Consider the following 119405-nt stretch of genomic DNA (forward strand, 5'->3'; position numbering starts at 1 on the left):
TTAGAACAGGGTAAGTGCTTCCAGTGACAATATATTAGTGATTTCTGTATAATTTTCACATTGAAATATCTTGGCAGATAGAAGCAAAACAACAAAGTTTGTCAGGGAATCCAAGAGCTGTGCAAAATAAATGGATCCATTTTGCATTAGTTTGAGTCCATCTTAGTTTGAACAAGAAGTCTCACTTTAACGAAAACTGTAGATGCGCTCCTAAATCTGGTGCTTTTTTTTTGGCTAAAACGTGTTTGTTCTTCATTTGATCGAGTTACTCAAATCAGCCGATGTTATCCAGAGGTTTTACCCAAGTAAGAGTAGCGATAGTTCATCATATCTGTCAAGTAAAAGTAAAGAGTACAGTGTTGTAAAACTACTCCTAAAATGATTATTTTTTCCAAAAAGTAGTTACTGGTCAGTACTTTGTTGAACCAAGTCTTTTTGGTTTAGTTTTCTCTAGGGACGGGCGATATCTTTGCATCGACATGGGAATCGGCAGATTTTCGTCACTTTTGATATTATCACCATCGCTTATTTCCATCTTCCTTTCATTTGTTGTTTCACTTCAGGTCTCCCGACCCGGGAAATCATTCGTTCGCCGGCTTAGCAAGCATTTTTCCTTCCACCAAGCCGCCTCGCTCCCAAACCGAACCCTTGAACTTCCGCGACCGAACCCCCGGGGGCGCTGTGGACTCGTCAGCCTTCGGCGGCCGAGGGAGGGGCCGGAGGTGGGAGGCGGAGAGCCAGCACAGGCAGCTCGGGGCAGGCGGCCACAGGATGATGGTGACCCCCGAGAGGAACCCCGAGGAGACGGCTCACCTGAGGGAGCAGCTGCTCAACATCTTCGAGGGACAGGACAACATGGTGACGCTGGTGCTGCAGTGCCATCTGGCAGAGAGAGACATAAATGTGCTTTCTGATCTCATATTAGAGCAGCAGAAGGACTAGAAATCTCCTTATTTATAAGTTTTTTTGTTGTTGTTTTTTTTGTCCCCCTTTTTGATAAAACGTTTTCCTGATAAATGGCTTTGTTTTGTACCAAAGCAATTCCAGCTTCACATTACAGATTAACCCACGCATTATCTGGAAGATGCAACGAAAGCGTAGACAAATCATCAAGAACGTCACGCCTCCTCTTTGCCGGACCTTTTTATGTTCAAGTCTTAATATTTATCTGAGCTCCTGCTTTTAGTCCACAACTTAAAATAAGAACTGGCGCTTTGCACTGTGAGCCTGGAATCATTTCCCAGATAGATATGAAGCGACAATTATGAGCCCGTAAGACTGCAATTGTTGTTGATTTCAGAGATAAATTTTCCCAACTTCTGCATAGCATTTGTGCTATGAAGATTTGCTACTGGCGGCCGTAGCAGCTGGTTGTGTTAAGCTCTGACTTAGTGGTGGAGAATTATGAATCCAGTTTTTAGTTATGAGGAGAACATGCCTGGAAAATCTCTCCGATAAAATGTTTAACGTCAAAGGACGTGTTCTGTTTTTAGCAAATGGTTCAGGTTTAGTAGGTTACACTTTTCTGGATCCCTCGACTGAAAGTTGTCAAACAGACTCTTACTCTCATAGAGCTGGTGTGAAACTAACTCATTAATACAAAGCTAGCAACATTTTTAATTTTTTTTGGTTTGGTCTGCATGTCTCAAAAGATGTTGACTGAATTATTTCTGATCTTCAGTTCATAATTGCTAAGCAAGGAGATTCTTTACCTCTTATGCTTCCAACACCAATTTCTTCATTAGATTTCAATCAGTTGAGTGAAAGGGCTAATTATTAGCACGCTAGGCCGTGCTAGCATGCTAATGAGCGAACAAAGTAAACATCTGACAATCGGTGGATCTTGAATTAAAAATATTTACAACTTTTGGGGCTTTTTTAAAAAACAAAATAACTAGTGTTTGACACAGATTTTAACAAATGGTAGGTTTCTGACTATTACGATTTTATTGTTGAGGAAGAAATGCAAAAAAACGTCCTCTGTTTCTACATTTAACAGCTGTTATGTGATGCTCGGCGTAGGTTGAAACTCTTTATAGAAACACTGAACCAAACCCTGCAACATTTTGTACATTTTGTTCCTCATTTTATTTTATTTTTAATAGAGTTGGGTTTGACAATCGTACACAAAACTATGACCAAACCAAGAGACTAAAGAAAATCAAGATCTTTTTTTTTGTTTATTTACGTGTCACTATCTCACTAATTTTTCACTGATTATTGAAATAATTTTACTTTCTGTGTTTACATCTGTACATTTTTAAAAGCTTATTAAAGTTATTCCTGTGGTATTTCCATTGTCTTGTTTTCCATCCTGTTTGTGGTGAAAATAATGTAAATATCAAACCCACTACCGTCTACAATAATGTCCACAGACTTGTGTTCACGAGAGATAATGGCAACTGGAATGGCAGGTGGAATGAACTCAAGTTTCAATATTTAAAGTTGCCGTTTTACTGTTGGCCATCAAAATATGAATATTCCTACATCCGGTTGATTTCTTTAATCGCAGTTGCAAACTCGTTTTGCCCTGACAATCTTTTTATCGGGAAGAAAATCAAACTTATAGGATGAGATGGAAGGCCAATATGGCTTTCTTTTCTTCAAGGAAAGCCATTTGAGAATAGGAACCGGTTCATCTCGGGGTTGAGATGAACTGAGTTCAAAAGTTCAAATTGTCTGTTCTAGTTTTTGAGAAGTGTGTGCTTGTACATACGTCATCGTGTTTAGCTGTTGTGGTACATTTCTGGCAAAGTATTTTCAAATTTGCCAATTTTTCTGATCACATTCATTATGACTCCAGAAAAAGAGTAATAGGAATAAGTTCCGGGAATGAACTACACGCTTAAAAGCTGCAACCGAAACACCAAAAGTGGCCAAACACCAAAAGTTTAGTTTTTATTTATTTATTTATTTTTTGCTGTTGCTTTGTTTTTACTTTGACATAATTGACATGCACGCTAATTTTGCACATGATTTTGGAATCTTCTCCGACTGGTTTAAAACAAAACAAAAACAATCCGCTTTAGAAAACTTTGAACTAAACCTGCAGTGCTTCGCTTTGTCCACCAGGGGTCGACGTCACTTTTATTTATCGGATAAGAATATATGTACATATTTTTTTCTTCTGTAGTTTTCAAGAATGAAACAAAATCCAAGACAAAGACACAACTGTTATGTTTGTTTTGTCGAAATCTATTTTAAACTTTTTTTTTTAGCTTCTTGTGATCAAATATGTTGTAAAAAAAAAAAAAAGGCTGATCCTACAAGGCTTCACATGGAGACAATGCTTGTTCCTTTAAATCCACATGAGCGGCTTCCTGTTTTAACCTGCTTCCTATTCTGCTGCCAAAGTTTCATGTTCAGCCCCTAAATTGAGGAACCTCTCTGCAAAGTGCCACGACTTTCAGAGAATTAAAAGCTGCAGTGAACAAAGCCCCATTTTGCCCAATAAACCGGAATGACTAAAGTGAACTTATCCAGAATTTTGGTTTTGAAATGAGGCCAAACTCCAAATCAACAGTTGTGGAGTTTGGCCAAATCAGAAGACGAGGCTACAGCCTGAAAAAAGGGATGCAGATGCAGTGACTGGCGCTCTGCTACTGTGACTTTCTGTTTTATTTCTATAAAATACATAAAAACTATGACACAATGCATACTCGTGTTTACACAGGAAGGATTTTTTTAAAATTTTTTAAGCTTCACAGAGAATCCTGTGCCGCGTCTTTCCGAGAATAGATTCACAGTGAACCGGTTTGGCAAGGCCTGCAACAATGGAGCAAAAAGTCAGCACGTCTATTTTGGGGAACATCCTGAACGAGACCTTTGAACCTCTATAGATGGAGATTAAAGCCTGCTGATAATTATAAAGACCTTCCGCCATGTAACACGTGCAGCACTCTGTGTGGTTATTGAAAAGGAAAATGGAAACTTTTAAATAAATGCTATTTTTGTTAGTATTAGACACACATTAAGGTCCTTTATATATATATATGTATATTATATATATGTTTAATGGGAACCGTTTTTTTTTCTTTTAACAATAAATCATGTGACACAATTATCACCCTTGCCAGCAGTGAGGAACGACACGGATGAGGTATAAATATGTGAGATTTGAAAAGGCAACACAGCCAAATATGCTCTCGACTCTCTAAATCAGAGGTGATGTTTGTGATAATAAGTGAAGAAAACTTTTGCTGGCAGATCATTTTCTTATGTTTTTACCTCTGGGTGTTGAGTCCTCTGGGCAGAAAGCCACATGGTTCATATTAAGAAAGGTTGATTTTGTGTCTGACGAAACATTTCCATACCAGTTCGGTCACACATTTCTGATGACATCCTTCAGCAAACTCCACATGTTTATGTTTGTGATGGTAGGACAGAAAAGGCTTTTTAAAGACTCTGGGACTTTAAGAGTTGCTGTTTGCTGCATTTCTCAAACACTTTTGTCAAAGTCCTTTTTCCAGTTCCAAGTCTTTCTAACTTGTTAACCTGTTGTTTTTCTGTACATTTGTTGACAAAGTTTGTCATTAACAGTTTTCTTTTAAATACAATTCAACTAAATGCAGCCAAACGGATACAACTCAGTTTATTTTATTTTCATTTGAGTGATTTTGTGTACGCAATGGCACATGGCAATGGCGCAAGATAATTGTTGTTGTCCTGTCCATAAATATGGATACGTTTAAGTTCAAACCGATACCACCGTTTTGAGGAATGGCTGACAAAAAATAGCTTTTGTGTCATACTGTACATGTACTCCAATCAGAAAGTCATTGATAATCAGGTCATTTTAGAAGAAATACTAACAATGTTTTTCTATTTAAGTCTTCTAATTGGTCATTGATTAGTGGGCGGGAAAACATTCGGGCTGTGGAAGTTTAGTTCAATCCTAGAAAAGCCCAATTGTTCATTATGATGGCCGTATCTTTTTCCAGAGGAATAATAATAGTAAGAAGAGAATAATACCTTCACTTAATTATTTATTTGAGACACCAGCTTCTTTTTTTCTTACGTTCATCGCGTATGTAGCTGCTGAACAGCAAAATAAAGACGAGATGTATTTTATGTCGCCCTTGAACTTATACTTTGACACTTACACTACATCCGTATCACTCTGCTTTTGTTCCTTTTAATTGTTTCCCCATAATTCTATAATAAGAACAAACAGATCTCATAAAACCGAAACTATTCACTTCTATTCACATCCACAACAGCACTAAACACAAACTTAAAGTCAATCTTTGAAGCAAAATTTAAAGTAAAAACATGTATAGCTCGAGATGTGAGCACAGACTTTTGATATCGTCGTTTTTAATTCGCCGGGTCTCAGCATCATGCACACACTACCGTGCAATAAAGCTGGCGTCTGTGTCGTCCGCAGTCAGGTATGAGCATGTGTGTTTGCTGATGTCATAAAAATACGGTGGCTGTCAAAGTGGGGAAATATTGCCACACCAATAAAGCCATTCGACTGGAAAAAGTAGACAAGACAGAGGGGGGAAAAACAAATCCAGAGACAACCTTTGAACAGAGCGTTAATTGAGTCAGTTGGTTTTTCTTCGCTTAAAATAGCAGCATTTCTGATTTATTAGTGACTATAAATGTCTTAACTGAAACTAACCCTTGGCTGCTGTTGCATACTCTTCTTCAATAACTGCATAGTGTTGTTGCCATGATGTCCACAGGACTGTTGTGTCTAAAATGATGACAAAAATGATCAAAATTACAAATATAGCGATTAAGCCATTTCTTCAGTCATTTTATGCACATGATTTCATTTTTTTTTTACTTATCTCAGGTTTGAACAGTTTTTTTTCCCCCACAACTTTGTCACATTGCTCTAATTTTCCATTTCATCTCTTGTTTATAAATCCCCTCTCTGCTGTGTTTATCTCGTTTTGTTTGCTTTCTGTGCTGTTCCTTGCTTTGTCTAATTTTATTTTTCCGCCGCTCGGCCTTGTCCGCCTGCACGACGACTGCGACTCTAATCTGAAGTCTGAAAACAAATCAACAAAACTGAAGAATGTGGAGTGCATTTAATTCAGCCTGATTCCATTTTTTTTCTTTTTAGAGGCATCTTTCTCTAATTACAGCTGAAAGTCTTTTAGGTCTTTTTTTTTTTTTAGTTAGTTTTTGTAAAACAGCTCAGTCTATTCAACTTTTACCAGCTTTACTGCTCCTATGCTGAAGAATCGTATCCCCTAAGCATGATGCTCCCAACACCACAAGCGCGTCTGTGAGATGTTGAGAACTCCGATTGATTCATTTGACCTTATTTCATTGCTTGTTTTATTCGCAGTTCTACATAAAAAAAAAAAAAAAGATTTTTAAATTTTTAAAACTGAATAAGCAGCAGCCAGCCTCTCCACCGCGTCTCATGGAAAGTCTGACCTTTGCCCCGTCTTTCCTCCCCATCTCTCTATTTCTCTCTATGCCCCTCTATTTACTTTCACTCTGTTTGCTTTGCTGGACCAGCGCGCTCCCGCCCGCACGCGCACGAACGCATGCGCGCGGGCGCTCCGCTCAACTCCCTCGCGCCCGAAGCCGAACTTCAGACCTGCACCGAGACCTGGACTCTTCACGGGCTGTGCTCAGCATCGAAAAACCAGGGTTTTTTGTTGTTTGTTGTTGTTTTTTTTTTGACGGACGTTGTTTTGTTTTTTCGCTCGGTTTCAGTTCGGTGATGTTTATTGTGCTTTTCCAGTTTTTTTTGACGTCGGTAGGAAGATGAGAGAGAGAGAGACGGAGACTCAGGGAAACTCAACCTGCCTGTCAGTTGGACTCAGGGAGATTGAAGATAACGTCGTCGAGCAGTAAGGTATGGATATCTGTCTATCTGTCCATCTTCATGGCACATTTCTCTCATTGTTAGCGCATTCGCTCCTTCTATTTAAGTAGGGAAAGTGAGCAATACTTTAAATGTCATGTTCATGTTAAATTCGCCTCCAAACTCCTCAAACCGAGGAAAAGTAACATCTTATCACGGCTAAATTATCATTGATTATTATTATTATTATGATTTTTTTACACGACTATAAAGCAAACACCGAAACATTTTTCAAATTGTGGGGGTTGATTTGTCACCATCCACTATTATACACAAGAGGTTACATTTGCTTTAAATAATATTTCATCATTCACATACCAGATATATTAGCATGTTACTAGCTTTCATGTGTTCTTGCAACTTGTTCTTGGTTTCTTTAACTTTAGAAGAAGAAGAAAAATCTTGGAGGATCTGAGAGTGTTTTAAGGAACTATAGCTTTTTTTTATTATTATTTATTTTTATTTATTGTAATTTGGGTGGGAGGTTGTCAGGACACTCTCTCGTTTAAGAATATAAGATATGGTTTTCCTCAACCATCTTGACTTCATTTGCATCAGCTGTTGTTTGTGTTTAGTCATGAACGTGAAGCATTTCACCAGTGGGATTATAGTGTACATAAAAATAGACCTTTGAGATACAAATGAGCAATAATAATAATAATAATAATAATAATAATAATAATAAAATGCTTGGGATGATTAGTCACTGAGATATTCTTCTGTGTCTCAGCACACCTTGAGGGCCTGTTGCGTTACGATCGAGAGGTTTTGCATGTTTTTGTTTCTATTGAGTCATTTCTCGTTGCATCTGAATGCTAGAGCTTTTCATCTCTGCGTATTTTTAGTATTTATTTGGTCACCATAAGCAGACTCAGGTGTCCAAGCAGAGCCTGTTAAAGACAAGTAGACCAACAGAAGTAGCCTATTCCTGGGTTAAGTTTGACTTTCAGCTCTGGAAACTTCCCCCTTTTTTAGGAAAATGGCTTCTTTGACTAACAGAAACAGAGTAGTGAAACCAGCCGAAAGGAGGAAAGGATACCACCAGAACAGCGGCTCACTTAAAGATTACCAGTAATGTAGAGCCATTTGAGCTGCGAGTGGTTTTTCCTGTGATATGACCTGCAACAATGACACAAAATGAAAACTGATCGGCTACACCAGGTGAGGTGAATTTCATTATAATCCCTTCTAGAACAGCGGTAAATCTGATTTATCACCGCAGGACACATAGAGATTAAAAAAAATAAAAAATTTAGTCTAATCCTGGAATTAACGTGGCAAGCGAGCCGACAGGTTGCATGGGGAACTGTAGCCACGAAACGCCGGTTGGGCAGAGAGGCGGTTTTCTCTGACGGGGGAAGAAGAGGCAGAAAGAGGGAAGTCACAGAAAGAGAGCTGGGCTGAAGCTCTGGCAGAAGGTGTTGATGAAAAAAAATGTTTTAAATGCGAACTGGGTGAGTCACTGACATTTCAATGCGGTACACACCTGAACAGTACAGTACCTGTGCGGTATGCAGGCGTATGTGTCACGGGGGAAGAGGACTAACTCGTTTTGCATAATGGGGAAATGTCTCAAAGTGGTGTGCTATGAAAATGGCACTAAAACCAAAGGTAGGTACAGGTTGTGCTCATGCTATTCTTGTTGCTTTTATTAATTGATTATAAATGTGTTTTCACTTTGCTCCATACTCATTTTGTGCTCTCTTTCTTTGGCAGAGACGCTCTTCTTCCTCAAAAACATGGGACATAACTCACTGAAGGAAATCGAGTTAAAGATTCCTTATCGATCTGTGGGACCTTACAACACCTCAGACTCACTGTAAATTGACACACAAGCACACTGCGACAAGTTGTGACAAGTCGTAAGATTGCGCTCGCAGGTATTTTATCTCGAGGCAAGAGGCTGACGGATCACAATGCCAGACGAGTCCAGAACTTTCCAGGATGAATTCAGGCCCGGACAAGAAGCAGCACAGATAGCCTTAGTGCCAAACATTGTTGTCGTCCCCAGCGACGGCAAAGGCAAAGCTAGTACCTTGGAGCTCAAAAGAGACGGCCTCAAACAGCAAGATGTTCCTGGAGGGAGTCCGGCAGGACTTGGTGCGTCCCCGGTTTCCGTGGAGTTGGGCGAGGTGAAGACGGCGCACGTTCCCGAACCTCTCAAGGCCATTTCTTTGTTGAAGGGGAGAGAAGTGAGCATGGATCAGGAGTCCCGGTTGATCCATCGGGCATTAACTACACAGCGACATGAACCTTCCACTGCAGGCAAACAGCTGCACCGACTCGGACTACAGCAGCACCAAGTCCAGCCCCGGTTACGCCTGCAGCAGCTTCGGCACGGACCTCTACGACGGAGAGCTGCTGGAGCTCGACAAAAGGAAGTTGGAGAAGACGAGCTCCATTTCCCCCATCAACCTGTCTGGGACCAGCCTAGATTCGGACAAGGCCAAGAAGAGCAACCTGGACTTTAACGGAGGCGATTCCATGTTGGACCTGACTGGCAAATCGAAAGCGGAAACTCGACCAATGGAAGTTCACCCAGGTCGTCCATCGTTAGGCAAACCAGAGACAGCATGGACATCGGATCCGGGCGGTACCTCGAGGACGACTACGTCGACAGGCAGAGCACCCGGTCTAGACGGAGTGTGAAAGAAGGGGTGTTTTGCTGCTATCAGGCCACGAACAGAGCTTTCTTGCGCTGCGTTGAGGAGACTCCAGCCATGCTGTCGGGCCTGCTGCTGTCCATCATCTTCTGCGTGGTCATCATCATCGTCATTCCTGCTACTGGAAGGGTGAGATGAAGCGTGAGCAAGTGTCTGTCTGCTTCAGTGTTTCAACTTCTTTTCCATTTGTCTTCCACAGGTTTGTTAGGAAGACTTATCACTCAATAGATCAGTATTGGGAAACAATTTACTGGATTAATTGATTATTAAAACTAATTTAGCACTCGATTAATCATTAACCACAATGGGCAGACTCAAAAAGGGCCAATTGCTGAAAGAACAACACACTCAGACTTAATTAAGCCAAAACTGTTCAAAAAAATAGATGCATTTTGCACTTAAGATAAAAAAAAATACCCTTTGTCTGTAAATTTGTTCTACTAAAAACTCGTCTAGTTTTAGCTGCACCTGGTTCAAGCTGATTGAAAATTATGGTTTTCAAAATCAAATTAAATGTGTCAATGCACTGTAGAAGCACATACAAAGGGCTACAAATCGATTTTATTGATTAATCGAGGTTTATTTGATCGGCGACGTACAGACAGGAGGAACACGCTCTCATCGAATGCCAGCCAGTGCAGTTAGCCAAAGGTCGATCAATCCCAGGCGAGGCTCAGGTCGCTGCTGCGTCACCTGCTGCGCTTCGAGCATTCGAATGAGAAAATGGGAAAATTCAGCGACCGCACGTCACTGACTTTCTTTCACTTGAATATTACTCACTGACTGCAAGTAAAATAATCAGTTCCCACAACTACAGGAGTGTGTCAGAGCATGGCCTTGGTGTTTGTGCCCAGATCCTCTTCTTCAGGGCGAATGTTCGTCGAAACTTTCTTTGTTTGAAGAAACTGTTCATGCACAAATAGATCAAGTTTCTCTGGGAAGCTTAACACCACTGTATGTTGTAATTAAGACCTTAAGATGTTTTAAATTAATTTAAATAATGTAAATTACCCTTAAATACACTGATTATAGGTCTCAAGTTTATCATGGCAGGACTATTAACTCTTGCATATGGAGTTTACTTTTCTCCTGAGACTTTTCTGTCTGGCAAAAGCTTGAATCACATCCACCGCTAACTAGCTGCTAATAAACCCTTACTAGTTAGCTAGCTGTTTTCACCTACCACTAACTTTATGAAGTGTAAGTTATCACCAGTTGGCTGGTTCATCTTCACCAGTGGCTCATTTCTGATGCTAACCCATACGATGCTGTGTGCACTACTACTTTTGTACATTTCTGTTGAGATACAGGACTTAAATTTAATTCACAATGGGTTAGAGTTAGGGTTAGGGTTAGGGTTAGCCTTTGAGTCTATCATTTTACAAGTGTAAATTATCACCAGTTGTACGACGTTCGTCTTTGCCACTGGCTCATTTCTGATGCTAAAACATATGATGCAACCTAAAGTGAGAAAATATTACTCATTTGAACATGCCAGTGTCCACAACACTGCCTTTATGTATAGCAGGAATTTCTCACATTTGAGATTTCAATCAAAATCTGGTCTAACGTCTCAGCATTGCAAAAATGTTTATCTTGAAGAATCAAGTGTCCGATTGTTTTACACAATGATCAGTTGGCAGATTAGATTATCTAGTCTTTCGAGTCAAAGAGAAGACTTTTACTTCATCACAGTGAAAGTCAACAACTTAAAAAGAAAATCTAATCATTGCGATTAATGTAGCATTAAGCCTATTTTTGTGAAAACACCAGGACATTCTTGCGCTCCGGTTTACAATGCGTTTCATTCCAGTAAAAATAACGTAGCGCGTGTGAACAGTTGGCGCAAACAGACTCCAGTATCTCCACAATATTTACCTACGTTAAAAGAAGCGATGCTTTTTCAGAAAGCTGTTTCGTTGAACTCCTAAAGCTTTATTGCTGCTCCAACGTCAGAGCAGCTCTGATCGCCCGTCCTTACGTCAGAGCTTCCTCATATAGCCATCCCACGCCTCTGCAGAAATGGAACAACACGTCACACCTACGCAGAGCTCTGCAGGAGTAATCAACATGTTTGATATGCTATGTTTACTGCACTTGGATATGATCACGTGTGTGTGCGTGTACACGCGTGCGTGCGTGCGTGTGTGTGTGTGTGTGTGTGTGTGTGTGTGTGAAATAGTGTTATTATTTATGTTTCTGTCTTCAAAGCAAACTCATTGCAACCTGTAACATCAAATAAAATAGTAACTATAGTATCTGCAAAAACGCTACCAATTTGAGTAGCCTTTCCTCTGTTTCATGAAAAAGAAAATTAAAGTGCCAGGTCACATTTCAAGCAAAGTCCGCTTTCCATGCAAATGAAAAAAGGCTTTTTAATTTCGCTGCGACTCGTTGACAGAGATCAGCAGCTGATAGGTTCATAGGTCAGTCACTGGAATGCTTTGCACACACTTCCTGTATTACCTTTGATGGATTTGCTGATGAAATTGATTTCAGTTTTTAATTCATGACCTCACAAAGCCTCTAAAACAGAGCCTGCTTCTTTGGTTTCAGTTTTTCCCTCCACATGTAGTCCTACACTCTACTGTGCTGTAAAGAAATAAACGAGACCTGCGGCACAATGGGAGTTATTTTGGTTCGTTCGGGGCTCATAATCTGTCAAGTCTCAGATGAAATAAACACACACAAAAGAATTTTTGAAGTGGTTTATGTTGTGGATGAAAACAGGTTTTTTAAGATGAAGTGATACACAGAGGAAATGGCAACATATTTGTATGAAATGGGTTTACAAATTGTTGGAAGCAAGAAGCAGATGCCTTGCTAGTTCCAAAGGCAATCGGCTTACAGTAATCAAGACAACGGGCTATAAAAGCATGTCTTACATGGATTTTACCCAGCTAACTGTCAATCTTTCGGATACACTTTCCCACCTAAATGTGTAATAAAAATAATAGTTTTCCATAGAAGGGAAGAACATGGTTCTGATGGTGCATTTGGGTCCTGAGTTGCATGATGCTCTTGTTCACGTTTCTGGTTGTTGTTCCTTGTTACGAGAAACAAGTTTCATATCTCGTCAACAATATACTATTTGTTTTAATGAGTTCCTCATTCTAATGTGACCAGTTTTATGTCTCGTTATAATTAGATGTAAAAATACGCTCCTCAGATAGATTATGACTTGTTAAAAAGGCATAAAGGGGCTCGCTATGATTCTCCTTCTCACTCTGTTTCGTCTTGACGGCAACTAAAAAGACCAGTTGTACTGTTGCTAACTTTCTGATTGAATGAGAGGATATTTTGTTTTAATCTCATTGTAGCAAGAAACGTTTTGTAACAACAAACGTTTTACGTCTTTGTACAGTAGGAACGTTTTCTCATTTAAAGGATATAAATTGCTCCTGAATTTATCCCCAGCCTCTGGCAGTTAAAACGCTTCTGCATAAAACACAAAGGCAAACATCTCTGAAAGCTTTCCAGAATTTAATGTTATCCCATGAAGACACTTTGTATGAAAGAAGAAAATTATGCTGTGTGTAAGAGTTGCTGTTTAAACTGGACCTTAATCTGATAATTTTTGCATCATCCAGACAGAAGAACCGTACCTTGGCGATCACGTCGGTGCCCTGTCGGTGGTGTGCGTGGTTCTCTGTCTGAACGTGATCTTGATCGCCTGCTTGCCCTGGGTGGCCACAGTGAGACGCTGTGGAGGAGCGCTGGCGCTCTTCGTCTGGGGGATGCTTTACGTCACGGCGATAGTCTTCATCTTCACAGGGGGAGAGGTGAATGCATGGGAACAGGTGAGAAGCAGCTAAAACAGAAAATGGGATTGAGTTTTGTTCTTTTCTTAAATTTTAAATTTATGTATCTGAAATGAAGACCTTAAGATGTCTTAAATTCATTTAAATAATGTAAGATGTCCTTCAATACACTGATTATAGGTCTCAAGTTTTATCATGGCAGGACTATTAACTCTTGCATATTGTATGGAGTTTACTTTTCTCCTGAGAGTTTTCTGACTGGCAAAAGCTTGAATCACATCCACCGCTAACTAGCTGCTAATAAACCTTTACTAGTTAGCTAGCTGTTTTCATCTACCACTAACTTTATGAAGTGTAAGTTATCACCAGTTGGCTGGTTCATCTTCACCAGTGGCTCATTTCTGATGCTAACCCATACAATGCTGTGTGCACTAGTACTTTTGTACATTTCTGTTGAGATACAGGTCTTAAATTTAATTCACAATGGTCTTAAAAAAAGTCTTAAATTTATAAAATTATTTTTAAGTTTCTCTTAAATACATTACAGGTCCTAAATTTTGTTGCAGAGCTATTTACTCTTGTATGTTTTATGTAATTTTTCTTCTCAAGGCTGTTGAGCCAACTGCTAACGAATAAGCCCTTGCTAGCTACCTGGCTAGCTTTTTTGAGTCTATCATTGGCAAGTGTAGATTATCTTTGCCGCTGGCTCTTTTCTGATGCTAACACATGTAATGCCAGGTGCATTCTGGGCAACAAAGCTTGACACTACTACTTTTGTACACTTCTCTCGTGATGCATATCTTAAATTTCAGTCGTAATGGTCTTAAAATGTCTTAAATTTTTTTTATTTGAGTTGGTGATAGCTACAGAAACCCTCTCTAAGTCTCATTGCTCCCTTCTTGTGTTTCAGGTGGCGTTTTTCCTCTTCCTGTCTCTGAGTGTTTACACGGTCCTGCCCTCTCTCTGACCTGGGCCCTCATAGTTGGGATAGGAAGCAGTGTTTCTCACATCATCATCATCAGTGTGTATGTCCCTGTCAAGAATGCTAACTCGTCCAAACATTCCACAACTGGCCGAGCAGGTAAAACACCGTCTTTTGCTCTTTCAAAAGCTTGAATAATGTATTTAATCTCAACCAACATGAACAGATTAGAGTGCTATTAAGGAATTTTAAGATATTTGCAACATCATCTTCCCATAAGGATCATAATTCAGTTGTAGCATGAAGGTGTACAAAAGTATTTTGTGTTGTGTGACCAACACGGTTTACTTCCTCTAGAAAACATGCAAATCATCAGGCAGATATGTTTCTGCTTTACAACTTACTCATGTGTAAACAAGAACCTTGTATAATACCGCTCATTATGTATCTCACTGAGGAAAAATGGAAAATAAAAAAGGAGTGTTTGGCCTGTCTCGGCCTAACTTGCATGTTGTGTCTCATGGAATGCTGTGACGTCCAGCAGGCGAAGGCGTCATCTGATGAACTCTTGTTTTTCAGCTGGTGGCGAACGCCGTGCTGTTCGTGTGCGTCAACTGCTTCGGGGTCTTCCACCTGTGGATGACCGAGAACGACCTCAGGGCATCCAACAAGAAGCGGGAAGAGTTCAGCGCTGTGCGCTCCCAGAAGGAAGTGAAGAAGTATCAGCAGGTTGAAACACTTGTATAATCATATTTACAGTAGTAACACTGATTTCTGTTACTCCGTATCCTTCAGAAAGGACAGAGTCAGTTGTACGAAAAATCCCTCCTTTGTGGTTCCAGGCGGCTTGTTTCACCTGGATTACAAACGGTTCTGTGTAATTGGTCTCATTAAAGGCCTCTTTCGCTGGCCAGCCGCTGCCTGGTACCTGTATGCTTTCCCTGCTATTAGGCCAATAGATTAATCATTCACTCGTCTGAGGGCTCAGCAACAATAGAAAAGGCAAACCCAAATGGGCACCATTCATTGCGGGCAAACAAAGAGATGAAACACAACCCAGCGAGCAAACACTGCTTTCTTTTTTACAGGCTCCGAACACATCCCTGTCGTTTCTGAGCGACGGAAATCTGGCGGTTTCGAGTCTCGCCTAGCTTCGCCTCTCTTACATTCCCACCCTTTTCCGTATGTTTCATCCGACACAGGAGGGCCTCTTGCTGTCGGTGTTGCCACGCTACATCGCCGTGGAGCTGAAAAGTGAGATCATCAAGAGGCTGTCCAAGCCGAAGGGCGACGAGGCGAAAGAAATCAGCAACCACCCCAACTTTCACAGCCTTTACATTCGGCAGCACAGGGATGTCAGGTAACAGCCGCAGGTGGAGGGTTGGCTGATCGCTCTTAGTGCTATTGACTGGTTCTGTTACAGATCCTCACTATTTATGGATTATCAGATTACAGCCACAAACCTCTGTGGGTTTTATTGGGATTTAATGTGATGGAGCGACACGGAGCAGCTCAGAAATGTGACGTGGAACAGGAAATGAGACCATGCTTTCCAGGTTTTTCCTCAAATAAAAATAAAAGCAAAGTGTGGGCTTAGTGGCTTTTATGTAGGGGCAACAGAGTCACAGGGGTTCAATACTTATTGATTTCCACATACTACAGCCACAACGTGAGAAACTGTGCCATTGTTAGAAAGAAATGTAGGAAGGAAGGGAAGACAGGACGAGAGAATGACATAAAGGAGAAAGGAAAGAATAAAAGGCAGGAGGAAAAAAGGAAAGAAAGAAAGAAGGAAGGAAGGAAAGTAACAAAGAGAAAAGGAGATGTTGAAAATAGAAGGAAGTAAAGAAAAGAGAAGAAAGGAAAGGAGAAGGATAGAAAGAAACTAAGTCAAGTTTAGAACTGCTCACATTTACAGAATAATATGCAGAATAAAAATATATTTCTCTGGACTTTTTCACAAGATTAGATAAAAAAGTGGCTCAAGACTTTGTCACAGTACACACCTCGCTTCAGGGTGTATCTGAAAGAAATAAAACACAACACAGCTACTTCTTAACACATCATTTTTTTTTTGTAAATATAAGTTTGTGGTGAAGATTTAATTTACTTACCATATGTACTACATTTGTCACATCTCCTTGTGAATGTCCCTCTATGCTTCTACACAGTGACAGACCCCGACTAGCTCATTGTTAGCTTTGTCCTACCAAAAACATAAACATGTTCCTTTTTATCTTCACCGTATGTTAAATATTATTTTTCTCTGCGTTTGTCCAGCATCCTGTACGCAGACATTGTCGGCTTCACGAAGCTAGCGAGCACCTGTACGCCCGAGGAGGGTCGGGGTCCTCAACAAGCTTTTTGGCAAATTTGATGACATCGCAAAGGTAAAGTTGCGAATGATGTGATGTTTTTGTGACAGGCGGCTTTCTGTTGAATCACATGTTTAAGACCCAACTCTTCGGTCCCCCGTGTTTCTTTCTGAGCACAGAAGAACGAGTGTCTCCGCATCAAGATCCTGGGGGACTGCTACTATTGTGTTTCCGGCCTCCCTGACCCCATTCCCACCCACGCCATCAACTGCGCGTTCGGATGGGCCTGGACATGTGCACCGCCATCAAGTCAGTCCATCTGGATTTATCTGAGTTTGTCTAACCCTTCCCCAAGAATTTTTTAAGTCATCTAAATGTGTTATACCGGCATTTACAACAAATAACCAAGAATTATTTTCTTTGATCCAAAATAATTCCAAAATAATTTTAGAAATGCACCTTTTTCACTTCTTCTTAGCTCCGCCTTTGAGATGCAGTTTCTTAACTTACAAGATACTGTCTCATGGAGATACTGTGCCTCCGCCACTCAGCTCCTTCAGACTAGCCAGCAGAAATTAGCAAATACCTATTGGGTATGTGCATCTGCTGAGCTCCTTATATGAGCTACTTCTCAGTGCAACAGTATATAAAAACATTGCTAGAGGATTACTAGAGAACGGTTGTAGTGATGACTTCCTGGAGGCGAATTCCAGAAACACCAGGAGTTTTTAAAGAGACAGAAGCCCAATTACATCAAATTTCTTTTATGTCATATTTGACATATGTAGCATTTATAACAACTGAAGTTAATGTAGTTACTTCACTGTGCTATAAATTTTTATGTTTTTTTTTCTCAGTAGTTGATGTTCAGTACCAACTGCTGCCGGTGACATATCACATCAATGATTTGACATGTACGAAAATTTGACGTTCATGTCAACATACCATTGACGTGTGAACTGACGTTAGTCGTTTTAATGTGACAAAATATAAAAAAATTAGAGCATTAGTACTTTGGGTGTGTTTTTCCCACACTTTTAAAATAACATATTTTGTATAATCTATTTTGTTTTCCGTTCTGTGCTGTTTGATGCAAATGCAGCAGACCAGGAGGTGGAAGCCTCATTGCTTGCATTCCTTGGAAATTCATGTATGAGGAAAATGCAAATCAAATGTGGCAATATTTGTTTCCATTTATTTGAATGGAGCAATATTTATGGACTTTGAAAACAAACTAAAAGCTGTTCTGGTGTGGAAAGTTATTACATTTCATCTTAAACACAATGAAATTCTATTTATATTTAGTAATAACATGAAAACTAGATGAGCTTATTATAAGTAGAGCGCTAAATATGGTGTGAAAACACTTAAGACAAATTGACAAAATTCATCCACATTTTCTTTGATTTTATCCATTTTTCAGTGAAACTTTGATTTTTAGCTTCTTCTTTACCTCCTTCCAGTGAACTTAGACGGGCTACAGAAGTGGATATCAACATGAGGGTTGGCGTTCACACTGGCAATGTGCTCTCTGGTGTGATTGGCTCTCAGAAGTGGCAGTATGACGTCTGGTCAAATGATGTTACCTTAGCCAATCTAATGGAGTCCGGAGGCCTTCCTGGGTAAGAAAAGTGACCCTTATCTGATAACTAAACTGTATGAAACCATGCAAAATGTTAGTTAATTTCAATTAAAAAGCAATACTTGTAAGTTTAGATCTGTTCTGGAAACATTTGAACTTCTGTTTGCAAATGCTGGTCCAACTAGGCGAGTCCACATAACAGAAGAAACCCTGCTGCACCTGAATGGAGCGTACGAGGTGGAGGACGGGGATGGGGAAAGTCGAAATATTCACCTGTACGGGAGAAAAACATTCCTGGTTATTGACCCCAACAAACCAAGCAGCGTTCCGCGAAGGCCTAATCTGGTAGGGGCACGCATTGTGAATTGCCTTGTTCACACTGCAAACAAAATTCCTCTACCCTGCCCTTGTGGGGAAACATTAGCTTAAAATGTGTATTAAGAGATTATTTTCTTGTACGTAAGCACTCTTGATCTAAGCACTGAACTGCCTCTGCTGTAACTTCAGGCAGCGGGTGAGAACAAGCAGCGGGCGTCCGTCCGAATGTCTCAGTACCTCAAATCTTGGAAGACCATCCACCCTTTCGCCGACCTGAGCAACCCACAGAAAAAGAAGGCCTGCAAGCCTCTCAAAGATGTCGTAACGCGTACACGACTGACATCGGAGGTAAGCACGTATTCCTGCTTCGACATCCCACTGGGCGGTGTTGTAAAGAACATGCAGGGCAGTCGATGTTTTGTCTCTCTCGGCTGTTTGATCATGGTCTATTGTACCCAAGTCTAACAGTGCCTGTTATGTGTGTTTGATTCTAGGAAGAACAATCTTTTTACAACAATCCCAACCGGTAAGTGGCAGGAATCTCTTAAAGAGATGTTGCTAAATTACTGCAAAGTGAATCCGTCCAGTTTGAAGGAGCTAAACGAAACCTTCTCTCTGGTCTTCTCAGAGGATGCCATCAATAATGTCTTTTCATTTGTTTTAGTCTGTCTATCGATAGCAGCATAAAGGGATCACTTGACACAGTGGACATAACTGGGTGAGTTTACAGGGTGTCCACTCATCCTTGAAATGTCTTAAATTTGTGTGTGAAATCAAAATGTCTTAAAATGTCTTTAATACTTTCAAAACATGTAAGTTGGGCTTAAATATGTTAATCAGAGGTCTTAAATTTTGTCATAGCTTTACTGTTTTGTATAGTTTTTTTCTTGTGGGTCATTTCTGTCAGGCAAAAGTCAAACATCTTTGTTGCATTCAAGGCAGTTGAGGCTGATATAGCCTTACTAGCTAGTTATGTATTTTGCCTTCATCATGGGCACAAAGCCGGATTCACAGTTTTTGCTTGTTCTTCATTCCTATGCAGAAAGTCTCCCCAACCATCCCTGACATTTTTAATTCTTTCAGTCTCAAATTTAATTCATGGTGGCATTAAAAGGTCTCAAAAAGCCTTAAATTTCACTTGCTGAAATTTGCCCTTGTTTAACTTGAGATGACGTTTTTCTCGTCTTTTTGAATTTTAAAGTCTAAAATACAACGACAATATAAAAGATGTACAAGGTACTGTTTTATCGTATTAAATTTTCCAATATTTCCTTGTTTCTTTTCATGTAGGAAGAAAGTGAAGAAACTCAACTGGTTGACTCTGTTGTTTAATGACTTCAGTGTAGAGAAACAGGTATATTTTCTTCTGAAACATAATATATGCTCTTTAAAAGAATGTACACATAAAATTCCTTCCACAAGTATTTATATGCCTTCAGTTATTTCTCCTTTTCAGACGTTACAACTACAGACTTTGATTTGTTTTACTAGAATCTTAGTGTAATTGTGCATTTTAAGGAGGAAAACAACATGGCAATCAAAATGTTCCAGAAATAAAAATCTGAAAAATGTGGTGCTCATTTACTTAGACAGCAATAAATAAAATCTAGTGCAACCAATTCCCCAAATGCTAATTGTAGCTTTGGAAGACCTGCCGAGTTTCACAGCTCACATCAGGAAATTGTTAGAACAAAAAAAGTCATACCAAGTATATTTGGTCCAGTTTCAAATGCAAATATTGTAATGCACTTGAAGTAAGACAAAGTTAGCTCAGAAGTAGCTTTTCAACAAGATTTTGGAGCTTGTTTTTAGTCCATAATCACTTGGTGTGGATAAGAAAATACTACTTCCACTTGGTTCACTGAAAACAAGACATTTTTCCAACTGCTATTCACTAATGAGCTCCATCCAGTCTGACTGAGTTTGAACTGAACACTCATTCAAGCCAAAGTGTCATTTTTCTTCAACTCCATATAAAATCAATTGAAGTTAGAGGTTTTAATGTGACAAAACATGCAAAAGTTTGAGTATCAGTAACTTAGCAGGGCACTACACAGGAAACCTTGTGACTGAAAAGACAATCTTTTCACCCCTAACCAGCTTTTTTTTTAAACTGCTTTCCAGTTCCGCCTGTCAAAGGTGACAAATTTGCACTACTCAGTGAGCTGCATTGTCATCATTTTCGTGTCTCTTTTCACCGTCCAGATGCTTGTCTCTGAAAAGTAAGTAGTTCTTAAAACATCTTCATGCATACAACCGTTGTGTCTGTTGTACAAGGCTACATCTTAGTTGTTCTGATTATTATTATTTATGTTGAGCAGATTAACTTAACTCTACTTTGTCACTGTTATAGGAACTTTCAAATGGCAGTGTCCTACGGTGTGACCTTTCCTGTAATGGTGGCACTTCTGGTCATTTCTTTTGTTGCATACATGAAGGTAAAGTCTACGCGTATGCATCACTTTCATGTCAACATCAGATTAACGCCGCGTGATTAACTTGTTGTAACTGACGCTAATTGAGATCAGCTACAATGGCAAGAAGTTCTAGAGAAAAAGAAACACGTACCGTTTTGCAAAATAAGTCAAACCACTTGAATATTACCAGGCTTTAATGCTCTTTATTGGGATTTTAGGTTACAGACCAACACAATGTTGTGTATGTTTAAGACATGAATCCCTGAAAACCTCCAATGCATCTTCTTTTAAATCAGTTCAAAGTGCCAATTCACAACACGTCATATTAACATACTTTACAAAAACAGTCAATTCAACATAATCGAGTCAGTTCCAATTCAGCCTAGATATCGAACAGTACATCAAGTTCAATTTATTCTTCAAATTGATGAAAACCCAGCAGCAGGATTCACTCCTCCTAAGTTTCTAAATATACTGAGGTTTGTGGATGTAATGTGGCTAACAGGTGAGTTCAAATGGTATGGATACTTTGCATCTTAAACACAATGAACCACATGTAAGCAAATGTGGTTTTGGAAATTTAGATTAAAGTTACCAAAAAACATTGACGTTTGTGCCATTAAAATGTCAAAATGGACAGCGCAGTTTTATGGTCTCCCCTAAGTCGAAATGACCACCAAAGACCCAGAGTGGTGCCATAGTGACGCTTTTCGCTTTATCCTCATCAGAAATTGCACTCCAAGTTGCCATTGAATGTCCAGTGGGTAGTGAAGCTGTCACGCAACTTCCTTGCCAGGGCGGTGCTGCGGCTTTTCCTCGTCACTCTGTGTGTCCTCATCACTTTGCTCATGGCCTTCCTCAACTTGGTAAGTATTGTTTTTGATCATTCGGTCGATTTGTTTGCTTGATCGTCTTACTTTCCACTGCGTCTGTATTCTTTCCAGATCGTCCTCCCAGCAAGGAACTGCACGTCGGTCACTAACACCACGTATTTAGGAGGACACAGACTGTATAATCTGCCTGTGAGTATCTCACCAGATTATCAGATCTTTTTTGTACATTTGACAACTCATTCCTGGAAACAGGAGACAGTTTTGTACCTTTTTCTGTGCTATCATTGATTTATCTCGCTGTTTGCATTTTCCATAGTTTGCATTAATCTTTAACCTTGTTGGCTAACTATTACCTGTCTAGTAGGTGTCACTGTATTTGCAGTCATAGTACCTGAAGCTAAGCTCCGAATTGTTCCGTTCCAAGTTTGAACAACACACCTCACCAATTTGCACTTGTTTCTCTGCCCTTCTTCCTTTTGGTGAAAACATCCAGTACTACCTGTACTGCTGCCTGCTGGCCATGCTGGGAGTGATGGTGTTTGTTAGGATCTGCTTCTCTGTGAAGGGATTCCTGCTCACGCTGGCTGTGGTGGTGTACCTGGCCCTCTTCCTCAAAGTCTACGAAAACGAGTCCAGTTGCCTTGTGGATGTGTACTACGATAAAAATCACACACAGTGAGTGACCTACGCATAGTACGACTGAAGCTACTTGGATGTTAGAAGTATTCTTTAGCTGCAGACGCATCGTTTGCTACAAATGATCAAGCGTTCACTGAAGGGATGCTATGTTGCTGCTTTTTAGGAAATAATATGCTTATTTTTTCTTTAAGAAAAAAGGAATTAAACTATTGGGCGATTTTCGTCCTTTAATACAATTATTAAACTATATAAAAACGGCTCAAATGAAAAAATCTGCAGGATGTGCCTATGTGTTCCATCCAATTAATCATCAGAATAGGAGATTAATCAGTTACTGAAATCTGGTTTCTGTTTACATTTCGGTTTGTCAACAAACCAATGCGTCCCTGAATGCGTGCAGATAAAAACTACGCCGCACGTGTTAAACCTTCCTCCGCTCTCCGCCCTCGGCAGTCATAACGCCACCAGCCTCGCTTCGGGAAGGTGTTGAATTTCCTCCCTTTTGTCCGAGACGTCGAGCTCAGATTGTGAATCCTTGTCTGCGGTTTCAGATCACCATCATTTATTTAGCTGCTTTCTATAGAAAGAAGCCCTCCTGGGTGGCAGGGGATGCAAGCCCAGTGTAGAAACAAGACCTCCATGTTTGAGGAAGTAGGAAGGGGGAGTGGGTTGGCCTTTTTATTGATCTGCTCAACTCCAGAATGACTTTGTATTTGTGTTTGCCAACAGTGTCGGGGTGCTGAAAGACCCTCAGATCATGTCCGGGATCTGGCTGGTCCTCTTTTACATCGTGTGCCTCATTCTGGCCAGACGGGTTCGTCTCTTTTTATCTATTACCATGCAGTGTGAAGCGTCGCAAATTAGTCGATGCACGTTGAAACGCTCTGTGTTTGTGTGACTCTATCAGGACGAGCTGACGTGTCGCGTAGACTTCCTGTTGGAGTGCTGCTTCCAAACAGAGCGCGAGGAGATGGAGACCATGGAGAACGTCAACAAGCTCCTCCTGGAGAACGTCATGCCACTTCACGTCGCCTCCTTCTTCATGGGCAAAGCCGTCGACAATCAAGTAAATACTGCAAAAAAGGGGGACAAAGTAGGGACGCAAGGGCCCTGGTCAAGGCTAAGCGAAGCCAGTTGATACGAAACAAAGATGGCGGGTCTATACCAGCCCCAGAACGAGAAACGGTCCAAACAGAGTCCAGTTTGGGATGGAAAATGCACTTTATGTCATTCTGTTTAGAAATATAAACACTATATGATGAAAAAACTGTTGATTTTCAGATCTGTCCTCCACGAAGTTAATGCACTTCATGGAGAAAAGTTTTAATATTCCTTCCAAAGCTACCACAGATGGTACTTCTGTATGGGCAACATCTCTCTGTTCATGGGGAATTAAATGTTTCGTGTATTTTATTCTTTATATTTTATTGTTAGTTTAATAATGTGAGGAAACCAATGTTTTCTGTTTCCTCAGTCAGCATTTAATACAACTGACATAAAATAATCTCTAAATAAATTCTTTTTTAATTCAATATATTATAAACAATTAACCCTCGGCGTTAGACAATTGCCATCTTGATACAAGAGAAAACTCAGACTTTGAAGAAAATAATCAATCAATCGGTAAGCTCAATCAACTTTAGATTAACTGATTAATTGATAACTTGCATCCCTCGTACAGACACACAGAAATACGAGCTAATAACAAAACAATATTAAACCTTGGAGGATAAATATATCTAAAAACGAGACATCTGAACTTTTTTGGCAGGATTTTTGTCAACATGCTCCCAGATGTTAAGTTAGTCGTCAATTCAAAGTGTCTTCATCTACAACATATCTTCTTTTTTTTTTGCAGGACCTGTACAGCGAATCATACGACTGCGTGTGTGTGCTGTTCGCGTCGTTGCCTCAGTTCAAAGAGTTTTACAGCGAGAGCAGCGCCAACGGAGACGGCCTGGAGTGTCTTCGCTTCCTCAACGAGATCATACTGGACTTCGATGGCGTACGTCCACCGAGATGATGTGAAAGAAAGTCAAATACTCTCTTCTTCTTTCTAACGTTTACTCTGTGTGTGTCTCAATGCAGCTTCTGTCGAAGCCCAAATTCTCTTCCGTTGAGAAGATTAAGACGATCGGCAGCACTTACATGGCTGCTGCAGGACTAAGACACAGCCCTGTAGGAGAAGACAATAAGGTTTGTAAAACGAAAGAAAACAAAAAGCTCCAAGTGTTAATTGTTTTCTACATGTTTGCAAAGCAAGTTCAGCTGACACAGGAAGAAAAGACTTTCCTGTTTCTTTTTGGGTTTTTTTCCAACATGTACAAAAAATGCCCTGCTAACAAGCGTGATCTCTGGCTCCCCCTACAGAAAGTCGACATGACCTACATCACTGTCCGCACCATGGTGGAGTTTGCAATAGCTATGATGAGCAAACTGGAAAACCTCAACCAGCACTCTTTCAACAACTTTAAACTCCGAATCGGTGAGCTCATTTTAATATTACCAGGAGAGTTGATAGTTTGCTGAAAAAAAAACAAAAACAAAAGAAAACTGCTTTGATATGTTAAAGCACAAACACTGGAAAAAGAATCTCCAATTTGTTTTTCACTTGTGTTTTTTGAGCCTTTCAGAAGACAAAAAAATGGAGAAGAGATAGACTATCTCTGTATTCCACACTCAGTGGCAAAAAACAATGATTTATGACTTTCTGAGCTTCTTAAAACATAAAAGACAGTGCAGTAGAGAACAGCTGTTGTACAATATTCTGTACGAACAGATTCAATTTAGGTAATAGTTCCTATTTTTAAGGGTGATCTGTTTTAAAGAGACATACAAGACAATAAAATGTTAAAATGGACTATCGTCAGTGTAATTCTTTCAACAAATGAAAATAAATTACATGAAAAGAAATTACATGCCTGCTTCTGTACATTAATAAAGAAACATTAATGTAGCTGCTCTGTTAGAAGACTATAGCTTCATAACTGGTTTAAAGCAGTAAGGATCAAATGAACTAAATAAATGGTTGTAATTCATACAGAGAAGTTGGGTTAAACACGTTGCGCCTTAACTTTTTTTCTTTTACATTTTCCAATATTACAACTAAACATGTGAAGATATTTTTATTAGGGAATTGTGAGAACCAAAGTAGTGCAAAGTTGGAACATAGAGGCAAAAGGTACATTAAATTTTTTTACTAACCCATGAAATAACAGGCTTTGTGAAAAAAATACAACTTCTTGAATTTTCTTCAGTGTAGTGTATTAGATATGTTTTTCTAAATACACTTATTTAATAACATGTCTGTCTTTTAAATCAAAGTTCAAACAAATACAAACATAACTTTGATTTTTGTTTCTGTCTTGTTTTACAAACTATTATTTCCCAAAACAAAAAAAATTAAAATACATATGCACAATTAAACAAAACACGGTGAAAAATCTGCAGAAATTAATTCAACAAATATTGCTAAATCTTTTTTGCTGCTGGTAATATTTTCAGTATTATTATTCCTTTAGTCACAAACAGAAGTCGTTTCATTGTTTTATCTCTAAACGCTGAAATGTGTTTTTGAAAAATGAAAAACAATTTGCGAGGCTTACGGGGACGTGACTGGTTCCAATCCACTCTGAATCCTCAGAACCAGAACCAAACCTGGAGCAGCAGCATTCGGTTTTTATGGATCTCTAATCTGGAACAAAGTTCCAGAAAACTGCAAAACTTGACTAAATGTAATGTTTATTACTGTGTTATGTTTTTATGGTGTGAAGTACTTTGAAATGCCTTTTTACATTTTACTTTTTCTGTAGAGGATTCAGCTATTTTGAATAATAAACTAATACAAAACCCACAGATGCCAAGACAAATTGGACATAAAGTCCTAAACAGGAGGCATTTTTATATGAAAATTATCATTTATCTTTAATGTGAACAAGCATGTATTCTTGTCTGTTATCCACTTGCAGGAGTGAATCACGGCCCAGTGATCGCCGGAGTTATCGGCGCCCACAAACCTCAGTATGACATCTGGGGGAACTCTGTTAATGTTGCCAGTAGGATGGAAAGCACAGGGGAACTGGAGAAGATACAGGTTGGAAAAACACTCAACACATGCACAAATTAATGACTTAGAAAATAAACTTTTCCCTGTGTTTGTCTTTTTTTTCAGATTTCTAGTACAGAAATAAGCTCCTTATTGGCAATATTATGTAAAATTGACTTTTCTTTAGTTTTACGGTGTTTTATAATGTTATTCCCTCATTAAAAACATATCTGGAGTGTTGCTTCGATTCTTTCATTCATGTTTGAGAAATCCTTCAGTCTCCCACGGCAACTATTCAGCTGTGCAAAACGGCTGGCTGGAGCTAGCGCCGCCTTCGAGATGCAGCTCAGAACTCCTTCAGACTAGCCAGCAGAAATTAGCAAACTGCGCGTCTGCTGAGCTCATCAGATGAGCTACTTCTCAGTGCAACGTCGGTAAAAACGTTGTTATAAGAGTTAACAGAGGAGTGATCTTGTGATGACCTCCTGAAGGCGGAAGTGTCAGAAAGAGCGTGAGTTTTTAAAGAGACAGAAGCCCAATTTCAAGATGTTAAATGACAAAGTAAATTTCTTTCAAGTCACTTTTTATATACAGATAGATTTTTTTAACAACTGTTGTTAACATAGGTAATTAATTGTGATGTAATATAGTGTTGTGTGCCTGAAAAAACGTGATACAGCCCCTTTGAAACAAGACTATACTAAAAACAGATGATTTAATTAACATTAAAACCTTTTTTCCCCCTCTCCCTACCATGACCTCAGGTGACGGAGGAGACCTCCCAAATTATCCAGAGCGTGGGGTACGACGTCACGCTCCGAGGAAAAGTCAACGTGAAGGGGAAAGGAGAACTCACTACCTACTTCGTCAAAACCGACCATTCGACTCCTCAGTTCTAATGGATCTTAGACCGACTCCCGCGGCTCGGTCTGCCTTAAAGAACACGGCGCCGGATGAGTCATTCTGGTTCCCGCACAACCAGTGGCTGAGACTTAAAGGAAGACAGCCGCTGCATTTTCGCACCAGATGCTGACTCAACGACGAAACAGGATCATGGCAACAGAACTCGTTTTCACAGGACGAGACAGTGAAGACGATCCATCCTGACTGCTGAAAACGAAACACAAATGGCGTCTGGAAGGAGAACTCTCCCACCTCATGGACCTCTAAAAAGCCTGCCAGGCACGCTCTGCATTGTACTGTATCATTCTATATACTGAAAAATATTTTTAATGGGAGAACTCACCAAGGCTGGATCACGTTCGTCACCAAATTCCTAAATATTGCTGATTTAGGTTCAACGGAAACACAGTGACCAAATACTGTTGTAAGAGAAAAGCTCGCGGCTTACAAAAGAAACTTGGTCTTCCTCGAAAAACAAATGTCTGACTTGAAAGAATGACATTTGTCATGTATTCAAAATAATTTTTGTATGTCACTTCTATATTGGGGGGATACGTTTTACCTTATGGATTTGATTTATTGAAATGCACTGGTTTAACGTAGGGACCAAAGAAATGTTTTTCATTCCAACAACCTGTTATAATAGGAAAAACATGCACATTCCTGATTACAGAGATGGAAAATTGGGAAGAACGTAAAAACAAAACAAAAACTTTTTTTTTTGTTGCCCCATTCTCAAAATGAGTGGACCAATAGATAAGAGTGTCAAAAAAAAAGAAGTAGAGTTTGCACAGAAATGAACTTTTATTGTTTACCTTTTTAGTCTGAGATGCTGTAGATGGAGTGGGGTGGAATTTTTTTTTTTTTTACACTTTGCACAGCCTGAAGGTTGGGATCCCAGAGTATGACGTCACTGGTGACATTCCTGGGATGCGGTCGCTGTGAGCCCTGATGCTTCAAACTACTGTTTCAAATAATGTCTCAAACTGACACGACTCGAGCTGGAAAAAAAAAAAAAACTCAACACACGCGTGACATGATTCCATGAAAACTTACATGACATTGCACTTTTGGACTTGTGATTGAAGGATGAACTGTAACTTGTATGTTTGTGTCGTATTGAGGGAATGCTGAGAACTGTGAATGAGGGGGCGGGGGGGAAAGCTTTATTAGTATGAAAATATATTTTTTCTATTCTATTTATATAAACTAATAATGATAATTAAAAAAATGCATATATTAATTCGCCTGCGTTGTCATTGTGTACGTGTGTCTGTTTCCGAAATGCATGGAGAGTCACTCACTGTGGAATTTCCCCCCCACCGTCTCCCCGCTGTCGGTACCGCCCACCTGCTTTCTGATTGGCTCAGACTCCTTCCTCTGTCTTGTTCCCTCGCACAGCGATTGGCTGTCCGGCCGTCCATCACGCTGCTTCCTGATTCACGGTGCGGTTTGTTATTGAGCGGAGCTCCTTTAAATGTGAAGGGAAATGTTGACGGTCGGAGTTGAAAAAGTTGGTGAGTCGTCTTCCACCGGGTTTCCAAGTTGTCCGAGTTGTTTATTCGCGAACAATGTGGGAGGAGGGCGGAATGTGGTCGAGGTTGGGAGCGGAGTGAAGTTTTAAATGCGAACTTCCTCGCGCCTGCTCCCTGAACTCCTCCAGGTGAACGGAAGTACCGAGGCGCTATCGTTGCTTCCTCATAATGAGAACAGTCTTATTTATTTGAGCTTTTTTAAACTTTCACAGAGAAAGAGGGCTCGATTTTCGCCGCGGAGCAGCTGCCGGTACCGACACCTGGAAGATGTCAGGGGCGCCTGAACAGAACAGGAAGCGACGTCCCTTCAAGCTGTTCCTGATCTCGACCGACCTGCAGGTTCAGGATGATCTGGAGGGTCCCATCCTGCTGAGCAGGGGGTTCATCTGCCAAGAGCAGGACCAGGGCAAGATCCGAAAGGACGCCCTCTGGGTGAAGGTACCAGCTGACTTCATGGCAACTTCTTCCGAGTCAATCAACTCAACTTGCTGCACTTCATTGACGCGGTGTTAAAATTAGGACAACAATGAGATTCATTCGGACTTAAGGTTTCGGCAACCAGCGAGCGCGACTACTTTATCGATCATTCTCACGATTAATCGGATTGTAAAATTGGTCAAATTCTGCATTTTTGTCGTCGTACCACTCTAGGATTTTTATACAATACTGGAAATACATTAAAGATGCACATAAACAAAGAATTCAATTAATTTTAAACAAGAAAGCACACGTTTTATTTGGAAAAAACATATATAAATGCAAAAACAGGATTCTTTTAGGGAAAGCTTAATCATCTTCAGGAAAGGTGCATCTACAACTAAAAAATGCTTCTGACATCAACATGTGAGAAGCTCAGCCCTTTCTGCTCGACTTAACATTAATACATAGCAAGGCTGATCTGTTTGTTTATGTATGTTTTTTTAATGCGTCAATTAATGCTTAGATAAAAAAAAAAAACATATTTAAGCAGAGATTTTTTTTATTTGGCTCACTGGTCTGGGTATGTTTTTGTTTGTTTTTTTTTCCCACGTCTATATGCTCTAGTTAACGATTAATTGATTACTAAATTATAAGTTGATGATTATTTCAACTAATTTAGTTCACTTATTCCAATAAGTGATTTGGCACTTATGATTAGACAAACTGTAACAAACCTTCCACAGTTTTGTTACTTTGCAGCCATCAGCTCCTGTGGCTTTTATTGGGATTTTAAAATAGTTAAATCGTTTATTTACAGAAGGAACATTACACCTTCTTTATGTTTTTTATTAAAAATTGAACATTTAAAAAAATAGTGCCATGTTTCACGATTATTCGCTGCTACGTGTTGGTTCTCCACCCTAAATCCCAGTCACATACCCTGAGGTTTGTTCTTGTTACTGTTTTATTGCCATCGTTGTACTAGGAAGTGTCTGAATCAGAAGTCAACCTTCCCCACAAAGTATTGTGAATCTTAGCCATACCTCAAACTCACTGTAAAGGTCAATTTAAGGTCATCTTCGTACTCACCTTAGTTATTTATTTAATTTTTTTTCTCCCCACCTTGTGTGCACTACCTGTCCTTTTCATTTTCATGCAGGTGTTGGACAATGGTCTCATGGTGAAAATAGAAAAGAAATACTTGGTGGAAATCTCAGCTGACCTCGTTGGACTGGTGGAGCCTGTGTCTGACCTGGAAGTTCGACGAAGCCTACTAAGTAATGCGTTGGCGGCGTTAAGCGAATTGGGTTGTTGAGCGACCACATGAACATTGACATAAATCTTTTTTTTTTTTAACAAATGTCTGTGCACCAATCTTGTGCATTTTCCAGACAATCCAGACAACCTGCGACAGCTGGCTTCGCTCCCCACCAATGCTCCGCTGTGGGTCCTGATCGGCGGTCAGGACGAGCTGGTCGAGGCAGAACTCAAGTACATCGGACCGCTCAGCGGAGGGAGCGGCGCTTTGTATTTTGGAGTGGAGCTAAAGGTAACATTTGAGGGCTGGGTTCCCAGGAAATCTCCATAGATACGAAAGGAAGAGTTGAACAAATGACGAGTTGAAAGAAAAAAACATCTAACTTGTAAAACCAGACAGGCTAACAACGTTGGATCGTTTGCTCTCATGTATTTACAATGCTTTGAAAAGTATTTATACTGTTGAATTACGAGTGGAAGTAAAATAATAAAGTGTTAAAAATGTGTGTACATATTTTTATTCAGTTTTGGGTTAATTACTGCTCTGAATAAATATATTTGTTTCACCGAATGGCATTTTTTGAATTTTTATGTTCCAGTCAGCGAACACTGGATTAGTTGACAGTTATTTCAAATATGAATTAACCTGATTTATTGTGATTAATCCGACAATTAATCAATGATCAATTGTGATTAATCGTAACTATTTGTGATTAATTGTGACTATTCATGACTTTTCTTGATCAATGGTAATTAGTCACAATTAAAAGGATAATTTATCGTGATTAATCGCTTTTCATGATTATCATCGGATTGATCCAATCATTTGTCGTAATTAATCTGTAGAAAGCAGATTAATCATATTTAATTATGGAATGAATCATGATAATCATCCCATTAGTAATGATTAATCAGATTATTTGGATCATTTCAGCCCTAATTTTATTGCATGTTTGCTTGAAAAATAATGACAAAGGAATTGTTCCTGAAAATCCAGCTTTTCCTCCTTGTTGCTCCTCCAGGGATCAGCAGTGGGTAGAGGAACCTGCAACGGTTCCTACAAGGGCGTCCGCTACTTCTCCTGTCCCGACGCCTGCGGCCTCTTCGTCCCCGTGAGCCACATCCGCCTCCGCCACTGGTCCAGCAGGAACAACGTCGACGCGCCGAGAAAACCAGGGACCACTCCCGCCGCGCCAACCACGGCATCAACGGCCACCGTAGCAACATCGATCGCTCCAACCAGCCCCACCCGCGTCACATAAGCTTCCAACACAGTCGCCCCAAGGTCCAGGTGCAGACGCAGGCCGTGCTCTCGCGCACGGCCGAGTCGGCACCCATCGCCGTCCACAACAATCCGCGCGGCTCGTCGTCACCGCCGCCGTTCCACGTTGGCCAGAGAGTGAGCGTCAGCCTGGATGGGATCCTCCACGGCGGGGAGGTGCGGTTCTGTGGCGCACTGCCTGGCCGATCCTCGTCTTCGACGTACGTCGGCGTCCTTCTGGTGAGCAGGAACCACACAAGATGCATCTGGCCTCAGGATGTTGAATCCTTTATTTATTGGTTTGTTGGCGTTTTGTTGTTGTAGGATGCTCCTGCTGGTAGCTGGGATGGATTTTACCATGAACATAGGCTCTGCCACATTCCCTGTCACCTCTATGGACTGCTGCTTCCTGTCAGCAACGTTTTTGCAGGTGCATCGCAGGGTTTCTCCCACATATCGATTGTCTAGTGGTACTGTCAGAAAATATGTTTATTTAATTTTTTTTTTTAAATTCTGTGTTCTCAGAACAAACATCTCAACATCCAAATCCTCTTCCCCAACTTCCTAAGCCCATCTTGAAGCAGGCCTTGTCCCCTAGTACCAAACAAGCCCCGACGTCACCAATTCCCGCTCCCCGGACGCCCCTGGTTCTGCCTGCTAAACAAGCACTCAAGCCTCCTGTTCCTCCTCCAAAGCCTACACACAAACCTTTACTCACTCCTCCACTGCCCCCTCCAAAACCTCAAAACCTGACACCGGTGTCCGCCTCGGAGCACACCAACGGTTCCCACAGCCGTTTCTCGTCTTTAAGACCTGTAGACAACGAAGAGGAGAACGAGGATGAGGAGGAGGGTGCAGCTGATTACGGAGGAACGGGACTGGAGACGGAGCTGGAGGTTGGGTCGATGGTTGAGGTGAACGACCCGCCGCTCTTTGGGGTTATCCGATGGATTGGCTACTTGGGGGCCGTCAAGGACCCGGTGGCAGGAATTGAGCTGGTGAGTGTAGCTTCGACTTCGCTTTTCTTCTTCAGTTTAATGTCTCTTGACTTTTGAATATTGTTGAGGTTCTGCACAAAACTGATCTGAGATGCGGCACAGAACTGTTTTAGGTAAAGTCAGAGCATTCTGGTTTTCTAAAATATTTAACATTAAATAGAGTTGAAATTAATGTGACATTCTGTTAGCTAAAATAGAAGTAATGAACCATGAGCTAAAGCTAATCCATACTAATATGTTGTTGGGCCTCTTCTTTCTTTTTCTAAACATTTAGAAAAGAACGTTTTTGAATCTTCAATGAACTTTTTCTTCTTCACTGTGAGAGTCAAAGATTCAGCCTCACCTTTTTTTTTAAATTCTCCATCAGTAGAAGTAATTATTTTTTCTCATTGTTTTCGTTAATCCAATTAGTTTCTGATGTTTCATCAGTAAATGCCTGTAAATCCAGATTAATTGGATTAATAAAAAATGTCTGATGTTTGATTCAGTCCTGGTGATATTTGTGACAGCATGATATTAACCAATTGATAGTTTTGGACCAATAAATAAATGAACATTACATGGGTTGTTTTATTAACAGTTCACCGGTATAATTTAATGAAAGATGCCATGGAGATTGTAACACATTTATTCAAGCTTATATCATCGAAAAGTCTTAACTTCATGTATCCAAAATATAAAGCCATTAAAATGCATTGAATTCATTTTAACGAGCATTTCGGTCTTTTGATATTCTTGCTGCACTGTTTGGTCAGGCAGAAGTTTAAGTCGCGCTCGCATATTTTCATTGCATTGTGTGAGCGGTTGAGGTTAGCTGCTAGCCAGCTGACTACGAGCTGCTAGCCAGCTGACTACGAGCTGCTAGCCAGCTGACTACGAGCTGCTAGCCAGCTGACTACGAGCTGCTAGCCAGCTGACTACGAGCTGCTAGCCAGCTGACTACGAGCTGCTAGCCAGCTGACTACGAGCTGCTAGCCAGCTGACTACGAGCTGCTAGCCAGCTGACTACGAGCTGCTAGCCAGCTGACTACGAGCTGCTAGCCAGCTGACTACGAGCTGCTAGCCATTTTGCGTCTGCTTTGCGAAGTCCAAATTTATCGCCAGTTGGTTGGACGAAGTCTGTATAATTTTGTATGTCGTAAATTTCACTTGATAGCAATTTGAGTCTGTCTACTTGAGCTGGTGAAACACGCAGAGAAACCTTGAAGTTCTGTGTCCCGTAAAAGGGACAGAAAATATGCCAGTTTCTAGGACAGTGCAAGATATTTAGGTTCCACAGGAAATGATGTGGGATGCTGAAGAAAACTGATTTAGCGGTGTTGAATCAGAAAGCGATTCAACAAAATATGACTTTTTTTTTTTTTTTTTTTTAATCACAGCACGTGTGTTATCTGTTTTCACACGTTTGCGTTTCAGGAGCAGGAGCTGTCCGCTGGAACAGACGGCAGTTACCTCGGCGACCGCCACTTCCGTTGCCCCGCCAACAAGGGGCTGTTCGTCAAGCTTCGCAACTGCAGACGGGACTCCAGGTTCCCCGTCCCCGAGAAGCCCGTCAACCAAGTGGAGCGTTGCAACTCGATAGGTGAGAAAGCGCTCGGCCGCTTAGCCAAAGCCGGACTGTAAAGCTGGAACATTTCTGCATCCTGTTGCTTATTAAATTCGATGTCACCCGTTCTCTTGTAATGTCCAACCCGCATCCGCGGCTCTCAGCATTTGCAGACTGGGGAAGCGAGCGGTGGACGAGCACACCCCTCCGGTGGACGGGGACGAGGCCAGGCAGCTGTACGAAGGCTCAAAGAGAGGCATCCAGGGTCACCTGAACTCCTGCTACCTGGACGCCACGCTGTTTCAGGTGAGGAACAAATGAATGCGTTCGAGAGGAAAACGACAGAAGCAGTGACCTGGTTGCATAAATGTTGCTTTCTACATATCACATCGAGGCACTTTTTCATTACACGTTCAGGTATTCGATTAGACAACAACAAACGATTATTTTAGTTATCGATGAATAATTAATTGGATAGAAGTAATGTCGCTTTTTGAAGGTTTTTCAGTTGAGCCTTTTTTTAAAACAATATCAGAAATACATTTGTAAAATGCAAAGAAACAAATCATTTCATTCATTTTTCTAAATGAGGAAAAAAATCATTTTCTTGCCTAAAATTTAAGAAAATCTGATCATTTCTGGATTAACCAATTAATAATTAGATTTTTGAAAAAGTGTTAAATAGAAGTTTTTATTTCATAAAATTTTAACCATGTCAAGCTAAAACTATACCACTTGAGGAGTGATGGTAGAACATATTTATAGACAAAAAATTTTTTTTAAGTTAATTACTGCTCAGCCTGTGTTGTTCTCTCAGCAGCTGACCTTTTTGAGTCCATGTACTCTAGCTAACAATTATTCAATCACTAAATTGATTGATTATTATTTCAGTAATTGATTCATCACGATTAATCCAATTAATCGTTTCAGCCTGGCTCTCAATAACCAACTACATCAAATTGGACTAGTCCGAAATAAAGATCATCAGTCCTTGTTGGATTTTTATCACGTTTACCTGCATTCTTAGGCTAAAGTCATAGTTACTATATAGGCTACAGAAGATAATCAAAATTATTTTATTGTACAAATGTGCCAGTCAGGAGAAGGAGAAGGGAACAAAAATATCCAAAGCATTAAAGATTGAAATCCATTTTCTTGCAAATGCCTCGATACCCACAGGGAAACATTCATTTATTTATTTTTTGTCAAAGTAGAGCAGGTAAATCTGGTTTATTGGAGATGCAGGATACTGACAGACTCCTCTCTCTTTCTGTTAATAAAAAAAATAAAAATAAGTGAAACAATGAAGACATTTATTTCCCTTTTGTCTGCAGTTTGTTCTCCTGCTGCAGCTCGGCAGACTGGGTGTTATTTTGGCCATTTGACGCTGAAACGGACCAAAGCTCCAGACAGGCTCAGGACCTGCTTCGCTGTGAGATAGTCAACCCGCTGAGAAGGTGCATGTCTGTTTTTGGGGGTTTTCGTGCACGTTTGTAATAGAAACACAACTACTCTGAGTGTTTCTGAAAAGCAAAATTCCCTCTCGGAACCCAATCTAAAATGTGTGTGTGCATGCGTTCGTGTGTGTGTGTGTTGCTCTGTTATTAAGGAATGGCTACGTATGTGCCAGTAAGACCATGGCTCTGAGGCGCCTGCTAGAAGCTGCCAACAGCAACGCAGGGTTCACCAACCAGGAAAAAGGTGTGCATGCATTGTGTCCGGGACTCTGACTTCCTGTTTTTTTTTTTTTTTTGTTTGTTTTAAGTTCTCTGTTGTTAAAACTAAGGAATGTTGCCACGCTGCTCTCTCGCCCTGTCTGTCAGATCCCGAAGAGTTCCTGAACAAGCTTTTCCAGCTGCTGCGAGTCGAGCCGCTCCTAAAGATCAGGTCATTTACTCGTCGGCTCCTTTATTCTACCAGCATATAAGGTTAACACGCTGTTCTTGGTTCAAATGCGATCACTGCTGCAGTCAGACCTGTAGCTCGTATGCAAACAATGCCATCATGTCTGGTTTCCGAAGCGACAACGTAGCCGTTTCCCTCCATTCCCTGCGTTCTTGTGCAAGAGCACAGCGCAACCCAGACCTACGGCTAGTTTAGTTCACACAATATCAGAGATACAGGTGCAGAGATCTCTTACGTGAATGAAAATCTGAGTTGTTTTTGCTGCACTACAAGTCATTTTCTACGTTCGTGGCATCAAGAGAAGCTACAGCATGTACTTTTTGACTTTAAAACTTTGCTTTCATTGACAAAACCCCAGAAAAATTATGTTTATGACTTCAGTAACCCCAGGGGAAAGTACTTTTTCCACGTGCCGCGTCTAAAAGTCACACCTGTCCTCCTCCCTTTGTCTCTGTTTCAGATCAGCGACTCAGCAGGTTCAGGAGTGCCATCTCTACCAACTCTTCCCACCAACGCTCCCCGCCTCTCCCACGTCCCCCGTCGACTCTCCCATCCCCATGGCCTCGCCTGTGTCCATGAGGGTCGCCAGCGTTCAGTCCCTGCTGGAGTCCTCCTTCCTGCACGGCGGCCTCAAGTTTGCCGAGGTAAAGTTCAGGATTTCATCATCCAGCTACTCCCGTGGCCATTGCCTACTTGTGCAAGTCCTCTAAAATAAAAAATAAAAAATAAATCTTGCTTACAGCACAGTTTAGGCTTTCTGCTCTTTATTTGGATTGTCTCCGGTCAGTTTTTGACCGGGCCAATTAGAAGAAGTTGTGATCTTTGATGTAGAATTTTTGCGTAGTCTGTCTGTCGTTTTAACCGTGGCAGCAGAGGAAGAGAAGGAAGACATTCAATCCGTGTCGGCCAAGCTTCCAGATATTGAATTAACATTTGCAGCAGCCTTGTTCAGTTTGGCACTTCTCTCTTTACGGTGGAGGATGGTTGTTTACAGCACAAGCAGTTTCCGATAAGCCTCATAGTACTGAACTCAACAGAGGCCATGCGTTTCTCAACAGACGAGAACCCAAACCCTCTGGACGAAGCCCAGGAAATGGATTTTATTAGACTAATTGTGCTGCCTAAGAATTACAAAAGTTCTTGTTTCTTTTAGCTACTTTAAACAGAGGTGACATGCAATCTTCATATTGCGGTAAAGTTGCGTTAATATTCTCTGTCGTTGTTGAACTTTGAATACACTGCAAAAACGTGAGTGAACCAGAGAATGAAGACATGAGTCTTTTAGCTCGATCTCAGCATAGGGATTTGTTTGTTTTTGAACACTGAAACATGGCAGCAAACAATGTCTGAGCCTGAGCTTCTTACAAGAACTTGTATTTATGTTCCTTGCCCCACCAGGCTCCCTCCTGCCTACTTCTGCTAATGCCCCGGTTTGGCAAGGACTTCAAAATGTTTGACGCTATCTTGCCCACCCTCAGTCTGGATATCACAGATTTGCTGGACGACAGTAAGATTTTATTGCTTGTCTGTTGCATCTTAATATCATGTCTTGCTTGCTTCACTTGCCGTTTTTATTTCATTTATGAATATGTCTCTCGCTGTGTGTACCTGTGTCTGTAGCTCTCAGGCAGTGCACTATCTGCCAGGCTGTAGCCGAGTGGGAGTGTGTGCAGTGCTACGAAGACTTGGACATCACTCCCGGACACCTTAAGCAATACTGCCAGACGTGCAACACACAGGTATCCCTTTATCACCTGGAGAACCTGTCGTAATAATGATGACAAAACAAGAGCGGTATTGATTCTGTTCAATTTTTCTTCTGTGCACGACTAGGTTCACAGTCACAGGAACCGCGCGTCGCACAGCCCGGTCAAGATCGCTGTTCCTCAGGGGGCGCGGTCGGGCCCTCTTCATCACACCCGCCAGCGCATGTCTCTCTTTGCGGTGACGTGCATCGAAACCAGCCATTACGTCAGCTTCGTCAAGCACGGACCCCAGGCCTCCGACTGGCTGTTCTTCGACAGCATGGCAGACCGAGAAGGTGAGCGGGAGGGCGGCACAAATCGCTCCTCTTGTGTCCGAACACAAAAGCCTCACGTTCGTTTGTTCGCTTCCTCGACCAGGTGGCGAGAACGGCTTCAACATCCCCCAGGTGAGGGGGTGTCCCGAGGTGGGCCGCTACCTCGGCCTGTCGGAGGAGGAGCTGGGGAGGGTAGACGCCTCGTCTCTGAGGGAGTCGGCCCGGAGGCTGCTCTGCGACTCCTACATGTGCCTGTACCACAGCCCAGAGCTCAGCCTCTACAAGTGATATGAAGACAAGAAAAACAAACTGAAAATGTTTTTTTTTCCTTTTAATAAGGAATTAAAGAAACGAATGCACTCACAAGATATCATGTAGCAAAAACAACCGGCCTTACACAGCATTGATTTATCTTTATTATGGGAGTTATATGTTGTTTTTTTCGGGGGGTTTTGCCTTTTGAACAAACATGAAGAAGCTGAGCCTTAATCACTCAGATATCTGTGTTTAAGCTGTTTCTCAATGTGCATACACTGTACAGAACCACTGTGCCTCTTATGTGTGACTTGTGTATACTTAATACGGTTTGCACTGCTTTGATTGTCAGTAAGTTTGTACATAATATGATTGTTCTGAACGGACAGCTAAGATGCACATACTTTTATTCTTCAAGTGGTGTTCAGATGTTGCAGCATATCACTGGGTAATGTTTGATATAATAAAATCCCTAGATTTGGGGGTTTTTTTTGTTGTATTTGTTTTTTTTAACAATATCCTGACATGTTAGAATATCTCACAGAGCACTGTTTAGTTTGTCATCTGAAAATGACGTAACACTAGATCAGGGGTGCTCAATATGTCGATCGCGATCAACCAGTCGATCACAGGGAGTTTTTGAGTTGATCACCTGTTCGGGTTATTTTACCTTTGTTCACTTCTGCAGTAAATCTATAAAGGTGTGGTCAGGCCACCCCCCTAAACTAAGGGTGGGCAAGTAGTGCATTCACTGAAGCTGCTGAGAGGTCGAAGGTAAGTCAAGAACAACCCATATAAAAATGATCTTTTACGTCACAATTGTATCTTAGTTTATTTTGATCTATCACATAAATTCTCTAAAATGCACAATTTGTCAAAAAGAAAAAGTTTGAGTATTTACACTGGATAACTGAACCATATCTTAAGATATAATTCAATGCAAAAAATGTAAAAACACAAAAATAGGATGTGTGGGTATATGTAATATTAGTAGTATGTAATATTTTAGAATAATCTCAAACTTTTATAATACAAAATTCCTGTATAGGTAAGTAAATGTGGCGGAAGCTTCCTCCCCAATATGGCGGCGACGCTAACGTACCAACGACTGGCTGTGCGACGTCTACGTGCACCAACGTCTCTGAGCGTAACTGCGCCATCATTGCGGGCCTAGGAATCAGCGAGTGTCGGCGGAACAAGTTGTTCTTCGGCTCTCCTTACGGGCCAGTGTCGCTTGTTCTTCTTGAAAAGCCAACTTTGGACGGCAGCGGCACCGGTTTAGATGTATTTATAAGGTAAGCTAACCTCCCGCAGTGCGCGTGGCTTTAACCGTTCGACGTTAGCTGACAGCGACACCCCGCCTGTGCTGCGTCGAGCTGCGGCGCTGCCGCTGTGCTCCCTGGAACAACTTAAACCAACTAATATCTGTAATACCGCGTCCAAATCTCCCCGACTGCTGTCAGTACGTGCTAACGTCCTGTCTCGTTCCGCCTTATTATCCACGAGTCTGTGTTAGACCGCTCTAAACAAAGCTATTGCTTTCTTAAATTCGCCCGCTGTTAAAGAAAAACCTTAGTTTTTAAAACGCGCTTGTGTCAACTGAGCAAAAATGGCATCTTTGACAAATAAAACGGTGTTAGAAGTGCAAAATGTCCCAATTTCAGCTTCTAGAAAATTGACTTCTTTGTGCTATTTACTATATATCGCACAACAAACCGTTTAGTGGTTAAATCTGACTCAATTTCTGTTTTACATGTTATTTGTTGCTGTTGTGAGCTTATTAGTATCCACTGTTCCAGGAAGGCTTCTGCTCATGACAGTTAAATAGTTTCACTGTTGTCAGTGTGTTATATTTATACTGTCCAGTCATTTTGGTGATGTGATTTACAAAAGTATTCACACACCCCTGGAGCTTTTTGTATGTTACAACCACAAACTTAAGTGTGTACCAACATAAAGTAGTGTATAGTGGTGAGTAAGAAGGAAAAGTGATCATGTCTTGGCACATATTGTCACCTGAGAGGTCTGGACTTTGACTTTATTGAGGGGATCCATATTCAAGGGTTGAACAATCCCACCAAAATCTGCGACAAATTTGTGGTTGAGGAAAAAGTTTAAGTAATATTCTTGCAAAGCCATTACAGATCATCATCTGCAGTAAAATGGAGTTTCTTTATTGTTTCCGTTGTTAATATTTTGCTTTTCTTGATCCTTACAAAGGGAAGATAAAACAAAAGTTTCATGGATGTCATCATGTATGTTTCTAGCCGCGTGCAGGTGCACACTGTCTCCGAGGACCAGCGGTGAAGTTTGTTGTCATGGCGTCTCCAGGGGGACAGGGAGGAGGAGCTTTGTCCACAAGAGGAGGCAGCGGAGCCCGAAGGATGAAGTGGGCCCTCGAGCTCAGTGTGGGAAACACAAGGTAGACTGCTCTTCTGTGTCAACCTGCCTATGTTTACATACCATTTGTATCAACTGTGTTCTAAACTGTAGCAGGTACTTGAAACTATTTGTGGTTCAAATTGAAATAACAATTTTGCTTCTTTTATTTTTTTTCTTTAAATATGCAAATAACAATTGTTTTTTTTTTTTACCTGAAGTCCTGATACTGTGTGTAGGGTCCTTCACAATTCAGCTTCTGGAATCTAATTTACAGTTTTTTCCACTCCAGGCCTGTAGGGGGGGTAATGTGCTTGTTATCTAATGGTGATTTCAGAAGAGAAAAAGATTCTTACTATAACTTTAACATGGGTTTTGCATCTTGGACTCAGGGCCATTTTATTCCTTTGCCGTTCCATACTTTCTACAGCTGATCAAGCTGAAAACTTGATCACCTGTTGTGGTCAACAGTGATGCATGTTCAGGTGGCATTCTCAGCAACTTTTTGCTTCCAAATAAATAGATTCCAGGCTAGCAAATCAAATAAAGACTTAAGCAATCCAGTGGTCTGTTTTGATGGGAAGTAAGAGAACTTAAAACAACCACATATCAGGTATTTAAAAAAAAAGACGTATTGTGTTGCATGACATGTCAAGATATGTCTTTAGCTCATTCGGTTTGCTTGAGACGGAGTAAGTCAAACATCCAGCGTACAACAGGGTGACCGAACATGTTCTCATTTATTATTTCGACATATTTTATGGGACATGTTAGATTTGGAAATTTTAAGACCTTCAAAAAGTCCCAGCTTCATTTGTCTAAAATGAAGGTAGCCTTAAACTTTCTTACATTTGTTAAAGATAAATACGTTAATCGCAGGTCTTAAATTTTGTTGTGGCAGAACTATTCAATTGTATATATTCTATGTAGGTTGATTTTTTTTTTTTTTCTCCCCACTGAACTTTTGCATCAGGCAGGAGTTTGAGGCTTTATGTGATTCAAGGCAATTTAGCTAGCAAGCAGACAAGCAGGCCATTAGCAGCTAGCATGTGGTTCATTTGCTGTTAGCATATGACTCTCTAGTTAGCTAGAGTGCCACAAAAAAAGAAAAGGAAAGACAAACCTTTAGAGTTTTGGTCTCCTGCATTTCTTTGTATGTCTTTGTCTTTATATCGGTCTTAAATTTTATTCATAATGGTCTTAAAAAGTCTTAAATTTAAGTTGATGAAATCTGCAGTTTGGCCACAAATCTCTGGTTGGTCACATGGTGTTTGGAATATAATTAAACCAAGATGGACCCTTCATTTATTGGTCAAAACAACCAGTCTCTATACATTAGCACTTATCTGAAAGTTGCAGAAACGGTCTGATTCAGAGCTGGACTGTTGTTGCTGCTTGCAGGAGCCGCGGTGACCGACAAGGCGGTCAGGGCGATGTCATTTACCCCATTGGCTACTCAGAGAAACCCGTTCCCGACACCAGCATCCAGGAGACCGACAAGAACCTGGTGGAGAAGGTAGCGTGGTCAGCGTTGCTAAAACAGACAGTCTCCTCAAGGAGTTTGTGACAGCTTACATGTGAAAGGAGTTTATTTGACAGATCTGCCGTTTTTTGCCGCGAGCTTGACTCTCTCTTTCTCTCTTTCTTTTCTTGCTTTGCGCTGCAGCGTTGCTGGGACGTGGCCCTCGGGCCCCTGAAGCAGATTCCCATGAACCTGTTCATCATGTACATGTCTGGCAACACCATCTCCATCTTCCCCATCATGATGGTCTGCATGATGGCCTGGAGGCCCATACAGGCTCTCATGTCGATGTCAGCGAGTGAGTGTTCAGTACTGAGATTGTCCGCCGGTTCCGCTCTGAATCCGTGTTCGTTTCTGACGCGCTGACCGTGTCGTCCTCGTCGCTCAGCCTTCAAGCTGTTGGAGAGCTCCAGTCAGCAGTGGCTACAGGGGCTCGTCTATCTGATCGGTAACCTTCTAGGAGCGGCGTTGGCCATTTATAAGTGTCAGTCAATGGGGCTGCTTCCGACACACTCGTCCGATTGGCTGGCTTTCATAGAGCCGCCGCAGGTAACATCACAAACACACACCGCTTCCCAAAAGAAGCCTTTCAGATGACACGTGTTGTAATGATAAATGACGATGTGCCAGAATGAGTCAGGCCGGGTTTTATTCTCATAATTCCTGATATGGTATAATTTATGCAGAGGGCTGCAATATTCACAATCCAAAATGAAATTTTTGCTGTCAGTCCAACTTAATAATTCGTTAGAGCCACAAATGTTACATGAATGACAGAGTAGTCATACTGAGAAGAGTGTTAAAAAAATTAACTCCTTCGATTAAGAGGTCAATAATATTACATGAATGAAGTTCTATGAGAATAAAGTTAAAGTAACATGAGACAAAAGTCACATTACAAGAATATTGTAATTGAAATAATAAGAATAAACTCATATTAGGAGAAAGTCATATTTAAAGAAAAAAGTAGAAATAGCTTGAGAATAGGGTGATACTGTTTTTGAGTAAAAAGTCACAGTAATTTTAGAATAAAGTCATAATACTACAAGAAAAAACTTGTAATGTTATGTAATATACATTGACTCTAATTCTCTGTCCTAATTTGTAATAGCATTCGTATCATGTCATGAATTTTTAAGATATAAATGCAGGAGAGCTGTGGTGTTTGTTTTTTGTTCTTTGTTTTTGGCTCTCCAACCAGGGTGTCATTCTGTCAGGGGGCAGCGCAAGCAACTGGAGTAAAATGGCTCAATTTAAAAGGTTTTATCAGCTGCGTTCGGGCCAATGAGGAATAGACTTCCCCACAACACAAAATATTACCCTTAGTGGATAGTGAAGGTGAAGAAGGCATCTGAATTCTATTTGGTACCAAATTAAAGGCTTATTTCACCTTGAACTTTCTCGATCATCTCTCGTGAAGTAATCAAACGAGCTGAGTTCGCTTTAAACTTAGTTTGGTGATTTCAGACTAATGTAGAAGCGAAAGCTGCGACTTGAAGACAGATCAAACCTGTTCTGCTTTACTCTGATTACAGATTCTTCAGCTTTTTTACAGTGCAGGCCTGTGAAAAGGCCCTGCTGCACTGGTTCCTAAAAGCAACAGGTTTGGTTGAAACAACGCGTCGTTTAGCCCTGCTGTTCCCGCTGCAGCAGGTTTTCAAAGTGGTCTCTGTCACTGACTTTCAACTTTGGTTTGTGTAGTTATGCTTGACAGAACGACAAGTATAACTTGTTCTTGTCTTTGCTATGCTGTAAGGTGATAGACGAGTTTTTCTAACACCTTCAATTGTGCGTGGAAACACCCAGTTTGAGGACTTTTTGTTTTTGTTTTTAGTTTTTTTTTTCTTTCTGGTAAAGGCTGTAGGACCTTTAAGGATGATCCATGTGTTAAATAGGTCTGACTTTTCTTCATTTTCGATACCAATATCTGAGGTTTAGTATCAGCTGATATGGGAAAACGCTGCTGAACTGACTTTTCTTTTTTTTTTTTTTAAATACGAACATAAATATACCAAATTACAATTTATTTGATCGCTCTGCACCACTCCAGCACACTAAAGTCTACCAATAGCATCACAAGCTTGGTCAAATATATGAAAACAACAAAAACATAAAATAAATAATATGCTGAAACTGATAAACTCGGTGGGTCGACCAGCTTGGTCGGACATTTAAAAATTAAACTGCAGCAAATCTTTCAAATGGTTGAGGAAGTTCAATTAGGAATTCTAAAGATAATGTGAAATAAGAATAAAGCAAGACGTGGCTCAAGAGAATAAATCATAGAATTAGAGGAAATATATCTGTGTTTATGGCTCTGGCACATCGTCACCAACACCAAAATGTCTGTATCGGTCCAGACATTTTTTCAATGTCTGGATCGATACAGATATTAACGTCTCTACTGACATCGTACTGTTTTGTTTTTGTTTGTCCTGGACAGAGGATGGAGATCATGGGCGGAGGGATGGTGCTGTGAAGCGGACTTCCGCTGACGTCGCATACTGTACATACCCCACTCTTCTTCTTCTTCTTCGTGCCACACCACCAGGCTGCCCATCGCAACAAAAGCCTGACTTTTAGAAGCCATCAGGATCCAGACTCGACCACCCCAGCTAAAACAGACATGTTTACTACAGCAAGGTGTACAGCACAGCTTACCATCAGGGATTTATCCACCATGCTCTCCACCATCCCCCCTCTGTCTTCTGGGTTTGTTGCTGAAGCGGTACTTTGGTCTTCCTCTCTGGCGATAAGCAAGCATTCTTTTTTTTTTTTTCTTTTTAAATACTCTCATAAAGATAGCGGGTAATGCTGACTACTGTCTGGCTACCGTCATTTTCTGTGCAGATAAAAATTGACTTCGCAGTAGATTATTAATGGAGAATTTCACAGAACTCAGACCGTAACATCACTAATGAAAATCACTTTATCCGTCTCTAATTCCTGAAATTGTTGGGCAGAGTCTGCAAAAATGTTTAGCTTTTTTCTTTTTCTGAAAAAAAAAGAAATTGTTTCAGTTCAATCGCTTTTTTTTTTTAATTTTGTATATTCAATTTGTAGTGAAGTAATTCAGTATGTCAACACAACTTCAACCCTCTGCCCAGCAACATTAACTCAGTTTTAATTTATAGGTCTGTTTAATTTATGCTGATTTGCCTATGAAAATGTTCTATAAATAAATCCTTATTGCTTGAAAGACAATGTTTTCAACTGTGTCAATAAATGTATTGGAGGAAAAAAGAGACTTTCTTCATGCTTTAAAAAGGAGGTTAATTTCTCCCACTGCTCCAGTCAGCACACGTTGAGGCCCGACTGAAGTTTGCCAATGACCATTTCAATAATCTAGAGAAACCATTAGAACGTTTTGGTATAAACTTCACTCCCAGTGCTTGGAGGGTGAGTAATCCCAAAAACACCATCCCAATAATGAAGCATCAGGTGGAAACGTCCTGCTTTGGTTGAGCTCTTCTGTGAAGGGAACAGAGGATGGGTCAAAAGCCCTGCTGCATTTGCCTACAAACCTGGTCAAGAACTACAGGAGACCTCTTGATTTTCTTCCAAAAAAGCACAACTTTTGCTGTGGTCTGACAACTACTTGCGATCGATGTTACATCCCATCTAAGTCGTGTGGTTAAGAAGATCACGACTGCCCTTTTTTAATGGTAAAATCACAATTTATCCAGTTTTCCCAAGTAGAACATTTATAAAGAAAAATAGACCTCTGGTGTTTGAAACTTAATGGACAGGTTGACTCTGAAAAAGCTGTCAAGCAAATACCGCAATCACTTTTTTATAATGAAATTAACTGAGGTGACCTGCAAAAGGCACTCTTTAAATATCGCAGCAAGAATGTTAATTGCATCAGAGAACAAAAACAAACAAACATAATTTTCAGCCTCTAGTTTCGTAATTGTTACCCTTCATGCATGATCTCGGAACCATCAGAAAGTGGATTGAACACGATAGAGACAGAACTCTTGGACCTTTTCCATGGCAGACCGAATCCACGGGAGGCAGCAGCGCACAGCAGCACCCCCTTGTGGACGACATAATACGACACATGTAAGCAGTAATGCAATTTTATTTTATTTTATTTTATTATTATTATTTTTTTTAAATAACAGGCCTACTGTAAAACAACAGTTTTTCGAAGTGTCGTTCGGTTTCGGGGACCGGTCTGACTCGCCCGAACAAAACCACCTTGAATAGGTGTGTACCGTACTGTGTGCGTGTGTGTGTGTGTGTGCGTGCGTGTGTGTGGGAAGGGGCGGGACAGGTGAGTTCAGAAGATGGGAAGAGCTTCAGCGTGGTGGTGCCTCCTGTGGAGCGCAGGACAGAAAGCGGTATGTTTTTCAAGCTCGGTGTCAATCTTCGCTCTCGCGCTCTTGTCACGCTTTTTTTCCCCCCCCGCCGCGCGCGCGCCTCGTCGACTCCAGCTTTTAGAAATCAAAGGAAGGCGCGAGACGGAAACTCGGGCTTGTTCCCAAACAGGGAAAAGTTTTTTTTTTAAAAAAAGGGACGAAGAACTTGTCTTTAACTTTAGTTGTTTTTTTTAAAGACGTTTCAAGTTGAGCTCGTCGGCTGCCGGTCGTAGTCATGGAGAGAGGCGACTGTCGCACGGCATCGCACGAGCGCCCACATCCTTTCATCTTCGAGGTGAAGCTGACCAGGGCGCAGAGGATCAGGGTGAGTCCATGTTGAAAAAACGAGACAATTCACAGTTATTGGGAACTTTTCGTCTCTGCTCAGCCTCTGAAAATGATAGGCGATGTTGAAAAGTGGGTAGCAATGAAAATAGTTGATTTGCATTAGGTGAGCCTTGGGAGAGATATTTTGTGCTAATAAAATATGAAATATGTTCATGAATAACATTAGATTTTATATGTGAAATGCAATTGGGGAGGAATGTACAGGTTCTAAAATACCTTTCTTTGCATTTTTAGACAGAACACCACATTTATGAGACAATGTGGTGCATTTTTATAGGACTATGTTTCATATCATTGTCTCAAAACTTAATGGGGCTCCTGGTGCTTACTGAAACACTGTGAAAAAGCATTCTGAATTGTTATCAGCTACACTTCCTAAGACAGGTGTGTCAAACTAATTTTCATTTTGGGCCAAATCAAGATCATGAAGGCTCTTAAAGGGCTGGTTGTGCCAGAATGTGTTGATAAAACCTGTTCACATAATGTTAATCTGTCAATGAATTCTCAAAATTAAATAATATTATTGAAGATTTCTTCAGTCCCTTCAGGGACTAATAATAAATGAGACTGTTTATTTATCGCTGTATAAATCATGGACTATAATCATACTTCAGCTAAATTCTCAAGAAACTGGAAGGATTGATTGATAAAAATTGGCAGTAAACAGATAAAAACTGCATTGATATGTTGATAATATTATATTTAATCACACTTAGTGTTTAGTCTACACTGTAGAGGGCCACATAAAACGCCATGGCGGGCCGAATTTGGTCCCCGGGCCTTGAGTTTGACACATGTGTTCTAAGATCTTGGTGTGTAGCTTCTGCCTGACTTGTGAATCCGACATCAGCATCTCGCATAGAAACAAAGTGGCTCCTCTGGTTCTTACAGCCCACAATAGCCGAGTCATGAAGCGGCCCATCAGAGGCAGGTGTGACTGATAACATGCCACAGGATTGCACAACAGGGAGAGGAATATGGCGAGGGCAGGGCACTGGAAGGAGCAGTTAACAAAGCATGACATGTTGTAATCTACTGGATTATCTACATTTTTTATAGATTGGGCAGGGCGTGTGTGGAAGTTTTCAAAGTCAGTCAGAAAAGCCACCTGCATTCCTGTTATCATATCAAGTATCAGAACAAATACATGTTTACTTTATGACTAGCAGAATAAATCCTCCTTATTTCTCTTGGCGATAGGGGCTCATCCTGGGCAGCGTCCTCGTCCCCGTACGCGTCACGCTGGCGGCCTTGTTCTTCCTCATCATGTGGCCCATCGCCCGGCTCAGACTGGCCGGCCTTTCCCCTGAAGAGCGCGCCCGGCCGGTGACGGGCTGGCGCCGCTGGCTGTTCCACCACATCGTCCTGTTCCTGAGCAGAGCCGTGTTCTTCTCCCTGGGCTTCCTGTGGGTCAAAGTGAAAGGTCGCAAGGCCGACCTGAAGGAGGCGCCGGTCCTGGTGGTGGCGCCCCACAGCGGCTTCCTGGACATGCTGGTCCTGTGCCCGACCCAGCTGGCGACCGTCGTGTCGCGGTACGAGAACACGAAGCTGCCCGTCATCGGAGGTAAGATGGCTGCACTTCTATGACTCCGATACAATTGCGAGGTTTCAGTGGAGAACTGGTTTATTGTTTAGAGCTCATTCTGTCTTCTAGCAAATAATTATTTAATTTATTGTAAAATACATTTGTGTGACAGGAAATCATATCTTCACGCATAAACTGTCATGAGGACACCGGCGTCCACAATGACTCATTGGATAACATCACAGTATTTTTTATTTTGTCTCAATCTAATATGCAGAAATCATCTTTGTGTAGTAAAAAAAAAAAAGAAAGAAAAGAAAAAAGAAAGGTTTTCAAGCAATCTTTAAAATCCTGATCAGCATTTCTGATGTTTTTACATGTCAAACTGTGGCAGAGCTAATGGAGACACTCAGACTTTGGAAGAAAGATTTATAACACCCAGCTGTGTTTACAAATGTCATAAATCATGTCATTAAATTGGGTTTATAGATTCAGCTTAAAATGTCAAATGCAAACGTTACTATTTGTGCATCTACTCCTGTTAGCTCCCTAATGGCCATTATTGAGATGAATTCCTGAACGGTTTACTTTTAATGCTAATCTGGCTGTTTTTTTTTAATGTTAAACCATTTCTGTCGACTTGACAATTTATCATTTATTATTTATTTAAGTCGCGGCTTTTTCTCTGCCCGTCCCATTAAGGAGAGCGGCTCTTCGCCGTTACCGAGATACGGCAGGTTGAACTGCGCCCGACTTGGCGCATTCATCAGTTCATCATTTGTCAAAGCAGGTTTGAAACAGTCGTCCAGCAAACAATAATCCAGGCCGGTGTGATCAGGGGTCACAGTTCATAAAGGTCCCGTTGTTTCCAAAGAGGATCTGAACCAAAAGAAATGGGGTGAAATTCAACCTTTTTTCAGAAAAATGATGTGAGATTTAAACTTTTTTTTTACTTGTTCATATCTCTATTTCTTAAAAATAAACTTGAATAGCCTACAAACCACAAAACAGACACATAAAGCTTTTAAAGTGTTTTGTTTTATGGTGCAGAATGGAAGTCAGACATGCTGAAATCGCAACATAATTGAACCTAATTGCACATAATTGGGTAATTAAGTATTAATGTGCAAAAGAGGCTAACTGACCCAGATCTGTTCAAAACTTGAACTACTAAATGAGTGCAATTCCCTTCAAATCAAACCATTGTTTTGTTGTCCATAATCATGTTTCGGACTTTCGATTTCCATGTGAACTGTTGGGGCCTCACACATTTTTGCAATGAAAAGTTTCCAGTTTTCAAACTGCTGCTCGGTGGCGCTTCCACGTCGTTCGACGTCTGTCGACTTTTCAGAGAAGAAAAAACGAACGCATACATGGTGTACGCTTTTAAATCAGCAGTTCAATCTGTTTTCCTGGGCACTTTTATTTAGCACATTGAAGATAACAACTGCACGCTGTAGGTAAATGATGCAACAGGACAGGAATTGCAGTTTCATGATGACCAAGAGGAACAAGATGGAGCACTGCTTAGTTTGATGTGAGAATCTGGATGAAATGGTCAGATTGACTTTGGCAGGCAGGACTGAGGGGTCGATTCATCTTCTGTACACTCGGGATCGCCCAGTTCGCATTCAGAACGCACGGTGCTGAAAATCCTTCCACTAAACTCTCGCAAACCAGAGAGCTATTTGGAGACGCACAGTGAAAGGAAGCCAGAAATATGCAAGGAAGCTTAAAGGTAAACAAGTGCCTTCTTCGATCGACGTCTAATCTGCTGCTCTTGCACTTCCTGCCTCGTTTCCTTCGGGAGTAACTACACAATAAAATCCTAAAGTTTTTTTGTTTTGTTTTTTTACAGTTTTTGCTCTGATTTGATGCAGTGTAAAATGATGACACTACCTGTGGATATGTGTTTCAGCTCTGCTGGAGTTCAACCAGTCTGTGCTCGTGAGCAGGAAAGATCCGGAGTCGAGAAAGGAGGCCGTTGAGAAGGTCGTCGAGAGGCTGACCTCTAAAGGCTACTGGCCCCAGGTATGAGGTCAGGTGGTCGTCTGTCGGAGAGCCCTCGTCTGCTTCAGCATCACACTATCGGTGTTTGTGGGGCTGCGACTTTCTACTGTGTTAGTCCTCGATTATTCTGATGACTAATCGATTAAAACATTTGGCCCAGTCTTCAGATTTTTCACTCAAGCCTTTTAATGTAAAATTAAAAAGGCACCAAAAGAAGCAAATAAACAAATAATTCAATTCCTAGTGAACGCCTGATAATATATAGCAGAGGATGCTAGAAAATATTCTCAGTAATGTGAAAAGATGAGTTTTGACTTATCAGTACAGTGATTTGTTGATTATTTCGATTAACGGATTAATGACTTGATAGAAAAAGGTGATTAATGGGAAAGATTTTTTTTATTATTAATTATTTATTTATATTGTTTTTTTTTTTTTTTACAAAATTTGAAATGGGGGACATTAAATTGCCACCTCTGTTCTGCATAGAACAAACAATAATACTTTTTTTTCAGTTAAATTGCAAAGTGTATATATTTTGTAGTTTTAGCTTAATTACAGCTGCTGTGGGTCTTTTTTAATCATCAAATGGCCTCTTATAAGGCTGCATGTTCCAATTAATGATTAACCAATTATTAAATTAGTTGACGATATCAGTAATTGATTCATCACGATTAATCTGATTAATTGTTTCAGTCCTAGTTATTTCTTCCTCTGCTGAAAAAACATTTTGAGTCAGAATTATACAGTAACTGAAAAAAAATATATAGTATGAAAAATCCTAGCTTGATTTATTTTGTTCCATCTGCTGGTTTAATAGAATTATTTTTGATGTTTGGCATCACTTCTCAACTACCGTTTTTTTTTGTTTGTTTTGTGGCTCAAAATAGGTTGTGAATTTTGTTCAGGTCGTTCTTTAAATGCCGTTGACTTGCTATCACTTGATTGAATTCATAAATGAAGCAACTTTTCACTTTCCAGATGCTCATGTTTCCAGAGGGAACCACGACTAATGGCCAAGCGCTCATCAAGTTCAAGCCTGGTAGGTGTCTGTGGTGAGAACAACGCCACAAACATCCTGAGCAAGACCGTCCCGCCTGGTTCACTGAAACCAGTCCGTTTGCACGAATCATGCAGGAACTGCTCAACGATCAGAGTGGTTTCATTTTTTTGTTTTGCTGCTCGTCTTTCCCAAGACATTTTTCTTTGTCTCCTGCTGTCAGGTGCCTTTCTCGCTGGAGTCCCTGTCCAACCAGTTCTTCTGCGCTACCCAAACAAAGTGGTGAGTACAATAAACTGTTGACCGTTTGTTATTATAATATTAGTTTGCATTTGACACGGATTGCATTTCACGTCCCTGTTGGATGTAAATCCTCCAATTCTTAATTTTCATCGCTTCCAGCACACTTTCCATTCACCTGTTTAGTCCGCTTTGCATCAAACTCTGGTTTATTTGCCGAGAAAGTCTGGTTCATTTGAGGAGGTCAAAGTGCATCATCAAATTCTGACGTAGACCAAAAAAACAAACCCCACTCTGCCTAAAAATCTTGGTCTCTGTTTGGTTGACTCGAACTCTGGTGTGGTTCGAATACACATGTAACGCTGGACGACTCCAAAAGGAGGAAACGTACCACAACGCATGGTATTCTGGGTAAATATATCTGAAACAAACACAAGAGTCTTTGTGAGAGAAACGTCTTGTGGTACTTCACCAAAACAAAACAGAAATCCTACAGCCGCTGAAATCTGATGCCTCTCCCTTTTTGTTAACATTTCACAAACAAGGAAATTCCGCTCACACCTTCGGTAAGAGCCAAATGAATAAAATAAGTCATTACTGATGTGACAGGAGCACGTAGCTTCGATCCTTGGCTGGTGGGTGTGTCGATGTGTGCGTGACCGTCACCATGTATGAATGCGCTGGATGAGGAAGCGGCTGCGCGGGGTGGTCGTGGTTTCTGTTGACTGTTTGTTGTTGGCACCATTGCATTGTTTGGCCTGGTCAGTCTGTGTCGCAATCCTTATAAAGTCTAAACTATGATAATCAAACTGGAGTAAACCAGCAATGAGTTCGTCACACGGTTACCTTCTTCAGAGGTTTTTGTTTTGTTCCCTAAAGCCGTTCTTGGCACAGCAGCAGCACCACAGGTGAGGGGAAAGAGGGAGGACAGGTTTTTCAAAGTGTTGGGATCATTTGACACACGGAAGTGTGAAAGCTAACTGGATCAGCTGAAAATGTAACAAGTTTTGCAAGTTTTTGATCCCTAATCCAGGTGTGGAAACTCCACAGGAAGTGGTTAGCTTCAGCCACATGAATACAAATGTTTGTGTACCGAAAAATGCTGAGTGTTGTTCATGTACCGGACACCAAGATGTCATAAAAGGCCCGCGCTGGTCATGCAAATGACCCAGTGCTGAACCATGAGTCGGATCAGTCGCTGGCTGTTGGTGGCTCTGACCATAAATTTAGAGAGCTGTAGAAAGTGAGGTTTGCCTCTACTCTATTTTTACTGTTCTTGTTGTTTTTTGGTATTGCATCATAAATGCACATGTGTGAATTTGCATTTGCACATGTGTACAATGTAAGCCTTATGTCGTTTGGCAGCTGGTCTCTGCCAGCTGGCATTTTTGACTGTTTGTTTCTAAAGATGACTGCAAACACTGTTTAGTTCAGTGTTTGCACACTGTGTTTTACATGGGGAAATGGGAGGCATAAAAGAAACCTGGTCTGAGATAAAGCCGTTTTTGTCCAGCTTACACTGTTTGGTCTGTGTTTTTATGGCTCTTCCTCAGGACACCGTTCGATGGACGTATAAAGGGGCGTCATGGTGAGTTCTTTAAACTAGCTTATTTGTGTCTTCTCATGCTTGTGTTGCGTTGCAGTGAATTAAGCCTGTATGGGTTTGATTAAAAGGAGGTAAATATGCAACACAAGCGTATAAAAGTACATTAGATTGGTCTGATAAGCGACAAACATTCATAATGTCTGATCATTTAATCAGCTAAATCAGAGGTTATGCTTTGCATCACTTTAGTTAAGTAAGACTATAGTTGGTAGTACTGTTTTTATCAATTATATTGTAGCTTATTCTATTCTCGTTACGTAAAATACAGCGTAAAACCAAAATCTGATGTTATTCACGCTCTGACCTCTTGATGACAGCAAAGTTCATCAATATGAACATTAATAAATGTATCTGTATGACATTTGTCAATGGGGATAAAGATGAAAAGCAGTTCCAGGTGATTACACACTGGTCAAAAGGAGGTCCATAGCGAATAGCGTAGTTTAGCGTAACATCATGTTAGTATAAATCCATATTAGCTGGACCTGAAAGCTAACGGCTAATTTTGTGAGGGATTGAGACCAAAGTGGCCTGCCAAATGTAGTCTCAAAGGGTCTCATTAGTTTACTCAAATGCTATTTGATAAACCTTTAAACACCAATCAAATTTAAATTGAGTTTTGTTTGCAGTAAAGCAAGTAACAACGTACAGGAAATGCAGGTTGGAGCAATAAGCTTCCCATATGAAACGCATATCACAACTGGCCTAAAAAGTGTTGCCTGTCGGAAGAATAAAGCAAACAATGCCAGTGTTTGAGTGCAGCTTTGCTTTGCTTGCTATAAACATTTTAAATATTATAATATTAGTTTGCATTTGACACGGATAATTTTTGACTCACAGCCTCCATATCAGCTTCTATGTAAGTTTGCATCCTCTGCATAAAGGCCATAAATTAGCATTTGCATAAATTGCGAGGACATTATTAAGACTGTATTTGACTTTCAAACTGCAGCTCGCTGCCGTTACCTTGGCTGCTCGCAGACTAGCTATTAGCTTCAGCCTTTTGGACCAACTCATTTGAATTTACACCTGATTAAGAGTATTATTAACAGAACCTCAGCTGAAACCAACAATAACAAAATTGTTCTGCTAATACTTGAAGGTCATTGTTCTATTAAAATGGCCCTTTAGAAACTGATCAATCTGAGAGGCAGAAATGAGGAAAAAAATGTTTTGGTTGCTTTATGTACAAGTGTATTCAAGTGTGGAAGAAAGTGTGAGGAGAAAAAAATCATTTTGACATCTTGTTGGAAATGTTTAAGTTTTTCAAGACGTGACGGGTAAATCTCAAGAAGTTGCATTAGAATTCATGTTTTCCATACTAAGGATTGTATTTTGATGAATTAAGCACATTCAATCTGGCAGTATTTATTTAAACTATTTTCTTAAACTTCCATAGCATAATTATCACACCATGCATTCTCACAATTGTGTCATTTCATCATTTTGTCTTTGTTTTTTTAGGACCCAGACTCTCTGGCACACTGCTTCACAGTTTTATACAAACATGACTGTTGAGGTAAGAATCATATGGCCCCCCCCACCCTGTTTCCTTACCATAAAGTCATAAATATGTGTACTCAGGGAGTTGGCTGCTCTAAGAGGTGCAGCAGATATGAAGCTGTATTTACCCAGCTTTTTTTTTTTTCTTAAAATGTTTTACCTCTCAATTAAGGTGTTTTTATAACAAAAAAAAAAACTAAAACTGTGAGTAAATGATATGTTTTGTTGTTCTCCAGTACCTGCCTGTTTATAACCCGACTCACGAGGAGAAGAATGACGCCAGCCTGTACGCTGACAATGTTCAGAGACTCATGGCCAAGTAATGAGACGACCACGCCTGTCGCAATAAGCCACTAATCAACTAAACAACTAATCAATGACTCGCATGATAAATTAAAATGAGTTTGATCATTTCAAAATATCTTTTGAAGGGCAATTTTGTTTACAGAGTAATCTCAATCAGATATATTTATGATTTTGGATGTAAGTAGGTTTTATTCATTGGTTTTGGTTGTCGTATTTTATTTTTGATTTTATTTCACCGATATATAAAAATTTGGGCCAGTATTGATGTCCATATTTTGGCCAATGACCAATATTTACTATATTTTTGACATGCTTAAACTGTTTTGACGCCTTTAGAGAAAAAAATCCCAACGAGAAACGAACGGCATCAAGTTAGAAATAAATATCGGTTATTCATATTGACTCAGTCGATACCAATATGTTAGAAAATGACGTTAGTGCCGATATATTGTGAATCTCTAATTTGGGTATTTAAAATATCTTCCAGTCCAGTGTTAAGAATTCTTCACAAAATTTGCAAACGTGAACTAGCATTATGATGCCGTTATCAATATATGACTTGAAACTGGTATCAAAGCCACAATATTATCGCTTATCGCAATTATTCCTGGGACAATTAATCGTCCAGCAAAATTGACAGGCCTAGACACAAGAAGGTCATGAGGCACTGTCGACCATATTAATAACACAGCAGTGATATTTAAGAACAGGAAAAACAGGTTTTATTACATCACTTGGCTTTGAGAAACACTTGCAGATTTCTGCCACCAGTTGTAGCAGCTGAGCCTTATTCAAGCTTTAAATTGTTTTTGATTAGCAGTAAAGATACGCCTTAGTTTCGGACTAAACCTGGTCCGCTTTCTAACGGTTCTTCGCTGCTCTACAGGGCGTTAGGAGTCCCAGCCACAGACCATGTGATGGAGGGCACGGTCCCTGTGAGCAAACTGGGTGGCCTGTCTCTACCGCTGGAACCTCCTGGCAGGGAAACATTGTCTCTTCTGCATAAAAATGGGTAAGAACTCTTCTCGTGGTTTTTAAATCTCTGAACCAAAGCTGTTTGATGTTATTTAATCTAACCATTGTCTTCCTTTTCTGTCTCTCAGACTGGCTTGTGAAATCAAAGCGGCTCTGGACAAAATGATTGACAGATGTCGGTCTGGAGCTCAGGGGTCAAAGGCCAGTGCAGACGAACTCTCTTCTATTCTCTCCCTGAAGGATCACCAAACGGCTGTCTCCATCTGTGGCTTATACTCAAAGGTGAAGTCAGTTGTTTGGGTCTGAATGAAGCAAAAACATGTTTTGTTTTATTCCAAGAAAACATGTTTTGTTTGAGTTTTGGGTGAAACTCAATGAAATGTATCTCTTTTCTGTACAAATTTGGCTTAATCACTGCTCTCAATGTTGGTGTTGTTTTGGGGTTTTTTATTTAAGAAATGGCCTTTTTGTGTGTGTTTGTGTGTGTCTGCAACAATTAATTGGTCATTAAATTAATTGACGATTATTCCAATAATCGATTCATCATGATTAATCCGATTAATCGTTTCAGCCCTAACCAAACGTTTTAAAAGATTTTGAAACTTGTCTCAATGAAGCTTTTCAGCCTTTCCTTTAAACAATCATTGAAACAATCACGGCCCTTGAAGGTGTGGCAAAGTAAGAAATTTGCTCTGTTTTCAGAGTATATTAGTCAGTAATCTGTGAATGCTTTTCATTTCAGTAAATAAAAAAAAAGCAAATCTGAAGAATAACGTTTCAGATGAAACATTTGTTGACACGTGTGGGCTCTGTCTTTGTGTTTGCCGTCAGGATGAAACGGTGGACCTCAGACAGCTTTACTTCAGCATCTCAGCTCTTGGCAACATCACAACCTTCAAGGCCCTGCTTCACTCTGCTTTTACAGTAAGTCTCTTGCTTGTTCAGCAGAAGTTATGGGTCTTAAATTTGAGCGCGACACATTCTTAGAAATGTACATTTTAATCAGGATGTCCCGGATTCTTAAATTCATATATCTGAAATGTAGGCCTTAAAATGTCTCAGTTGCCACTATTCTTGTTGTTTGAGTCTTGATTGGACTTAAAGATTACTAAAGGTGTCATTAAAAAAGCCTTACTTTTTACCTGTTTAATGCTCTCCTTTGTTCTCCTACCTTCCAGCTGTTTGACCAGGAATCAAAAGGCAGCTTACATGCAGAGGAGCTCTCAGACCTCATGGGGGCGCTGCTTGGCATTCCACAGCACAACACTGATGCTCTGTATACCGAGGCCTCCAGTCAGGGGAAGCTTACTGAAGGTGCGCATTCACAGTTGTTATTTTTTATTTTTTGTTGATCAAACACAACTTTTACTAAAACCAAAGTGTCTAAATGTTTAACAGAAAGCCTGCTGCGAGTGCTGACGACCGACCCGACCTTTTCAAAAGTGGTGAACGAGTACCTGCAGGGCGAGGAGGCTGGGCCCCCGCCGCCCGCCGCTGCAGCGGCCAATGGGAAAGCTGTGAACAACAACGGGTTTCTACAACACAACAAGAAGTTTGAATGAGTGTTTAGTTACTGCTGGTCACGTCGGAACCAAACAAACCCAAAGACTTCTATTTTTATACGTTTTATGATATTTTTAAGTCAGCATCAATTGCACAAATGTGGAAACGCCCAAAGAGAAGGGGGAGCGTTCCTCCACAGCGGCACTGGGAACCGTATGTTTACTTGTGTTTTGTTTTTTTTATCTTTCAATAAATTCTTGTGTGTCACCGGAGGTTAATTTTACCGCTGACAGCGGTAAAATTATTTGTATAAAAAAAGGTGATTTCTCTGTGAGGGACAGTGGTGTGTGTGCCAAAATAACTCAACACTGTAAATTTATTGTAAGTGATTCTTAAAGCTTGTTTTCTTTTTGTAAGCGTTAGTTTATTTCAGGAATAAACTGATGTGTTTTAAACATGCTTGTTTTGGGGGGTGGCGGGGGGGTATTTGTCACTCTATATGTAGCCAGGTTGCTCTTAAAGTCCCTCTTTCCCTTTTTATTCTGATTTTGGGCCCTCTCTGCTCAGAGTCCCGACACTTTTTCACCGGACTGGAACATAGTGTTTCCGGAGTCTCTGTGGCGCCCCCTTTCCTCTTTTTCGGGGTACTGCTTCTCTCCTGGCATCTCTTCGCTGCACTCGTGAGCTCTGCTTCTTCTTGTTGTTGTTCTTCTTCTTCTGATTCTTCTTCTTCCTCCTCATCCTCATATGCTTCTTCTTTGATCGCTTCGGCTCATTTTTAACCCATTTCCTCTCCTTTGTGAAACTTCCTGCTTTTTTGGTTTGCCCCCCAGGAACGCACCGCATTGTCGCTTCTGCACTTCACTCAATGCTGGATACAGAAAACCATCTGGCTCCGGACTTCCATCAGTCATTTTCACAGAAGGAAACCTCTTCGTCCTTTTGGGGGGACACTTTGGCTTACATTTGGCCTTTTGGCTGCATTTGCAGCCTTTGTGTTGCTTTTGGACATAGTGGACAGATTGGGTGTAAAGTAGGCCTCGTAAACCTCCGCCTTTGTTCTTCTTGATCCTTCAGCGGGTTGAGTTGTTTTGCGCTTTGTCTCTCTTGCTCTCGCTCCTTTCATCAGGCTCCGAGGTTGCAGAGGTTTGCCCAACCCTTCGTACTCGTTCACCGCCACTGCCTTCTTTGACGAGGAGCTTTTGGTTGTCTTTGGCTTCGATCTGTCGTTTCTTTTGCTTTGAGGTTTTTGTCTCGCAGCCTTCGAAGTCTTCCCCTCTCCTCGTCTCTTGGTTCTTCTTTGCTCGATAACCATTCGCTCCTGATTTCCATCCTTCTGACAAAATCCAGAGGTTTTCCTTGTGGCACTCTAGACTCCTGCCACTTGTCCGTGAACTTTCTGTGTTCCAGATATTTATCGGCCGTTTCTCTCTCTCCGGCTCTGAAAGGGTAACCGTCTCCGTCTAGTTCGTTGGTGCGGTCCCTCGCCCTGTGACTCAGTCTGATGTCCGATTTGCAGAAATTTGATTTGCTGTCATTGAAAATGCCTCTTTTTCTTGCCGCTTCTCGACTGTGCGTCTCCGTTCTTAGGAAGCGTTCCTTCAAATCTCTTTCGCCACGTCTCCTCCTGTGGCCGTCGTTCACTTCTCTCGAACTGTGACAGGTCAGATCTTCAAAATGTCTCTCCAGAGGAAAGGACATGTTCGGGTACCTTAGTCGTTCTTCTGCGGGTGGCCGCTGGAACGCAGAGTAGCTGCGCAGGTTCTTCTTGGGTCCCTCCTCAGCTGGCAAATCGGGCCTGTTTTGGTATGATTTCCTCTCGTGTTCTGTGATAGGAGCGTCTGACAGCAGGTACTGGATTATTCTTTCAATTTCAGTTTGCGGTGGAGTCGTCTTCTCTGCATTTTTCTCATTTAAAGGTTCGTCTAAGCTCTCCTCCATAAGCGACTGTTGGTCAGACAGGAACAAAAGACAGAGACGTGTCAATTACAGCAGTATAAAGTAATAATTTAATCAAAGTCCAACTAATCTGTCCTTTGAAGGTATGCATGGTGTGCCCAGCCTTTTTATAGTACATGCACATTAGGATCAGTAGTGTGAAGACCGAAATGTCCTTTCACTGCATTTAAAAAAAAACAAACAAAAAAAACAAACAAACAATTGCCTTGGGTTGAAAACTCAATATTCCGATCTTTCAGTGACTTCAAGCGGTCAAATAGTTACTAGCTATTTTGTTACTTTATTAGATAATAGTCCAACTGCCTTTGCCAGCTAATTAAAAGGTTTTTTCTGAAATTTTTCTGCACATTAATGTGATATTATCTGAGTCGATAGGCTCTTGCTGTAGACTTTTTCAAAATGTCCTCAAAAATATAAAAGCTATAGCAACTTGGCTCAACATCAGAAACGTGTGGTCCGATATTACATAGTGTGGAAGGTGATGTGCACCATAGACATGAGGTTTGTTAAGCTATTTGGGTTAAATCCAAGTCATAACTTAATTTCCTGACAAAGCTAAGGCTATTGCTGATGCTGACGCTTAAAATAACTCATATCTCTGAAAAAAGATGTGAAAGCAAATCAAAAATAAATTTTAAAAAAACTAATGCTTTCCAGTACTGAGCATTTGGGCGAGTTATTGAATTGGGAATTATTCGTTTCAGTCTTTAAACACAAACAAATGTTGCATTTTTTTATGGACATAAGCCAGTCTTTGGGCAGCCGCTTTCTGTATCTCAACGTCTGTCGTTAAATCAGACGAAGCCTTTCCAGTGTTAGGTCAATAAGGATTACTAAAATTATTTACATTTGTTGAACGCCATAATAACTGGAGAATTACTTTGAACCTTCTTCAAAATGTCCCTGGAGCTCAAATGTAGAATTGCATTCTGACGTCTTTGACTCGGGTCAGACGTTTTTAGTACTCGGAATAAACGGCAGGAACTTTGACCCGTTCTTCCAGACAAGAACAGATGAAACTGAGTCAAATTTAAAGGTTGATTTGCTTAGAAACTCATTTTCAGCTCTGCCCACAAGTTTCATCGTACTAATGTCAGGGCTTTGTGAAAGTGACTCCTAAATGCCGGGTTTATGGTCCTTGAGCCACTTTGTAGCAAATATGAAGTTAGAAGACCGTGGTGTTTGAGCACAGACAGAGGAAAAAGTTACTTTTAAACTTTCCTGACTACTTATTCTTTTTTGTAGCAATAAATAAACAGCTTTAATGTGTGCCTATCATCTTTTACCTGCAGGTCTTCCAGAGTGAAGTCAAAGGTGTTCAGGTCTGAAGTGCAGAGGCAGTTCATGTCATCCATGTCCAACTGATGGCAAAAAAAAAAAAGGCTGACATGTCAGTTTTTTATAGAAAAAGTAAAATGTCTTTGTTGTAAATGTAATTACCAACCTTAAATATCCAGTTACTTGAACTTCTGTTAAATGTCTTCAGTTATTTTGATAACTTTTAGTCAGTCATTTGTTTTGGCAAATATCTCTCTTGTTTTTGGGATTTTTTTTTGGTCAAAATTAATTTCAGATTATTGAACAAATTTGTATATTAGGAAAAGATGAGCACACAAAATCTAAACAGATGATTTCTTTCATGAAGCTGAAAAAGTTCTCCAACTTTTTTCACATTCCCTATGTGGAGAAAGTAGCTCTCCTTTTCTTAAACTGTGATTAACAACTTAAAAAAAGTAAAGTAAAGAAAGTGCCATAATAGAACCTGCTTGCCCAGACAAATTAGGCTCAAAGTTCCCCAAAACACATGCTCCCTGGTTTAAAGAAATTAAAGTTACCAGAACCTATGAACATGGAGCACCTTCAGTTTTAATCTTCTTAAGAGGCTATCATGACTGCAGCCTCTGTAAGGACTGACCATGCACAAAAACTGCTATGGGGCTGAATTGGCCACAAAACACTTTAAATAAGCAAACAAACAACAAAGAAAAAACTTATTGAATCAGTACTCTGGTCACTTTGATTAAAAAAGAAAATTCAATGAAAGCATCAATGAAACTTTTGACACCAAAAGTTCTGCTTACATTTCTGATCGAGTTGGTGTCATTGCCCAGATCATCCTGATGATCCATGAAGGAGCCGATTTCTGTCGCCAGAGTCTCATTTTCTTCTCTCTGCATGGAAATATCGGCTTAGTTTTAAAACGCCAACGAATATAGCCATTTCAACCTGGGGATTTATATATGTGTTTTTTGTAGCATTTCTGAGTCGAGTGTTCTTCTCTGTGCGATTTGCTTTGAAACCCAGGAACCTTGAGGCGGACGGCGTTGGGGACGTCCCTGCTGTCCTCCCAGGTCCATTCCATTTGCAGCCGGTCCTGAAAAGCGGCCAGAGGTCTCGGGGAAACTCGGCGGCCTCGTTCATTGGTCTTGTCGGGCGGGAAAGCTTGGTGTTCGTCTGTGAGGAAGAGTGAACAGCGAGAACAGAGGGGTGGTTCTGGCGTGAATGGTCTTCCGGCTCGGGTTCTGCTCTGCATCCCCCAGAACCAGAACCGAACTCGAAGAAGCAGCATTCTGTTTTTACGCTCCTTTGATCTGGAACAATCTTCTGGAAAACTACTAAAACTGCTGAAACACTGAGCTCCTTGGTCAACATATCAGATGTGTATTAATGATTTGGATGATAGCACTTGACAAAATGTAATGTTTGTTGCTTGTTTCATAAGGGGTTGATGTTTTTATGGTTTAAAGCACTTTGTTGAGCGGCACAAATGAACCCACTCGACTTTCTACCTGGCCTCTTTCAGAACAACTCCTAATCACTTACCTTTTTCCTTCCTCCTGTCCTCCAACGTCTGAGTACCGTTCAGCACCATGTTGTCTTTTCTGCTATAAACCCTGCGGACCAGATTTAGCACACTAAGGAACCGACCGTAAACCCTGTGTGATTAGCGTTGTGTATCATCCTTACAGAACTGGTCTGCAGGTCTGGTAGTATGCCTCCCATGGGAGGCTCATGCACCAGCCGGGATAACCTTCAGGCACAAAGAACCTTTGGGGAGGAGGTAAACATGCGCCGTGACAGAACTCCGGCATGTTGATCACCATGCAGGGTCCCGAACCGAAGCAAAACAGAGGCGGGGGAGGCAGGTAACCCATGTTCACCATGCAGGAGTCTCCGGGAGCCCTGGGTTCAAAGTGGATCGGCGGCAAACCGCCAAAAACCATGGCACCGGGAGATGCGAAACGGTGACAGTTCCAAGGTTTGGGACAAACAGCAGGAGGAAAATCTCTGATTGGTGGGTTCCCCACCGGGCCCTGGAAGGGGCTCGTGAGGCCGGGGAAGTGACTGTACGCCACTGGTCGGTTGCCTTGAACGTAATCGATAGTCCCCCGGAGCATCTCTGCAGCCGGCGGTGAGAATGGTATTGCGGTGGTATCAACGTTCAGCTTGTGGACCTCGTAAGAACAGAACAGCTGCTCCTTGAAGATCGTATGGCCCGTTTGGGGAGCCGGCTCAAACTGAGTGGGGATGTTTGCCACCTTATGGAGAAGATCTGTGCCTGCAGCAACCAGAGAGGAGTTCTGAGGAGAGGCCGGGGCAAAGGTAGGGGCAGGAGTCGGAGTCACAGTCAGGGTCAGAGTTGGGGTCGGGTTCAAGGTCGGGGCCACTGTTCTGGACAGGGAGCATTGCCTTTCCTCTTCCAGGATGGAATACGGTGGGATGGTCGGCACTGGCTCCATTGATTAGCTGTTTCTGAAACAAGGACACTGAAGTTCAACTTTTGGTGCAAAAATAAGAATTTAAAGGGCCAGTACTATGTGAGCCACTTCATATAATACTGAAGTGGCTCAGTATTATATGTTTTACTAATTAAACATATTAAACACTATTAAATGTTACTTCATTACAAAGCAATGAAGTAACTATGCTACCTTCAGTTGTTACAAAATTGCTGCATTTATTAAATATGGCTGTTATGTAAAGCTTTGAAATTGGGCCTCTGTCTCTTTAAGAAGCTCCTGCTCTTACTGGAACAACTCCTTCAGGAAGTCATCACAACATGGCTCCGATATTAACTCTTTAACTTTGTTTTTGTTTTTACCAGCTAATGGGACACCTGGCGCAGTTGCACCAGATGCTCGCTAACTGCTGCTGGCTAGTCTGAAGGAGCAGAGGAGCAGGCAGGGGTGCTCGGCTTGAAAACTGCAGCTCTGAGGAGGAGGCTAATCTCAAATGGGCCACTAGGTCTCAACTAGGCCTTTGGCACAGTTGAACGGTTGCCACGGGAGATTAACAGATTTCTCAAACGTGTGGAAAAATCAAAGCAACCCTGCAGGCATGTTTTTTCATGAGGGAATAATAACATAAATGTAAACATTTTTTTGTTTAAAAAAGTCTGTTTCACATAATACTTTTAATAAAATAACTCTGTGAGGCTGTTTTATTACCTTCCAGTGTGTTGTAGGGACTTTTGGGCTCTTCTCTGGCAACATACACTGACATTTGAAGACAGAAAAACAACAACTGTGAGTTTAGAAGAGAAACCACCTGAAAAGTTTCCAGTGTGGATGTAAAAATGTGCACTATCCATGTATAGACATGGTGGTTGCGTTCTGCATCTACTGTACGGACAATCTCCTTATTCCTCAATGCACATGTTCCATGCCGACAGGCAAATTTATCAGAATCAAAAGTTTCTTTGACAAGAATTAGTTTAAAGGTGTGCAAATTTATGCTGCTGGGTGATGGAACCTTTTTCATTTCTTCTGAGCAAGTTACTTTTTTGTTTGTTTGTTTTTTTAGTTAGATGGCAATTTAAATGAAATTTAAATCCTCTGCAGTTTCACTTCATATGTTCAAATGAATACTTCCCTTCAAAGCACGCCAACAGTAGTTGATGAATCGGTTTTCATGGGCTTACCTTTTTTGGGGCGGGGATTCTTTGTCTTCAGCTGGATTTAAAACTGGACTCATCATTCATTCATTTAAATTCAAATATAAACAGTTGAGGCTTGTTTTCACTCAGAAGCATTCCATTGACTGTTTCTCATGAATTAAAGTGGAGGAATATTTATATTTAAAAAGAGAACCCTATATACAATTTTTTCCCTTTTGTCCCCTCCTTTTGTCTTTTGTGTTTAATTATTTAGTTGTGACAAGGATAATTTAATTAAATTTAATTTAATTATACCAGTTATCTATGTGCTTTCAAGTAAAGTTACCGAACACTGAACTTTATCGGTTTACTTCTGTACTACATTTCCCAGGATGCTCCGCGGTCGCAGCCGGATGTCCACCTTTCCTGAGCAGGGTTGAAGGAACCTTCGCTGCACGTGGGTTTCAGACGTAGCAACGACGCGTTTACCGAAAGCCTTTGGACTTTACAGACTTGAAAAGTCTGTTTGCTTTCATTTGAACGCGTAAAAACCCAAAGGCACCGTTTCGTCGCGATGTTTCTGCAGTATTATCTAAATGAGAACGGAGACCGAGTCTACACTCTAAAGGTAGGGCTAGCTTCCTGTTTACGTCGCTAACCTTAACATTTTAACACCCTGACAGCATTTTGTTCTGCTCAAGTTTCATTTCCGCTTTTAAATATTATATACTATGTTTTTAGAGTCGTAAAAGTAAATAGTTTATGACATATGGTGCACTTAGTGAGATAAAGAGACGACGCAAACAGCTCAAGAAGCCACGTTAGCCTTTAGCTCTAACTCTGTATATGTTGTTTATTTATACTTTATTGGGTTTTTGAGGTATTGCAAGCAACCGCAAAACAATTAAGTCAACCCAAAAAGTAGAATTATTTCCTATCACATACATGCATGTCACTTCGCATTGTGTTTTTAGACAGTACATGTTGTCCAGGTCCTCTCATACTTTTCCTTGTTATCCACCAACAGAAGGCGACACCCGAAGGCCAGCCCACCAGCTCGGCCCACCCGGCTCGCTTCTCTCCGGACGACAAGTTCTCCCGGCACCGGGTGCTGGTGAAGAAACGCTTTGGGGTCCTCCTCACGCAGCAGCCCAGGCCCGTTTTGTGATGGACGTGATGCTGGGCCCGCAAGAGGAAGACGAGCTCCTGGGTTGGATTCAGAAAGACTTGATTAAGAGCTGCAATAGCTACAACTTGGATTATTTTGGTTTTACGTCCTAGTTATGATTGTATGTACTCAATAAATTTTGCTTATGCTTTTTACTTAGTTGTCTTTTGGAATGCAGTCCAGTCTGGAAAATTATGGAAATTTCTTGTGGGAATTAAAATAAGTTGAGGGTTTTAAAAGTAATTAGTGATTCAAAGTCTTTTCTCTATGTTTTGCCATAAAAAACTTGTTAAAGTTGCAGACTAAAATGCAGATTGACAAAAAGTTTTTGTAGCTACTTGAAACATTAACTCAAGCAAAGATCTGAGGCTGAAATGTGAATATTAATTGTAAGGGGTGTGGAATACAAACATTCTGCATCAGAAAACATACATCCTTTCAGAAGGGCTGGATTTAGAAGAATAAGGGTCCCTGGGATGGAGACAGTTTTGGTGCCACTTCTCCCCCCTCTCCCCCTTCCTGGAGACAGTTTTGGTGCCACTTCTCCCCCCTCTCCCCCTTCCCCCAAAAAAATATATTTTTTTAAACTTATTGCTAGGTCTACACTTCGGCAGGTACAAATTGACAAGTGATGTGTTTAAAACACCTGACACAACTGTCACAAAAAGATCAGTTTTAAATATTCATATTTTACCTGATACATTTTTTTCTTTCTCAAATGGTTCGATGATTAATTGACATGATGCATTTACTTGAATCAAATATGTCTAAAACCTTACCATGGCCTTTGTTTTGGTACATCACACTCTTATGTTGTTTTTGAAACACCTTACAGGAGTTCACGAGCCATTTTGTTCAGTAAAACTCTTTCTAACAACGGCCTAACAAACTTTGAACACGTATTAGGCTTTTTAAAAACAGTCAATTACGCTCAGAACGTGTATCCACACTACATTTCCCAGACGTCTCAACGCAAGGTCAGAATCACGCATGCGCAAACGAGATGGAGCGACGGCGAGGAAGTTGGGACTCGATGAGCACAGTCGCGTGCTGTGTTTTTTTTTTTTTTTTGGTGGGTCATTTGGAATAAATGTGCGGAGAAACCCCGGCACGGAGCTGAACGCTTACAGATTTAAAAAAAACTGAAAACAAAGGTAACTTAGCGGGGCACAGGTATGTGTTTAAGGCGACTAGCGGGTAAATGGTGAGGTATTTGACCGGGAAACACTGTCGTTGTGAGCGAGCTCTGTGGAGCTCCGGACCAGTTGACAGGTTGTCTGCGGCGTGGCTAGGCTAGTCGCACCGACCGAAAGCCCTTCCTCAGCCGACACCGCAGCGCTGTTCCGGCGGCTGTCTCAGGCGAAACACCTTACGTGTTCTCCCGGGGTTCACAAAAGTTATGAAAGACGACTTTAAAGTAAAACACGGCTTGCATTTAAACCCGTCAGATTTTCTTTTGTCGAAATTGAAAGCGCTTCTCCTGCGTTATTTTCATTTATGCACATTTTTTTTGTCCGGTTGTATTGCGTTAAAACTCGGGCGCAGTTTTTCATTGCATTGACTTGGAGGCGACACAATGTAACACAACAGGGATAACCATTTCTGCTGAAAAGGGACGCGTTTGCCGACCGGTTCAAGCCAGAATTATTATAGCTAGCTTAATTGGCTTAGAATGGCAGCTGAATGGCGGGGTCGAAAAACCAGCAGCAGCACTGGACCCAAATGGATGTCCAGCATTAATGTGACTGCTACTGTCCCCGGTCTAACACATATCACATCCACCGCAGTTTGCATCTAATATTCATCACTGACTTTATCCTAAAGAGCTTAACAGCTGTAGGAGATGATATCTGCTCAATTTTGAGTGACATAATCGTCGCCACTGAACATGATGAACACACACATATATATAAATATTCTGCTGCCTTTGTTTGTGGGGTTGTGGAGTGGGATTTGGAGCAGCTGTTTTTGAGAAACAGAGGCCTAAGAGGATTTGACAGCCAGATGGGTAACAATATTGCACCCAGTTGCCAGAAGAAGTCCTGACAGTTTGACTGCAGCATTTCTGAGCACCTAAAATACAAAAAAAAAGAGTGATGTCTAAAAAATAATAATAATAATAATAAAAACATGTCATTACTCATAGACTTTGAGAGTACACAGAAATCAGTGCTGTCAGAAATGAGAACAAAATGTCTTGAATCATGCTGTCAGCTCTGGTTAGACACTTTTAGACTTCTTGTTGACGCAAGTAATCGCCTCCTCGGGCTTATTTGGGTGGCCTCAGGTTCAGGAGGAAGTGCAGTCAGTCACAAGTGTTGTACCCCACCCTCCCAACTCTTCATACAGCAGTCTCAGTTCTCCTGATGTTTCATGCAGATTCTTTTAGGCGTGCCGGCCATAAGCGCTCAGTTCTGTTTGTAGTAGACATGCACCGATTAGGGGTGGCAGAGCTCCAGTTTCTGTGAAGTTCTGACCCGTCCTAGAGCTACAGATGACGAATAATTCTGACTTTGGTTTAAGAAATATAAATGACAGCTGTGAGAAGTTTTTTTTTTTTTTTCCTAGAGTTCTTACTGTTAGTGGTCGTGTTGTTTTTAAGTTTTCTTTGTAATCCTAAAGTGTTTGCACACCTTCTAGTCTTAGTTTGATTCAGGTCCAGGATTTGCAACATTTGTTACATTTTCTGTTGGCGCGGTTCTCTTTCACATGTCACTGTGTGGCCTGAGAACAAATTGAAAGCATCAGATTTCCAATGACTTTTTGTTATTGGTAAAAGGCAAGTCATTTGGTGTGAATTCATCCTTTATATTAGCAACTAACGTGAACTTTAACTATAAACATAAATCACTGTGTGTGCCAGATCTTTAGAGAATCAAGATCCAAATGTCGTGCCAACACGTTGAAGGTTGAAAGCTCAAAACAACAAAGCAAAGCAACTTTCTGCTGCCTTCCTTGTATCTTCGAAAACCGACTCGCTCAGCTCACTCTTTTGCCAAGTCAGCAAAAACTTCCCCAAGGCATAAATCTGACTCAACGTCTCTTTTCGTAGCCAGAAAAAATGAAATTTTAAAGAACTAAATTCTGTCTTTCACGTCGCTTCTCACAACTAAGAAGTTCAGTTTTTAAGCACCTCATCGCCTTTGAAAATTGCTGATTTTGAGTCTTCTTCCTGCAGTAGCAACGTCCATGCTGAAAGGAGTTGGTAGAGTTTAGGCATGAGGCATTCGTTTGTTAAAACGCTGGATATTTAATATTTCTTAAAGCTGAAAATTGTCAGATTTCATCCCACTGACCATTTCCCCTTGTGTATTTGTAGCGTGTATGTTTGAATATTTCTTGTTCTGTGCACAAGCTGCGTTGTACACAGGGGGATTTTTTTCCCCTAGAGAAAAAAGAAAGTCACAGTTTTCCAATTGTTTTCAATTCCAACCCATCTGAAAATGGAAATAAGAAATTCCTCTCATCTAGGAGTTAATTTTTAGTCTGAACTTGTCAGAGGGGTATTCTATCTGTTACTGCCTTGCTCTATACACCTCATGCCCCGCTCCCTATCCTGAATGTTGACAGACTAGTTAACATTTCTTCAAAAACAAAAAAGGAAATAGGAACAACCTGCATTGCCTCTGCAAGCTGAACTCTCCAGTGCCCTCCCTATCCTGAATGTTGACAGACTAGTTAACATTTCTTCAAAAACAAAAAAGGAAATAGGAACAACCTGTATAACCGGTTAGAACCGCTCTCCTTTAATTATTAAATTATATTCCAAGTCTAAAAGAAAGAAAGCGAGAGAGAGAGAGGGGGAAAATCCCAGTTCAGCTATATCCACTGATCTTTTTAGCTTTTGATCATATAAATTGAAGCTCAGTTTTTTTTTTGTGCTCTGACTGTTCATTCCTGGTTGTTTTACACCTCAGACACTCATTCTGTCAGGATGATAACACTCTCACTAAAGCTTGGTTATATACGTAGAATGTAAGGTAAAGCGAAGTTTGCCTCGTGTCAGATGAATGCCACATGAATGTAGTGTACTTGCTCTTTTTTCCAGTTAGTCATTGGTCATGGTCAAACAGAGGAGGTATTGTTGAAATCTGAAATTGATTGTCTTCCACAAGACACATGACACGGTGCTGCGTGTTGCTGCTACCGATTTTACAAAAAGCGAAACTCCCATGTCAGTTTATTTTAGAGCAAATGTTTTTATTTCACTTGCAAAGATCAGACTTCTCATTTTTTTTCTCTCCTGTTTTTTTGTTTCTCTCTGTCTTTCTCTGTCTATCCTCTACCGTCCTGGATGTAATCAACGATGGAAGGCATTTTGTGGGAGACTCTTCTTATGTCTTGTTCAAAAACCCTTTGAGTTGAGAAGACAAGACAAATCCACATTCTGGTTCCCATCACGTCGCTATATGCTAGCATCTCTCCAGAAACAACCACATTTTGACCAGAATTTCCTTTGATACCCGAAGGTTCAAGACGAACCTGGTTTTTGCCTCAATGGAGTATTTCATGACCAAAAGGAGAAACCATAGAGGTAGAAGTTACCTCTGCATCAGCTGGGAAATAGCCTAGCTCAGGTCAGCACAGTGCTGCCAGCTCCTCCCTGATTGGTCCTTACCCCCCGTGCTCCCACTTTCTTAGTTTTCTGTCCCGCAACCTGCTCTTAAGCCACCTGCCATGTCGTCGGTCCGCTTCACCGTGACGCCCACCAAGGCCGAGGACCTCCCGGGGATGTCCGACACGTCGCCCGACATCAGCTCCCGTCCGTCTGCCCATGTTCGCTTCGGCTCCAGGGAGAGCGTGAATCGCAGCGACCCAGTGAGCGAGGGGTCCGCAGGTGGGACGACGTTTGGAGGAATGGGAGGGAACGAAACGCCGGACCGCAGCAGCATAGACCAAGGTGAAACGCACACACTCATTCTCACAGGCGTAGTGGAGTGCTAAATATTTAAACATTGTGATTATAATTTAGCAATCATCTTGCATGCTTATTATCTCACATAAACATGTGCATGAAAATATATATTTTTGTGTACATGCAAAATGCTTTGTGTGGAGGAAAGCTCCAATCTCAAGGTTGACATTTCAGCTGTAAAATGACCCCAACATCCCATCAGAGCTGCAGTTGAATAGTTTAGATCAAAACATATTTATGTGTTAGAGCGGCCCACTCAAAGTACAGACCTTGATTCAACTGAGCCTCCAGGGTAAACCTGGAAATTATTTTTACAAATTTTCTCATTTTCATATGAGGTACTAAAGGGGGCAGTATTGGGTAAAGTCAACTTTGTCATCATGTTATTCCTTCATCAGAAACATACCTGAAGTGTTGTTCTGATTCCTTCAAACTTGTTTGAGCAACCATTCAGCTGTGTAAAAAAACGGCTGGGTGGATCTAGCGCCGCATTCGAGGACAAAGCTCCTCCGCTGCAGTTTCCGAGCCTCACAGAGCAGCCCGTGATTCCCCACTCAGCTCCTTCAGACTAGCCAGCAGCAAAGTAGACTAGTCCGTTTGCAAACATATTAGCAAACACCTGGTGGAACTGTGGATCTGTTGAGGTCATCATAGTTGCTGCTTCTCAGTGAAACGCTGGTAAAAACGTTGTTAAAGGGTTAATAGAGAAGCCCTGTTGTGTTGACTTCCTGAAGGCGGAGTTTCAGAAAGAGCAGGAGTTTCTTAAAGAGATAGATGCCCAATTTTAAGGAATTAAATAAGGACGTAAAATTTCTTTTAAGTCATATTTGACATAACACATTTTTATAAGAACTGACATTAACACAGGGACTTGATTGTGCTATAAAATGGCATTGTGTGCTTGGAAAATGCATAATACTGGCCTATTAAATTCTTATTTTTGCATCAAAATTGTGAAACAAGCAGTAAATCATGTGATTTTCTATATTCTTTCAATCTTTTGGGAAAAACAGGTGTTGATTTTGCATAGAGATCTCTATTCTAAAACTTAAAAGGGACCAGTTAATGTTTTTAAAAACAGGACCAGTTATATGTTTTAAGCTCTGGTTTGCATACTCTTTTTATGTTTATCTTTATTTTTCAAATCCTAAAAAATGCTTTAAAAATGCCAAGAAATTTCCTAAAGCTCTTTAAAATGTTTTTCTTTTTTAAAAAGTCTTGTGACATTTACAGCTCTGAACAAGTTTTATTTGGTTGTCCTTGGATTAAAATTTCTCAGGTCAAACTTATTCACTCAATGGTTGGGTCTGATCGGGCTCAGGCTTCTGTGGCATGTTAGGATTAAATGCATGATATAAAGTTATGTCAATCTACTTATTATAGCATAAATAAAGGATGAGATAGTTTTCTTTGTTGAGAAAAGAAAGAAATCAAGGTGCAGAATTTCATTAGCACAGCTAATGTAACAAGCACAGCGCACTGCACAATACTCTCTGCCTTTTTCCACTCCTATCAATCACACACCCCAGATGATTTGCACTCGACTCACTCTGCAGTCACAACAAGCGACAAAATGGAGCTGGAAGTCATTGAACGAAAGCTAAAAAACAGGAGAAGTTGCACCTCACTCAAATTATAGCCTAAAAATAAAAGCTGTCAAATCTTAATAAAAATAATATGTCAGGGTTTCTTCGAGCCCAGGCTTTCAATTAACGTTAATTAGTCCGGTCAGATCGGACTCACCGATAAATGCCACTCTCCTATGTGGCCTCACTGGGATTTTATTTACTCCAGATCGGTCACACTAAGCAGCCCGGTTAGTAAAATTCATGGGAGCTTTTTTCCCCTCCTGGCTAATTTAAGTCAGTAGTTGTCATGAGGACGATACGCTGGTATTTACCAGCAAGTAAGAATATGTGTGATAGGTTCACTGGCTCAGTGAGATGTAACTGTATTAGCCCACTGATCCACTTAAGCACTCGCGTTGTTATGAGGATGCCCCGCACTGTTTAATAAGCTTCCATAAATAGACATTGAGACGGTTAATCCGTTTCGATCGGGCCGCTGCGACACTACAGCCTGTCCATATTTCTGTCTCTATGTGTCCCAAAATAAAAGAAGAAGAAAAATTGCTGACAGAGTGGCGCTACTGAAGCAACTGAGTCAGGTTCCTGAAGTAATGACGGGAGAAGTCAGAGCGAATGGCTGAGCAGCTATTTCCTCTACGAGTCATTATTTTTGACACCATTACAGTTACTGGGCGGAGGAGCCCTTCTGTTTGGGAACGCTCTCAGAGACAAACAGCCGTTTTCCCCTCGGGTTCACCCACACGTGGTCTAGCAGCTGTGGCTCTGAGCAGACAGTAGTAGAGAATTGAAAAAATTAATTCTGCTCCGTTACACTTTCATCAATTTTAACACAGCGGATAGTGACTGTCATCACTTGTAGTATCTCAGACGGAGCATCACACAAAGTGTCACCAGATCCTACAAGAAGTGCAGTGTCTTGTGTTAATTATTTAGCTTAAAAAAACATCCCTACAAGATGTTGTCACATTTGATGGGGGAAAAAGAAAAGTGGAAAAGTAGAGGTGCACTCGGTCCATTTCTTTTTTTTTTTTTTTTTTTGCAGATGCAGCTACAATGTTTAACCAATTCCTCCTTTTAGCCACAGAAACTCCTCAACACACTGAACCCTGTTGACCTCCTTCCTGCTGTCCTCTTGCTCCTCAGCATGAGCCACTGCTGGTGAATAAACATTTACTAGTATTTGCTCACGTTCCACCTTCAGAATTTATCAATTTTTTGTCACCAATACCAGCATGGTCACACATCTATTGACATTCACCAGCCGTGACATTGAGTAACATAACATCAATAGCCTGTCAAGCACATTGAAGACCAATAAGGTCCATAATCTGACTCTTAGCTTGGCCAATATATGTTTCCAGGCAGTATCAGTTGGGGTTACTTTCAGCTCTTCCTGAAAGTTTCTGAAATAAGCAAAAAAACAAAACAAAAAAAAAAATAAAAATAAAAACAAACGTCTAAATATCTGGTTCTCAATTTTAGATTTCAATTAGTTGCATTTCATTCAAACTTTTTTTTTTGAGACATTTTCTGTTGTTCTTGCCATCTGTTGTAGTTCTGAATTTAAGCGTTGTTACGGCTTAATAAAACTACAACACCTATGAATCTGATGGTTGAGCAAGCAGTCGTGTCAGAAGGATTTCATCGCAGGACATGCAGTTTGTGTCGTAACCAGTTCTTCTTTGCGATGAAGAACTGGTGTGATCAGGCTGCAGCTCTGTGAGCCTGACTCGGTAGATGCAGTCTGAGAAACGTAGATGAATCTCTGAACCCGGACCGTCCTGTTGAGCAGGTTTGCTTGCCAGGAATGCTCCCAAGTCTCAAAACTTTTTTTTTTTTCTCACACAGTCAGAACCCTGATGTTTTGTCTGTATTCAACCAAAACACACGCATTGCTTGGTTTGCACCTAATGTTGCAGTGTTGTTTTCTGTAATGCGAAAAGACTCGTGCTGAATACCAGCTGCACTTTCCAGCACCTCTATGTGACCCAAAGTGCAGCATGCGGGCGACTGCTGGCGTTAGCTTGGGGAAGCAAAGAGGGAAGTGATGGTGCTGAGTCAAGCGCTGCTGATGGTGCAGGGATGAGTGCTGATGGCTCTGGGAAGGGATTCGGTGACAGCGTTTCATTGGACTGTGCTGCATAAATCCGTACAGCTTGACCTCGATGAATCAAAAAGACAGGGATCTCGACTCTGTGTGCTCATATTAAAGTTCCGGTCTTGTGTTTGTGTGTTCTCTTTTCTTGCTGTTCAGGGGATGGGAACTCTAAGATCTCCAGTGTTTACATCAACAGTCATGGGATGGATGACGACGAATTTTTCGACAGGAACTTGGCCTTATTTGAGGTTTGACAGACAAACTGATTATCTCTGTTGTTTTATGTTAAACATTCTAAGTTTTCTGCAACATTTTGTCTTGTAGCACCGATGGTGACAAAAATCTCTGTGCTTGTGTGTGGTATTTTTTTTTTTCTGTCTGCCAAACTTGCACTAAAAAGCTGCATGGTAGGTGCAGCTAATTTTAGCTTGTATAGATTACCAGCTTTTCTGGAAATGTCTCTAACCTTTTTCTGGTATAGTATTCCATAACATACTTAACAGTCAGGTTTTTTCTTCCTCTTGATTGTTTAACGCCCATCCTCTTCTCTTTCTCTCTTTATCTTCCTGCTTTTGACTTTGATCCTTTCTTTGTTCCCGACTCATCGCTGTCTTTTCATGTCCCCACCACTGTTATCGCCCCATTCTCACACTGTGACCTCTCCAACTATCGTTCGATGACCAACAGGAGGAGATGGACACTAGGCCGAAGGTGTCTTCTCTGCTCAACCGCCTGGCTAACTACACCAACCTGACGCAGGGAGCAAAGGAACATGAGGAGGCTGAGATCATCGGGGAGAAGAAGAAAGCCAGCAAGGTGCGAAATGCTACAAATCATCTTGAAAATTAAAGTTTACTGTGAAATAATAGCACAATAAAGCTTTTCTAATACAAATTACATGCAATGTGACTGAATTTGCTTGAAGAAATGGTGGAAAGCAGCGGGGATCCCTTTTAGAATGAGCTCATCCTCTCCTGCATTGCTCATCGAGTTGTTGTCTAGACAAATCATATCTATGACTCAAAGGGCGTTGAGACCTGAACTCGGAGTACACTGCAGCACTCAATGATAAGCTGCATCCATCCAAGACAAGACGATCTGTGTGGCCATTCATAGTATGTCCATCTTGGATTGACATGTCTTTACACCAGACAGTAGGAAGTGGGTTGGGGTCAGGGGGAGTTCAACCAAAATCATTTTAATCTTCCTTTCTGGTTCTGCAGTGAGTTCAGTACAAGCATCACCAAAATATTGCCACACCACTTGGAGATTAGCTTGTAACCAGGCCAAATTAAAGACATGAAAATAAGAGCATGCTCTCATTCTTTTTTTTTTTTAAAGTGAAACTAGACAGTTTGAATTTGAACACACCTGGAAAAACTTTCCTTTTGCACTCAGCATTGAACCTGCTTTCATTTAGGACCAAGAGATTAAAACAAAAAGGATAAATTCCAAACGGATACTTTGTCTCTGTTTCAGTCGCCACAGATGGGGACGTTCATGGGCGTTTACCTCCCTTGCCTTCAAAACATCTTCGGAGTCATCCTGTTCCTGAGGTTGACTTGGGTGGTGGGAACCGCCGGGGTGCTGCAGGCCCTCTGCATCGTCTTCATATGCTGCTGCTGCGTCAGTATTTCTGTGTCGGCATGCGTTCATGGAGACTATTGCAACATTTCCAGTAACATTTTGTGGGTCTGTTTCTGCTCTCCAGACGTTGCTGACTGCGATTTCAATGAGCGCGATCGCCACCAATGGAGTTGTGCCAGGTATTCCCTTTAGTTCTCTTCCCAATCTGAAGGGATTTTTGTCGTTTCTGTGCTGCTTGTCTGCTCTGTGTTCATAAATTAAAACCTAGATAGAATAAATGCCTTCCATTGACTTATCTTTCAACAGTGTGTGTAGATTGGTGTATTAAATAAAATGTTGAAGTAATGTGATTTTTCTCATGCCTGTAGCATCTTCACATTTTGAAAAAAATAAAAGTAGATCAAATGTAACCTGGATAATATGCAGCTTGAGTTTATCTACTCTGCACTGCCGTAAGAGCTTTTAGTTCTCATGCTCACTCTGTTCCCATGTTTATTATGGGTGATTCAAAGGATTATATATAAAAAGTTTGGCTTTCCAAATACAACTCGGCGCCAGAAATTATTCAGTTATCCTTCTAAGTGCAGACAGAAGGATCTTTTTATGTATGCTGTCACTGTCTTGACATTATTCCTCATTCGAGGTACTTTCTTTACGGCTTTGATGTAGTTTTATGTCAAATGCAAATAAATATGCGCCCGGATACATTACAGGATTAATGCTGCTTTACAGTTGTACTCAGAACTGGGAGATTCCAACTTCCCAATCATAAAAGTCAACTGGAATGTCCTTTGAAGTCAGATTTCCTACTGGAAAACTGGGAGCAAATCCCCAGTAACAACTTGTAAGACGTGTTATGCATTACAATATGGCTGCCTCTCGCATCAGCAGTAAGCTGTGGTTAAAACATGTATTTACAAGACACGTGTAAAAGAGTGACTAAAAGTCTAGTTAAGAAGTTGGAATTTCAACATGGCGATGCCCGTAGACATTGTGTGCAATACCTCTTGCAATACCTGTATTTACATGCGTGTCTTGTAAAGTAACCATGTTTGTTGATGCTAGGAGCAGCCATATTGAAACACAAAGTCGGCCTTGAAAGTTTTAACTAGGGGTTTTGTATATGGAAGTCCGACTTCAGAGGGCGTTCCAGTTGAATTTTCCAACTAAGAAGTTTGAATTTCCCAGTTCTGAGTAAAACTGTGTGAGCACAACTATATCTGAGACATATAGTTGAACCTTGTGGCATCACATAACTTCACCAATGTTAAAACCTATGTTTACCTTAGTACCACCTACTGGCCATGCCTCATCCCTGGGTAGGCCACTCCAATATGTTTCCATTTACCATCCCATCATCTCTAATCTCCCAATCATTCCCAACCTATTGTTTTGGTTCCCAAGAACGCTTTTGTAAAGCTGGAATTCTAGGGTTTGTTGTTGCAGAAGTGGTTTCTCTCTTCCTCAAGTGTTGCATAAACAAATATATCCTCCTACACAGCCAGTTAAGTAAGGTAAAGAATCAATTTCCCCAGGGTTTGGGAAAGGGGTGTGTCAATCTTCACAGCAACAAGGTTTGCAGTTTGAACACCAAACACTGTTTTTCCTTTTCTTTTAGTTGTTCAGATTTGTTCTTTATGTGTTATATCATCCTGTACTACTATTGTCCGTTTTACAATTCTGTCAGCAAAAATAGAGGTGCTGTTAGTTTTAACCATCTTGATAAGATCAGTCGAGGAAACGTAGGCCTGAACCTTTTTAGATCTCTAAGAAAATTTCTAAACCGCGTGCCATTTAAGTTCTGCTTCCCAATATGGCACTTTTGTGCGGTTTTCTGTCACATTTATACAGAGTTTGCTGTTAGGGGGACAAAATGTGAAAACACTCAAGCTGCAATTCATACCATAGCTAGAAAATAAGTGGGGAAATTGTTCTTCCTGATCCTACGTTTTCATTTTCTGTATGTGTTGGTGACATATTTAAAACTATAAACCTGTAAATTAGTTGATTTTCAAATCTGACTTTTTAGTTGAACTAAAAAATGTGTTATTAAACCTTGAGATGACAGAAAGGGTAAGAAATATAAATTATTAAATTAAATTTTGCCTAAAACAAATGAAGTAAACTGCATCTCAATAGTATCTTTTTCTAAAAACACAAAAATACTCATAATGTCATTTTCAGAAATGTTTTTCCCCAAAATACATATTGTCTAATTCCAATATACCCTTGTAACACTGTCTTTTCTAAATGATTTTAAATTCTTCTGCTTATCTTCCATCATTTTTGTCCCCTTCTACACACTGTGGTTCATTTAACTTCCTCCACTATTTGTGTACCCTAACTCTCTACACTCTCTTCCAGCTGGAGGCTCCTACTTCATGATCAGCCGTTCTCTGGGTCCAGAGTTCGGAGGGGCTGTGGGGATCTGCTTCTACCTGGGCACCACCTTCGCTGGGGCCATGTACATCCTGGGAGCCATCGAGATCTTACTGGTAGGGCTTGGCTTCGTTTTTGCGAATCGCCCCCCAGTGTTTGCATTTTTGTCTACATTCCTGAATCATTTGATTGTAGTCTAAAATATTGGTTCTTATATTAACCCCGCTCCCCCTCCGTCTCCCAGATGTACATTGTTCCTGAGGCGGAAATCTTTAAAGGAGGCGGGGCGGCCATGTTGAACAACATGCGGGTCTACGGCAGCATCTGTCTCCTCCTCATGTCCCTGCTCGTCTTTGTCGGTGTGAAGTATGTCAACAAGCTGGCCTCCATCTTCTTGGCCTGTGTCATCGTCTCCATCGTTTCCATCTACATCGGAGCGTTTGAGTCCGCGTTCAACGAGCGTAATTTTGAGTAAGTGCGCCGACCCAGTTGCGCCCCCTGGGAATTTTAATAGGGTTGGCCAGACCAAGCCAGTAAACATTTTAGGGGGACACAGATAAAAAAAAAAAAAGATCCTTTCCTTTGTTTCCTTCTTTCTTCCTGTCTTTCTTTTTAGTTGATTGTTTTCCATTTGTCTTCATTGAAGTAGATGACTCTGTTTTCTTGCCAGCATTCTTCAAGTGTGGCCCCTCTTGGTGTCACCGCTGACTCTACATTACTAAAATATTCTAATTTATTCCTCATTTTGTCAGATTGTGTAGGGATTCATTGCAAATGGCCGACACAAAGTGGTTCTATGTAAAAAAAACCTTTCAGATGTTCCTTCAACCTCACACCTATGCACCACTTTGCGTTTGTCTGTCTTGTAAACTCCCAATAAAATAAGTTTGTGGTTGCAACGCGACCGTATTATTTGTGAGATTTTCAACCCTGTCCCGTTCACTAGTTGGTGTCGTTATTGACTGCCGGGTCTCGTTTCCAACAGCGTGTGCATGCTGGGGAACAGAACCATCAGCAGTCACGTCGAGTGTAATAAAACCGTCCCGGTGGGAATCAAAGACACAACGTGGAGCTTCGACGGCAACTTCACACTCAGCTATGGTGGGTTGACGCTTCGTCTCCTTCGAGTCGTTGCGCGTTTTAGCCGTTGGCTTGTGCTAATGTGTCTGAATCTTGCTGTTAGAAAACAGCACAGCTGGACCAGTCATTGTCTCCACCCCTGCGCCAGCTGTGGAGGAGAAAACCACACTTCTTTGGGAAGAATTTTGCCACAGCACTGAACTCAACGCCACCTGTGACGAATACTTCACCTCTAATAACTTCACCAAGATTAAAGGAATTCCTGGTCTGGCCAGTGGGATCATTTCAGGTAATATTTGTTCTCGTATTTCCATTTAAAAGAATAATCTAGAATGATTTAGCCCTTCACCACTGTACACATATCAGCACGAAATCAAACTTGATGATAAATAATGGGATAAACGTTGACTGAGAATCTGATAAGTAAACCTGGAGTGGCACGCTACGTTCTCCAAAACAACTGTTTTCTGAATTTTCTCCTCCTGTTAGAGAACCTGTGGAGCTCCTACATCAGCAAAGGCGAGGTTCTGGAGAAAAGCTCACTCAGCTCCTCTCACTCGTCACCTCCAGCATCACTGCCTCATCCGTACGTGTTCGCCGACATCACCACCTCCTTCACCCTGCTGGTGGGCATCTTCTTCCCTTCGGTCACAGGTACACATTTGCTGCTCTTGCTCTACAGCTTGGGGCCACGTCAGGATCACGAATGTCCTCTAAGAACGTATTGATAAAACTCCCTATTGACCAACTGTTGAAATATGTTACCTGTCTATGACAGGTAACATATTCAATTTGATTTAAAAATATGTAGCATTTTTGTGAACTTTTTATGTAGAAAATTATTGATGTAATTTGGCACTATACCGATAAAAAACTGAATTGATTTAATTGATCAAATCAGGGGCGGCTCTAGAAAAACAACTACAGGGTGGCATGAGGAGGCAGGGATTTTATTCAGGGGTGGCTCCTATATGTAGGACCTGTATATATATATATATATATATATATACATAAATATATCGTATAGAAATAAACAAATGAACACTAAAAGCAGTGAAATCTTAATTAAATTTAATGTGTGGTTTTCTTCAGGCCTGTAATTCATGTTAATCAGTCAGATCGAACTTCACACAATGTCTATGGGCTCTGGGCCGTGTTTGGTTGAATTTTTAGACCTCATCTGCTTTCCTCTTCACATTTTTCATATTCTTCATAGCTTACAATGTTTTCAACTGTACTTTGATGTGTAACTTGTTTATTTTTTCGCCTGCACGTTCTTATTTGCTTTTCTTCTGTTTTTATTGTTAGTGAATTGCAGGTGTTTCGTGCTCAGCAAATGAAATATTATTCTCCTGCTCTTCCTCAGGAATCATGGCCGGTTCAAATCGGTCGGGAGATTTGAAAGACGCTCAGCGCTCCATCCCCATCGGAACCATCCTTGCTATCCTCACGACGTCTTTTGTCTGTATCCTTGTATCGTATCATGTCTTAGTTTCCTAACAAGGTTTTGAAGAATCTGTCCTACTTGTAATTCAAATATGTGAAAAAAAAAGCCTCAGATTATTTCTGGAAGTCCCTTGGTTGAGAGCTCATAGTTCAGTTTGTGGGTACAAAGCCGTTTGGACTCTTCTGGTGTGAATGTTGTTTTTCTGAGTGGCATCCTTGTAGACCTGAGCAGCGTTGTGTTGTTTGGCGCCTGCATCGACGGCGTCGTCCTCAGAGACAAGTCAGTACATCTGCTTCTATCATTCACTTACCTATGAAAACCCAAAAGATATACACTAACTCGCCTGTGCAGGTTCGGAGAGTCAGTTGATGGCACTCTGGTTGTTGGCACGCTGGCCTGGCCGACTCCCTGGGTCATTGTGATTGGCTCCTTCTTCTCAACATGCGGCGCAGGCCTTCAGTCGCTGACCGGCGCGCCACGACTCCTGCAGGCCATCGCCAAAGACAATATTATCCCGTTTCTACGGGTAGGAGTCATTCTATTTTCTTTTTCTTTTGTAAGGTGATGAAGCAAGCCTTTACTTCTTTGAGTGGGATTCAATGTCACGTTTTGTTTGAGTTTAGTTTTACAGTTTAGTTTCTTGGTTTAGAGGTGAGCTTTGTAGAGATATTTTAAGGGCTTTCTAGAACTCTGTGAATTCTTTTATTTTAAGCTGAATTTATCTGATAATCAGAGATGGAACTGGTCTAACAAAGGCAATCAAACAAATTATAAACACTTTTTTTTTTACTTTTTGTCAATCAGATAAAGGCATGTTTAGCTAACAGACATGATTAGATTTAAAGGAGCAGTATTATAGAAATTGGAATTTGTTTTCAGCTTTACATCATATTCCAATGTTATGTCACCAAAAATATACCTGGAGAGTTGCTTTGACTCTCATGCATGTTTGAGAAATCCTTTCATCTTCATGACAACCATACAGCTGTGGAAAACAGCTGGGTGGGCCACGCCCTGCCTTCGAGCAATGACATAACCTGTATCAATGAAGGTCAAATAATCATGTTAATGCTAATCTTTAGCATGCGGCTAGCATAAGTAGAGCATTTTTTGGGACATTCACATTATTGTGAAAGAGCAATAAAGTTCAGAATCTTAACAGGCATAAAAGATTTAAGGATTAGAAGCAATTATTTATTCACTAACTAATGCTTAGAGAGCTTATTTAGTCATTTCTTGTGTAAAGTCTTTGGTGTGATCACTGGTTTTTCCTCGCTGAGTGTCTGTGTGTGTTGTGCTCCAGGTGTTTGGACATGGGAAAGCTAACGGCGAACCCACCTGGGCTCTGCTCCTGACGGCACTGATAGCTGAGCTGGGGATTCTCATCGCCTCTCTGGACCTGGTCGCTCCCATCCTCACAATGTGAGCCAATGAGGCCGATCTGAACGGCCGGTCCTGATTGGCTCGGTCGCCCATCCTGTCAGCCAAATCTCTCCCTGTCAGACTCCAGCTTTACTTATCTGTCTCTCCAGGTTCTTCCTGATGTGTTACTTGTTTGTGAACTTGGCCTGCGCTCTGCAGACGCTGCTCAGAACCCCCAACTGGAGGCCCCGCTTCTCCTACTACCACTGGTACTGACAAACACACACACACACACACACACACACACACACACACACACACACACACACACACACATATGCAGACTGAAGTGTTCTTGTGCTCCACATCTGTCCAGGACCTTGTCGTTTCTGGGGATGATCATCTGCCTCGCTCTCATGTTCATATCTTCTTGGTACTACGCAATCGTTGCCATGGTGATCGCTGGCATGATCTACAAATACATTGAATATCATGGGTATGTTGCCATGGTGATGTATTTGCTCCATGCATTTGTACATGTGCAGTATGGTTCAGATCCCGGTGTGTGTGTGTGTGTGTGTGTGTGTGTGTGTGTGTGTGTGTGTGTGTGTGTGTGTGTGTGTGTGTGTGTGTGTGTGTGTGTGTGTGTGTGTGTGTGTGTGTGTGTGTGTGTGTGTGTGTGTTTGAAGTAGTTTGATTTGGTCATTTTTTCAGTGGTGGATCCAGAAAATTTTATACGGGAGACCAGAACAGTAAAATTTAGGGAGGCACAGACAAATAAATAATAATAAAACAATAATGAATACATTTATTTAGTATTCAATCATTTGTTTATTTTTTTAGTTGTATCTATTTTGATGTATTTATTTGGAATATTTATTTTAAATGTATTCATTTAGTATTTAATTTTAATAAATTGATTTAATATTAATTTATTTAGTTTTAGTTAATTTAGTATTAATTTGTGTGTTGATTTGTCAAATTTTTATGTATTTATTTTTTATAGTTATGTCTTCATTGAAGATGACGCTGTATGACTTTCTATGACATAAACGTGATTCTCTGGGGATGTGCGGGGGTCATGGGCCCCTCCTTTCCCACCTCTTGGGGGCGCCACTGCATTTTTCTCATTTTCTTTTTTCTGCTTACCGGCGCAAATGTATACTTTTTCTTTATTTCTGTGTGCATTAGAGCTGAGAAGGAGTGGGGAGACGGGATCCGCGGTCTGTCACTCAGTGCTGCCCGCTACGCCCTCCTCAGGCTGGAGGAGGGACCACCACACACCAAGAACTGGAGGTAAGAGCAGAGCACTTTAGGAACTTCTACTTCTTCATGCGTAAATGGAAAAAGATATACACTTAAAGCATTCAAATGGCCACAAATTTATGTAAAATCCAGTTTTATTTCCTTTTACTTCCAAGGCCCCAACTGCTGGTGTTGCTAAAACTGGACGAAGACGCCCACGTTAAGTCTCCGCGGCTGCTGACGTTCGCCAGCCAGCTGAAAGCAGGAAAGGGCCTCACCATCGTCGGCACGGTCGTCCCAGGACACTTCCTGCAAACTTACGGAGAGGCTCTTGCTGCAGAACAGGTTCATCTTTACACTCATCACGTCAGTCCGGAGTGATGTCAGCACGTCCAGGGCGGCCATCTTGACTGACGATTGTATAAGGGCCAGACTATGATTTTTTTTTTTTCAAGAATAAAGTTGTACTATGAGGAGAAAGAAGTAATTATTTGTCAATAAAACTTCAACACAAAAAAATAACAAAAACATTTTTTTATAAGGAATCCTGTAATATAGTCAAATTAATTAATACTCTCATTGAACAAACAATGAGAATATTGAAAGACAAAGCTAACGATGCTGAAATACAGACAATTTTTGAGGTGTCGGAAGTTATTGTGGCGATAAATCAAAATTCTTATCATGATAAATGATCATGGGCCCAGTCCTATGATGTCGCACTGTATTTAACATGAATGCTAACAGCCTCTGGACCGTTTTCTCTCCTCCCTCAGACTTTGAGGCATCTCATGGAGAAGGAACGGGTGAAGGGCTTTGTTCAGTGCATCGTGGCTCAAAAGCCCCGCGAGGGCATCAGTCACATGATCCAGTCAAGCGGCCTGGGAGGAATGAAGCCCAACACGGTGGTGATGGGCTGGCCGCACACCTGGAGGCAGAGCGAAGACCCGCAGGCCTGGAAGACCTTCATCAGTGAGTCACAGAGGAGAAGAAACGCAATTATTATTATTTTTCCTCCACTCAAAGCCCGTCAGCTGACAACCCCCCCTCCCTTTGTTTCCTGCTTCCAGATACGGTCCGAGTGACCACGGCGGCCCACCTGGCTCTGCTGGTGCCCAAAAACATCTCCCTGTTCCCCAGCAATAGCGAGCCCCCCACCGACGGCTACATAGACGTGTGGTGGATCGTCCACGACGGGGGGATGCTGATGCTGCTGCCGTTTCTCCTTCGCCAACACAAGGTGGGGAAGGAAGGGCAATGGTTGCCTTTTCATAAAAATGCTACCATTTTTATTAAATGAATCCATTTTCTATGAATATGTTTTCCTGAGGGAGTCATTTTCTGTCTCCATCCAGGTGTGGCGTAAATGTGGGATGCGAATCTTCACCGTGGCTCAGATGGAGGACAACTCTATTCAGATGAAGAAGGATCTGGCAACATTTCTGTATCACCTTCGTATTGAAGCTGAGGTGGAAGTAGTGGAGATGGTATGTGACCAGCTGGGTCCGAAAGGGCTACAGGGCTCTTGCCCAGGGCCCATGTTTTTGGGGGCATCCAACAATTTTATTTTTTATTTAATTTCTTTTGTGAATTCATGTTTTTTAAACATTGCACACTCTATAAAATCCATATTTACAAATCTTGTCAGTTTAATTATTTTAGGATTTTTATTAATTTAATAATATTCAAATATCTGAGAATGATCAATTTATTGATATTTTGTTTTTCTTTTTGCGCTCTCAATAATGTAAAAGCATTATAAATGAAAGCTGCTATTATTATTCTTCATTATTTAGTAGACTCTTCTACATTCTAAAGTACCTATAGCTCAGCTGTGAGATCATTTCTGTCCTAACCCAACCTTATAAATCTATGAAAGAATTGAAATGTTGATGATCTGTCAAAGTTTCTCATAGATGTGTAATAATCTGAGTGTTTTCATTCCTCTACGTCTCCAGCATAACAGTGACATCAGTGCGTACACCTACGAAAGGACATTGATGATGGAGCAGAGGTCTCAGATGCTCAGACAAATGAGACTCTCTAAATCAGACAGAGAAAAAGAAGTAAGTGTGCAGTGAAAATGTTTTTTTTTTTTTTGTTTTGTTTTACACTTGTCGTTTTGAGGGTGTCTTTATAAAGTGTGGCGAATACAAAGTACTCAGTTTTTGGGTCAAGATTACCAATTTAGGTTGTGAGGCATGATCAGTTTTGCACTTGCTTTCTACTCCACTTAGATTTTTTTATTTCAGGTACCATAAAATAAAAAAAATAAAATGAGAAATACAAAGTAGAAACGTCTACATGCCAGTTATATACCAGACCAGTAGGAGGCACTCTAACTGTACATTGCCTTCCTGAGATGCTAAGTCTCACAGTTGTCAAGATATAAAAATAAAAGGAAAAAAGAATAATCAATGTCATTATTTCAATATTTATCAATAGCATTGCAGTCACATGTTTTTTCGATATCTTGCATCCATATGATGGCATGCACAGTATTTCTGCGTATTTTTAATTTTCTTGAGAACTTTTGTCAGGCAAAAGTTCGAGTCACACTCAGACATCTTCTTTATGTTCTATGACTCCAGACTGTTGAGGCTACCGCTAACTAGCTGCCAATAAATTCTAGCTAGTTAACTAGCTAGCTCTTTGGTGTCCATCTTGGGTAAGCGCAACTTTATCACCAATTGGCTGGACGAAGTTCAGCCATTTCTGTGGAGATACAGGTCTGAAATTCCATTCGGAGTGGTCTTAAAAAGTCTTAAATTTAAGTTTGTGAAACCTGTTGAATCCTTGGGGTCAACAAAAGGGTAAAAAAAAAAGTATGAGGCTCATAATGTAGCAAGTATTTTATTTTTTCCATTTCATATCCTCTCCCTTTGCCTCTGGTTTGCTCAGAGGGTGCGCTGGAGTTTTGACGATGTAAGTTTACCGTGTCTTGCTTTGCCATAGAAAGCTGCCTGAATTTAGATGTAGGCGAAGACCTTCAAACTTCTGAGAGCAGATTTAATTAAACTGATTTCACAAAAACCAGCTGGTTTCAGCCATTATCCCTCAACAGTCGATACAGACTAGATTACTAGCTGCACAAAAGTGTAAATAAAGTTCATGTCATAGTTCCTCTTAATAATTTTACACCATGATCTGTTGTTCTGTAACTTTCCTCTGCTGCTCCTCCCACTGAAGTTCAGAGGTCTTCTGATTTGTATCCTGTCTGGCAGTTAGGCTCCATAACCTGCGTTGTGCTCCTGTAGCTTCCCGATAAAGTAGGTACAGCCTGTGTTTGGTTTTTTTAGCAGGTTAGGTGACCTTGTGTTGTCTTTAGGTGTATCTCTCGCCCAGGTTCAGGAGTACTGAAGGCCACACTTCAAACCCCATCAAAGAAGGCAGAGACAGACAGGTACAAAGAGGCAGAGAGCGAGAAAGAAACGAGAGTTAAGAGTCAGGAGGTTGGTGGCAGAGGAGCGAGGAATCGCATTGGGGGGAAAAAAAAGGAACGGGTCAGGCTCGAATCAGAGGTTATACGAGCCGAGTCCATGTTTGTTTCCGTATGCAACGCAGGCGCAGTTGGTGAAGGACCGCAACTCCATGCTGCGCCTGACCAGCATCGGGTCAGACGACGAGGACGACACAGACGGCGGCGAGCGGGAGCGGCCGGTGAGCAGCAGCTCCGAGCACCACCGTCGCGTCCAGATGACCTGGACCAAAGAGAAGACGGCCCAGTACAGAGCGGCGCACTCCGGCTGCTCCACGCCCGAAGGCTTCAGAGACATGCTGAGCATCAGGCCGTGAGGACGGATAGCAAAGCACTTCTGTCTGTTGCCAGTGGTTTAGAGAGGTGGATGATTGTGGGATTTTTTTTTGCTTTTCTTTAAGGGACCACTCCAATGTCAGAAGGATGCACACCGCCGTCAAGCTCAACGAAGTCATCGTGAACAAATCCCATGATGCCCGGCTCGTCCTGCTCAACATGCCGGGGCCGCCGAAGAACACGGAAGGAGACGAGAACTGTATCCTTTCTTTCTCCTGGCGCTGTAATTCATTGTTCTCATGAGAGCTGAAATGATTAATGGGATTAATTGTAATTAATTGATTTTTGGAAGAATCATTGACTGATGTAGTGATTAATTAATCGTTAACTGGAGAAAACGCATGCGAAAAAAGAAAATTTTCTGAAAAATATAGCTTGCATTTAAGATAAATGCACCTTCGTCTGTAAATATGTTTTACTCAATACATAAACTTAGCTTCACCAGTTTCATTTCAGGCAAGAAAATGTTTCTTTTTTGTATTTAATTCTTTTTTTTTTTTCATCTTTCAGTGTATTTTGTTTATAAAAGGAGCAAATTGTTCAGTGAAAAAAATCTCTTTTCATCCGATTAATCGATTAATCTTCAGAATAATTGATTTACTAGAGTATCGTTAGTTGTAGCCCCACTTCTAATACAGGCTGTAAAGTTTTAACTCATGAACGCAGACATGGAGTTCCTGGAGGTTTTGACTGAAGGACTGGAGCGCGTTCTGTTAGTCCGAGGAGGCGGAAGTGAAGTCATCACCATCTACTCCTGATTGGACAAGACACTGCAAGATGCTGTTTAACAAGCAAGCCAGTCATGGAGAAGACGGGAGATGGGTTGGTTCTGTGTGGGCTGCGTGGGATAGACCGTCACTGGCTGCAGCATTGGTTGTCACGTCCACATCCCACCCAACTTTTCATCTGCACTCGTTTTCTACTCCAATTATGTCGACTCCAGGGAACGCCAACGCAGTTCCACGATTGAGCAACAAGAACCCATAGCAATCATGTGTGTGCATGTGTATGTGTGTGTTTGTGGGAATCGCTCACCTGGAAGATCTTTGATAGGTTGAAGGGACCAGCATTTTGTTTGAAGCGGGTGTGTTCAGGCAGTGGCTCAGTTAAAGTAAATGTGATCGGTCTGAAAACAATGCAGTCGTTCCACCAATGAAACTCAGGGTTTGCTTTTTGTACAGAATGTATTTTGGACGTTTGTTAGTTTGTCGTGTGAGGCCTAAATGTCTGGAATCAAGAGGAGTATTATTGTTATTGTTTTTTATTATTATTTCGGAAGGCACATACATGTTCATTCCAGAATTACACATGGCGTAAAGCAGATTAATCTCATATCATTTTCCATCTGTTGGAACAGATGAACACCAAACTCAGCATTTCATTTTGTAGACATTAAAGCTTGTGATACTGCAACTTTAAAATCAGTGTTATTGCACAAATGTCAGACTTTGCTGCTATTTGTCTGAAACTAATATTGTGTATTAGGAGCTCTGTTTTTGTTTCTTTTTGTTTTTTTTTTAAACCAAATTCAGAATAACTTTCTTTTGGGTTTCTTTCATTTATGAACCACAATCTTAAGTTCAATGTAAACTTGAGCACAAATTAAAAATGATGCTTTCAAAAGACACATTATAGTTCATTAATTATGCAATTGTTCTTAACTGTTAATACTGGGTAATAATAAAGTCAATCATGTGAAGCAATAATTCGAATTAACAGAAACGAAGTATTCTTCGGACCCCAGGAATATTGTTTTAAAGTATAGATGCAAGATCAAATTAATTTTCTTGGGCCAATTATGATGATGGCTAAGTGCACTCTCCCACTGCCCTACACACACACTCGCTTCTGTCAATTTCGTCCCAGCATTTAAAGAACAAAACTTCTTTATGTGAAATAAAAAAAATTAAGAAATTTTCCTAGAGGCACATATCATTATCGATTAATCGTTTAGATGCGAATATCTTTCTGAGGCCGCTTGGTTCGGATGCTAATGTTGCTGTGACGGCATATCTGAGAAGAAGGGCTGCCTTTTTCTTTTTTTAATTTTGTTGTTAAATAGTTATTGATCTCCATGTAAAACCAAAATGTCTATTGAGTTCGCGATGAGAGGTTTTGGACTTGTAGCGAGCCCGGTGGACTGCATGAGAAGAGACGTGTGTCTGTAACTCTTCAGAAACTGTCAGACTCGTTTTCGGTTTGCCTCAGAAAGGCAAGAAACGAACACCGATAATAATAGTGGTCAAGCTTGGACCATTGTGGCACGAACCACCGCACTGCATGTTGGGAAAAGGAGGCATGAATGTGTTGATGTCACATGTCAGATCTCGCTTTGTTCTGTGAAAGAATATCAGCAGTGTGAGAGTCATCATACCCGACAAACATCTCATTCCACACCTCGAAATAACCCCACTCGCGTTCTGCTTTGTGTGTATGCGCACGTGTCTGTATGGAAAATGAATGCCTGTGATTTTATAGTTCAATTTTAGAATATCCCAACTAGAGATGTTTTGTCCCTGTCAAATGCTGTTTTTATTTTATTTTTTCATTCTTGTGCAAGGGTTACATTGTGTTGATTTTCATTTCCTGCAAACGACCTCGCTTGTACATAAGGGCAGAAGAAGACCTTAAGTTTGATCTTTTTTTAAATTACATTATTATAAAAAATCATGAAAAAAAATGTTGCTTAAAAAAAGGGGAATAAAGCAATTCTAAAGAAATACATTGCTGTCTATTTTTGTTTGTTTTATGAATCACGGTAATAACTTGGTCTTCTGTGAAATATGTAGTTTATAGTTTCATCCAAATATCATTTTTAAGTCTTGATCTTAAAATGTAAAGTTTCGTTCGAAACTTTACGTTTTAACGTCACGCACAGTCCCACTCTTATTTTGAAACGCTGGCGTATTTCGTCGGCCTAACGACGTCACTTCCTCGAACGCGCATAATCAGGAAGCCGGTGCCATGTTATATTGGTGGAAATTGTGGGCGAAGTTCTGCCTAAAAAGTAGGATTTAACAAAACAAAAACAAAACAGAACGTGATTCAGATTCCGGGGGTGAGGATGGAGGTAAGAGTGGTTGGCTTTGAACATATTTCATGCGGAAATATAGGAGTTAATAAACTGTAACACAGGATGTTTGGTCTTCACAATCACAATGATGGCCTTGTTGAGCGGATCAGCTGGTCCGCTCTGATTTATAAGTGTCCCTTTATTGGAAATGCTGTTTCAAAATTCAGCTGAACTGCTTTTACGATTAAAGAGCGAACTTGTAGACATAACTTTTCGTCTTAACTGCTTGTTACCGTCGCTTGAACGCGGTTTAAAAATGACTAAAGTCCCCACCAAGGATCGGCCGGCTTTTAGTAAGTTACCTTATTTGAACTTTTACCGGTCATAACAAACATCTTTTAGATTAGTCACAAAATATGTTAGCTCGGATCCAACGAGGACGTGGATTAATTAATATCCCTGTTTAACTTTCAGATTGTGAAAGCGCTCCGACAAGCGGAATCTGAGAAATATCTTCCTTCTAATTTATTGTCGAGCCACAGTCCGTATGTAGCATTGGGATATCTGGCTCTGGTACCTTCTTAAAGGCGACTTCCGGTTCTTGCTTTCAAAATAAAACGATATATATATATATATATATATATATATATATATATATATATATATATATATATTTGGTGCAGAAACGTTTCACATCTTTAAATACTTTTTAATACAGTGAAATATTAAATGAGAAAATCAAATCATATGTGTTAGCTGTGTACGACCCAATGTACACTTAGGCCCAGCACAGGTCTGATTGAAATGATAAGAACCAACTTATGTTAAATGTGACACAATGTACGCCGAAAGATCTCAGATTCTTGTCCAATAGGATTCAAGAACAAATAAGAAAACGAGCCTGGAACGGGTTGCGGAGCAATTTTTAACTTGTGGGACTCCAGTGAGCCGCACAAATTGAGAAAACATGGAGTGGCTGGCCTCCTGATAATTACTCTGGGAGTGCACTGACTTCTCAACTGAGAGATCATGGAAGAAACCAAAAAGACAAATAAAGGATCCCATGCCTTTCCTGGCTCTTTTAGTTAACAGTAAGACAGAGTGGACAAAAAAATCCCCTGCAAAAAGACATATGTTCTGTAATACATCTTGATGAGCCCTAAAGGTTTTGGTGCAGTATTTTGTGAATGGACAAGACAAACATGGAACTTGTTCTATCCATCATACTAATGACACCAATATTCGAGCGTGGTAATGGTAGTGTGATAATCTGTCTCTGGATGGCTTGTAAAAATTGAAGCAATGACATTGTCTGATTTAAGTTTTGTGTCCAAATGGATTGTGATTGGATCTAACAAAGCAGAAACAAAAAGGGATTGTTTTTGAAATGGCCTATTCAAAGTCCTGGCTTGATTTTATGCACAATTTTAAACGGGCTGTTCGTGCTAAAAGAACCTCTTGTAAAGTTGATTTGCCAGTTGCCGTGTTGTTTATTTCTCTTTGGACCCATCCTCCCAGTTTTTTTTCTTTTCAACATTAATACATTTTTGTTTTCTGATTTCTTTTTGTTGATCACCATTAGGGAAGCATCGTGCAGAACTGTTGGTGTTTGTTTGTCCAGTTCATGCGGCTCGCTAGAACTGGAATCGAAATAGTCAGATCGACAAATTGGTTCAATTCAATATCAAAAATATGCTACTGATCCTGAAGGTAAATTAAATGTTGAATCTAGTGCATTAAAATCCCAACCCTTAAAGCTAATCATTGTACTAAGCATGTCAGGTTCAAAGTCGCTTAAATCCCTTTTCGTCCCAATTCTTGATGCGGTTTTGAATCCCAACAAATGGCTTTCGCTACAGTTATTTGTTTAAATCAACGTAAGCATTTAATTGTAACCAAATAAATTGGCCAAAGAGCGTATCGATTGTTCTGGGGGGAAAAATAAATAAATAAAAGTTATCTTTTTGATTTTATTTTGAAACCTCACATCCGGTTGTGCTTCCGCGTAACTTTACCCTGTCGTCCCGGATCCACGTCTCGGGAATCTATTGAGCATCCTAGCCCGGGCTAACACGTCGCAGACACGGCGGATCGCTCGGTCTTCCTCCGCCTGTCAGACACCTTGAACCGTACCCCCCACATACATACACACACCTCTCGCGGCTACGGTAACGTTTCTCTCGGTGGATACTCTCGGAGGGAGTCCGAATGAAACGCCCAGGGACGGACGGGCAGACAGACGGGCTCCGGGGCTGGCAGTGGCGGTCCGAGTACCGCAGCCTCGCGGTAGCGGTGTAGCCAGGCTAAAGGGCTAAAAGCCGCGGTGTGGGACAAGTCAGCAAGAACGACGGTTAACGGCCACGCTAACCCGGCGGCTAGCCTCGCGCGGCGGACCGGTTATTTTTGGCACTGCTGCCGGGGGCGACACATGCCTGGTGCTTCCCCCCGCGGAGCTGTCAGTGCGGACGGAGCGAGCAGATACAACTAGTGCGGCGGCGGGGGGAACTGGTATCCCCATTAGCAGCTACCTGAGGAGGCGTCCACAACATTTCGCTGCAAAACCAGACAAAGAGAAGCGACTGGTAAATGCTAAGGCCCAGCTGAAAACATGGACCTCAATTTTTACTCGGATTTAACAGACGGAACCGGGCAGCACGACGCTGATCCAGAGTTCTTGGACCCGCATGCCTTCAATGGATTTGACTCTGACAGCAAGGTGAAAGGAGATAAAACACAGTTCCTGCAGCAGTCAGTAACACTGTCACCTTTTTTTTGGGCCCCTGTTTTTATTATTTTTTACAACCAAAGCTAAACACCCAAGTGAAATACTAATATTTTTAGGAATTTTGTTTTTGTTATTGTTTAGCTTTTTTTCAACAAAAGCTAACCCATTATTTTTTTTATATCTAGACTGTCCAAGGTTTGGTAGCAGGAAAAATTTCACATGGTGCCATACCTATAGAATTCAACGCGTTTTGTATTATTTCAACATAGAGCAAGTTTTTGTAAGTTGAGCAAATTTTGAGTTATACTACAGATTTCCAACCTGGACTTTAACTGAGCCATCTTAGCACACAAATATGCCTTAATAGAAACTATTGTCACAAATGGCAACAAGACACAAATCGATGTCAGGATGATTTCTGGGTGACAAAAGTCTTCAGTCTCAACTAGCCCCGTTTTTTTTATTTTTGGAGGACAATTCTGTATACAGATAGGTCATAAGTCATTTTAATTCAGGTTCCTCTTGTTTTTGTTATTTAGTTAAAATGTCTTCCTGTTGCAGTGTTAAAAGTTGCTTGGAATTTATTGTTTATTGATCTTTGAGAATGTGTTCTTGCATTATTTATGCTATTGTCTTTATAAAATGGTCTAAAAATACAGTATATATTTCTATTTTATCGCAGTAAATTCTGGGGCAATTTATCGTCCTGAAAAATTTGGTCTAGGAAAGTTTGTTAGTAGCCCTGTCACGATAACAAAGGATTTGTTTAGCCCTGTTAGGGGTAAAAAAAATAAAAATATTACCAGATACAAAACCAAAAAAGATTTTTAAATCTTTTTTTTTTTTTTTTTTTTTTTGAACAGGCAGTGTAGTTTGACGTGGACATTGCATTCATGGTATTTAATTTATAATATACTTGCAAATATCGCATCCTAGCAGTTGTTTGCAGTATGACACATGTTAATATGCAACTTAATATTTGAAATTTGCTGAATTAAAATCCACTCTGTATTTCTGTAAGTCAAAGTTAACACTTTTTTTATTTGTTTGTTTTGATTCCTGTAAAAATAAAACAAAACACAAAAGCCAGGATTAGTTTGTCATAAGGGAAACTTGTGGCCTGTAACTCAGTTTTCTCCTGTGTGTTTCAGTTCCCCGGTGGCAGCGAAAACTACCTGTCGATCCCTGGGTCCGGCCATCCCTTCCTCTCTTCCTCCGAGGTACGGGCTCTGCTGACCATCTACGAATGATCAGAACAAGACGCAGCTTTTATCCTGACGCTCCCAAGCTATGTTAGACGCCTCAAAAAGCCAAATCTGAATGCTGTTTTTGGGGATTTTTTTGCACTCTGTGTGAGTCGTCGGGTGCAAAGTTAGAATCAACAATTTCTCACCTGAGGATTACTTTCATATGTCTGAGTCGTGGCCTGTCCGAGGTGTTTTCTCCGGATCAGTTTGTGTAGTCCAGATTCAGACGTGTGGCTTCCGTGTTCTTCTTCTGTGGGTTTAAAGATGTCGCTTCAGAGCCCAGGCTTGGCGCTGTTGGCAGGATGAAAAAAATACGACTGAGGTTGGAAGTAAAATGAAGATGAGAAATTGTTTGTTTTGAAGTAATGTAACTATAACGAAACAATATTCAAATTAAAAACGGATAAAAGCAATGTAAATGAATTTGTGAATTTCAATATGGCCAATTTCATCTAAAGATAAAAGAAGAAAAGACAGTGGGAAGAAGATGACTTAATTCAGACTCAAAACTCCTTAATGACCTAAGAACAGGATAATTTTATTTCAGAAGATGATGAATCTGAGACCAGATTATGCTTTCTGGAGAGTAAACTCAAGTTAATGCTGTTCAGTTTCATATTTTTAGGTATTTTTGTGCTCTGAGCACATTGTTTTGGATTAATGTGGAGCCATTCAGAATGTCTCCTTTTGTTTCTCAGGGGTTTAATCTGTTTTTATAAATGTTCTCATATTTTTACTCTGCAGATATGTTTTTGATTTTTTTTTAATCTCAGAATTTTGTAGAGATTTGCTATTAAAAGCAGAGAGATTTTTGATTGATGCACTGTACAATTCAGTACTAATGAGTGGGAGATTTGTCAGAGCTTCAGTAAAAATGGGATAAAAATAATTAATCCCGTTCAGGGCTTCGGTCCAAGGCTCTAGAAATAATCTGCACGTGATGAAGAACGGTTCATACTTGCAGGAGGCATGGACTGAATTCGTGTGTGGGAGTGAGAATTGGAGTTTTCACACTTGACAGTTCAGTATACTTGGTTAATTTGGGAACAAAAATTGCAACGTTTGTTACATTTTCAGCTGCTGAGGTTCAGTTTCCTGCCACACTGTCAAATGACACAAACCCTTTGAAAAAGCTGTTCCCCTCTTCGCCTGTAGGGGCGCTGCTCCAGGAAATTCCCCTGAAGTTTCCAACTTGGACAAATGTTTTGTGTTAAGGTTTAAACAAAACTGCCTCAGATTGCCGTTTGGTTTTTTGACGGCTAGTTTTTTTGATATTGCACGCAGAGATGGAACTAATTTTGGTTTTACAGAAGAATCCCTACATGTATTTGTTTTTGACCAAAATAAAGACATTTCTGCCTTCTCTTGTTGCCTTTTCGCCTCTCCAGACGTTCCACACCCCCAGCCTCGGCGATGAGGAGTTCGAGATCCCGCCCATCTCTCTGGACCCGGACTCGGCGCTCACCGTGTCCGACGTGGTGTCTCATTTCAGCGAGCTGTCGGACGCCAGCGGCTCAGATGGCGTGGGGGTGCCGGGGAACGCCGTGGTGGAAGGGGACGACCCGTCCTTCGCCGCCCCCTATGTCGGCGCTCCCTCGCAGGGCTTGGAGCACCTGACCCTGGGGGTCATGAACCAGTCGGGAGGAAGCGCTCTGCTTGGCTCCTCGTTAGGGATGGTGAGGAGTTTTAAAAAAAAAAAACATTATTCTAAAGATCTTTTCTACCTTTGTTCACTCCTGTCGGTTCGATCCGTTCCTCAGGATCTGGGCCACCCCATTGGATCTCAGTTCAGCAGCTCCTCTCCGGTGACCATAGACGTCCCTTTGGGTGACATGGGCCAGGGGTTACTGGGGTCCAACCAGCTCACCACCATCGACCAATCAGAGCTGAGCGCTCAGCTGGGGCTCGGTCTAGGAGGAGGCAACATGTTGCAGCAACCCCAGTCGCCCGAGAATCCGTTATCGGCAACGGCGTCGCCCACCAGTTCGCTGCAGGACGATGACATGGATGACTTTAGACGGGTGAGTCTGAATCTTCTAAAATTATCCAGGATTTCATTTAGGATACTTTATAAAAAAGTAATGGTGGACTGGGAGGTTGTCATGATGCTGCTGATTAAATACCGTCATCAGGGAGATTTCAAGACGTCATTAAACTTTGTGGATTAAGGCCAAACTATATTAAGTATGTCTACTGTCATTGAGATGCCACATGCGTTAACATCAGGGTCTAAAAATGCCAGGCTTATAATACACTGGCAAACGTTGAAAAGTAGGTGCAGTGGCTTTTATTGATTGTAGCAGAGCGCCACGATCAATTCATGTCGAAGAAATCCTGTGATTAGTTTCATCTCAGAACTTTCCAGACTGATCATTGTCCTCCTCCCGCAATCAGAGCGTGCTTGTCGAGTCTCCGGTGTCTCTGGCTGTTTCGCCCGGCGTCATCTCACTCGATCCCTCCATGTCGGAGTCCCCCGTCTCTGCGTCCACTTCGAGTGTCTCCTCAGCCGTCGGACGGAAAGGAGCAGCGGCACCAGCAGGTGGAGGAGGAGGAGGAAAGAAAGGGAGGAAGAAGAAAGACCCCAACGAGCCTCAGAAACCCGTGTCGGCCTACGCTTTGTTCTTCAGGGACACGCAGGCGGCCATTAAAGGCCAGAACCCCAACGCTACGTTCGGAGAAGTCTCTAAGATTGTGGCGTCCATGTGGGACAGTTTGGGAGAGGAACAAAAACAAGTAGGAGGACTTTTTGTCTTTTCCGCAATCGAATATTTGGATCAGACTTGATTTGTGCTGTTGACTGTTTTGACTTTCCTCCAGGTTTACAAAAGGAAAAATGAAGCAGCAAAGAAGGAATACTTGAAAGCACTATCAGAGTACAGAGCCAACAAAAACTCCCAGGTTAGTCTGAGCTGGAGTAGGACTGAAACTATCAATCGATTATTGGAATGATGCTCAACTAAGGTTGAGCATCATTCCAATTTGCAGTCTGTATTCACTGGAGAATACAGACTGCAGACTCAAAAAATGAAGGCATTTGTTGATGCAACATACTCAAAAGCAAGTCAGGAGGTAGTAACTGCTAAAAATATACTTAAATTTTGAATTTGAAAAAAACTCTGGAAATAGCAAAACATTTGACATTCTTGAGATGTAAAAAGCTTTGGGTGCAAGGGGTTAATGCCCCGTCAGACCGTCAGTCTGATGGGTATTCCTCTAGTGAACGGCGTTCCCTAGAGGAATGCCGTTTTCACATTTTAGGCAATACAAAGTCTGTTATCTTATTTAAGAAAGGAATTGAAATATTTGCTTATTTGCATCTTTTAATGTGTGCAAAAAAGCTTAAATGAAAAACACGCAGAATGTGCTCCATTTTTACATCCGATTGGTGGTCACAAAAGATTAACGTATTGCTTATCACGATTAATCAATAGCTAAAATAATCATTAGAATCAGCCCTGCTTTTGAAGGGATGTGAGAAAAATTCTTGCTTTTTGTAAGCAGTTCTTTTCTCCTCAGGCTCCCATTGAAGTCATGGAAACCGAACCGTCGCCACCGCCCGCTGCCCTCGCTCCTCCTCCTGCTCCTCCTCCTCCTCCGGTGGTCACGCCCGCCTCCACTTCCACCCCGCGACCCTCCAGGTCCCAGCACTACAACCCCGAGGAGAACACCATCACCAACATCTGCACCTCCAACATCATCCTGGACCTGCCTCACGTCACCACGCGGTCCCGCACCGGCGCCAAGCCCTCGGCCCCGGCTCCGAGCCCCGCCCCCAACCCTCCCACCGTCACCAAGATCATCATCAAGCAGACGCCGCTTCCGTCCGGCGGCGTCTCCATCACCAGCACCACTGCTTCCTCGCCGCGCCAGCCGCCCCCGCTGCAGCAGATGCAGAGCACCCCGCCGCCGCCCAGACTGCAGCAGGCTCCGCCCCCTCTGCAAGCCAAGCCTCGGGGCGGGGGCGCGGCCACGGCCACCGCGCCGCCTCCCCTGCAGATCAAAGTGGTTCCCTCGTCGCGGCAGCAAGACTCGGCCACGCCCATCATAGTGTCGGCAGCCGGCGACGGCAGCAGCACGTTGACGTCCCCGTCGGGCGTGACGGTGGATGTGGGGCAGCCGGACGCCGTGGTGATGGCAGGGGAGGAGGTGGCGGAGGCGGAGGAAGGGGTACGCTGCAGTACTTTGAATGAGTCCCTGAGTTATTCTGCATGGTTTAGATGTTTTCGTCTCTCTGTCCGCTGCTCCAGATGGAGGTGGAGGTGAACGTGACGCCGGGTCTGAGTGTGACCGCCGCGCAGGCCCCGACCATCTGCGTGCGCGCCGGCTGCAACAAGCCGGCGGTGGAGAGCGAAGACTGGGACAAGGAGTACTGCAGCAACGAGTGTGTCGCCACACACTGCAGGTATTTACACACATCGCAGGAAAGATAAATCAGTTTGTTGTTTAGCGTTTAAGCGATTAATCATGATTATTTGAAATGAATTGCAATTAATCAGGTTCATTTACCAAATGAAGATTCTCTGCGATTAAGCGTTTTATCGATTAATTCAATTTACTGAAAGCAGAACTTAAACCAGAAATGTACAAAAATATATACATCTTACATCAGATGATGAAAACCTCCTTTGTAAATATGTTTTACCCAGAACTATTGTGACATAGTCTTAAGTTAAACCTGAAATTTTATCATTTTGTTCTTCCTTTTTTATTATAAGGACCTGAAATAAATGCAGTAAACATGTCGGGTAAATGATCTTGTCATTAACGGGTCTTGAAATTATTCCAGGCTGACCTCAAGTGAAATACTTGCATAACATTTCAATTCAACACAGGTCGTAGCTCCAAGTCTGACTCCATAGAAAGTAAGACATAAAGTCAAAACCATTTGCTGTTTGGCTAAACGACAAAAGTCTGCTTTCTGAGGGTAAATAGATGTTTAATTACGGGGTGCATGGATTTATCGGCCAGCTGATTTATCGCTGCCAATTTCCTTAATTTTGAGAGACGGCTGATTTTTACAAATGAAGCCAATCTTGAATAAGAAGTGAAGTTTCCTTCTTTCTGGTTAGCAAATCTTTTTTCTACGATATCTCACTGAGATCATTGGGGAAATAAGGAGGTTCTGATTCTGTTTTTTTGCACTATTTTCATCGGACCCGCTTATTTGGATAAATCCCCACACACAAAACGTTGACATTACGTAGCACCCAGGGTAGCATTACTTTTTCTAAACATCCCAAAATCCTCAGCCACGACTGAACAGAAAACGTCTCTGCTTGATGTTTGTATCATTGTTGCCATCTGCTGGTGAGTCGTGGCTACTTCAGTGTTTATGTTGGTGTTTTGTGGGTAGAAATGTTTATAAGAAGAGAGATGACTTGTATAATCTGCTTGCTGGGGAATTGAATTAGTTTAATCCGAGTTTTTTCAATGTATTCCGGCTAAGAGTATCAGGATCACCAAGTCATTTTAATCGTGTTTTACTTTCAATACCCTCCCCGCCCCCCGCTGTTTCTTCTCCACAGAGACGTGTTCATGGCCTGGTGCGCCATCCGAGGGTCAAACTCCACCACCGTCACATAGAGAACGGAAACGATGCTACACAAACAGGACTAAATACTACGAATGAACTGCAAACAAAACACGTTTGACTGACTCAGGTGTCGGCTCCTAAATGGTTCGTTGTTGGTTTTTTTTTTTTTTTTTTTTTTTTTTCTTTTTCTTACGCTCACATCATCTCGGGGACAAGAACAAAGACCTCACAGTGGCAGGAGGGTGGAAGTCGCCTCCGGTTTCCTGTTTGCAAGCACTGGATCTGTTCACACAGACGGATGCGGACAGATGGCTAACGCTGCTCCACGTATTTCATGTTGATCATGTATTGTGAATTGGAAAAAAGAAAAATGAACTTGATAAAACCAGGAGCATTTTATATGAATATGGCGGTGTTCTTAATTATTTTCGGAAAAGAAAAAAATAAGGAAAATGACATGTGGGCGGGGGGCTGCTAATGCATTTATTTTATTCATCTGTGCTTTTCCCTTCACTCATACAAGGACGACGGATCATCGTGAACAAATTCTAGGAGTTTTGGACGATTCGATCGTCTTGTCATCCGCGCAAATGTAGACATTTGGGAACCGACAACCACGCCAAGCACAAACCATCTCAAGATCGTGCAAGAAGGAGTTAAACATGGCGTGTGAAAAGAGAACCTGCCAGAAATGGAATTCTGTCAAACACATTTTTAAAAGACAATTTGTGACCAACTTTCCATAAGTGAACGGCTGCTGGTCAGAAACACAAAACTGGTGCTAACGTCTGCTTCCCCCTGTACATTTGAGCTCTTGGAACGTGTGCTGCGTAGTTTGCATATAAAGATTTGTGATCATTTCTGGATGAAATTAGAAATACCATTATGGAATAAACACACCAGCTCTAACAGCAGCATTTGCTGTAAAGGGAATACATTATAAATTTTATTTTTGTTTCTTTTAATGAAAAGATTCGACCCCATTAAAGTAATAAATGTGACTGAGTATTAGGGCCATTGCAGATTGAAAGAAATTTAATTTTTGCCCAAAAATCTCAAATTTACTATGCAATTTTTTTGAAAAGATGAAAATTTGCAAAAGTCAAATTCTGAAATCTTAGAAATGTACAAGTTAAAATTGTCTTTTTGAGAAAATTTTTCTAGCAAATTTTAGACTTTTTAACCCTACAATGCTCATTTAGACCCCACAAGCTTTTTACAATAAGTTTGTTTATTTTTTTGGGTGGGGTGGGGTTTCGGGAACTGACGGTCTGACGGGACATCGACCCCTCGCACCCAAACTTACCTGCTTCCCCGTTGTCTGACTGTGACAGCCGCTGTGGTGCTACTGAGTGTTGTGCTAAGACCGCCGGGGTTGAACTGAAAAATGTCAGTTTCCTGGCAATCTCAAATTTTTGGCAGAAATGTTCTCCTCCATTCTTTCACCTATCCACAATGGCCCTAACACTCCATAAAAATCAGTGGCAGGTTGACTAAGAAATAAAAGAATTAAGTTGCTTCCAAAAAAAAAAAACTGTTTCCAGATGGATAAAGCGATTGGTGTGGTCTATTGTAGATATTATGGCAATGTTTTTAATTATGAAATAAAAATATTTTACGTTATAATATAACATTTATTTTTATTACACTTTGGTGTTAACTTTGTTTTAGTTTTTACTATTTTCCCAAGTTATTTAGATTATTTTATTTAGACAAATCACAAAAATTAGAGACTTCAACAACCAGAAATATAAAGAAATACAAGAAATGAATGATCTATAACTTGAACAGAAGATAACTGGTTTTGAATTTCATTTATTTCAAGGAATAAAATTAAGAACGATGGCGAAAACCATAAAAAAATCAATCAGTAAAATATATTTTTTAAAAGGAATATGTTTATGGAGGATGGAGGATTTTAAAAGAACTAGAAGCGATTGTTCCTCCAGTTAGCACAAACTTTTAGACATTTGTAGAAATGGACAAGTTGAAACTAACGGAAGCTACACATAAATACATTTTTAATTTACAAATCATGTTTTAAGACAAAACTTAAATCTAGGTAGATGTGCTGTTATCTTAATATGTGAACTGCAGTTTCCCTTAAAAATGATGGTGAGCGTCTGACTTCGCAGTTTGTATCGCGAGATTGACGTCACCAGATCCATTCAACGATTGTGGCGGGAAAAATCTACAACGCGCAGTGGCGGGAAAACAAAAGAAAAAAACAGCAACGTGGTTAAGAGGACAGGGGGCGCTGTTGTGCGGCGTGTACTACAATGCGCCATAAAAAACAAATATTAGTGACCGACATAACGGGGAGGAGAAAATGGTTTACTTAAATGACTGTTTTTATCAAATAAATTAAAAGAATAAAGTGCAGTCAGGTTGCGTGAAGTTTTATAGCGATGTTTATGATAGCGATGTGTTAAAACGCGAAGGGGGAGGGAAAAGGAGCGCAGGAAGAAACGAGGGAGGGGGCAACAAGGAGTTAATTACGACAGGGGGAGGATTTACATTACACTATTATGCACGTTTTTAAGTAATAAAGCTTATAGCCTCATTTTTTTAGTTACATGATTGCTTGATTTTAAAAAAGGGGAAAAAAAGGCCGTCAGTGAAATTATAAGGCAGGCTGCAGCATCTCTCCGTGGTGTTTGGATCTCGGCAGGCGTGGAAAGGGAAGAAGTGCGTTGTTGTTGGTTGACACTCGCCGTCATCGATATCCGGCCTACTGCGAGGCGAAGCCGGGAGCTGGAGTTTGCAGAAAGGGGGACTCGCCATGGCAGTAAACCTGGACAAGGAGGCTTACTACCGCCGAATCAAGAGGCTGTACAGCAACTGGAAGGTGATTGTTGTCGACGTGACGCGCGTGTCGGAGTCAGGGAGCCTGGTGGAGTTTACTGTAGTTGTAAAAAGTGAGCTGCTGCTGCTGGCGAACCGCTAAGTTAGCCCGTGGTTTCTCTATGGCGAGTGTTGGCGTGAACGTGTTTGAGCCCGCGACCCCTAAAAGCCAGCGCGGCATCAGTAGTAGCTCTGCTTCCCTGATACACGCCATGGAGCCCCCTCGCAACTTTCTGAAAACTACCCTCTTGTCCTATCTACCCGTCAGAGTGGCTAGCTGCCTCATGTTAGCACACCAGCACTCACATTCCCCACGTTAGCTAGCCTGCTAGCCGAACGACCTGAACTGCAATGGTGTTGCGGCTGCTGCCTTGATAAACAAATCACATCAAAGCCCTACAAATGCAGCAAATTGTCCACATGGGTCCCGCGGAGCTACAGGACATGAAGCAAACCGCGGATATATTTAGTTCCTGTCGGTTTACACCTCCAGTGTTAACAACATGCTAATGTTAGCTGGCTGATTAGCATCTCGATAACGTCAGCATCCTAGTTACATGGCCAGGGACGACTGTGGGTCCTTTCATTTGGTTTCCGTAATGCAGTTTAATGAGTTCACAGTCTTTCACTGCTAGTTTTGTTGCAACATTTTTAAAAAAAGTCGTCATTTTTTTCTTTTTTTGACTACCTAAAAGTGAGGGAGAATGTGGCGGGGTGAGCCTACGGTGTTCATAGTCTCGAGCATTGATTTGATTCAGCACTCGTCCTACCCCGGCTGTTGATATGCACTGCCAGCCAGCTGGCTGAAAATACCCCCCATGAATTGTGAAATTGTAATAGAAAAATAGGAGCTACCCTAACTAATTTTTTGTGTGTCTCTTGTCTTCATAGAATAGGATGAAAATTGCCCTCATTAGCTACTCATCAACACGTCTCAGACTTTTTATATTACATATTGTGATTATGAAAGGTTCCCCAATGGGTTTCAATAAACTAGAAAGAAAAATGCCAGAAAACTCGTTAAGTCCGGTGGTTGTAAAAGAAAATCAAACTTAAATAAGAGATGCTAAGCCTGTTTTAGGCACAAGTAAAGCCTGGCGGCCTGCCAGGCTTATAATACACTGGAGGAAACCCTGAATGCCTTGGCAATGTTTGGAATATCCCGCTTATTTTCCCAAATCCCAATCAGATCATTCAACTTGGGCATTCCCACATCCAAGCTATGACTTTAAGCACAAATCAAATGCAGGATCACTCTATGAAGACCAGAGCTGTGTGCAGTAAGAATGTGTCTTGCAAAACATTTGGCTTTATGTCATTATTTTAACTCAGACTCTTTAATAGTTGATTTTTATCATGAAGTTGTATCATTCGGCTTCGTCACCTTGTCCGTGTGTGTTTTCCAGAAAGCGGAGGATGAGTTCGGTAAGGTCGACGCCATTGTGGTTTCCGTGGGAGTTGATGAGGAAATTGTGTACGCCAAGTCCACAGCCATACAGGTGAGCGCAGGCCTCAACAACCAAACCCTGCGGGATACCATCAAGCGACTGTTTAGGACTCTTAACACAATCTCTGCGAACAAACTTTCAATCTTATCTCTAAATTACAGCTTAGCTCAGGTCGAAGCTCCGCTCCTGTTTTCTTTAAGCTTTATTTTCATTTAGTTTGTTGTGTTTGTTTAATTGATTATCAGCTGTTTTGTTAATTTTCTTTAGAAAGCCTTTTCCCATCCGTCCACGTTAGTCCTTGTACCAGATCACACATATGTGCTATTTTTAAAATATTTGTTTTGTTGCTGCAGACCTGGCTGTTTGGCTACGAGTTGACCGACACCATCATGGTGTTTTGCGAAACCAAAATAATTTTCCTGGCCAGCAAGAAGAAAGTGGATTTCCTCAAGCAGGTGGCCATAACTAAAGGCAACGAGAACGCTAACGGAGTGCCACCCATCACGCTCCTCACCAGAGAAAAGGTAGCAGAGATGTCTGCCTGGTTAATGTTTAATGGATTAATTATTATTATTTTTATGCAATTGGAGTTTGTTCTGTGGTTTCATCATGAACAGTCTCGGTGTTGTACAGACAGTTGTTTTTGCAACGATTGAGGTAAATTTGTACATCATTCCCGAATTTTGGGGGTAGTCGGATTTTCACCAGCCATCGCAACTTTTCCAAAAAAAATCTGACCAATCATCTTAACGTTTTCCGTATTTCCTACTTTTCCGACTTCACTTCCTGTTTCGTGACGTGTTTTGAAAGCCATAAATGTCAGATGAAAACGCCGTGTGTGTCGAAACGGTAACATTTGTCTGTCTTCTTTTGCAAAAAACATTTTGAAGTCTTAAGTTGAATGGCAGATGTGGATTTTTTTTTGTTTGTTTGTTTTTTGCACATTAGTCCCTCACCAGTATATGATTTTATTTGTATTATGAGTGCTGTTTTAAGAAGGTAGTTGAAAATGTTGTTTGCGTTTCAGAAATGAACTGTTTAAATCAAGTGTTTTTTTTTGGGAAGGTTATTTACAGAAATTTAAACAAAGGCAGTGTTATGGCAAAAGTAAGGCCAAAATAAAATAAAAAATGGAAACTTTTTGAAAAAAATGCCACAGAATTAGTAGTTTCAGGTTGCAACAATCACAAAGAACATAAAAAAAATTCTGGAGAGACTTTAATAAAAGAAAGCTACGCTCAATAATAAGCTGCTATAACGAGAGTAGACTGTTGAGCTTGAAATTAAGCCCATTGATTTGTGAGTATTTTGTTTTATAACCTGCAAATCCTGTGCCGTCACAAACCACCATGTCTCTTGTGCCTCGCCTCTTCCAGAACGAAAGCAACAAGGGTAACTTTGACAAGATGATCGAAGCCATCAAGGGCAGCAAAGAGGGAAAGTCGATAGGCGTGTTCAGCAAGGACAAGTTCCCCGGGGAATACATGAAGAGCTGGAACGACGCGCTCACCGCAGAGGGGCTGGACAGGGTGAGGCGGCGTCCACACGCCGAGCCGTTCGCCAACTAGAGCCAGGCGACGCGTCGTTTGCTCAACGTTTGGGTTTGTGTGGCGCAGGTGGACATCAGCGCCGTAGTCGCCTACACGATGGCGGTGAAGGAGGACGGAGAGCTCAACCTGATGAAGAAGGCGGCAGCCATCACCGGAGAGGTTTACTCCAAGTTCTTTAAGGAGCGGGTCATGGAGATCGTCGACGCAGATGAGGTGAGGAGATCGACGGCGTTGACATCTGCGTGCGTTTTCACGGATCCCTCACTGGCTCTGAGTCTTGAATTTGCTTTCTTGAGTGACATTACCACTTTAGATGCACTGGGCTTTTCCCCCAATGTAGTATAAGACTGGTGGGCTGCCAAGCTCAGAGACCCTTTCTTTCTCAATCCGGAGATTATTCAAATAAAAAACAGCCTGTGTAGAATAAAGTTAAACACTTCCCTAATTTGATGCTTCTGGCTTCAAGTTGTTACTCTTACCAACACTGACCTTACAGTGTGGTTCTCCTGGACGTTTCTCTTTAATCCTCCGTTTTGCTCTCGTCATCAGAAAGTGCGTCACAGCAAATTAGCCGAGTCGGTGGAGAAAGCCATAGAGGAGAAGAAGTACCTGGGTGGGGCCGACCCGTCCACGGTGGAGATGTGCTACCCTCCCATCATCCAGAGCGGCGGCAACTACAGCCTGAAGTTCAGCGTCGTCAGGTAGACCGTCTTCCCCTCTGCAGGGAATCATTCGTTTCTGCCGTTTCACGCTACTTTGCGGCAGAACTAAACGTGAACCACAAACCGAAAAGGGGCGATGGAGTCGAAGGACGTAGTGTACGAATAAGGCCACTAGATGTCGCTCCAACCAATTGGATACCTGCCTGTTTTCTTTAGATGATGCTGACTGCTGTTAGCTGAAAGCTAAGATTTGTTTTTCTGATTCACTAAACTTCTCCAACTTCTGATTCTGCGATGACAGGCAGTATTTAACCCATCACTCCTCCCCGTTTTATTTTTCTCTTCACCAGCGACAAAAACCACATGCACTTTGGTGCCATCACGTGTGCCATGGGGATCCGCTACAAGTCCTATTGCTCCAACCTGGTGCGCACGCTCATGGTGGACCCCTCTCAGGAGATGCAGGACAACTACAACTTCCTGCTGCAGGTGGAGGAGGAGCTGCTGAAGGAGCTGAAGCACGGTGAGTGTCTGGAAATGCTCCGCGCTTCTCTGTCATTACAGCTGAAACGGTAAAATCGTAAACCGGCGACATCTTTTTCCTCCGCAAGGCGTGAAAATCTGCGACGCCTACAACGGCGTCATGGAGTACGTGAAGAAAGAGAAGCCGGACCTCGTGGCGAAGCTGACGAAGAACCTGGGGTAAAGGCAGAGCGGCGTCGCCTCCTCTCAGCGCCGCGTTCATGCACCTTCCACTCGCTCACGTCTGTGTTTTCTTCTCAGCTTTGCCATGGGCATCGAGTTCAGAGAAGGCTCTCTGGTGTTGAACGCTAAGAACCAGTACAAACTGAAAAAAGGTGAGCGCATCAGCTCTACCGCTGGGTTTTACTGCACGGCCTCTTTGGTAATACCGGCTGTCTCCAACAGGCATGGTGCTGAGCATCAGCCTGGGCCTCTCCGACCTGACCAACAAAGATGCCAAGAAGGAGGAGCAGAAGTACGCCTTGTTCCTCGGCGACACAGTTCAAATCAATGAGGTGAGGTCTCTCTTTTGTTTCTTTATTTTTTTAAATATGGTTGTTTGATCCAGACTGCGACCTTTTTGTCTCAGTTAATCAGTTCGCCTGTGAATCCTTAAATTGTTCCTCGTTTAGTCTGCTTTAATCGAACTCTGACTCGATCGCCTAGAAAGTCCGGTTCGTTCGGCTAGGCGTGAACGCGTAATAAAAAGACTCCCAGAAAAGCGAACTCGGCCTCTGTTTCGGTTCGGTTGAAGTGAACTCTGGTGCGGTCCGAATGCCAAGCAGACCAGAGATCTCTCCAAAAACAGGAAGCGGACTGTAGCGCAGGGAATTCTGGCTCCTTTTTACAACTCTAGAGAAAGCAGGTCTTTTCTGAATTTCATAAAACTTAAAGTGAATAATTTTAAAGTTATTGCTGCTGCGTGACGTCATCATGAGTTTTTGTGTTTGATCTGAACCTGGGCGTTTTGTCTGGCAGGAAGAGGCCGCCACGATACTCACCCCCGTCAAGAAAAAGATCAAGAACGTGGCCATCTTCTTGAAGGCAGGTTTTCTCTTTGTCTCAATCTTCTTCTTTACTCTGAGTGAAAGAAATGGATCACCGGTAGACTTATCAATCGTTCTTTGTGTTTCGTTTTGTTTTGGTTAGAATGACGACGAAGAAGACGAGGAGGAGGAAGGCGATGACGCCGAGGAGCTGCTGGGGAAGGGCGCCCGGAGCGCCGCCCTGCTGGCAGACAGAACCAGAGTGAGTGTGGACCTCTGTGTTGTTCCTCACCTGACTGCTGATTTGGTGTTTGCTCTGTCCTGATGGTGTGAATGTCTCTGTACTCTATCAGCTACTCGGGAAGGTAAGTATTCGTTTTATCCTCAAATCTCATCAGCTGAACCGATTCAGTGACGTATATTTAAGAAAAAAAACCCCCGCTGATGGAAAAGACCGCCATTTTGATTTCAACAACTTTTACTTGGTTTTTGTGTTTCCGAGTGTTTTTTTTTTTTTTTTCCCCACCACATATCTCAATACAAGTCTGTTTTCTGCATGTATGTTGTTTATCATCTTAAAAACAGAATAATACTTCGGTTCCTTTAACCAGTGATTGTTTTTTTGTTTTATTCTGCAAATGACATGTAGAACGAGATGACGGCGGAGGAGAAGAGGCGCGCTCACCAGAAGGAGCTGGCCAACAACCTGAACGAGGAGGCCAAGCGGCGCCTGACGGAGCAGAAAGGAGAGCAGCACATCCAGAAGTGAGTGTTGGAAACGTTTCTTCCCCTCATAAATGTACCTGGTTCACCGTCAGGTCAATTAGTCGACTTCGATTTGTCCAATTAGGTTTGATTAATTGATTTAATCAAATTAACATTTGATTTAACAATTAATCGTGGTTAATCAAAAATCTGTTATTGATCATTAACATGTATCAAATTAGAATTTGATTAATTCATGTTATTGATTTATGAAAATTTTATTTTATTTTATTTGTTCCAAGATTTAATTTTTAGAAAATCTAGATTTATTTTATTTTTTTCCCCACAAATGCACTCTTTACGGTTTGCAGAATTCAGAGTGAGCGAAAGTGTGGCGATAAGAACAATGTTATAAATCTCAGCTTGATGAGTTTTGAAAAGGTTTTGAAGTTCACTGTGGGAAACGTATGTAAATCCTGACCCGTCCCTCCGTCTCCTCCCAGAGCCAGAAAATCAAACGTGTCGTACAAGAACGTCTCTCAGATGCCCAAAGAGAAGGAAATCAGGGAAATGAAGATTCACATCGACAAGAAATACGAGACGGTTATCATGCCAGTTTTTGGCATCGCCACGCCGTTTCACATCGCAACCATTAAGGTAGCCCCGAACTTTATGATTCATACTCCAGTGATTTTTTTTTTTTTATGAAATTAATCACTTTAATCATGCATCTGTGTCTGTTTTTTGATGTTTCAGAACATTAGCATGTCTGTAGAGGGAGACTACACTTACCTGAGAATCAACTTCTACGTCCCCGGCAGCTCTCTGGGACGACAGGAGGGAAACATCTTCCCCAATCCCGACGCCACGTTTGTCAAAGAAATGTGAGTATTTCTACCCAAACATAAAGCTCTACTGTCTGTTTGCTGCAGCTGATGATCATTTGATCAATTATTCAGACAGTTAATTGATTTATCAGATAAAATGTTGGCACATTCTGCAACTTTATCATTTAGTCACCTAGGAAATGCATAAAAAATGTAAGTCAACAATAGACAGTTTGGTTTTTCCAAAAAATTTTGCATTTTATTACATGTTGTTGCATAAAATCTAAGAAGATTCCCATTGGGAATTTGAATATATATTCTCTTAAATGTAAGAGAATATAGTTAGGACTTCTGCTTGATATTTGATGGATCGGATTCAGAAACTCTGGACTCGCCAGTGAAACACTGGAGGCTGTTAAACCCAAACCAAACATTTCGTCTGTAAGAGAATATATATTCTCTTACATTTATTTAAGTTAGTTATCTTTGTCTTAAATGTATACACACATTTTGTACAGTTTTGACTTAATTCCTGCTCCGAATGTGTCGTTTTCTTTTTTTTTTTACCAAATGATTGTTTGAGTCTGTGTACTCCAGTTAATCAATGAGTTCAGTAATTGATTCATCCATGAATCAATTAATCCAGAATTGAAACCTGCTGTTTTTCTATATTTTCTATAAAGTGGATCTTTCTCATATCGATGAGCTCGTTCGCCCCTCTCTCCTCTGCCAGCACGTACCGGGCGTCCAACCTGAAGGCCCCCGGCGACACGTCGGTGCCGTCCACCAACCTGCAGAACGCCTTCCGGATCATCAAGGAGGTGCAGAAGCGCTACAAGACGCGGGAAGCCGAGGAGAAGGAGAAGGAGGGCATCGTGAAGCAGGACTCGCTGGTCATCAACCTGAACCGCAGCAACCCCAAGCTCAAAGACCTCTACATCCGGCCCAACATCGCCCAGAAGAGGATGCAGGGCTCGCTGGAGGCGCACACCAACGGTGGGGAGGGCGGAAGCGTCGCGGCAGCGAGGGTCAGGGAAGCCGGACGGGACGAATGCTGAGTTCTGTCGCTTGTTCTTTTCCCCTCAGGTTTCCGTTTCACGTCGGTTCGCGGTGATAAAGTGGACATTCTTTACAACAACATTAAACACGCCATCTTCCAGCCGTGTGACGGGGAGATGATCATCGTCCTTCACTTCCACCTAAAGGTACACTTAGTAAAACGTAACGAGTCGGCAGAGGCACTCAACTTTATTTTAGCCGATATGATTCGTTTAATTATTTATTTTTGCCTGACAAGCTGCTAAATGTTGATTTTTCAAAGTAAGATGAGATCGATTTCTCATGCAAGGGTCGGCTGCTTGCAGATCACCCAAAATGCAGAAAATGGGTCCAATTTTTCTGGGGGGGAAAAAAAAAACTAAATCCAATTTTTAATTTTTTTTGTGCAAAACATGTCATTCAACTTAAAAACTTAAAATGGCTTCTGCATGTTTCTTGTGTAGTTTTTGAATTCTTTAAGGCTCCATTGAACAAATTTATCCTCAGTTTTAAGGACAGGAGTTGAGTCACTTTCTTACTTGCTGATATTTTCCTAAGTTTAATAAATTGGATCAAAGCCGCAGTAAAAGGTTTTGGAAAGACAAGGTTCTAAATTTTAAAACTTGGTTATAAAAAGGCAAATACTTTGTGTTGAACATAAGATTTTCTAAAAGTAGAGTGCAGTAAGAGGCAGCAGCTTTGAATGCTTTACTCCGTTTCCTCTTCCTTTTTTTGTGTCCCTTTTCAAAATAAAACCTGTTGGTTTCTCTTTCACAAATTCTCAAATTCTATCTCAAAGTGGTCGCTAATTACCAACGTCTAACCTCCGACCTTTCGGCCTGTCCCCTAGAACGCCATCATGTTCGGCAAGAGGCGCCACACGGACGTGCAGTTCTACACCGAGGTCGGGGAGATCACCACGGACCTGGGCAAACACCAGCACATGCACGACAGAGACGACCTGTACGCCGAGCAGATGGAGCGCGAGATGCGGCACAAGCTCAAGTCGGCGTTCAAGAACTTCATCGAGAAGGTGGAGACGCTGACGAAGGAGGAGCTGGAGTTCGAGGTTCCCTTCAGGGACCTGGGGTACGGAAACGGAAGGAGATGAATGTGGTTTGATAACCGGGAGGTGTGCTGACAGATGTTTGTCCTCAGGTTCCAGGGCGCCCCCTACAGGAGTACTTGCTTATTACAGCCAACATCCAGTTCCCTCATCAACGTTACAGAATGGGTGAGGACACTGAAAGTTTTTCAATCCAATTCTCGTCTTCTTATCATGTCAAATGTACTTTTTTTTGAGCTTTACATCATGTCATGATGATATTCCCTCGTCAATAACGTGTGCGGTGTTGCATCTTTTATGCATGCTTGGGAAATCTTGAAAACTCCATGGCAACCATCCAGCTGTGCAAAACACCTGGTTGGACCTTCAAAGACTTAAGCTTCTCCTCAGAGCTGCAGTTTCCAAGTCAATGGCTTCCGACTCGCCTTCTGAGTTCCTTCAGACTAGCCAGCAGCAATTAGCAAACACCTGATGAAACTGAGCATCTGCTGAATTCATTATAGCAGCTACTTCTCAGTGAAACGCTGCTAAAAATGTTATTAAAGGGTTAGGAGGAGCCATGTTGACAGGAGCTTTTTAAAGAGCTCAATTTCAAGGCAATAATTAGGAAGTCCTATTTCTTTCGAGTCACAAATTTGCAGAATTTTTCTAACAACTGACGCTAACAGTTATTTCAGTCGATTGTGCTATAAAATGGTGGCATGTGCCTGAAAAATGCATAATACTACCGGCCCTTAAAAAAATCTTCAGCACGGTTTTGTTTGAGTCTAAATTTCACTGCTTTCAGCCGCCGTTCGTGGTGACTCTCGACGAGGTGGAGTTGGTCCATTTCGAGCGCGTTCAGTTCCACCTCAAGAACTTTGACGTCGTCATCGTCTACAAGGACTACAGCAAAAAGGTCACCATGATCAACGCAGTGCCTGTCAACTCCCTGGACCCGATCAAGGAGTGGCTCAAGTACGACACACTTCAGCTGACCGCAGGATTTTATTTTTTCACTTTTTCACTGATTTTCTTTTTTTCGTTTCTTTTTCTTCAGCTCATGTGACATCAAGTACACAGAAGGAGTTCAGTCTTTGAACTGGACCAAGATCATGAAGACCATCGTTGACGATCCAGAGGGTTTCTTCGAGCAGGGAGGCTGGTCGTTCTTAGACCCCGAGAGCGAGGTGAGCTTGAGTTGCTTAAACGATTGAAACAACCGGATTCACTTTAGTTCTTCGATTCAGACTTACTTTATTATAATTGCACAAAGACACAACAGTCGCTGTGACTGTATAATTGCGCAATTTGAATTAAATAAATCCGTTTTATGGAGCCACGGTAATTAGGAAAAAAATGGGTGACATGTTGGCTCCATCAGAATTGCAAAACTTCAATGGAAATAAATTTTTTTCCCCACATCTCACACAAGTCATATAACCAATAACCGAGCGTCACTACTGCTGGAAACGACACAGAAAATGACAGGAAGTGTTTGGAGGGTCGTGTTTTTTAGTGACTTGCTGCATGAACAAACTTTAATTTTGTTTCTTCTTTTATGAAAACGCCTCCATTTTGAAACAGTTTTTTCAACATTAGCAGAATATCAACAAAGGTTTTGCACTAATTTGGAATGGAAACACAGCTATTGAAAATAACTAGAATAACCATTATCCAAGTCATAAAATATTGCAAAATACATGAAGCAGCAATCAAATTAATATTGAACTGTTTAGACGTTTTGGTTTTGACTTCATCCACACATCTTCCTTTTTGTTTTAGGGAAGCGGCGCGGAGGAAGACTCGGAGTCCGAGATGGAGGACGAAACGTTCAACCCATCTGCCGACGAAGAGGAGGAGGAAGAGGAGGACAGTGACGAAGACTACAGCTCGGAGACAGAAGACTCCGGTAACGGTAATATTGCTTCGTTGTTTGGCCAAGACTTTCCTCGCCACTCTTCAGGCACGGTTGAACTCAACTTCCTGTCTGGGTGCAGATTACAGCGCTTCACTGGGCAGCGAGGAGGAGAGCGGCAAAGACTGGGACGAGCTGGAGGAGGAGGCCAGGAAAGGTCTGTGTCTGCGATCCCGCCGCAAAAACACAAAATTTCACCAAGTAGTTTTGGTCCAGTGCATGTTCGACTGGCGGATTATTTCACTTATTCCTACTTTACAGGTGAAATAATCTGTAGCTACAGCGTTTTGATCGATATTTTTAAAAAATGATTAAAACAAGCATCTTGTATCTTGTTGAAAAATGCTTGTAGGTTAGTTTCGTCTTATTTCTGGTGTACTAAGATATTTCCACTAGAAACTAGACCAATATTACTTTGTAAGCGTTTGTGTTTCTGCAGTGTAGCTGCTATTGTTTGTTCGTTATCTTTAAGTCAGGTTACAGTCTTTGAATATTTCCATAACTTCCTGCACTGCAATGACAGCTAAGATCAAAATCCTTTGAAGTTTTAAAAATTCTTTTGAACTTCGGGTAAATAAGATCTGTTTTCCAAATGAAGGCTGTTTAGAGAGCACCAAGAGGGAGACTGTTGACCACAATCAACCAGTTTTCACCTTGATCTGCTGGTTGGAAACTCAAAAATGGGCTCTGATCACACTCTTCGGTGCGGCCACCGATACCGAGTAAAGAAGATTCTCTTACAGAATCAGAAAGATCAAACGTTTGCGAACAGCTTAGGCTGAAAATCGACAACGATTTCTGACCAATTGAAAGGACTGAAACATCGGTTGTTCTAGTAGCGAGATTACAAGCCGTTGTCTGGGCCGAATGGTTAAAGAAATAAATTTGTGGCGTAACTGTTTTTGATCTTCCTCAGTCATCAAGGTAACTAGTTTCTCTTTCCGTTCTGCAGCCGACAAAGAGAGCCACTATGAAGACGAGGACACTTCCAACAGGAAGAGGAAGGCACGCTCATCGGCCCCTCCCAGCAGTAAAAAGAAGCGGCGGTCCTAAACTAACACACACACACACACTCTCAAACACACACACACACTGCCAAACCCATTTTACCCTCCCGCCTTTTTTCTTTTACCCCTTCTGTGGCTATATTTTTTTCAAAATCACACACACATTTTCAGACAAGCAACCTGTACATAGACGTAGAAGGTCTCCCCCCATTTTTCTTCGTCTCTCTTTCGGGGGTCTGTGAAGTTACTCGTGACGACAAGAGAACCAGCAGTCACACTTCATTCAACAGCTTCTCATCATGTTCATTCCCAACTGACTCTGTTCTTCAGTCAGCTACTCTTTTTGGTTGTGTGTGTGTGTGTGTGTGTTCATGGGTTTTTATTGCAAGTTGTTTTCTGCTTAAGATGAAATTGGTTTCTTGATATGACGAATAATAAAAGACGGCCTGTCATCCCCTCTGCAAAGTGGTTTTATATGAAAACTAATCAATCTTCATCTCAACGCGTTTTCTTTCTTAAAATGTGATGACCAGCAGGAGCGTTCACCTTCCCTGATTGTTTTTGGTTTTCTAACGAGATTTGTAAAGCCCACGGGAACACACACACACACATGCACACACACATGCACGCACGCATACACCATCCTCCTCACACTTGTCCTACGTTTCCCTTTTTGTTGTATCAGAATAGATGTACTGTTGATTCTGAAAATCTGTTTTTTGTTTTTGTAATAAAATGAAAAGAAACTGTAGTTTGTTTTCCATTGGGTTTTCTTCAGCTTTCAAGTTCCATAAATGGGGTGAAGTGGCCAAGAAGTATTGAGTTGCTGATGGTGGATGAGGGAATTAGATTTCCACCTTCGGTGAGGCTGATGGGTGAGGTGAAGCAGGAAACGTCTGCCAGGATGAGGGAAATGAATTATGATGTTTGCAGATGATATTGTGTTTTGAGTGGGGAACTATTACTGGGTTACCGAATGCGTGTGCTTGAATGAAAGATGGTGAAGCTAGTAGCGGAAGGATACGTGTGAATACAGGGGCAGGCGAGTGGAGCAGCAGTGGAGCCGTTGCGCTTTCCACCCAATATGAGGTTATTACGGTAATTTCAGCCCCCCGCCGTGGCAGGAAGTGAAATGAATCTGAGGTGCTCTTTTAATAGACGGTAAATTGCAAAAATGATTTGCTAGATACTGAAAGTTCCTGTTGTTCTGGATATGTGGGAAAACATATTTACTCAGGACTTTCAAAGAACTTTGTACAATTAAAATAAGCAAAAATATCCAGGATGGAGGTTTGAAACTTAAAGGGATGAAGGAGGCCCACAATAAACAACCTAATGATTTAAAAAAAAAAAATTCACTCATTAATTGCTGCTCAGGTTCAAATGTCTTCATGTGAGATTCCTTGACTTCTTGAGCAAACCAGACTGTATTTTAAAAAACAAGATTCTGGTGAGTATCAGAGCTTCTTGTTACAAGTGGAAACTCAAGACCATTGCAGTGAAAACGCAAAACAAACTAAATTTGACATGTTTTTACTTAACCAAGAAACTCCAGCTCACATTCAATAAACAGAATCAACTGTTTCGTCTTGAAATAAAAGCGAAACTGGCGTAAACGTCACAAAATGTCAGGAGGTTCAAAAGTTACAAGTATTTCTGCAAGACATTACAGAAAACTGAATCATTCATGCTGTGCAAACATCACTGACAGGTACCGAAAGGGCAGAGGGCGCGTGCTTACACACGCCCTCTGCCCTATACATCAGTTTCATTTTATCTGAACAACAAAACAAAAACAGAATCTGAGTTTCTTCTTCTGTGAAGCAGCATGATCCCTTTTGTTCACCTGCTGTGAGAACATGCTTACGTTTCCATGTACCTGCAGCTCAGGGTTTCACTGGAGGTCATTCAACATAAGTTGTGTTTCTTTAGAAATCAAAAGAACATGTATAAACGCATATTAGTAAAAATATTATGTCAACATAGAGCTTTGGAGCCAATTCAATATCTTGCACCGTCTGGTTTCTGTTTCACGGCTGATGTTTATTAGTCGCCTCTAGACCAATAAACGTTGGCAGGTTTTATTATACAGATTTGATATAAATTAAAATAAGCAAAAATATCCAGTCTGAATGCAGCGACTTCCTGCTGCAAGATGTATTGACAGCAGTGGTTATGAAATGTTTGGGCACGACTGTAAAGAAAGCATTTATAGGAAATGGACGACGCTTCTTTTCTTTATATAAGATATGTATCTAAGTGTGTGTATATTTTTATTGAAATATGTTCACAGATTTCCTGTAAAGCTCCTGTTTCCAGAAAAACAGAATCTCACCTTCACTTCTAAAGAAACACAACTTATGTTGGCATCTGATCTTTCAGGCTTGAGATCAGCTGATATATTTAATTTGAAGGCACGATGAGCAATGCCTTGTTAATCAGATAAATACTAAAACAAACAGGAGAGAAGTATTCAAAAAATGGGGCGGTTCCTGTCGTAGTTTGTAATAAAAGGCCTCATCTGAAGGTTCACTCAGCTGCACACCTGCTGGAACTCTTGACAGGTAAGAAGACCAGATTGTTAATCTGCCTCTATGTAGTATTTGGAAAAATGTTCTCTGTTCATCTAATATCTTATTTTTAAGTTCACATCCAGCTGAAATCCATTTTGGCAGTTTTGAAAGACGTCCACTTCTAAACCCTTTAGTCCTTTAAACTGTGATTTGACTGTTGAGCCCATTTAATGTAAGATCAACTCGTTTGGTTAAATATGTTTTTCCATCATGAAAGAATCATGTTTACTACAAACATGGCTTCACAGGCATCGCAGCTCATCATGACCCGGAATCACACAGCGTTACATTTCAGTGAACCAAAGGGAGGGTTGTGACCCGTTTGTGGTTGGAGTCGTCATGGAGAGAAGGTTTAGGACAGGATAACCCGTGCCTGAGAGACTATTTCCACTTCTCACCTGAAATTTGTTTTTCCCCTGTTTGGTGTGTGTTTCTTGTGAATCTGCTGGCTCAGATGGTTTTAGGGGTGACAGCAAATTGTCTGATGATTTATTGATATGTCCAGGATGTGTGTTTTCAGGACCAGCAGACGTTTTAACAACAGCTGCGCTGTCGAATCGCTTTCATTCAGAAGAAAATATTGCATTTTTTTAAAAACGACAAACCTTTATCAGCTTCATTTGTCCGTCTTTAAATTTATCATGCAGCTATTGTGCATGAATGCGTTGACTAATTCAGTATAGAGAATACCAATGTGTGGCTGCGTTTAATAACTTAAATATTCGTTTTATTATGACCATTATTAGTCTAATACCCAGAAGCAGTTTTGGTTGAGTAATCAACCATTTCTCCTTTCATTTCTTTTGTTAAATTTTTAGGTTATTCACCTATTCATCAAACTACCTTCTAGCCTTTTGTCATGGTATGGACCTTCACATTTTTAGCTTTATATTATAAGCCTCGGAACATAAAAGTCAAAAATTGAAAGACTTCTTTCATTGAGTCAATGCAATTTCCATTTGAGTGCTCTAGTCACATGGTCCAATCATTCTGCTTCCTCATAGCAAGATTTCATTAAAAGAAATCTAAAAAATGTCTCAGCCTGATTGAGAAACACTACTCTGAACATATCAGTACGTAGCATCTTAATCTGTTTAACGCAGTCTGCTTTGGGAATTTACTGCAGTTATGAAGAACAATACATATATGGCAACACATATTTTGCTTCAGTACATGAAGGGAGCTTCTAGATACTGTTATTCATGAGATCTTTGACAGCTGGAGGGCTGGTCCTTATCTGTCTGCGTTTCCGGGACAGGCTCTTCTGTAAAACTGTCATAAGGTAAATGCAGATAGGCAATTTAAAATGCAATTCATTTCAGAAATGATTGAAATTCACAGAAGAAATTTCAAAGACGCTCAATATTTCTGCCTGGAGGTTCTGAGCCTTTTTCTCTTCCAGCCTGAGAACATATTTCCCATTTAGTTTCTTTTTTTGCACCAGTTAGTACAATTATTATTTGATGAATGCATTTATATTTTTCAAAGTGTCTGACAATCTCTTCTCTGATTTCCAAGCACTAAGAAGACATCTCTTCCTTTTGGAGAGGCCACAATGGAAAGTAACTCAGGAGAAAGCGTGACCCCTGACCGCAGCGCCTCTGAACATTCATTTCTTTTTCACAAACCACGCATCTCTGCCTATGTGCAAAACAAGCCAGTGTCCACCAACACCAGGCTGTTTTCGGTGTTGGCCTTGCTGAATGCACACAATCCGGAGTCCAAGCTGGACTTTCAAGACTGTCAACAAATCCTCGGACCGCCTGATCCCAGCCATGGAGAACCTCCCTTTGAGAAAAGAATGGAGCCTTTTTCCTGCCTCATCACGGTGTCCAGTCAAGCCGTGCATGTGATAAACACAGATGTAGCCAAGAGCTGTTTGGAGCTATTAGCTGACCTGAACATTAGCAAAAATGCTATAGTGAAGGATTGCATAGAATTACTCTGTGGGGATAAAGTCCAACCGCACACAGTCAGTTCCCTCAGAAATGTTCTGACAGGGAGCAATGTGGTGGAAACCAGCAAAGACGTGTCCTTACGTCTGACTAAAGAAATAATGGGGAAAGAGAGCATGGCGGCGCCAACGACGACTACAGAAAGCAGCTCAGACAGAACCGAGACCTCGACTGTTAATCTGAAGTCATTCTTGGACTTCTTTTTTGGTCTTTTTAAATCAGACATATTTGAATATGTTGAAAGCTTCCCAGATTCCAACAACACAAAGTTGTTCTCTATCTTGGCGCTGTTGAACGTTTATGTTCCAGAGTCCTACCTGGTTCTGGAAGACCCCCAACAGATCTTCGACGATCCACTTGAGGAAAAATTGAAGCCATTTCTCAGTTGTGACAGAGCACAAAGTCAACGTGTGTTCATGATTCACCCAGATATTGCAAACAGATCTTTGGAGCAACTGGTTGCCCTGAAGATTTCCAGAAGTTTCATCGCATCCAACTGTATAGTTTCACTTTGCGGAGACCAAGGCCATCATGGCTTAGTCAAATTGATGAAAAAGCTACTGGTAGAGAGAGAAAGAGG

General features: G+C 41.3%; 9 protein-coding genes and 1 pseudogene across 14 annotated transcripts in view; 9 read left to right on the forward strand and 1 right to left on the reverse strand.

Moving 5' to 3' along the window:
* The window catches only part of khnyn (KH and NYN domain containing), a 16034-nt gene extending 13739 nt beyond the window's left edge, over positions 1–2295 (forward strand). The window contains 1 exon segment of the mRNA XM_055025233.1: positions 564–2295. Coding sequence (XP_054881208.1) covers positions 564–942 — 379 coding nt within the window. The 3' untranslated portion in view covers positions 943–2295.
* Positions 2296–8576: 6281 nt separating this feature from the next.
* Positions 8577–28457, forward strand: LOC129355596 (adenylate cyclase type 2-like; annotated as a pseudogene).
* Positions 28458–28675: 218 nt separating this feature from the next.
* si:cabz01101003.1 (ubiquitin carboxyl-terminal hydrolase CYLD) lies at positions 28676–38909 on the forward strand. Its single transcript, XM_055025186.1, is given in 19 exon segments — positions 28676–28893; positions 28978–29203; positions 30345–30462; positions 30577–30734; positions 31465–31603; positions 31606–31943; positions 32028–32133; positions 32229–32701; positions 34118–34283; positions 34412–34435; positions 34438–34549; positions 35579–35704; positions 35857–35948; positions 36071–36134; positions 36613–36796; positions 37551–37659; positions 37773–37891; positions 37986–38193; positions 38276–38909. Coding segments are annotated over 18 exon segments (2892 nt in total). The 5' UTR covers positions 28676–28893; positions 28978–29032; the 3' UTR covers positions 38461–38909.
* Positions 38910–39548: 639 nt separating this feature from the next.
* On the forward strand, positions 39549–45532 carry emc4 (ER membrane protein complex subunit 4). 2 transcript variants are annotated; one of them, XM_055025183.1, is made up of 6 exons: positions 39549–39722; positions 40695–40849; positions 42208–42322; positions 42473–42626; positions 42717–42877; positions 44772–45532. In XM_055025183.1, the coding sequence occupies exons 2-6, from the start codon at positions 40746–40748 to the stop codon at positions 44805–44807; spliced, it is 570 nt and encodes a 189-aa protein (XP_054881158.1). In that variant the 5' UTR covers positions 39549–39722; positions 40695–40745; the 3' UTR covers positions 44808–45532. The 2 variants fall into 2 exon arrangements, with proteins under 2 accessions (XP_054881158.1, XP_054881159.1); XM_055025184.1 differs by lacking the exon at positions 39549–39722 and adding an exon at positions 39742–39889.
* A 1139-nt stretch (positions 45533–46671) lies between these two features.
* Positions 46672–57767, forward strand: lpcat4 (lysophosphatidylcholine acyltransferase 4). The gene is made up of 13 exons (XM_055025187.1): positions 46672–47017; positions 48241–48604; positions 50484–50596; positions 51557–51617; positions 51799–51857; positions 53369–53403; positions 54886–54940; positions 55161–55243; positions 56117–56242; positions 56334–56487; positions 57037–57129; positions 57384–57519; positions 57604–57767. The coding sequence occupies exons 1-13, from the start codon at positions 46928–46930 to the stop codon at positions 57765–57767; spliced, it is 1533 nt and encodes a 510-aa protein (XP_054881162.1). The 5' UTR covers positions 46672–46927.
* Positions 57768–58168: 401 nt separating this feature from the next.
* Positions 58169–64675, reverse strand: LOC129355595 (uncharacterized). The gene is made up of 8 exons (XM_055025185.1): positions 64589–64675; positions 64116–64163; positions 62635–63420; positions 62491–62561; positions 61976–62121; positions 61749–61838; positions 60954–61028; positions 58169–59655 (listed from the first exon to the last, which is right to left on the reverse strand). Exons 3-8 carry the CDS (start codon positions 63405–63407, stop codon positions 58879–58881), a joined length of 1932 nt encoding a protein of 643 aa, XP_054881160.1. The 5' UTR covers positions 63408–63420; positions 64116–64163; positions 64589–64675; the 3' UTR covers positions 58169–58878.
* A 244-nt stretch (positions 64676–64919) lies between these two features.
* nop10 (NOP10 ribonucleoprotein homolog (yeast)) lies at positions 64920–65866 on the forward strand. Its single transcript, XM_055025231.1, has 2 exons — positions 64920–65171; positions 65571–65866. Exons 1-2 carry the CDS (start codon positions 65118–65120, stop codon positions 65709–65711), a joined length of 195 nt encoding a protein of 64 aa, XP_054881206.1. The 5' UTR covers positions 64920–65117; the 3' UTR covers positions 65712–65866.
* Positions 65867–66774: 908 nt separating this feature from the next.
* LOC129355615 (solute carrier family 12 member 6-like) lies at positions 66775–89949 on the forward strand. 4 transcript variants are annotated; one of them, XM_055025201.1, is made up of 28 exons: positions 66775–66884; positions 70025–70611; positions 74470–74561; positions 75001–75129; positions 75793–75939; positions 76025–76079; positions 78265–78395; positions 78524–78750; positions 79265–79380; positions 79463–79648; positions 79849–80013; positions 80726–80824; positions 81028–81085; positions 81158–81332; positions 82110–82228; positions 82339–82437; positions 82545–82664; positions 83360–83464; positions 83590–83758; positions 84190–84385; positions 84484–84653; positions 84769–84900; positions 85372–85479; positions 86315–86338; positions 86742–86816; positions 86978–87204; positions 87293–87426; positions 87894–89949. In XM_055025201.1, the coding sequence occupies exons 2-28, from the start codon at positions 70389–70391 to the stop codon at positions 87983–87985; spliced, it is 3573 nt and encodes a 1190-aa protein (XP_054881176.1). In that variant the 5' UTR covers positions 66775–66884; positions 70025–70388; the 3' UTR covers positions 87986–89949. The 4 variants fall into 4 exon arrangements, with proteins under 4 accessions (XP_054881176.1, XP_054881178.1, XP_054881179.1 ...); XM_055025202.1 differs by having other exon boundaries at positions 66778–66865; XM_055025203.1 differs by lacking the exon at positions 86742–86816.
* A 231-nt stretch (positions 89950–90180) lies between these two features.
* Positions 90181–100150, forward strand: tox4b (TOX high mobility group box family member 4 b). Of its 2 annotated transcripts, none has more exons than XM_055025207.1 (9): positions 90181–90297; positions 94117–94185; positions 95601–95888; positions 95973–96233; positions 96607–96945; positions 97030–97110; positions 97729–98379; positions 98460–98614; positions 99738–100150. In XM_055025207.1, exons 1-9 carry the CDS (start codon positions 90292–90294, stop codon positions 99793–99795), a joined length of 1908 nt encoding a protein of 635 aa, XP_054881182.1. In that variant the 5' UTR covers positions 90181–90291; the 3' UTR covers positions 99796–100150. The 2 variants fall into 2 exon arrangements, with proteins under 2 accessions (XP_054881182.1, XP_054881181.1); XM_055025206.1 differs by lacking the exon at positions 90181–90297 and adding an exon at positions 92310–92956.
* A 2199-nt stretch (positions 100151–102349) lies between these two features.
* On the forward strand, positions 102350–115048 carry supt16h (SPT16 homolog, facilitates chromatin remodeling subunit). Its single transcript, XM_055025205.1, has 24 exons — positions 102350–102593; positions 103996–104088; positions 104391–104561; positions 105414–105566; positions 105654–105800; positions 106137–106288; positions 106600–106772; positions 106861–106951; positions 107033–107106; positions 107177–107286; positions 107750–107815; positions 107921–108019; positions 108407–108522; positions 108966–109119; positions 109219–109346; positions 110023–110285; positions 110376–110494; positions 111178–111416; positions 111486–111561; positions 112181–112350; positions 112433–112562; positions 113158–113290; positions 113373–113447; positions 114243–115048. Exons 1-24 carry the CDS (start codon positions 102528–102530, stop codon positions 114341–114343), a joined length of 3099 nt encoding a protein of 1032 aa, XP_054881180.1. The 5' UTR covers positions 102350–102527; the 3' UTR covers positions 114344–115048.
* The last annotated feature ends 4357 nt before the right edge of the window (positions 115049–119405 follow it).

This window comes from Poeciliopsis prolifica, unplaced genomic scaffold (assembly GCF_027474105.1).
Source record: "Poeciliopsis prolifica strain line A6 unplaced genomic scaffold, Auburn_PproV2 SCAFFOLD139, whole genome shotgun sequence".
Classification (NCBI taxonomy): Eukaryota; Metazoa; Chordata; class Actinopteri; order Cyprinodontiformes; family Poeciliidae; genus Poeciliopsis; species Poeciliopsis prolifica.

What these genes read in the sequence shown, in the direction of transcription:
- emc4 (XM_055025183.1), top strand. Translation starts at nt 40,746, where the DNA reads ATGGCGTCTCCAGGGGGACAGGGAGGAGGAGCTTTGTCCACAAGAGGA. An exon ending in CTCAGTGTGGGAAACACAAG is followed by an intron (nt 40,850 to 42,207) that starts GTAGACTGCTCT and finishes TGCTGCTTGCAG; the next exon opens with GAGCCGCGGTGACCGACAAG. An exon ending in TCTCATGTCGATGTCAGCGA is followed by an intron (nt 42,627 to 42,716) that starts GTGAGTGTTCAG and finishes CTCGTCGCTCAG; the next exon opens with CCTTCAAGCTGTTGGAGAGC.
- lpcat4 (XM_055025187.1), top strand. Translation starts at nt 46,928, where the DNA reads ATGGAGAGAGGCGACTGTCGCACGGCATCGCACGAGCGCCCACATCCT. An exon ending in CCAGGGCGCAGAGGATCAGG is followed by an intron (nt 47,018 to 48,240) that starts GTGAGTCCATGT and finishes TCTTGGCGATAG; the next exon opens with GGGCTCATCCTGGGCAGCGT. An exon ending in CTAAAGGCTACTGGCCCCAG is followed by an intron (nt 50,597 to 51,556) that starts GTATGAGGTCAG and finishes TTCACTTTCCAG; the next exon opens with ATGCTCATGTTTCCAGAGGG.
- LOC129355595 (XM_055025185.1), bottom strand. Translation starts at nt 63,407, where the DNA reads ATGGAGCCAGTGCCGACCATCCCACCGTATTCCATCCTGGAAGAGGAA. An exon ending in GGACAGGAGGAAGGAAAAAG is followed by an intron (nt 62,122 to 62,490) that starts GTAAGTGATTAG and finishes TCTTCCTCACAG; the next exon opens with ACGAACACCAAGCTTTCCCG. An exon ending in CCAACGCCGTCCGCCTCAAG is followed by an intron (nt 61,839 to 61,975) that starts GTTCCTGGGTTT and finishes ATTTCCATGCAG; the next exon opens with AGAGAAGAAAATGAGACTCT.
- nop10 (XM_055025231.1), top strand. Translation starts at nt 65,118, where the DNA reads ATGTTTCTGCAGTATTATCTAAATGAGAACGGAGACCGAGTCTACACT. An exon ending in ACCGAGTCTACACTCTAAAG is followed by an intron (nt 65,172 to 65,570) that starts GTAGGGCTAGCT and finishes ATCCACCAACAG; the next exon opens with AAGGCGACACCCGAAGGCCA.
- LOC129355615 (XM_055025201.1), top strand. Translation starts at nt 70,389, where the DNA reads ATGTCGTCGGTCCGCTTCACCGTGACGCCCACCAAGGCCGAGGACCTC. An exon ending in GGAACTTGGCCTTATTTGAG is followed by an intron (nt 74,562 to 75,000) that starts GTTTGACAGACA and finishes GATGACCAACAG; the next exon opens with GAGGAGATGGACACTAGGCC. An exon ending in AGGTGGAAGTAGTGGAGATG is followed by an intron (nt 84,901 to 85,371) that starts GTATGTGACCAG and finishes CTACGTCTCCAG; the next exon opens with CATAACAGTGACATCAGTGC.
- tox4b (XM_055025206.1), top strand. Translation starts at nt 92,849, where the DNA reads ATGGACCTCAATTTTTACTCGGATTTAACAGACGGAACCGGGCAGCAC. An exon ending in TTGGCTCCTCGTTAGGGATG is followed by an intron (nt 95,889 to 95,972) that starts GTGAGGAGTTTT and finishes TCCGTTCCTCAG; the next exon opens with GATCTGGGCCACCCCATTGG. An exon ending in ACATGGATGACTTTAGACGG is followed by an intron (nt 96,234 to 96,606) that starts GTGAGTCTGAAT and finishes TCCCGCAATCAG; the next exon opens with AGCGTGCTTGTCGAGTCTCC.
- supt16h (XM_055025205.1), top strand. Translation starts at nt 102,528, where the DNA reads ATGGCAGTAAACCTGGACAAGGAGGCTTACTACCGCCGAATCAAGAGG. An exon ending in CCGCAGAGGGGCTGGACAGG is followed by an intron (nt 105,567 to 105,653) that starts GTGAGGCGGCGT and finishes TGTGTGGCGCAG; the next exon opens with GTGGACATCAGCGCCGTAGT. An exon ending in CCGATCAAGGAGTGGCTCAA is followed by an intron (nt 112,351 to 112,432) that starts GTACGACACACT and finishes CTTTTTCTTCAG; the next exon opens with CTCATGTGACATCAAGTACA.